This window comes from Brienomyrus brachyistius, unplaced genomic scaffold (assembly GCF_023856365.1).
Source record: "Brienomyrus brachyistius isolate T26 unplaced genomic scaffold, BBRACH_0.4 scaffold35, whole genome shotgun sequence".
Lineage (NCBI taxonomy): Eukaryota > Metazoa > Chordata > Actinopteri > Osteoglossiformes > Mormyridae > Brienomyrus > Brienomyrus brachyistius.
The window spans coordinates 3968562-4106194 of record NW_026042310.1 but is presented as its reverse complement, the minus strand read 5'-3'; the positions used below and the strand labels follow the sequence as shown (position 1 = coordinate 4106194).

General features: G+C 48.4%; 13 protein-coding genes across 34 annotated transcripts in view; 4 read left to right on the top strand and 9 right to left on the bottom strand.

Annotated features, from left to right (window-relative positions):
* The first annotated feature begins 673 nt into the window (after positions 1 to 673).
* Positions 674 to 5711, top strand: si:ch211-284e13.5 (uncharacterized protein LOC793850 homolog). The gene is made up of 3 exons (XM_048997871.1): positions 674 to 2616; positions 2741 to 3118; positions 3447 to 5711. Exons 1-3 carry the CDS (start codon positions 2094 to 2096, stop codon positions 4034 to 4036), a joined length of 1491 nt encoding a protein of 496 aa, XP_048853828.1. The 5' UTR covers positions 674 to 2093; the 3' UTR covers positions 4037 to 5711.
* Positions 5712 to 6345: 634 nt separating this feature from the next.
* si:ch211-284e13.6 (uncharacterized) lies at positions 6346 to 15982 on the bottom strand. 6 transcript variants are annotated; one of them, XM_048997881.1, is made up of 7 exons: positions 14867 to 15627; positions 13018 to 13920; positions 11253 to 12205; positions 8993 to 9231; positions 8687 to 8747; positions 8298 to 8350; positions 6346 to 7703 (listed from the first exon to the last, which is right to left on the bottom strand). In XM_048997881.1, exons 1-3 carry the CDS (start codon positions 14915 to 14917, stop codon positions 12194 to 12196), a joined length of 966 nt encoding a protein of 321 aa, XP_048853838.1. In that variant the 5' UTR covers positions 14918 to 15627; the 3' UTR covers positions 6346 to 7703; positions 8298 to 8350; positions 8687 to 8747; positions 8993 to 9231; positions 11253 to 12193. The 6 variants fall into 6 exon arrangements, with proteins under 6 accessions (XP_048853838.1, XP_048853834.1, XP_048853840.1 ...); XM_048997877.1 differs by lacking the exon at positions 8687 to 8747 and having other exon boundaries at positions 14867 to 14973; positions 15083 to 15627; XM_048997883.1 differs by lacking the exons at positions 8687 to 8747; positions 14867 to 15627 and adding an exon at positions 15676 to 15982.
* Positions 15983 to 20910: 4928 nt separating this feature from the next.
* gucy2d (guanylate cyclase 2D, retinal) lies at positions 20911 to 32235 on the bottom strand. Its single transcript, XM_048997608.1, has 18 exons — positions 31428 to 32235; positions 30705 to 31006; positions 30129 to 30501; positions 29727 to 29811; positions 29450 to 29558; positions 28732 to 28830; positions 28123 to 28206; positions 27312 to 27488; positions 26787 to 26943; positions 26511 to 26660; positions 25713 to 25861; positions 25024 to 25187; positions 24319 to 24511; positions 23856 to 24030; positions 23367 to 23465; positions 22300 to 22394; positions 22095 to 22180; positions 20911 to 21953 (listed from the first exon to the last, which is right to left on the bottom strand). Exons 1-18 carry the CDS (start codon positions 32233 to 32235, stop codon positions 21869 to 21871), a joined length of 3390 nt encoding a protein of 1129 aa, XP_048853565.1. The 3' UTR covers positions 20911 to 21868.
* Positions 32236 to 42797: 10562 nt separating this feature from the next.
* On the bottom strand, positions 42798 to 44964 carry LOC125721801 (E3 ubiquitin-protein ligase lubel-like). Of its 8 annotated transcripts, none has more exons than XM_048997889.1 (3): positions 44254 to 44964; positions 43969 to 44024; positions 42798 to 43678 (listed from the first exon to the last, which is right to left on the bottom strand). In XM_048997889.1, the coding sequence occupies exons 2-3, from the start codon at positions 43984 to 43986 to the stop codon at positions 43154 to 43156; spliced, it is 543 nt and encodes a 180-aa protein (XP_048853846.1). In that variant the 5' UTR covers positions 43987 to 44024; positions 44254 to 44964; the 3' UTR covers positions 42798 to 43153. The 8 variants fall into 8 exon arrangements, with proteins under 8 accessions (XP_048853846.1, XP_048853847.1, XP_048853842.1 ...); XM_048997890.1 differs by having other exon boundaries at positions 43969 to 44021; XM_048997885.1 differs by having other exon boundaries at positions 44362 to 44964.
* A 329-nt stretch (positions 44965 to 45293) lies between these two features.
* On the bottom strand, positions 45294 to 48581 carry LOC125721800 (eukaryotic translation initiation factor 4E type 2-like). The gene is made up of 7 exons (XM_048997884.1): positions 48369 to 48581; positions 47978 to 48083; positions 47650 to 47784; positions 47309 to 47413; positions 46866 to 47018; positions 46278 to 46414; positions 45294 to 45932 (listed from the first exon to the last, which is right to left on the bottom strand). Exons 1-7 carry the CDS (start codon positions 48383 to 48385, stop codon positions 45893 to 45895), a joined length of 693 nt encoding a protein of 230 aa, XP_048853841.1. The 5' UTR covers positions 48386 to 48581; the 3' UTR covers positions 45294 to 45892.
* A 2463-nt stretch (positions 48582 to 51044) lies between these two features.
* On the top strand, positions 51045 to 62284 carry hsd20b2 (hydroxysteroid (20-beta) dehydrogenase 2). The gene is made up of 11 exons (XM_048997876.1): positions 51045 to 51315; positions 54399 to 54445; positions 54538 to 54613; positions 54709 to 54819; positions 55445 to 55512; positions 58071 to 58115; positions 60029 to 60063; positions 60413 to 60494; positions 60921 to 60986; positions 61313 to 61462; positions 61770 to 62284. Exons 1-11 carry the CDS (start codon positions 51144 to 51146, stop codon positions 61905 to 61907), a joined length of 990 nt encoding a protein of 329 aa, XP_048853833.1. The 5' UTR covers positions 51045 to 51143; the 3' UTR covers positions 61908 to 62284.
* Positions 62285 to 62700: 416 nt separating this feature from the next.
* Positions 62701 to 72617, bottom strand: slc12a9 (solute carrier family 12 member 9). 2 transcript variants are annotated; one of them, XM_048997861.1, is made up of 14 exons: positions 72344 to 72617; positions 70710 to 70975; positions 69636 to 69770; positions 69163 to 69300; positions 68666 to 68968; positions 68191 to 68298; positions 67934 to 68045; positions 67438 to 67595; positions 67200 to 67282; positions 66999 to 67123; positions 66386 to 66578; positions 65285 to 65459; positions 64977 to 65123; positions 62701 to 64590 (listed from the first exon to the last, which is right to left on the bottom strand). In XM_048997861.1, exons 2-14 carry the CDS (start codon positions 70927 to 70929, stop codon positions 63710 to 63712), a joined length of 2778 nt encoding a protein of 925 aa, XP_048853818.1. In that variant the 5' UTR covers positions 70930 to 70975; positions 72344 to 72617; the 3' UTR covers positions 62701 to 63709. The 2 variants fall into 2 exon arrangements, with proteins under 2 accessions (XP_048853818.1, XP_048853819.1); XM_048997862.1 differs by lacking the exon at positions 72344 to 72617 and adding an exon at positions 71876 to 72237.
* A 744-nt stretch (positions 72618 to 73361) lies between these two features.
* LOC125721795 (specificity protein transcription factor 3) lies at positions 73362 to 75561 on the bottom strand. The gene is made up of 2 exons (XM_048997872.1): positions 74592 to 75561; positions 73362 to 74476 (listed from the first exon to the last, which is right to left on the bottom strand). The coding sequence occupies exons 1-2, from the start codon at positions 75244 to 75246 to the stop codon at positions 73752 to 73754; spliced, it is 1380 nt and encodes a 459-aa protein (XP_048853829.1). The 5' UTR covers positions 75247 to 75561; the 3' UTR covers positions 73362 to 73751.
* Positions 75562 to 76159: 598 nt separating this feature from the next.
* Positions 76160 to 79556, top strand: LOC125721792 (cell surface glycoprotein 1-like). Its single transcript, XM_048997866.1, has 6 exons — positions 76160 to 76316; positions 76566 to 77665; positions 77873 to 77992; positions 78138 to 78207; positions 78414 to 78590; positions 78933 to 79556. Exons 1-6 carry the CDS (start codon positions 76190 to 76192, stop codon positions 79067 to 79069), a joined length of 1731 nt encoding a protein of 576 aa, XP_048853823.1. The 5' UTR covers positions 76160 to 76189; the 3' UTR covers positions 79070 to 79556.
* A 703-nt stretch (positions 79557 to 80259) lies between these two features.
* Positions 80260 to 93226, top strand: gnb2 (guanine nucleotide binding protein (G protein), beta polypeptide 2). Of its 3 annotated transcripts, none has more exons than XM_048997874.1 (10): positions 80260 to 80586; positions 87944 to 88053; positions 88139 to 88177; positions 88299 to 88405; positions 89323 to 89386; positions 89568 to 89730; positions 90753 to 90819; positions 91032 to 91233; positions 91495 to 91711; positions 91810 to 93226. In XM_048997874.1, the coding sequence occupies exons 2-10, from the start codon at positions 87997 to 87999 to the stop codon at positions 91914 to 91916; spliced, it is 1023 nt and encodes a 340-aa protein (XP_048853831.1). In that variant the 5' UTR covers positions 80260 to 80586; positions 87944 to 87996; the 3' UTR covers positions 91917 to 93226. The 3 variants fall into 3 exon arrangements, with proteins under 3 accessions (XP_048853831.1, XP_048853832.1, XP_048853830.1); XM_048997875.1 differs by lacking the exon at positions 80260 to 80586 and adding an exon at positions 81416 to 81453; XM_048997873.1 differs by lacking the exon at positions 80260 to 80586 and adding an exon at positions 82787 to 83580.
* On the bottom strand, positions 92868 to 116535 carry mink1 (misshapen-like kinase 1). The gene is given in 34 exon segments (XM_048997853.1): positions 92868 to 96886; positions 97084 to 97223; positions 97331 to 97490; positions 97659 to 97808; positions 98184 to 98284; positions 98465 to 98599; positions 99084 to 99227; positions 99920 to 100075; positions 100323 to 100434; positions 100555 to 100671; positions 100873 to 100990; positions 101076 to 101224; positions 101369 to 101392; positions 101602 to 101696; positions 101787 to 101890; positions 101967 to 102046; positions 102296 to 102443; positions 102445 to 102557; positions 102939 to 103109; positions 103277 to 103477; positions 103904 to 103990; positions 104345 to 104449; positions 104765 to 104975; positions 106365 to 106434; positions 106519 to 106694; positions 106912 to 106990; positions 107569 to 107623; positions 107745 to 107875; positions 108645 to 108735; positions 108816 to 108926; positions 109055 to 109081; positions 109083 to 109238; positions 109620 to 109685; positions 115398 to 116535. Coding segments are annotated over 34 exon segments (3924 nt in total). The 5' UTR covers positions 115455 to 116535; the 3' UTR covers positions 92868 to 96802.
* A 166-nt stretch (positions 116536 to 116701) lies between these two features.
* On the bottom strand, positions 116702 to 131528 carry pld2 (phospholipase D2). 4 transcript variants are annotated; one of them, XM_048997857.1, is made up of 24 exons: positions 130930 to 131528; positions 127673 to 127826; positions 127165 to 127292; positions 126483 to 126625; positions 126287 to 126380; positions 126121 to 126186; positions 125960 to 126018; positions 125486 to 125731; positions 125210 to 125353; positions 124759 to 124842; positions 124258 to 124336; positions 124016 to 124126; positions 123545 to 123736; positions 123183 to 123366; positions 122640 to 122758; positions 122426 to 122539; positions 121920 to 122024; positions 121484 to 121572; positions 120947 to 121060; positions 120772 to 120821; positions 120426 to 120560; positions 119689 to 119842; positions 119471 to 119588; positions 116702 to 119209 (listed from the first exon to the last, which is right to left on the bottom strand). In XM_048997857.1, the coding sequence occupies exons 2-24, from the start codon at positions 127794 to 127796 to the stop codon at positions 118985 to 118987; spliced, it is 2877 nt and encodes a 958-aa protein (XP_048853814.1). In that variant the 5' UTR covers positions 127797 to 127826; positions 130930 to 131528; the 3' UTR covers positions 116702 to 118984. The 4 variants fall into 4 exon arrangements, with proteins under 4 accessions (XP_048853814.1, XP_048853815.1, XP_048853816.1 ...); XM_048997858.1 differs by lacking the exon at positions 130930 to 131528 and adding an exon at positions 130785 to 130919; XM_048997859.1 differs by lacking the exon at positions 130930 to 131528 and adding an exon at positions 129308 to 129600.
* Positions 131529 to 134054: 2526 nt separating this feature from the next.
* Positions 134055 to 137633, bottom strand: part of chrne (cholinergic receptor, nicotinic, epsilon) — a 9111-nt gene continuing 5532 nt past the window's right edge. For all 4 annotated transcript variants that reach the window (XM_048997869.1, XM_048997867.1, XM_048997868.1 and 1 more), the window contains exons 11-13: positions 136612 to 136807; positions 136193 to 136326; positions 134055 to 135374 (exon numbers count right to left, since the gene is read on the bottom strand). In XM_048997869.1, coding sequence (XP_048853826.1) covers positions 135207 to 135374; positions 136193 to 136326; positions 136612 to 136807 — 498 coding nt within the window. In that variant the 3' untranslated portion in view covers positions 134055 to 135206. The remainder of the gene's footprint in view (positions 135375 to 136192; positions 136327 to 136611; positions 136808 to 137633) is intronic.

Genomic DNA, 137633 nt, shown 5'->3' with positions numbered 1-137633 from the left:
GCCGAGACAGGATCACACACTTCCTGATTTCTGCTCAGATCCGCTGGAACGACAGTCAACCGTTCAGTCTCCATCTCGGCAGGCAGCAAAGTGGAACGAGGGCAGCTTGATGTGCTTCGGGAAGCTTAACGGTCTCAGCGAAATGTTTAAGTGTGACAAAACAATCCGCAGGGCTCTGGATAATTTTGCTATCAGGCAAAAGAAACTTGGAAACTCGGATACATTGCTGTTACCTCCAGAATAAACGGCCTCCTGACTGCTCACAGACCAGTGTTATAAGGCTGTTGATGGACTGAAACACGGTTTTGTCTAAAGTAATGTGAGCAGATAGCACATTACAAACAAACGGCTGTCAAGGAGTCAGCTAGGAATAAGTGCAACTAAGCTGCTGTGCTTCCAATGAATTCCTGGGTACGAGTGTAAGCAGTACTGTAGCAAGAGCTACGCAACCTCTTCCAACAAAGCAAGATTCAAATAAGAGGCGACGTGTAGCATAGTGGGTTAGGCCTCGAATCCTGAGGCTTGATTTCACCATTGGACCCCTAAGCAAGGCCCTTAACCCCTGACCCTGCTTTCTCAATTGTATGAGAGAAAAAAGTAGCAGCCAAATAAACAAATGTAAATTTAGCCCCCGGTGTGCAAACCGAAGATATAAGAAAAAGTCATTCCGCCCTGCGCTCAGAGCTTCCTGTGACAGTTACTCGACAGAAGTCAAAGGTCCTTTATTTTAGACCTCGGTTACGTTCACTATGTGAGAGCTTCTTTGATGGTTGTCTTTGAAAAAGGGCCCTTTCCATCTTCAGTTCTATCGCTCCTCCAAGAAGACAATAGACTGTCTATTTATAGCCCTGAAGTTTTTTTTTGTGTGTGTGTGTTTTGTTTGTGTAACACGAAATAGTAATTCTTTTGCGAATTTCTTCTGCATCTTGTTGTTTTCAAAAAAGAATAACAAAAAATTATAATAATTTTCAAATCCTTAGCTAAGTAGTAATAAATTAGTGATTTTACCGTTTTCCTCGCTCAGATATTGCACTGTACCTAACCCGGCAAACGAGATTTCCAGATTAAAACAAGGCAAAATTTGATGATTAATGCTTGCTTTTTGCGATATATTGATATACTGCTGTTATGACTCTCACTTCTTATTACGTTGAAATTTACATTTTTATTATCTTTATTATTTTATTCGATTTCACTTATTATTATTTCCTGAGCAATAATCGAGTGTAAAGCATCGCCAGTTAATAGCATCGCCAGTGGCCCTGAACACCGATTCTGGATCAGAAAATGCAGGCGCTCTTCTCAGACTCGACAGTTTTCTTTAAAAACATAAAACTGATCCAGGGTCAGCAATTGGAGGCAATATCCAGGATAGCTGGTCAACTATGAATTATTCCGGTGTGGCACATGTGAAGCTTTTGACCCTCGGGAATTCTGCATTTTATACGTGTAATAAAAGTAACATACACATTGCATTTTAAAAACAGTTTTAGAAGTCCACGTTAATGAATTACTATCGCTATATTTTCTTTCTTAGGAACATAGATGTATTTACGCGTATGTGGCATATCGACCACCACAGGAAACGAAACCGGTTGGCCGACACCCCAAACAAGAATAAGGAAAGTTGTTGTATTATTTTGAATTCATCGAGGAGCTTGGCGTGATTGCTATTTAAATTATAAAATTCAGATATATTATATACAAACTCATGTGTGTAGAAGAGAAGTTATGCTGAATATTATTACTGGCGATCTTCTTCAAGGTAAAGCTAGGTAGTTAGCCGGCTAGCTGAAGTGGTCCACTTTGTTGGAGTACACTGCTGAAACATATGAATGTTTTTCTTAAGTATTCTTATTTGCAAAGAATCCGCGCCGGTGCCGCATCTTTATTCGCGGTTCTGTCCTGTTTAAACGGGGCGTCGTTGTTTGCATTCCGGCTTCTCCCGGTGCTTTGTTGTTTAGCGGTGTTATATAGTAGTTTGGGGGAGGTTTGTTAAGCAGCATCCCCTCCCGGGATATTCGGGTCACCGGCATGCCCCATTAAACCGGGGGATCGGGACCGACGGTGTGGGGACAACATCCGGCCTGGGGATGTCGGCGACGGGCGACAGGCAGACCGGCGCGGCTTTGGTGGCCGATCTGTCGCTGTCCTTCCAGGACGAGCTCACGGCCACCATACACAACGCCTTCGGGGTGGCCCTGGAGATCGCCGTGCTGGAGGTCACCAAGCTGGTGGGCCAGGCGCTGCGCGACGTGCGCGACCAAATGCACGAAACTCTGCGGGAGAACGAATCCCTGAAGCAGCGGCTGCAGAGCGCCGAGCTGGAGCTGGGCGCCGTGCGCAAAGCAAACGTTGTCGGCAGAGCGCCACCGCCGCCGGGCCCCCAGGACGAGCCACAGCCCGCGAAGCAGCCGGCGGCGCCCGTAAGCGCGCCCGGGGACCCCGCCGACATCTTGCTGGAGGAGAAGTTCGACTTTCTCAGCGTTGATGCGCACCCAGATCGGGACAGGTCTTTCTGTGAGATCCGTGAGGACGGACAGGTCTGCTCCCACGACCTGAACCCAGAGGCAGGAAGCCAGGCAGCGTCCAGATGCCAGTCTGGAGGCGCAGCCGGTGTGTGATCGTGTGTAATGTTACCTGCGCGCCAGTTTCTGTCTCTGTGAATGTTTAGAATCAAGTTGCGATTAAGCTGAATGTTTTAAATATTCAATGTTTTTCCACCTCTCTGTTTTCCAAGTTTCCAAGAGCAGCCAGACGCGCATGTACTCCGACACCCAGGTGGAGACGGTGCATTTCGACCAGCCGTGCCCAGAAACTGTGCCGAGTAACACCGGGGCATTCCTCAAAGCGGCGTCCCCACCAGGCGGCAGCCTGCCGAACCCGACGCTCGAACAACCGGTCAAGGTGAAGGAGGAGTCGCCAGAGGGAGGCTGCGCCCCCCCGGAGCTGGGCTGCGTCTCCGTGCCGGCTGCCTTCGCTGGGGTGGAGGATGACTTCTGTCCGGACAGCCTCTCCCTGGCTCAGTCACGCCTACTAGAGGACTGGAGGCCAGAACCGCTGCACCTACAGAACTGTGACACCGACACCCTCGCCGCATGCACCAGCCACTCTTTGTGTGAGTGTGGCAGGGGTGAGGTGTGGGTCGGGGGTGGGGTTATGTGTCAGTGGGCGTGGCATGTGTGGATAGGGGTGGGGTTATGTGTCAGTGGGCGTGGCAGGGGCGGGGTTATGTGTCAGTGGGTGTGGTATGGGGACCTGGCCATTGAGAATAGTCTGGATCCTGTTGTACTCTGCAGCTCAGTTTCTAAAGATATGGGTTGGGTGTTTCAGGAGTGGGGCAAGGGGCTCTGGGTTCACCCTGCTTGGAGTGTCAGTAAGCGGGGCATGTGGACCTGGGTCTCGAGTTTCCAGGTCGTCTTATGCTCTTTTTATGTCCCACCCAGCTGATTCCCCGGTTTTTGGTACTGACTTGTCCGACCTCGACCTCCATGCGCCATCCTCCAGTGGGCTTCCCGCCTTCTCCAAAGCCTACCAGCATCCGGGCCCCGGGCCCCGTCCCCACTACGGCAGCCGGGTGAGCGGCCCCGATGGCAGCCAGCCCAGCGTCACTCCCCCTACCAGCGGGACCCACTCCTGCCGTGTTTGCGGAGAGTCATTTCACCTGCAGGAGGAGCTGCGGCGGCACCGGAGCCAGCACCACAGTCAGAACCAGGTCCACGGGTCCAAGTCCAGCCGGCACCCGAGACGGCAGGCCTTCCCGCCAGGCCGCAGCCCCTACCACTGCTCCCTGTGCGGCCGCGATTTCAACCGCATGGAGCACCTGAAGATCCACCAGCGCATCCACACGGGCGAGCGGCCGTACGCCTGCACCGTGTGCAACGCTCGCTTCCGCCACTCGTGGGCGCTCACGAGGCACTTCCGCATTCATACGGGAGAAAAGCCGTACGCCTGCAGTCTGTGTGGGAAGACCTTCCGGAACTGCGGGGGGCTCCGCTTCCACCAGCGTTCACACTCCCTGGAGGGGAATGGCTGATGCCCTCTAGTGGCCAGGAGGACCTGGGACGAAGGGGGGGCGGTCGATGAAATGGAGGTTTACAGGGCAGCTGGGGTTCAAATCCGGGATCAAATGTGGAAAATAGCACAGAGCAGGGAAGTACGTACTATGGTATGTTGAGGTGTTTCCCGTCCAGCTTGTTTACAGTGAACCCTTCTGGATAGACATGGTGCAGATAATTCATTTCAAGTCAATTCATTTATCAAAACTTATTTATCAGTACTAATTACTATTATGCCCTGCGATGGGCTGGCCCCCCATCCTGGGTTGTTCCCTGCCTCGTGCCCATTGCTTCCGGGATAGGCTCCGGACCCCCCGCGACCCAATAGGATAAGCGGTTTGGAAAATGGATGGATGGATGGATAATTACTATTATTTAATTGACCAGTGTTGGTTTATTTTATGTGAGGTAACACTTCACACTCGCTGGGCTGGAGCTTCAAATCATTTTAGAGTCAGAATGTCCTCTTACTTTTTCATTGTATTTATCCAGGGTTTCAGTCCCATTTTCCGCCATCAGCCCAAAGTCTATACTGGTGTTCCTCTATTGCCCATATTGTGGGTATATGTGCACCCTGTGACTGGCGCCCCCTCCTGGATGTCCCATGCCAGACACCTCCTGCTGGTTGGGATAGACTCCAGGCTCCTGAAACCCCGTACTGGATGAAAGGGTCGATGATTTAAATCAATGTCGAGCATTTATTGCAGGGCTCTTCAAATCTGTACCTCGATTCCAAATCCAGGCCTTGTTTTCAGTTCTGCCAGCTAGTTACTGATTACTACCTGGCATAATAATTACTACTAATGATTACTGATTCTGATTGGTCAGAGGCTTCACACCCGGCTCACAGGTAAAGGAAGGCTGGGAAACCAGCAGGGCTTGGACCTCGAGGGCCGTGATCTGAATAACCCTGATATATTGTGTTGAAAATTGGTGTGTTTTTTTTCCATTAACACTTTGTTTGCCTCGTTCTTAAATTGGTAATTTGCCTTACTGGTGCTGTGTTTCTGCCAGTTGTGGTAAGATTGGTTTGGTCATTCTAAGTTATTTTCTTACGTACGTACTGTAATAATTTTCCACAACATTTGTACAAAATGTAATGGTGGGAGTATGAAAACAATCAATAGATTTCTTTATGTTGGTGTCCAGGCCTTAACTGGACTCTAAATTTCAGAATTTGTTGGATTTTACTGGTGACCAAAGGATTCATGTCCTCTAAGGATAAGTGTTATTTTTGCCGGACATGGGAGATTGGAGAGAAGCCGATGGACGTAAAACCCAGCAACAGGTTTCTGGATGGAGGGACCGGGAACATCTGAGGGTATGAAGGGACTGGCCACTAGCTGCTTCAGCTCCGGCGCGGGTTCGAAGGCAGCACGATAGTATCTCCCGGCCGCGCTCTGTGGGAGCACGGGACTTACTGAAGGCAGACCGTCTGTGTTTCTCGGTGTGCGGACGGTGGAGCACGTTTAGCTGGGAATTCTTCCTCCACAGACGCTTTGCTGGTGGTTTTCATATTTAATTGTGTCTTATTCTAACTCATGTTTGCTTTTTGTATGCTTGGTGTGTGATGATTCGCAGTGTTACGGTGCCTCTTAGGTTTTCTGTACCCAATGTCTGTACATTAATGAAAAGCTACGGGTTCATGAAAAAGGATGGTATTTATGGAGTGTGTTCGTTTGTGTGCGTGCATGGGCTAATGCAACCTCTGATGGCCCTGCGATCCCCCCTCCCTCCCCTCCCCTCCCCTCCCCTCCCCAGCACCCCCCTACCTGTATTTTTTCATCTGCAGGTTCATTGTGAACCAATACTGCAATGTTTCCCAACCCGGTCCTGGGGACCCGCAGCCGGTCCACATTTTTGCAAGGAGCTCGGAGGGAACAAAAATGAGGACCGGCTGCTGGTCCCCAGGACCGGCTTTGAAGACACTGCAGTATTAGCTTAGTGATTACAAAAATTGGATGGAAGTTTGTGATTTAAGGAGCTTTCTGTATTTTGGCTACCTTACAGCACAGACTGAAAGGTCCAATGACTGAACCGTGCATATTTGTTCCTGTCTGTCTCGCCATCGGTCACCTGAGGCGACAGAGCAGAGACAGGCCTTGTCGGGCGTAAGCTTGGAGCGCAGGTGGAGATCTCCATCTCCGTGGACCACAGAGCCTCCAGAGAGCGTCTTAATTACAGCCGGCTTTCGATTTTGAAATTGCAGGTGGACGGTGTGCTGTCGGGCATGTCGCTGAAATGCAGCCACTGCATCGCTGTTGGGTGAAATCTGGACCGTCAGCAGTTAATTGATAGTCTGTTTATTTAGAAATAAATCAAATAATAATGCTCCCGCAATACTTTCTGGCCTGAAGATTCCAGGCTTTGCCTATCAAATGAAACACAAGTACAGCACTGAGCTGAAGAATGGCTTTAGGTGGAATGAGGAAAACTCTGTAGCTGAAGACTGGTGCTCCTGTACCCCAGTGTGGTCGCCTCCTGCTGACAAAACCTGGTTATGCATTTACAACTGTTGAGATGGCTTGGAAGAGGAGACTTAACTTTTCGTATGACATGCAGTTAAATACACAGGTATTTGGGGTTAGGGCGAACTCTCTGGTGTACTCCTACGGCACAGAGACAGTTCAGGCGTCCTGTATTGACCGAAGCTGCGTTGTTGATGACGGACTGATGGATTTGATGTCTGAGATGTTCCAGCTGTTGCAAAGGCTGTCTGCCAACAGTGAACTTCAATAGTCTTGGTCAGTATTGCAGACCACTTTTCAGAATGGACCCCCAAGCTGCTCATTTGTAAATTAGTGTTCATTTTGACAAGACCCCTTGTCCTAATTAACCTCAATCCTTATGATTCCTATCATAGATGATTAAAACAAAAATTGGCATCCAAAATTATTTTTTTTTTCAGATATTGCAATGTAAATCAAACAATTCCTTTTACTGTAGTATAGTATTGTTTTTAGAATATGATTTAAAGTGTTTTAAAGAATAATATCAAAGAAGCGATGACTGATATTGTGTCATTTTTTTCAAGGTGTCTTTTGCCTCCAGGTGGCAGCAATGAGCTTTTGAGGCCTTGCAGCTCGTTACGCAAATTATCTGCCTAATTTAAATGTTGTAGTACTGGAAGCTGTTCTTTGCTCTCTCTTTTTCTACCCTGCCATGACAGAAAAGGATGGAAGCCGACGTCCACGTGCATTAGTGACTCCCTGTGACAAACGTCTGCCTGGCTGCCCGGGGTTTATTGCATTCTGTCGACCAGTAGAGTTCTCTTTTCTTCCTGCACTGTCGGCTGTCCTGCAGGCATATGAAGCAGAAATTGAGGCCGCAGGGCTGACATACGACATACTTGCAGCCGGAATCGTGCATGATCAGGCCGTGGCATTTGGGACAGGCCCGGAAGAGGGGGCAGCCGAAGACCCGGCTTTTGGTGTCCGTCACCGTCTCGCAGCTGAGGAGCGTGGCCACTAGCTGGCAGGAGCCGTTGCTGCAGCTCTCGGGGGCGGCATCACGGGAAGGAGCCCAGGGGCAGAGGCAGGAGCGGCAGAAGCGGTGGGACCTGGCGCCCGCAGAGCACTGGACGTACTGCAGGGGGCGCCCTGCGCTGTCCAGGCAAGGCTGGAGTCTGCCAGTGCATGAGGGGCACTGTGGAGCGAGGGAACGGGAAGATGATCAGAGTCTGACAGAGATAGACTCATCTCCGTACATTCAGGCGCGATTCTCAACGTCTGTTTGATGAAGTCGTACCAAAAATGGCCGATATCCCTAAAGTCAAGTCACCATTAGATGTTCAGACGGAGCTGTCATCGCAGCACTCAAGCTATATCCCTGCTGACTGGTGGAGGAGGACCAGGCAGCTGGAGCCCTGCAGGGTGCTCCGGGCCTAACCACCACCATTCTCCTGCTGGGGGGGGGAGTGTTCGGGACATTCTGCTTGAAAACTGTACCGGGTTAGCGGTTCCCAGCCCTATCGCTGATGAATTCTGTCAAACAATTTGAATCCAGATATGTAGGTCCGCTGCGGGGGGGGGGGGGGGTCATTATGCAGCAGCCAACGATCAACAACACTGAATGTCAACCCTGGTGTGGAGGGCGCCTCGCTTTCTGGTCTGAGCAGAGTTGGGCTCTGACAAATTTTCTGGAAGGAGGAGGAGGATCTACAGCTGCTTGAACATCAAGACTGATCGCAAGGGTGTAAATAGTGGCAGACAGCTGGGTAACGGAGAGGTTCTGCCTTACCTGGTCTTTGCTATTGTCGTTCCTCTCAGTCCCAGAGTGCTTTGCGTTTCTTTCTTCAGACGAGGGAGAGAAAGAGCCGGTTGAGAGAAAAAAAAACTCTTGCCAAGTCTGTAATATTACAACATTCCAGCTAACATCTCGAGAGGCTTTAGATTTTTTTGGGGGTGAAGTTGACATGAACAGAGTGCTTCGTTTGGTAAATCTAAACAAAACCAGAGGTGTGAAATTACGAAACATAAATCGTTACTGCATGTGCTTAAGCAGGTTTATTTTTCCTTGGATTTGTGATTCAGTTGAGTAAGATCGTTAGATTTTAATGTGTAGAATTTTTTACTTATGTACTTTTAAAACCAGGTGTTTTACCTTAAAAGTAAGGTGGTTTTTTTTACCTTATTTGAGTAACATGTACCGTGTGGTATCTGTATTTCTACGGAGAGTACTTTTCCACCACTGAACAAACGAAACGGAAAGAAAATGTCCTTTTGACGTTTACTCTTGTTACTTTCAACGTAATACATAACTCAGATGCTTGATTCATTCTAAGATTATTGCTTTTTATATAACTTGCTATAGGTGAGTTTTATGACGAAGATTACAAAAAGCTTATAACCTACCGGATATATTAACGTTAGGGATATTATTTAGTTAATGTAGGTTCTCGCTGCCGCGTTGGGTTTTTGGACGTTAAGTCTCACCCATAACTGCTGCCGATCGCCCCCGTCGTCCGTTTCTTCGGCTCCCTGGCGTCGGGTTTCCTCGTGACCCGTTTTCGTGATCCGTTCGGGTTCGGTTCACTGGCTTTCTGGGTCACTCCGGCTTCGCAGTCCGCGAACTTCGTGACGTTCTCAAAGCAAAAGTAAAACGCTCCGCTTGCTGGGCAAATTCCCCTTAGGAGTAATTCAGAAAGCTCGGTCCGTAACCGGAGTACATTTAACTAGAAAGACGAGAAATATGTAAATGCATGTGCATAAGTTTGGGTCTGATATTTAATTAGATATTATGTAAAATATATGCTCGTTGCTTTTTTATGGAGAACAAGGGATTATTTCCTCTTCCTGCTTGGACTAAATTTATCATTTTATCGCTGAATACAACGAGATGACGTTTTATGTGCGTAGACCTATATAATACTTCAGTTCAGTTTTATATAAGTTTGCCTTTCATCATTCATCGCATTCATCATTAACAGACAGGGTTCGATCATGGCCCCTGGGCTGGATGATTTGAGATGGTATCTGAATATATTGCCAGATTCATTTTTAAAGGTCTTTTCCCATTTTTTTGTTCACATAAAGTGATAGATCTGGATTCCTGCTGTTAGATGTGACTTTTCTTGACACTACCTCCCTGGAAGGTCTGAAAATTTGCTGTTCCCTAGGTAACAAATCTTTGCCTGCCCACTGAGGCCACCAGCCTGGATCTCACACACACACACACACACACACACACACACACCCCATTAGGACAGTGCTTCAGCCAGACATAACAGAATGAGCGCAAACACTCTTCTTAGTGTCTGCCACCATGCGACTGGTAGGGGGCGCTAGTGAGGGCGAGATGAATGGGGTTAGGAGGCCAGCAACAGATTTCTGGTGCAGAAGAGGACTGAACTCACTACTGCTCATACTCCCGAGAGCGATTCCATCATTTTCAAATGAGAATCTGCAGGAAAAACTCCAAGCAGACTGTCTACTGGCTAAAACCCAGTGTGGCACCCAGGGGGCAAAGTGGCCAGCCACTGACCTCTTGCACAAAAAAAAAATTGAAAAGACATCAGTCAGTGGGTCAGTTGTGATCAACGTCATGCTCCTTATTACTGTCCACCAAAGACCTGGCTGTCAATCAACAGCAGTGGGTTTGAGACGCAAAGACCCACAACCCCGGACCATGATAAGCTGTCATAATACGGATGGATGGCACCGAGGAGCCCTTGTCGTGCTCTTATAGAGGGAGCTGCAGTCTCATTGGCCCAAAGTTGAATGGTCACACCAGAGCTAGCAGCTTCTCGCTAACCGCCATCAGTTTTGCTAACCGTAACCCAGCAACCCCCCACTGCGTATCGTGTGACATCCAGAGACCAGCGCATGTATGCGAAAGGGTGTCATGGAGTGTAGGGGGGGGGGGGGGGTTTCACCTATCTGCAGGTGGGGGAATGGGAGGAGATTCTGATAAGGATCTACTGAGCTCAGATGAGGAGGAGGGCAGACAGAATGAGGGGAAGACGTCATCGCTGAGAAGTAAACTGGATAGAAGCAGCGGCCTGTTTGTTGAGGCAAAGGTCTGGTTTCATTTTTAATATCTGAACGTAAACAGCATGTAAATGAGGACAAGCTCACCCACGTTACTTGTGTCCCGTCTCATTCTCGCACGTCTCCCTGTCCTCCTTATCGTTCAACTATATGCCTGATGCCTGTCTTGGGCACCGTACACGTGCTTATCTGAACCGAAAACACTCCCAGTGCAGAACTGGTTCGTAATTCCTGTTTTCAAGTAACTAGTTCTGCTAATTTGAAATGCAGGGGGAAAAAAAACCTGCTCCTCTCATAATTTATTCAGTCCATAAGGGGAAAATCGTCAATAATTCATACGGCCAATTTGCTGTCGTCTTGCGTCACACGTAAACAGTAACATTTTCTGAGCAATGTATATTTTCGTGAAACGTTTTATTGTAGGGCGGCATGGTGACCTCAAACTTCCAGGGTTGTAGGTTCGAATCCCACACTGGGATTCCATCCAGGATACCTTGTGCTATGCAGGATAGACCAGAATAAGTTACTGGAAGATGGACGGATGCTTCGTTGTCTCTTTAGGCAACGTTTCTACCGCGGTAACATAGCGAATTACATCAATTTAACTGACAGACATAAGGCCGCGGAAACCAGAATGTAAGAGTCTCTTGCATCTGCTAAAGTCTATATTTTATTCTGCTTATATGAATATCTTAATTTTCCTTACATTTACTTTAACGTTAATGTCTTCACAGAATGAAAACTCCACATTTTCGTCACGTCCCTGTGCGTTACTGTGTGAAGTCCCCGGGGGGACCGAGTTTGCCCTCTGCGGCGTCCCAGGACACCTATCCAAGGTCACGCGTGTGGAGCTGTGGCATGTGGAAGCAGTCCTTTAATGCACACTTACAGAAAACGCTTTAAACACAAAAACAAACAAAAAAAAAAAAAATCTACAAGGATTTTAAAGTTAGTCTAGACCTAACAGCAAAAAAATCACTGAGTTACCGTTTATAAAAAATATATAAAGCATAAAAAGATTAGATAGCAAAACCTATAGCCTATTATATATATATAAATTTTCCCTAAATTAAGTGTCTTTCTAGTGTAACAGAAGCTGGGGTTATAGAGGCACCTAAAGCTAGATATTATGCTCAGAGACGGAGGTTATTTCTCACATCTACTGACGACCTGGACTCTACCAGAATGGGCATGAAAGGCCAGAGACGAAGACAGCGGTCTGCAGCAGGGCAGGCCAGTGAGGCTCCATCCGTCTCGCCGGGAAGGTACGCTAAGGACCACGCTGTAAGACCGGGACCATCTCTAGGCATTAATATGCTCCCCCCCCAGTCTCCTCGCCTCCTGCTCCCAAGTCAAGGGCTGCTTGCTCCATTACTGCATCATCACTACAACTCTGATCGATGTGAAGTCATAGGATTTCCCCCTCTGTGACTTATATGGTTCGTCCGCCGTATCTATCAATGTAATACAGCATGCCCCCCACCCCCCACCCACTTCCATCCAGAGCGTGACTCCTGTAGTTTGCCAGCCAATCACCCGCCTCAGGGACAACAAAGCTCGCTGGGGCAAGTGAACCGTGGGCCAATCACAGGCCTCGACAGGTGAGGCTGGGGGGAAGGGGGGAGGGTGTCTCCGGCATCTGGGCCATCAGTGTAGTTTCTGAGAAGGAATGACATCAAAAACAATGATTGGCCACTGATTAAACTTAAGCACCAATAAAAAAAATCACCAATAAATAAAAAAACTATAAAAAAAAATTACTATACATTAAATATACATACTATACATACAGTGCTATATGTTCAGGTCATTTATTTAAATATTTCTCAGAGAATTCCCACAAATATATATTCCTATGTCCTGTATGGTATAGTAGCCAATTAGCAATAGGCTATGCATGTATATGTGTATGTGTATGTGTGTGTGTGTGTGTCTATGTTATTGGTTGGTACAGAGGCAGTCGCTACATTTCGTACGTGCAATGTCAATTGGCCAATGACAAATAAGAATCCTTCCTCCTGCAGGTGCCTCCATACGTGCTTTTAAACATAGTCATCGCTATTTCGTTATTCTGGCTGTAATGGCATTTCTCCTTGATCTGTTCACCCTGTGACTTCCTGCATTCAAATTCGTAACCCTCGTTCGTCCGGTTGGTCCGCAAGGTTCTCCATGTGCGGCACAGCTTGCTACATCCACCTGCCAGTTAAAGATGGACCTCACCGTGCTTTGGCCCTACTGGGGGCCTACTGGTGACTCCCCTGACAAGACTACAGTACGACACCTTTCCCTCAGCTCGGCTACGTCTGATTCTGTGCCCCGAACGATTAAGGCTCCCTTCAGAAACACAAGCCAAACTGACACAGATATTACTGCCTCCATTCGGGAACTACGGGGAATCCCATATTCCCAAAAAGACTCAGCGCGTGTGGGGAAGATGCACTGAAATGCGTGCATGGATGACGCCAGCCCACCTTGTCTCGGTGCTGCCTCTGATGGACCTTCAGCTCCTCTGGACCAGCGAACATCTTCTGGCAAAATGGACAGACGCACTCGGGGACCATCCCCCACACCAGCTCATCTGGGCGGGGGCCACCCTCTGACTGTGCCACACCCTGCGTTCTGCTGGACTCTGGACCTGAACAGCGGCTGTCGACCCCCGATTCCTGGTTCTCCTCAGCCACGGTTCTGCTAGACGTCAAGCAAGGAGGTCTCGGTTTGAGATCTAAAGATCCGGCGGGTAGCTCCGCCGCCTCCTTCTGGGTGCACCGCCTGTCTGAGCCCAACAGTGGCCAGGCTTTGGGTGGGTCAACCTGACGCTGGTGGGGAGGTGAAACATCCGAGACCCCTGTGTCTCGGGCGGGGCAGCTGCTCCGTGTGTTGGATTTGGCCTGCCCATCCCAGTCCCGCTTCACTGCACCAGAACCTACTGTGGTACCGCCGTCGTGTCCCTGGGGCTGGGCCGCCTCAGATCTCCAAGTCTTTAGGGGCGGCACAGAGAGCTGCTGGATGCAGTGGTGAAGTGAGGGGTAGTCCACGTACTTGAAGTTGGGCACACCATCCTTGGCGGCCACAGGGGCGGCGCCAGTGGGCCCCCGTGGCGGGGGGCACCGTGCCAGCCAGCTGTCCAGGGGGGGGACGGTAAGCTGCCGGATGCACTGGTGCAGGGAGGGGAAGTCCACATACCGAAAGCGGGGCACCTTGCAGGGGGCGCTAATTAGCTCTTCCCTTTTCACCTTGATAGGCCGATCCGTCTCTGTCGCACCGGCCTGCTCGACAGACCTGGCATCCGAGTCGGGGCCGGTCTCACACCCAGGTCTTCCGGCCTCTTCTGTGGCGAACCTCCACCTCTCCATGGTCCTCTGACCTCCTGGTTCCTAAAGGCACAGATACAAACCAGAACCATCAGGACCAGCCCTGTCTGCGGGACCACAGATCGGCACATCTAATTTAGTCACACATCTCAGACGTTTCTTCGAATGGGGGGAGCCCGATCATCTCTGAAATGAGAGAAAAGCCCTGAAATCGAGGACGAGCTAGTTGCCAAATGACACAGTTTCTGCATCAATAATAAGGCAGAGGTGGCTACCAATTCAGTGGCCCTGCAGAGCTGCGAATTATACCAAAGACAGAAACTCCAGGTGTTCCATGTAACCAAACGGTGTGGTCACTCTCCCAACCAAATGCCGGTTTATACTGGGTTATATTCCCTTCACTGCGAGGCACAAACTCCAACCATGACAGCAGAAGGACAGGATGGCCCATCTTAACACCTCATTTGGCCGGGCTCTCCAAGGCAACACACGCTGGGAGACTGAATTATCCGCCTCCCCGGGGATAAGCCCCCGCCAGACCCCGACGTCCTGTAACTAGGCATAGCGGATTGTGCCGTCGCGGCCAGGCTGGCTCCGCCCACAGTGGAGGTTTCTGCAATAAGCGGGGGGAACGGAGACCCGTCAGAGGGGCTGTCTGCTCCCGGGGCCTGCTGAAGTCGATATAAATAGCTCTGCAGGTATGAAGGAAGCTGGAAAGTAGGTCAGAGCCAGGGGCCCAAAACAAAATATCCATCACGCTGCGCTGTCCGTCGGCTCGCGACACGCTAACCAGCGCGAGCAAAGGAGGCCCGGCCGAAACACACGCCTACGCTCCCCCCCCGCGCGCGCTCTAAAGTTTCGCACGCAAGCAGACGCACATTTACACAGCCCTTGCAGCAGCCGTTCGGACACACCCATAATCGCCAAGCTACTCTGCTGAGTTGTTAAAAATTTTTAGCAAGACAAATAAATCCTAAACCGGGTGTGAAGGGGCTTTGCTGATCATTACTAAAATTTTCAAGAAATCATGTGTACGTCTTGTATTCCTGCGCGAGACCATCAGTCCTGCGTCACAGTCACCGCTGGAGTTCCTGGGATTGCCCCCTTATCACGAACCTAGATCATTAAAATAAAACGTGCAGTTTTAATATGATTAAGCAAGCGGGGGGGGCACAAACGCGCCCCTTTACTTTTTTCCTGGGGATACGGCACCCCCCCAACATACATCCCTGACACAGAGAGAAAGCGGAGAATTCATTGGAGCCGCGCCGAGTCCCGACGACGGCCAGGGAACGGCGTGTTCTACATTTGCTCGCCGTGTTTGCGCGCAGGAATTGGGTCACCATGCTGGCCTACATTCCGCCGGGTTTGTTGTCTTCGGCTCCCCCCCCCCCTCCGTCATTATTTGGGCTGGCCCCGCCCGCGTCGCCTCAACTGCGACAGCAACTGGTCCTCCTAACGGCGATAGTTGTAGCGCACAAGAACAAACCCAAAAGACTCACAATAAACCCTTTAAAAATCTTCTTTCATTGGCATCATCCTGTAACATTGTATTTCAAACGCCCAAGACAAGCGGCGAACAAATACCTTGTTTCCAGGAAATTGTTACAGTTTATTTCATAATCACCTTTTACGTCTGACTTAAATTCTTTAAACGACCAAATAACGATGCAAGTCAACCCTGAATTATGTGAACTTCTATATAATTAAGATTGCACGCATTATTTACGAAACACCTGTTTTAAACTACTTTTATTACTACAGTAGGCATAATTTGAAAATGGATAATAATTATAATTACGGCCCATTCAGGATTACCTCAGTGTTATCGATGTCCGTTGGATTCCGTGGGACGCGCATTAACTCTTGTTTCCGATGGTGTAATATTGTGCATTATCTGCAATAAAAATTAATCTAGCTTCTCCCGAAATTCGTTCCCATGCTTGAAAATTGTTCTAGAGCACTTTATATCGGTCAGACTTTAGGGGAGATGCAGTGCGATTGCTGGGCAAATAACTGCTGCTTGGTAGATTTATAACCTGTCAAAGCCGCATTTATTCCGAAAGTGTAAACACCACTTTGGTGCGGACAGGCGTCCAACGCTCCTAATATGATTTTGGTACTGATCGTGCTCCTTAGACGCGCAGCCATTGGCCAAGCGCCTTACCTTGGCTTTCTGACGTAATAGCATTCACCAATAGAACCTCCCAGCGGCGCACTGATGTCCAATAGAAATCGACGGTGGGAGGTGCCTTCTTGTCCTACTTCTAAGCCAATTGCATTTGCGTGAGATCCAGCGTGTTGCCGCCTCGGCTGCTGTGAATTGTAAGCGTGCGATTCAGTTTGTACATGAGGATTGAAGTACAGCGGGATGGTTTATAGGTGTCAGCTTCACAAATGACGTCTGAGTCTCGCCTGGTTTCGGTTTTCGGCGCAGCTGTCTTTCCATTAAGGGCGACCAAAGTGGATCATCGTTATTTAAAAATGCATACTACATACCTTAAACTATGTTTGATACATATCTAATCTCCTCAGGACAAATGTAGTTCAATTAACTGCGCCTATGTGCATGCCTCATTACTCCCCGCATACAATGTAGCCTACGTTACAAAGTTTACCGTAAAAAAAGTGATGGAAATGAAATCGGTTTAAAAAATAAATAATAAATCACCATAAAACCCACACACTGGTAATATGGTACTGATGACCTTACAAGAACCCAACCCTGATATGGTCAACTGAGGTGCTATGTTTCCACTCTTTACAGGAACCGGCGGTAAATTGACATGTATGGACGCCGGAGTTCTCTCAGACAAAGGGGTTTTGGTGTCTTTTTCGTGATAAACAAAAAATGGGGTCAAGGTCCCTTTAAGTCCAACAAACTGAGACAAAGGAAAACAAACTGGAAACCCTCAGAGCAATATCACAGAGCTGCCCCGTTATCCCCATGGTGGCGGCTTCCTCTGCCCTTACCGAACGTCCTCCGCCCCGGCCTCCGAAGCGAACGAGCTCACCTCGTAACAAGAAGCTCGTCCCAACGAGGGCCACCTGGGTTTTATTAACTAGGTTACGTGTAGAGACCCCACCGGTGATCAATCACCGTAGCAGGGCAAGAATCTGCCCAGACGCAGACCTGTGCAGTAAGAGTTTTCCTTCATCGGGGATTCGACCCCAGACTCACATAAACATTTTTCCCATGGTTCCTAAAAGGAACTTCACATAGGGTCAATGGCAGAAAGATGTGGTGCTTAAACTGCACGTCCATTTAATCATCACACTATCATATAATTTCTTTCTCCCTTACTGGTCATAACGGGATTACGTCGACTTGTAAGCACAACGGTGTCCTTCTTGTCTTCATCCCGGCAGAAAAATACTTTATTAATAATAAAACCACGCAACATTCCATAAAATCACAACAATAAACCATCAAAGAATTCAAATAACCAATAAATGTGCTACCAATTAAAATAACTATGCCCATTACAATTATTAAGATGTCATAATGCAAGTCATTATAAGATTAGAACCCTTAAAAGAGAAACATCACACTATCAGGAGAACAATTTGTGTGCCAATTTACTTGTGGAGCCAACCAGTTTGCCTGGGGTCGTAGGCAGGCAACAGTGACAGGAATATCGAGAACCATCGCGGTTTATTAAACATAGTGCGAGTTTTTCCATGAAATTTTAGAATTTCCCATGATGCAAACACAGCCACAGGGCGTAAAAACCCACGAATATTCAGGTATTTTCTCATGTTTCTAGAGCTCATCAATTTCTGTCGTAAATTCCAAGCCAAAGGATATACTATGTACAGTTTGTTGAAGCATGCTTGCTCACCGCAGATAAGAACCACAGTGTAAAACCTGCTATATCCTCTTGGTAAATACACGCGCAAACAGAGAGATACATTTAAATGGGGTTAGATCTTAGCGCGTTCTGCGTGCTGTAGCTTTCGCCAAGAAGTCCTAGGACTGAGTCTTATCACAGGTGAGACCGCTGGGCTGGTTTGTGTTTACCTCACCTGCTCTGTGTTTTCTACCCCAGTGTACGCGAGCAGAAGGTAACCGCAATGCCCGGGAGCATGCCAGTCACAAAGGCTGCGAGTACTGCTGCACTACTTCTGGGGGATTCCGGTTCAAACACACGCAACCGGATCGGCTGCGGTGGAGGCACAAGTCGCGAGGCATTCGAATGACTATATACGTAAAAATACCGAACCACAGACCACCATGTCGGTAAACACTAAGGCTCAAGCTTGGCAGCCGTGATCCCTCAGGGCAGAACGCGGGGACCACTTGCTGTAAACAGGGGAGTAGCCGCGATGTTGTCGAACACTGCCCCCCTGTGGCTATGTGCATAGTCGCATTATTGAGGTGAGCAGTAACGTGGGGCGTTGCCTCTATGCTGATAATGCTAGGTGAGGTGAACTGGACTGTGGCTAAGCAACGTCTGCCCTCCAGTGGGGATAGAGGGCATTAAAGCCGCTTCCTCATACTCAACCAATGCAACGAAACCTGTCTCACGCCTAGATATGAGCCATCTTCTTAATGTCTGAGTAAACACTGATTTTTTTACTGTGGGGGCCAGGTAATCCTGGTCTTTATGAACCATACTTATTATTACCTGATTTACATATAAGAAACGCGATCACCTGACACATTCTGCAGGGGAAGAATTTATTTCCATCGAACATTCTAGTGCTGCGGGCGGTGAAGATCCTTTATAGGAATGAGATGGTTTGTTTCTCCATGAAATGGTTCTCAGTGAATAAATCATTAAGGGTTTAAAATAAGCAAGCAGAAGGTTCATGATTGTTTTCGTTCATTGTATTAAAACAGACAAACCCTCCTTCTGCCTCGGGTTATCAGAAGCAAGTGGACACCTCTGAATGAAGGAATTGCAACAGAAACGTTCAACATTAACTTGGGATGTGCCTGGTTTCCAGTAAACAGCTGGTGTGTGATTTCAGACTTCATATTATAGCTGAGATGGAACATTTGATGAGCGACGGGCCGCAGTCAGAGTCTGTCAGAGTGTTGCTATTGGCTGAGATGAGGAGGCAGGAACAGCGTGGCCAATGAAACAGCAGGGATGGCCAGGAATGCTGATTGACGGGAACAGGTTGGAACGGAGCCAGGTTGTCATGGTTACATTACCATTTCCCTGTGCCAATGGGATCTGCAATTGCACATGAACCGCAGCACGGGCTGAAGCCATGGATGACTCTGCTGAAGTCGTCAGTATCAGAAGGGAATCTGCCGGTATCTAAGACCTGATAGCTCAGCTATGATGCTGCCTGGTTAAATGCGGATGGAGGGCTGTTACCTTGTGAGTAGGTGCCAACACAGCAGGTCGTCTAGTCAACAGATGACATCTCGGCAAAAAAAGAAAGAAAAAAAAACAGAAAAAATGTGTATTTAATATTTCGGTGTTTCTTTCTAATGTTAAATAAGCGGCTGCAGGTGCTTTGTTCTGCCAAGAGGGGGAGCCACAGCTCCATAATTGAAGTAAACGGGTCATTTCAGTTTAGACCATTGGGACAAGCTGGCTGGTTAATTCCCGGTTCATTTCCTAAGATACAATGTTTCAATTTCTTTTCTAATTCAGGCTCTGCTGACTCACTGCGTGTTCTGGGTTTTACTGTTATCTCTGTTCTTACCTGATCGTAGCAGAGTCATTGTTTGGATGGATGGTGCATTTGGCACATGTGGGAATTCATCACTTTTCAGACATCAAGTGGCTCTTGATGCAGGGGCTGGGCAGTGAAACTGGAACACCTGGTTTTAGACCATAATCATTGATTAGTAAGGTGTAGGGCCTCCTTTTGCGGCTGATTCAGTATCAGTTCATCTTGAGGATGACTGTGTGATGCTGGTGGAGGAAAACGTTTCCTGACTCGCTCCTCCAAAACACCCCAAAGCGGCTCAGTAATATTCAGCTCTGGTACCTGTGCAGGTCACGGGAGATGTTTAGCTTCACTTTCATGCTCATCAAACCATTTTGGCCGCAGTCTTGCTTTGGGTATTGGTGCATTATCATCCTGATACACGGCACCACCTTCAGGTTACAGTGTTTAACCATTGGGTGAACCTGGTCCTCCAGAATGGTTCTGTAGTCCTTGAGAGTGATGCGACCATCTAGGACAAGTCCTGGGCCTATGGAACGCCATGACATTGCAGCCCAAACCATCACTGATCCTCCCCTGTGCTGCACTCTGGGTACACAGCAGTCCGGGAGATAAGCCTTTTTGGAGCTTCTCCACACCGTAACTCTCCCAGATGTGGGAAAGACGGTGAAGGTGGACTCATCAGGGAACAATACACGTGTCACATTGTCCACAACCCAAGATTTGTGCTGCTGGGACCATTGAAACCAGCATTTGACACTGGTATGAGTGTTCAAAGGTTTGGCTGTAGCAGCCTGACTGTGAATATTGACCCTGCTGAGCTCCTGACGAGCAGTTTTTGCGGAAACAGGAGAGTCGATGAGTGCATTTAATTCTGCAGTGAGTTGGGCGGCTGTGGTTTTGTGTTTGTTTGGATACAGTCCAGACTAGTGCCCAGACGTCCCTGTCAGACGGCTTCCTCTTGCATCCACAGTTACTCCTGTTGGATGTGGTCCGTCCGTCATGGTGGTATGCCGACATTACCCTGGACTCCGTAGCTCTCACCACAAAGGCTTGCCGTCCTGGTCACAGATGCACCAACGATTTGTCCTCTTTTGAACTCTCACATGTCTACCGTTATGTCGTGTGTATTTCAATATTCCATGTACAGCTGTGCTGTTGCTCTGCTAATTCAACCTTCATACTCTGCTCTTCCAGATAGAATGTGCAATCAGTGAACAGGTCATGCATGTACTGCCGTGAAATCTTAAACGCTATTCACCAGTGTTTGTTTCATTGTCCAGTCCCTGTACATTCACACATTATTATTCAGAAGATTATTCAGAATTCATTTAGCCAGCAATTAAGTGACCACTTCCTATACAATGTGTTCCTTTGCTCTGTGATGCAGTCTGGCAATCCACAAAAAAAAAGAAGATTCACTCACTAGAACACAATTTATTTGCACGAGCACACAAATATTCTACATGCTGTAAATCCGTGGCCATTAGGAATACACTGCTGTTTTACATTTCTACAAAACAAAACTGTATATTTTCAGATCACAGTACTTCAGTTACATTATAGCGCCCAGTGTTTTCGCAGCAGTACATTTATCGTTTGAAGATGAATTCCATGATCAAGTGTAAGTAAAAGTACTGCTTAAAAAAAAAGACAACATACATTAGAAATTCAGGCATACGTACATTCCGGACCTGATAAAAACGAATAATGATTTTTCACATTCACCACTCGGTCTATGGACTATTGAAACAAGGGAAAATATTCATACAATTAAACTGAACACAAAGCCGATGCACCTGCCCCATACATCACCATTAATTAGTTACAAATGGGTTATTCTGAATGGGATCTATTTCACTCTCGTAGACCAGGCCCTGCAGCTCAGACTAGAGCCATAAGCTGACTGCATTCTGCTGCCCCTGCAGTCGCATTTTACATACCTGCAGTCTTCAGTGTGACTGGCAGGGCGATAAAAAAAAAGGCAAAGCATCGACAGAAACAGGAATCATTGGTGCGTCTGCCTAACTTGTAGGTGGCTTTGGACATGATGTGCCAGGGATGGATGTGGCTGGTTGCAATAACCCCAAAAAGTATATATTTTATGTCAAAAACGGGGGATGTTCTGGGTTCCTGTTGCTTTGGTGGGATTCCTGGGGGTGAGCTGCTGTACTGGTATATCTTGTTGGGGGTTTAAAGTGACACACACCATCTTTCCACCCCCCCCCCCCCCCCAGTGTCGTTCTCCATGCCTCACGGCACACGAAGACACCTTGGTCCTTATAGACGTCTGGGAAAACAGAGAGAGGTCAACCCACCAAGGACCGAACCATTCAGTGACCCAAAAAAAAAATCCTTCCTCCGGTTTTATCTATAGCGGTCACTTCATCTTTTTCTGCCGGTCGAGAAATCTCTGCCGTCGGTCTGCAGGAATCTCATCCAGGCTGATGCCGTGATTGCTGGCTCTGGAGGGACAGAAAGTCGAGAGAGGTGTCACACTGAACGCGTGATGCAGCTCATCCAAGCCTCCGCGGCGCACCCTGCGCGTCTAAGCTAGAAGGAATGCGGCTGGCTAGGCGGAAACGGCTGGCCAAGCAGATTCTTACCCTGGGGTCAGGTCTGGAGGTACAGGCAGTGGTTTATTGAAGCCGGCTCTGCCAACCAGCCAGTAGGTGTCTTCTATTCCTTTCCCCTGAAGCGAATGAGAAACAGAGAAGGATTGAGGAAGAGTCGCATTGTTGCGGGAACAGATCGCCTGCCGTGCCGGCCAAAAAATGACACGCCCTGGGTGTGAGTCGCGGATGGCTGTACCTTCAGCTCCGTCTTGCCTCTGATCTCCAGCCTGTATCCGAGTTGTAGACTGTGCAGGATCTCCACCGTACTTTGGTTCACATGGATCCTGTAGGCTGCAGAACAGTGACAAGCGTTTTTTTTTTTTTTTTTAATATTCTGCGTCACCTGAATTAACACACAGAAGTCACTGTCCTTGAAAAGTCCTTACAGACACAGCTGCCTTGAAAACACACTCGCAAAATATTCGTAACGTCTTTACAAGTCACCCGAATCTCACGATTCTCCATTTTTACAAGCCCCAAAACCATAGGGAACGATCCACCGTTAAGTTGTAACCTCTGGCTGCCTACTTAAGCACGTGCATAATTTCATCTCGTGCTCAGGCACGGGGTGAGTCTGTCCTTCGTGACACATGTGCGCTTGGTAATTAGGCGGAGGCAGGACACGCTGATGAATAGTGAATTTGGCCACTAATTCTGCTGATTAGGTTAAAGGATGGCTGCCCACTTCTGATTCCCTACTGAGCTTGTCAGGCAACGAAAACATACGCACACACACACACACTCTGAAATTACCATAAAAAGACAGACAGGCATGATGCTGAAATCAGCACTGAATATGTCTGCTTTCAGTGAGCTGTAACACCGCAGTATGGCTGAAGTGCTTCAGCCCAGCTAAAGCTGCCTCGTTAGCTTAAGACTCTTACCACTAACGTCTGACACAGAGCTGCTCTTATATAATACCCCACTCATACATGTTGTAGTGCTGACTGCTAATGCGCTCTTAGATATATTTTTTGTGGTTTAAATATAAAGAGACAGGTCTACGTCTAAAAAGACATAATGCGAACATATCATGTTATATCAGAGGTAAATTATTTATACTGGGAAAGGGGTCACCTCCGATCCCAGCAGACCGAACGTCCCGCCCCATTCCTGAAAACTCGGGAATCCTTTGAGAAAATGTTGGGGAAAAATGTCGACCGACATCCAAGGTACATAGAGACAGGAAGGGGTCAAAAGGTCACCGGCGCAGGCATTCGGTATCAGCGATGTCGTTGGTGTATTACTGCAGGAAATACTTACGTAAGCCTGTGGACTCCATGCGAGAGGCTGTGTTGACGGTGTCCCCAAAGAGGCAGTACCGGGGCATGGTGAGACCGACCACCCCCGCCACAACCGGACCTGGAACAGAGGCAGGCAGCCGGGTCAGCGGCGGACCGGGCGGCGGGAGCCAAGCAGGCGGGCACAGGTGTGTGGGAGGGGCACACGGCCCTCAAAACCCTTCATGAACTTCTGGGAACCCTTCATGGTGCATGATTTAGGAATGTCTTTCACTGGTGGCATAAGGAAAATTACTAAAGATGCCTGGATTGGTTGCTAGTTAGAATACAAGCACTGTTAGTAAATTATGATCGTGGGTGATGAGAATGGAGGTTTTATCTGGCCCACTAGGATGACATCACCAACAGCCTTCCGATCACCGGTACAGTATCTCAACCGGCTGCGCCGCATGTTGCCATTATAGGTGAAGGGCTTTGGGGGGGGGGGGGGGGGGTTGTTAGGGGGGCTCACCCGAGTGCAGGCCGATGCGGATCTTGACCTTGACGTCGGGCATGTGCCTCATCTTAAAGGCGCCGATGCAGTGCAGGATGTCCAGCGACATGTTGGACACCTCGGCCGCATGCTGGCTCCCGTTGCGGTTCGGTACCCCTGATGCCACCATATAGGCATCGCCGATGGTCTCCACCTGTGGGGGGGGGGGGCACAGGGGGGAAGGAGAAGTGAGCAGGGGGGGTTGGTGCACACTAAATACAGAGATGGACACATATGCCTGTCAACATACTCAAGAGGTGTGGGAAGACAAACTCCAGCGAAAGTACATCGTACAATTATAACACACATATACAGTTAGCAAAAAACACATCTAACGCAGAAATAAAGTTGCGCAAAATGTCCAACTGTACAAAGAAGACCATTCCTGTGCTCACAGAGTAGGAGACGGACGCACACACAGCCAGGTCGGCATGCAGGTCACCTTGTAGACATCGTGCTGCCCGATGATGGCGTCGAAGAGTGTGTAGAGGTCATTGAGCAGGTCCACCACCTCGATGGGCTCGCTGAGCGCCGAGATGGTAGTGAAGCCCACGATGTCACTAAAGTAGAGCGTTACCTCCTTGAAGTACTCCGGCTTCACTGGCTTCCCCGTCTTTAGAGCCAGGGCCACCGACCTGAAAGGGACACGCAACGTCGGTCATGTGCAGGGACACGCTTACCGTGATGTAGCAGCCAAGAAAGCCTGAAAGCCGGCAATTCTGGGTAACAGAAGGGATTCTGGGTAGGGGAACTCTGTGTAGAACACATAGGGTGTTTCTCAATGCCAGGAACACAGAGACCGTACTTGTGGTCTTGGCAAGACTGGTCAAGCTAACTTGCCTCCTGAGAACAAACCTGGAAGGCGGTGAATCATGGGATTGTTCTCATTTGGTGAGGATGCAACCTATGTATCCTTGATATTTGGGGCGGGGCAAGACCAACATCTGGGGATTTTTACCGTCCTCCGTACTTCTGTTCTCGGGTATTGGACCTGGTCTTCGACAATCAAAAGATGATGTAAAATGGGTATGCGAGAACACGAGTACGCTTATCGAGAAACACCCATAATTCTGGTTCTTAAATAAAACTGTTGGTTTAATGGGGAATTGCAGGTAGTGTGGAGCACAGAACTCTGGGTAGAAGTCACCTGGGCAGCATCTGTGCCACAAGGTTTTCGGTCTTCGTCCGCTCCACCTCCAGCTCCTCAGTCCTCTCCCGGATGAGGTCCTCCAGGTTGGACGAGTACTGCTCCAGCATACGCAGCATGGAGTCTATGATGTTTGTCTTCTTTCCTTTGTTTATACTCTTAAACTGTGCAGGGGGAGGGGGGAAATAATGTTCGACCCAATGGTGCCGTAAATAAAATGCAAACTATAGATGGATTTGATTAGCTGAAACTAGATAAACTTTATCTTGCGCATACAGCAGCGAGGTACATTGGGGCATGGACAACGATACATTTAGGGGAAAACAAAGGGCAAGGACGGTACACATAGTGCAAACAAACATAGTGCAAACAAACATAGTGCAAACAAACAGTGCAAACAAACATAGCGCAAACAAACATAGTGCAAACAAACAGTGCAAACAAACATTGTGCAAACAAACATAGCGCAAACAAACATAGTGCAAACAAATTATATAGTAGACAAATATAATTCTAAAAAACAGAAAGTTTATAGAATTTTAAGGAAATAAGCATTTAGAAAATGGTGAGGATAAGGTTAATGATGGTAATAATAATTATTTACATTATTATTATTATTAATGATGATAAATGAGCATCTGGGCAGGGATCATCCCCTGGGAGTGGCCCTGTGCCTGCACACCCCCCACCTCAATGAAGACCTCCTCGAAGGTGGGCCTGCGCTCTGGCTCCTCGCTCCAGCACTTCTTCATGATCTGGATGCACTCCAGCGGCGCCTCATCCATGGATATGACAGGCCGGCACAGCGGCGGTGGCGACCGCACCTTCTCGATGATCTCTGCGGCACACAGGATGCGGAACACGGCTCACTTATTGGGCCTGGATGAAACTCCAACCCGGTTTTTTCACCCACTCCCACCCGCGAATTTTCATCTTATCGGGTGGCTTGGGAAAACGCATTCATATTCACGAGTGCCTGCTGATTGGCCAGTGAATGCCTCAGTCAGAGTTCACCCGTCAATTATGTGGCTTCCCCATGAATATCAATGCGTTCCCCCAAAACTACCCTGTAAAACGAAAGTTCAGTTGCAACCCTCAACCTCCTGACGGAATTCAGTCAGCGCAGCTATCACTGTGCCTGTGGTTTCCTATGACAAATGTAGGGTGACCGTATTTTGGATTTCGAAACAGAGGAATGTAAAGAGATGCACCGACGTAACGCAAATATGCACATGGTAAGTATTTGAACTGTGGAAAGCGAATGTCAGCATGAAACAAAACAGAATTCCACACATTTCAGGCAATTTTTTGTACCCAAAAAAGATAAGTCATGGACAGAGAGGGTGAATTGTTACCCTAATGAAGGCCCCTAGGAGTTTGGAATTCCTCTCTGGAAGATGCCGCCACCCCCCCGCCTGCTGTCCCCCCACCCCTATTTCCCACGCCCCCCCCCCCCCCCCCCCCCCCCTAGTCTGCCCCTCTCTCACCCTTGCCGGGGATGTCCAGCATGCAGAAGGGCGCGTTTCGGGAGATGACCTCCTGCATGATGATGGCAAAGCTGTAGACGTCCCCCTTGTAAGCGCCCTTCTTCTCCAGGGCTGGGTTCCTCAGGAGCTCAGGGGCCGTCCACAGCAGGTCTGCATGTGTGGGGGGGTGGGGGATGGGCCGCACACATGCTATGCTAAATGATAATGGACATTAGTGGAGATGGTGAGGCAGACTCTCGGTGTTGGGGCCCACAGCGGGTTCAGACGTTCTCTCACCCTCAGGCCGACTCTCCGGGGTCACCAGCCCCTGAACGCGCGTGATTTCACTGAAGCCGTATTCCCCCACCTTTAGTACGAAGCGGCCGTCCACCACGCAGTTGCGGGACTTGAGACGACCGTGGACGATGTTATGATGGTGGAGGTACTTCATCCCCTGTTTGGGGGAGGGGTCATGAAACCCAAATGTCAAAAAGACACAGAGTGGGGGAGGAAATAAATGTGGATTATGGGATTTGTTTGATTGGTCGATCCCCTTTTAGAATCTTGGAGGAGTGGGGACAGCAGGAAGCTATATGACCAATAAGCATCCAGCAGATGTAGGATGATGGAGAGAAGAGAGCTGTGGATTATAGGAGGGGTTTGTTTGATTGGTCAATTCCCTCCCTCATAACTCTTCAGCAGCAATGTGTCTACGGCTTACTGCTTGCGATTTGCTGTCGTCCCCTGAGGTACTTAACATCCAGAAGGCATGACAGTGTAACCCGTGTGTGCTGGGATGAGACTGTCTGCCCCCGATCTCACCCTGATGAGGTCGGTGAGCAGGGACGACTTGAACATCCAGTCCAACCGCATGTCTTCGTTGTTGAGGAGGTCTTCCAGGCTACCGCGGGTGCAGTGCTCCATCACCACGCCGAAGACGCCGCCGTCGCAGAACAGCCCCAGCAGGAGATTGAGGTTCTCGTGACGCATATCCCTTAGCTGGGGGGGGGGGGGGTTGGGAAGGACAAATATGTAAAGAGGAATGGAAAGGATGATTGCGGGCAGGTAGGTACAAACAGCAGGACATGAATATAAGGGATTATCCTGGTCTATTAATAGAACATGATGTTTAATTTAGCAGACCTTTTATCCAAAGTGACATTTGAGACAGTAGGGTCAGCTAGTCTCTGGAGCAATTGGGGGTTAAAGGTCTTGCTCAGGGATTTGAACCAATAACCTTCCGATTACAGAATCCCATACCACTGAGCCACACGCTACTCCCAGATGCAACTGTGGGCTAAAGGTCTTGCTCAGGGACCCAGTGGTGAACTCACTTTGCCAACCCTCGGATTTGACCCAATAACCTTCCGATTACAGAATCCCATACCACTGAGTCACACGCTACTCCCAGATGCAACTGTGTTTCTGCTTAGTGTCAGGCCACGGACCATTTGCGCCTTAGACAAACGAGATCACCGCCACTCAGCAGAGACTGAAGGTGTCACTGGCCTGTACTCTCTGGAGCTTAAACCTTCCAGGTCCGGTTCAGGTACAGTGTACATGTACGCATGCCGAGCTACAACAGCATGGTTAGGTGATGTTCTCCCCCTGCGTCTCCAGATCCTTCACCTACCTTGCTGAACACAGCCTGCGTGCTCTCCTTAACCTCCGCCACGGAGCCTCCATTTGGGAACTTCTTCAGCCAGACCCAGTCTCCCTGAAGAAAACGGGGGTCCACGTCACACGTGCTACGCATGTGTGGCATGTACGGTGTAGTAGGGCACCTCAGCTGGTCCATGATATGTTAGTCAGCCGTTAGTTTAAAAAGACATAGGCTGTGGCTTTGAGGACTGGGGGTTTCACCGCCGTCTGTATTGTAAGCATGTGACCTTAGTGGTGACCTTTGTGATGTCACACTAAGTTTGTTAGGATGGCCAGGGACAGAGAGAATCAGACAGCAGAAGTACAGCAGCAGTGGCATACAGAAAGGCTTCTCCGAATGTAAGTTTCATCTACTCTTGAAGCAATTGCATAACAAACAGTAGCTAAAACTCTAGTTTTCAGGTCTGCTTCCCTGAAGTTGTACTTCCGGCGCCAGTGAATGTGAACAGTGTCTTCCGGGCGCATGGCCTAATATAATGAATAGCAATTTTCCAACCCTACGACTCCAGGTGTCAGTGACGTAATAAGCCAATGGGAGGTGTGTGTGGGCGGGGCCTGCAGAGATCCTCGTTCCAGCCACCTCCAAGATGCCGATGTTGGAGGTCTCGGGCGTGCTGGCGATGTAGCTGCGGCCCTTCACGTCCAGTGTGCTCCGGGCCACCGTGTCCTCGATCAGCTTCTGCGGGGGAGTCAGAGAGCAGGAGGTGGCTTCTTATCCAGGGGTGGCGGGGGGTGGCTATAAATCAAAACTGGTTAATACAACCCCCCCCCACTAATAATCACGGTTTCCCTAAATGGATAGAGACCTCAACCCCCCCCCCCTCCCCCAATGATCAAACCAAAGTTATGCCATTGGTCCAACGAAAGCGTATCATATTAGGCCAGAGGTGGAAAGTTCATGTCCAGAAACCACAAATCCAGACCAAGATTTCATTTTAACCAACCAGTTAAGTACTCTACAAATGTGGTGCTTTATACTCAAATGGTTGGTTGAAACTAAATCCTGGTCTGGATTTGTACTTTCTGATCATGAACCTTCCACCTGTGTATAGGACCCACTACACAGACCAATCCAGTTATGTTCCAAATTTCTTTTGCGCCCTGTCACTCAGGGGCCTTTGGAATCGTCATAATTTTGCCCCCTTTGTGGTACCCCTAACCCTAACCCTTTGTGGTACCCCTAACCCTAACCCTTTGTGGTACCTCTAACCTTAACCCTTTGTGGTACCCCTAACCCTAACCCTAACCCTGCGCGTCCAGTCCCACACACACCCTGCTTCACGTTGCTGCAAGCAGACCTTTTTGCTGACGTGCGTGTTAATGAAGACCAGGTCGTCCAAAGTCAGAATTATTTTGGTGGGAGCTCCTCCCCCACCACCGCGCCCCACTCCGAGCTGTATCATCTTCCTGGGAGCAACCGCATGACCGAGAGCCAGCAGGGAGAGTCGAGAACAGAGAAAGGAACAGTCGGCGACGAGCATGGCCGCTCGAACCGGAGGCCGTGACATGCAAAGGCGGAGGGACACGTCTGGTTAGCTAAACGAAAATGGCCGTAAAGTTCAGAACGTGCCTTACCGGACGAAGAAAGCAAAGGCTGTTCCAGCCCCCAACAGGAAAGAGAACAGGATGAACAAAAAGAAGACAGTGATTCCATCGATTCCTGGTGAAGTAGAGAAGGAGAGCTATTGAAGTTCGTTCACTGGCCATTCACTGGAAGCTGAGCCTAACTGCACTTATGCCAGTGCAGCTCCGTCACAGCTGTACGCTCATGATGTATTATCAGTCTTTATTTGGCAGCAGCTGGCACCTAAAGACCTCGTAATCAGTCTGGGCTGGTTTGGTCATCTTGGCGCGGTCCTTCTATTAATCGCGCTGAAATGTTTAATTTAAATTATTGCATGGTTTTAAATATTTTTGCGTTAGTCACTTGAATTCCAAAAACGCGCTCCCTCCCAGTCCCTCGCACGACAGCCTCACCTCCGCCACACGCGATGTAGGGACTGAACCAGCAGTGGGCGTCGCTGCTGGGGGTCCTGCCAGCGAAGTGGATGGGTCGGCCCAGGTACTTGAGCCCGCCGGATTTGCCATGCGTGTGGGCGGCCTCCAGGGCGTGCGTGGCAGCTAACGAGGTGCCCTCGCCATCAGTGTCCAGGACCACATAGCGGGCTAGCATTCCCTCACCGTCAGCCCCGGAAAACAGCGGCTGGTTGAAGCCTGGGAATTCAAAACCGCCCGGGCTCTGGGCCAGAACCTCCCCGGATACCCAGCGGCCCGCTGTCAGCCGGGCCTGCTCCACGGACGTGGCCAGGAAATACAGCATGCTGTAGATGGTTCCAAAGAAAGGAGATACCTGTCGACCCCAAGGACAGGGGTTGGGGTGGGTAAGGTGGGAGCAAGAGAATGTGGAGATGAGGAATACAGACCTTGGAAGAACATCAAAGTAGGTTTGGGTGGCAGTGAGGTTCCATTAGCGTGCTAAAACGTGAGAGCTACACGTTCATCATGCCAGCGCTGTTGGGACACTGAGCTCCACAGGAGGGTTCTCTGTTTTACCTCTTGCGGTGCCAAACTGCTCCGGATCTCCACTCTCTCCTGGGCTTCCCTGAAAGCCTCGTAGAAGTTGTGGTCCCCAGAGTCCATGGTCACGGTAAGCACAGCGTCGTAAGCCCGCCGTAGTTTGCTGTCGTTAGCTAAGGCCGGATACGATACGTCTTTGTAGGGCAGGGCGTAGAGCAGCGTGTCATAAGGGATGAAGATGTAGCCCCGGTCGACCATCCGCATGTCCAGGGCCGTGGTGAGGAGGGCGTGCTGGGTGTCTGCACCAATTAGCACCGAGTGCATGCACATGATGACCACTAGGGGGAGACAGAGAGATTTATTATGGCGCATGGGTCCCTGCTGTTGGTTCTGTAGACCTCCTTGTGGAAAAAAAATGACAATATAGACGTGAAAGACTTCAAAATGACTAGGCTGTTTTAGGCCACCCAAACACTCCAGGAATTTTCCTTAAGCTCATCTCAAACACCCCAGCCAGCAGATAAGTAAAATGCATGGCATAAATGACGGTGAACAGGGTATCGAAACCCAGCAGGTTTGGGATAACCGCACAAAGTTAGTCTCCACCAAGTTTGACCCAATCAGACCCAATAAACTACTAAAAAGTGGGTTAAGCTATTTGATGACTTTTTGGGTTTCAAAGCATTTGGTTTCCACAGTTCCTGTCCAGTACTACCCAACAATGTACACTTATCACGTCACAAGAACAGTGCTTTGTACCTTTGACTTCATCTGTGTTTCGGATCTTCTGCAGGGCTTTCCTGGGACCTTCTGCGTCTGCCTTTATGGTGACCACAGTGCCGACAGGTAGCCCGAGGGCTCTCAGGGAGGAGGCCAGTTCCTGCCCCGTGGCCACCCACAGTTCCTCTCCCGAGGTGACGACGGCCACATGCGCCCAACGGAAGAAGCGCAGCACGGCAAACAGCACATGGGAGGAGAGGGGCAATGGCCGGAGGAAGCTGGGATACGAGCCGCCTTCCATGTTGGGTTTCAGGCAGGACCACGACATCAGCCCCTTGTTCCAGTTCTTGGCCAGCAGGGCTGCCGATGAGCAGTAGCCTGGGTTGGCAGGACCCAGGAAGGCCGAGGCGTAGGCTTGCAGCTCAGTGAAGTGGGCGAGCGCCTGAGAGCTCCGGCAATCCTCGTCGACCAAGATGTAGTCGTACCAGTAGCCTCTGCTCAAGTGAGGGTCTTTGTTGATGCGACTCATGGCGAGCTGTGCTGCCAGGTCGGGCAAGGCTTTGGAGAAGAAGGGGTCACACCTCCAGGGTCCAATGATAGCTATTTTGTAGGTGGTGCTCCATGCACAGGGCACGTAGGCAGCCATTAGCAAAGGAATGAACATCCAGTTGCCGCACCAGCTCCTTGTATGGAGTGACGGAGAGAACATTGTGGCAAATGGATTGTTATCTGTAGGAGAGACACGCGTCCCATCCGTCTTCCGTCTGCTGGTCGCAGTGGCACCCAGCTGCCACCGGGGGTGATTGGAAAGACTGATGAGGAAGCAGGAGTCCGTACGGCACGGCATGGTGCCGCCTACCTTAGTCTGCCAGTAGGAGGCGCTCAAGGGTTCTAGGGGGAGGTGGTCAACTTGGTGGGCGACCAGGCAGAATTAGGGCTTCTGGATTAGCCCACGGCTGCCTGTGTGTTTGAACACTGGACCATTGCTGGGCTCGCTGTCGGGGGAAGAAAGGGGCAGAGATTCGCATTAGTTGTAATCAGCTGTAGACAGCTTTAAAAATGAGGGACACACAAAGTGCATGGCCAGAGTCACTAATAAACTAAAAGCTGCTCCTTTAATGCCATGCAAGCCTATTAAATGCTCAGAGTAATACTAGGAAAACAGATGAAGCAGGAGAATATCGGGTGGGGCGTTTCAGCCTCTGCGTGTGCAGAGGCGAGCCAAACGATAAGATCGATGGGGGGACGAGGAACAAGTAAATGAACAGAAACATAGCTGTGTGACAGAGATGAGCGAAAGAGTGTAGGGCCCCGAAACAGGATGGGCGAGTCTGCAATGCAGAAACTGCAAAGTGGGTCTTAGATCATCTTCGAAACAGTCGGAAAATATGACAGAGAACCTGAGAACGTTAGTCTCCGGCCGCACCTCTGGTGCTAAATCAATTAACTAACAAGAATCCTGTCAGTTTGGGATTTCCACCTGTATCGCTTTATGAACTTTAAGACACACACGGTCCATTTTGCTGTTCGTTTTACAAATATACATTTTTGGATCCAGTCCACCAAAATGTTTCCCGCTCTCGAGGTTCTCACCCTTCCTTTATCTCCTCCATATGTGTCGCTGAAAGGCACATCTTCAAACAGATAAGCAGTTAAATCTCAGCCAGATGGACGTTCATTGATATTCCAAAGCTACCGTAAAACATCTAAAAGCTGGTCTGACTTCTGTCCATTTATGGTATGAAACATATGTGGGTTCACAAAAATGATGGCACATCAGGTGCTGTGAAATCATACTAGACCAGTCTTACTACCAGCATTTTGACATGGTGTTAACACAATTTGCCATCTTGTTCATCCCCTAGTGGAATTTACCCAACGAAGACGGCTGGATATTGTAAGTGAGTGATTCAGTCTGAGTTTCTCTCGAGGATCCTTGCTTGGGATGAAACCTGCGGCCATCGGGTAACAGTAGAGTGTGCGTTCATGATCCCCCACTGAAGGTATAGGGCAGCGAAGACGTCACACGTGGGTTTTTGATTCATTACCGCCAGCTGCAAGGCCTCAGAGGCTGCCAGTAACCTGCCTCAAGGAGCCACGCCTAGTCAGAGATTTGCCACTGTTTCGTTTCCTGAATGCCCAGCTCACGCCCACCCACATCCTAAACAGAAAAGAGTAGCTGTTGTTCTCCTCATTAACTTCCCTCTTTCATCAGTGACATACACCCTCACGTCTGTTTTTCTAATTATCATTCCTGGTAATTTTGTTGTATTGTTTAATAGTGACGCCGCTCGCGATGTCACGAGCACGTTTCGGTCTAAACCAGATCGCGCAGTGTCACCTTTACGGCACGGCCGCCAGTTAAACCAGCTCAGACAGCCATCCGTCTGTTTTAAAAATATTCTCAATCAAAAATCGTGCTTGAAAGTCAAAAAGCACCATGTTATTCAAACAGTTCTTGGTGGTGCCGAGACTCTCCTTGTTATTCAGTGCCAGTTTCCAGTGCTCCCATTGTTATTTAGGATCCGCAGATATTGAGAGGTGCCAGTAGCCAAACAAAGAAAAACAAAGAGGTGCTGGAAGTGCATACTGGTTAGTACCAGCCCACTTCAAGCACTGGATCCAGTGAATATGCGGTACAGCGGAAAGCAGTGGAGTCCTGACTGAGGTAGCGCACCAAGGTTGCCGTTAGTCTCGGGTTCACTTATGTAACAGCTCGTGTCGGCTAACTCTGCATGAAAAACACCGGCTTTGACCTTTCACATCTCTCCTTTCAACTTTTATTGCCACACATGTTCTGAGGAACACAATAAAATTCTTATGCAATGATTACAGGGGATGGGACAGGTGCATGGGGGACAACAGGACTAACAACAACCCAAAACAGGACAAAACAACAGCACAATAAAAGACAAGACAGTTAAAGACAAAAGACAATGCAATGTAGGAGTTTTAGTCACCACAAGGCGCGGGGTGTGTGGCAATCCATTATTACATCATTTGTACAGAATGGTACATGAAACAGGGAAAAAGAGAAGGGAAAGAAAGAATGTCAGCATTATTACTTTTAGCACTATTACCGCTAGCATTATTGTTGTTAGCGCTATTGAGTTAGCACTATTACCGCTAGCACTATTGTTGTTAGCGCTATTGCTGTTAGCACCATTACCGCTAGCATTATTGTTGTTAGCGCTATTGCTGTTAGCACTATTACCGCTAGCATTATTGTTGTTAGCACTATTGAGTTAGCACTATTACCGCTAGCACTATTGTTGTTAGCGCTATTGAGTTAGCACTATTACCGCTAACACTATTGTTGTTAGCGCTATTGCTATTAGCACTATTACCGCTAACACTATTGTTGTTAGCGCTATTGCTGTTAGCACTATTACCGCTAGCACTATTGTTGTTAGCGCTATTGAGTTAGCACTATTACCGCTAGCACTATTGTTGTTAGCGCTATTGAGTTAGCACTATTACCGCTAGCACTATTGTTGTTAGCACTATTGTCCTTGGCACTATTACTGTTAAAAAAACACAACACATATGAAATAAAAGCAGGCTTCCCCATTATGTTGACTTCATTCTGGATAATTTTGCCCACCAAACCGGTGACATCACTGCTAGGCTGCTGTACAGCCATCAGCTAACTAGCTTACCAGCAGACATAGTGCCTTTTTAAAATTTATTTATTCGTTCATTGGTAAATAATTATGTTTAGAAAGAACACAAAAATGCGTTAACAAGAAAGGACCTGAAATGCCCAACACTGGTAGCATATTCCTTATTCTTTGGGTGATTTTGTTACATCATTTATCATAATGAGAATCAGAATCAGGGTTATTGGTTTATAGGTTTACAGGTATGTGTGTGGCACATCTATGTTCCCTATATTATCTATGTTCCTAGTCATCTTAAAGGAGCAGACACGATCTTTACAGAGATTGTGTTCAAATCCCCTCCCCATGAGATTAGGACATGCAGGTTCTCCTTATGTGTGGGTACAACACCCCCCTCCCAGCAACCCTCTGCTGGCTATGTAAATATAAAATGGATGAGGTGGCACTGCCTGTTAATGTCACGGAACATATTAACATTTAAAATCATTTAAAATACAAACAATGATCCATTTTTAAGTCGTTCCTTCATTGTGACCTTAGTCAGCCGTTCACAAACATTATCACACGACAGTCCCCCCCAGACGAGTGTCTACAGACTGGCAAAAAATCTTAACTCAACAGACGCCTCTTTTTAAAGGCAGAAGTATTCTTCTAACCTGCATTGTTGCTCATCATCAGCTAATGGTGGCATTCCCAAATTCTATCGTCCAATTTCTGGTTTTCTCCAGCCTCGTTCGTCGTTGAGCCCAAGTCAAACACGTAAGCATCAGGAGAACTGGCTCACGGACGACGCTGGGAGGCCGAACCGTCCAGCTACAGCACAATCAGCCAGATAATACACCTTTGCCTTATGCTTATGCATGAAACTGTTCCTCAGCTCCTTCTTTACCTTTTTGACTAAGAACCTCTGAGTACCATGAACGCGAATAACTTCTTTGGAGAGTCTCTGGCCTTCTCTCAGTTACAGTTAGCTCAGCCTCCCTCTCGGGAGTTCAGCTTTCTTTAGTTTGAAATGATCAGATCACCAAGCTGAAAACTAATGTTTTTGTCGAAGCTGACGATCCAGGTCTGTGCAATTTTGTCGTCATTACTTTCTGCCAGTGCCGGCCACCTAATCAGCATGTCATACACACGATTTGTACCAAACAGCATGCGCTTAGTGATTATATGTAAATGTCTTGCATTTGTTAATTGATAAATGACACAACCAGACTGGAAAAAACAGACTAAACCTGGAACCACATTATTCCAAAGAAATCTCCCCCCCCCCCAAACCCACAACTGAGGATTCTTGAAGAATTATCAAGTCCCATCTTTGCTGACAGCAATATTTTTCCAGTGCACTTTTACTGTTCAAGGTTGTCATGGCAGCAATACAGTCATCTCTTATATGCCAGTGGCAGTGCCTCAACACCTCAAGCACGATGACATCCTGGTCAGGAATCTGACAGCTGGACCCCCCGGAACTGGGCAAATTATCCTGTCTCTCACAGTACTTTACAGTGACACTTCGCTTGACGGGGCACGAATACTTAGCGATAATTGCTATAGAAGTACGAATCATAGACAGACATCGTCACTGCTTGACATAAAAGATGCGTCACGATTCGTTAACGATGAACAAACATAAGATCAATATTCCACTTGTGTTATTCGTGACTTGTCCCTCCAGTAGTTCCTTCAGGTGCTCTCAGTGGTTTACAGAATTAACCGATATAGTGACAAATATAGTAACTGCTTGGGATAAAACGCTGCATCATGATTCATGAATGATGAGCAAATATGAGATCAGTATTTCATGTTATTCATTACTTGTTCCTCCAGTAGTTCACAAAGGTTTACAGAATTTACAGATATAGTAACAAATATAGTAACTGCTTGGGATAAAACATGCGCCACGATTCAATGATGAATTCATATGACATCAGTATGTGACTAGGACTTAGTTTGTGGTTAATTAATGCATAATTAATAGCATAATACTATATTATTTGTGCCATGTCAAGTAAAGTGTTACCTGTTGCTTTACTAATTTATACCCCTGGGTTTGAATTTTTTGTACAATTCACTTTTTTGGCAGTGATGTGCATTAAGATCATTTTAGTTGTCCTATTGGGGTATACACACTCTCTGCTGCTTTTTGTATAAGCCTCCAGTACAGCGGAACACCGGCGGAACTTACTGGAAACGTAGAGTCGCAAGCTTTGAACAACAAGAGAAATCCCCAAATAACTGATACGAACATCTAAACTCCATGCAGATGGGGGACTCGAACCCATAATCTTGGGGGCGGGAGTCGACGTCTTTCCACTGAGCCACCATAACACTCGACACCATGACATCATCACCTGGGTTAGAACTGCTTGGGCCGATCGAATTTCAATTAACCCAGAACGAACAGGCGTAAGGAGTATTACACAAGCCTGTTTGGGAGCTTGTGTCCGCAAGCTGCCTGCCACACAAGTAAACAACATAAGCTTAAACCAAAATATATAAATATATATAAATATATGTCCCGTTGCATCATAAGAAACCATTTCTTAAAAACACCATGTGTATATTGCGTATGTGTGCGTATACATACTTAAATATACATACTTATTAGTGTAAGCAAACTTTAAAAGTTTAGTAACTGAAGGCAAGAATAATTACAAAGTAATTTTGCTTATAAAGGTTCCGTCTTGCGTTCAGCGTATGATGCTTTGTTGGCCATAAGTATCTAAGTCCATTTGAATTCCAGGAGGTAAATAAAGTTATATCACAATGGTGTAGATTTGGGTATGGATGGCAGGGACATGACGCTTCGTTGAGCAAAAACAACAACCTGCTTGTTTTATCATTTCAGGTCTGCAATCATCTCAATATTCAATATTATCTAAAGTAAAATAGTATCCCAGAGCGCTCATAGTTAACACTTATCTGCTCCGCAAACACACACACGTTCTATAATATATACCAATTTCATAGTTTCCATTCCAGATGTAATCGCCTATGGCTGTACGACGGATAGCTTAGATAACTTAGGCAGAAGAATTTCCTGAGGGAAAGTTACTCTGAATGCGTGAGATTGTTGGAAATACAAGATCAACTACCACGCAATTCTTGAAATATCTGAAGGGATTTCGCATCTTCCGAAGTATTTATCAGCTGTTTTTCTGTCAGTGGTGTACTAGGTAGTGCCCGGGCTTGTACAAATTTAGCGTAGAAAAGATTTATATACATTATGAATCAAAATTTTGATGGTTCTTACCTGGAGCTGTGTGTTTACATGTCTCGGCGATCGGACCCTGGAGATCACAGATTAGCGGGTCTGTATCGATCGACAAGAATGTTCACGGAAGCCTTTCAGGGAAAACAGCAGGATCATAGAAATCTTGATGTATTATAGGTGACATTCCGGAATCGATGGTCCCATTTCTTCCGATTCCTTGTTTGAAGCTCCTGAGATCTGATCCCATCAGTTTGCCCGTTGTTTTATATTGCACAAATACCCTTCAAGAAGAATGCATCAACTGACTTCCTGAAGTGAATCAAACAGCGGCTCGTTAATCAGGCCATCGGAATCAGAATCTTTACGATGAAGTACAACAAAATTGGGTACGGTCCCTGTCAGTGCAAAGCCATTTTATAAGGAAAAGAAATTGGGACTCGTTGGAAAATTTCCAGAAGATACAGAAGTTGATGGAAGAACTTTGAAGAAATTTGTTGGCCTACTTTGGACTGGGACCTGCCCCAATCCAAAGACTGATCAACAGAAAACGCTGCTCCGGGGATCAGGGTTTGTGACTCCAAGCTTCTCACCTCACTAAAATTGGATAGACAGGCAGAGAGAGAGAGAGCGAGAGAATGGAGGGCAAGACAGGTCAAGACACATCAGTCGCTTCTTAGTCTTCTTTAGCCTTTAATCCATGAAACCACAGCTGGGGGGGGGTGGAGGTCAGGGTCCTGCATGTCGGTGCACCTCACAGTATGTGCCTGTCCCGTTTTGGTGGGTTCTTGCTGTGGGGTGGCCGCACAGAGTCCAGCGCTACTGAGCAATGCCAGCATCGTCTCACTATATTTGTTACAGATCAATGTTTTCCAACCCAGTATTCAGGGAGCCTCAGACAGTCCATGGGAGCTGGGAGGGAGCAAAAACACGGACCATCTGCAGGTCCCCCCAGGACTGGGCTGAAAAAACAGATACACTGTAGATGTTTAATATGATTTTAATGATTTTGGCCTATCAGTCATATACGATGAAAGCATGGCAGTTCGTAAGCAACCTTGAGCATTTCCTCTATGACATCACCACTATCAGTTACAAATAGAAGCAGTCGGATGTATGGAAGTGTACAAGACCTGATTTTTAGTATTAATGCAGAAATAAATATATTAGACAGATGTCAAATATTTAGATGGTTACTATTATTGTCCCTATTTCACGTTTACTTTTCGAATGTGAGTTTCTGAGTACAAGAAGAATTTGTTGCAGGTTACTTGGCGGTACAAATAAAAATGACAAATTTCACCATAGTGACTAATCCAGAATATCCCTAAGTGTGTCATTTTTAGCAGTACATCCTCTTAAAGCTCTTACTGCAATACCAATGCATCCTTACGACACAGAAGTCCCATAGTCTGTTAAATGCAAGGTAAGGCAGCGTCATAACAGTGTTCGCTAACAGCATATGGTATAAGATCATGCATTATTGTTGATCAAACCGAAGATTCTATTACAGAACTAGGCACTCTGTTCTAGAGCTGGATAAAATGTCATAGGTCACGCTGGCTTTTTGTCTGTGAGAATGCATTGTATTATGTCATGTGTTAATTAATTGCAAGATAAAATTACCTAGACAGAAGTATTTATGACTAGGAATGAACAGTTAGTGAGATTTTCGTTTTGCGAAACAAATTTCTATGTGTTTTCTTCCTCGTGCGGAAAAACACTGCGATATTTTGCTGTCGTACTTGTGAGACAAGCCTCGCAGAAGCTACTCATAATCAGATTCCTCAGTTACCTGCTATCCTCATCTGATATATTCGGATATGTGTTGGTTATCGAGGCAGGAGACACAGCAAACTATTGACATTTATTTTTTCAAGAGCTATTTCCAGTGTCTAGGACCATAATATACTTTGTGAACATATTCCATTCGTCTATAGCCTTCGATACTGTGTATCATGACCATTACATTAGCAGGAAAGAGAACAACATGACAGATTGTTACAATGAATGAATGATAAAATCGAAAAACATAATTATTTGTTAATCTGTACCAGCCAAACTGTTAATAAGCTGTAACTTTGTATTTTTTTTCCTGAATATGAAGAATAACTACCTGCGAACACAGAGTATTGTATGCGTCATATTCTTGTTAAAGATTTTCATTCATGCGTTTGTGTGGCAAATCACCACAGATGTCTTGTATCGGTGATTACAGCAAATGGATCTCTGCCCTCATTTTTAGCTCCTGCATACAGAAAAAAATCCAGTAGGATTAGCATAAATAAAATACTGACGACAACCTTAAGACTGGTTTAAGTTTAGACCCCAGTGCTTAGATTGGATCCGTGAAATGGATTTAGTCAGGCATCTGCTCCCGGGCTAAACTGCGCTGAAAATACCCACAGGAGAGCAACCTTGGGAAGTGAGCTCCAGGACACAGCGGGGTGAGTATGCGGGGGTCAGACGGAAGAAGGGGACAGGGGTCACAGACGGGAACGACAGCCGCCGAGGGTGTGGAAACACAACTACACAGAGATGGGCATTGATGCTATTAAGGTGTAAAATGAAACAAAATATAAATGTAAATGACCATGACTTGCCACGAGTCTGTGTGTGTGAGTGTGTGTGTGTGTGTGTAGTCCAGGTTTACATTACATTGTGGGGACCAAATGGCCCAATGTGATTAAAAACCTGCCATTTTGATCCACACAAGGGGAAATTCAATTTTATAAAAACCTGTGACCACAATGAAAAAACTAAAAATTAAAAAAAAAAAACTCTTGTATTTCGCTTTATTACTTAAGGTCATGGTTAGGGCTGCGTAGGGGTTAAAGTTGTCATAGTTAGCATTAGCATTTTTCCTGTAGAAACGAATGAGCGGTCCCCATAAAGATATGATTACATGACTGCGTGTGTGTGTCTGTGTGTGTGTGTGTGTGTGTGTGCGCGCTAGAGAGGTATAGAGTCCTGCTCTGATAAGCAGATTACTCAGATTGGCTCCCGCTAAACCGAGCTGCTCCTTGAAACCTGCAAATCAGCATGCAAGCTGCACTGGCAGAAGTAACAGGAGCAGCTGTACTGGTGCACAACCTCAGGCTGGAAAAGAATGAAGCAGATGTTTACAGTAAAGGGGGAGGGACATGGCAGCACCACAAAAGCCTTAATTACGGCTTAAGGCGCGCAGAGCGACACGGCCAAATCTCACCCAAATCTTTCTGATACTTTTCCAGAAGTTAAACGCTTGGCAGCAGCAGAATGAGAACAATCTCGTGAGGGTGGCGCAGTCTTGTCTGCCTGTCTGACTCTCTGTCTGCCCGTCTGTCTGAAGGCTACGGTACCAGTGCGTCTCAGGTCACGCACACACGCTCCGAGGGCAATCCGGAGCGCCTCTTCACGTGTGGGCGGAGTCTGAAATGCACCGTAGAGGCCGGATTCGAACCCACAGCTCTGGCGGTGTGCGGTACCTTTTTCAGTGAGCCAAAGAACGAAAAAATAACAGGATTGTCGGTGATGATTTATCCTCCTGCTTTGACACAGCGCCTCCACACCCTGTCCCCCGCAAAGGTTTATGTTAGCTTAACTAAATTAGAGGTTAGACAATGCCCTGCCTAACATGTGCACTGCTATTCCTCTTTGTTCAGCCTCTGGAGCTGACAGCTGGTAATTTATCGGATTATCTTGTACTGTGATACCTATCTAGAAATATTCAGATTTTACTCAAAGGAGTTCACATATCTTATGGCGTCTGCCTCTTTACCAAGGTTAACATTTAAAAAGTCTATTTTTTGGGTCATCAAATTTATTTTCATTTTATTTTCAGGGGAGAGGGCAACTACATCGGTTTATTGTGATGTAATTGTCTTGTGGTGTAGTTGTGCTGTGGATTTGAGTATCGCTTATGCAATTCTGCAAAGGTCTGTCAAGTCAAACGGTCTACATCCAGGTTTAGTTTGTGCTTGATGACTCAGCAGTCAGTAAGGGCAATGGCAATCTTCTGCTGTTTTTATCTCACATTCTGATCTGCATATTTGCATCAGCATCTTTGCTTTTAATTATAAGTAGACCCATGAAATAGGCATGACATTTCTACCTAATAGTAAATGATATTAAAAGTAAAAGACGTATCATTTCATAATTGGTGATATGATTGTCTTGAGAACATACTTATGTATGAATAACTCTGAACACTGTCTCCATTATGGGATACAGGAACATTTGAAGGGAGTGTGGAATTCTATTCCTAAATCCTTGGTGCAGAGCAGGTGGTGGAAAAGTTATTCAAATCACCTCAGAGCCAGTTGGCTATTTCAAGAAACACTCCCCCTTGTGGTTCAGTTAAGTGATTATGCTTAGATTTTACTTTTATTTTTAATTCAGTGATATTGCTGCATATTTTACCGAAGTGCCTTGAATGCCTGAGTTGATAGACAGTTCTGTCAGTGAGCCAGGAAAGTAAGATGAATGAATTGTACTATCACTTACGTTCCATATAATTTGCATTCAAATAAAATAAAAAACGCAGGTCCATGCATGTATTCGTAAAGGGTAATTTCCCAAAGTGATTGTGTAACGCACGACTGAAATGCTGAAATGATTTATTATGATTCACAGCTAAGCAACATTTACAGAGAATCAGAGAAGACCTGAAAATGCATGCAGGCTTTGTTAAGAATGACGGATTACTGAAATGCATATCCAGTGAGACGTAGACCGTGGTATCCGGTAACAGCCAGATACCGAACACCTGAGACAAATACTTTATATAATTACTGTCACAATTGCCACTATTTCTCATTCTTCCATCCATCCACTCTTCCATCCATCTATTTTCCATTTCCAGGTGTGTTATGCAGGGGGAGTGGAGCCTATTCCAGAACGTATGGGCTCCAGGTCTTTATTCCTATTTATATTATTATACGTACATCTCTGATATGCTACGAAATAGCTTTACCTGCCACAGCTTCATCTAATGCTGTAATTGACTCAGAATTATCTTTTATAGGGCACAAACCATGGTAGCAGGATATATAATCACAGAAATTATCATCGTCGTCGTAGCGATCATCATCATCATCATAATCATCATCATCATCATCATCATCATCATCATCCGCGTCACACTTTAGGCAACGAAAGCAGAAACTTGTTTCACATTCGGGACACTGGATGTTCGGGCATCCTTCACCTGAATGTGTCACAAGAGTCCTGCACTCGGGGCAGATCCGGAAGAAGGGACAGTCCTTCACCATGCTGTCTTCCTTTGCGATGAGCTCGCTTGACAGGAGGGCCGCTCGCGTCTGGCAGAACGGCAGCTTGCAGGAGCTGCCCGCGTGCCCGCGCCACTTGCGGCGGCACGAGCAGCAGAACTGGTAGATGCTGCGCGAGGCGGAGGAGCAGGGATGGCACACGGCGCGCTGGCCGCGCACGCGCCTGCCGACGCCCAGATTACATTGCGGGCACTGGCCAGGGACAGAGAGACGGGCAGGGGAAAAAGCACCACCCTGTGAGCAAACATTATCACCGCTGCTGGGAAGTGCTCAGTTACCAAGATTTGGGAGCTTTCGTGAGTTTACACACAAAGATGTTTCACGCCGAATTACGTTAAATCCGTATTTTGGTCACTTAAAATCGAATTCATTCAGAATTCGTATCGGTTTTGGAAACAGTAAGCCCAGCCACTTCTCAGGGTACAAGCCAGACTGGGTGTCTGGTTGCCTGTTACAGGTCCGGTACACGTCACCAAACTTACCATTATGGACGCGCTCATGGTATCGGGTTGGGCTGTTTCTTGAGTTATTCCTTCTGCTTAGAGAGCAAAAACAGAAGGGCGCAATTTGATACGAGGTGTAAAATTAATCTGAGATTCCTTCCTGGAGGAAACCGATACTTTAAACTGCAGTTTACCTTGCTGTACCCTATTAATATTATTGCACCTAATCATTACGGACATACAATAAAATAAAGGCTCTTAGAAGTTATCATTTAAAACCATCATTTAAAATAATTAAAATTCTCAAAGCTTCAAAGTCCTTACCGTCTATATCCAAATCTAGGGTCTTGCCTACATACTATAATAAAAATCCTTTCGTAAAATTGCGAGACGTAGTTTTAAGAATATGCAATTCAGTAAGCAGCGCCATACCTACAATTTCTGTATTCTGCAGATCCAAGGATCCTAAACGTACCGGAAGACAGTGACAATCGCTTGTCGAATTGGTCCACAGCGGAGAAAAATAACTCATAAATCAACGGTATATGTAACAAAATCTTTATCGAGTGACTTCCTTAAGCCCCTATGGGATCCAAGGGGATTCCCGCACATTACAAAAGTGAAACCAGATAGTTTTGGTTTCGCTCACGAAACTCCACGTATATGTTGACTACCTCTTTGAAGCTTTTATTTTCTTTTATTTCCTATTAGCTTTACGGTCTTGACCAACTACAAGATCGTTATGCAGCGCGCCAACCTATTCCGTGATGCATAACCAGGGATGGAAATAACTGGCACACAAGTACACATTCACCTTTAAAAGCGATACGTGCGGCAATCGATTATTGTGACAGCGTGAATGCGTTCATATTTATGTGAATTTGCGCCGATTTTACAAGAAATGATCGTGCGTTTTAACCTTTATATGCTGATTCGTACTTCATTTGAGGTGTAGAGGCTAAAATGCACGGTCATTTCTTGTCATATCGACGCAAATGAACGTACGCATTTGCGCTGTTATATTAACTGATTGCCGTACTTATCGCCTTTAAAAGTGAATGCGTTCTTGCGTACCAGTTCTGTGAATCCCTGTGCATAACAGCAAAATCAAAGGGCTGCGCTCAATTAGAAGATCAAAACTACTCCAGCCCCGAATGAAAGCCGAGCAGAAAACCAAATTGCCTGTCTTCTTTATGGTTAACCGTTCAAGAGTTTTTATGTTCTAACTGTATGATTGTGAATGTTATGATACAGTAACGTAGCTGAGCTTACTGACACATTGGTCCCAGCGAGAATCGCAGTTTACGGACGAGATCGACAATCTGTGCAGCTGTACCGATATCACAATGACACGTCTCACATCACACCCTTAAAACATTTACATTCACGTCCACACAATAAAAGTTAGCGTCATTTCATTCATGCACTAGTTTGGACATATTTTGCAACTTCATACATTTGTCGTCGTTTATACCGCAACGTGTCTTAAAAAAAGGCTTAATTACAGCAAAAATATACACCGAAAACTAGCACAAACGTAACAATCTTTAAAACAAAATCATGTCTCTTCCTGCTGATGGACATTTCCTCTGATGAACTGGTATTAATTTAGGCTGAGTAAATTCAGGTTAATCTGAATGCTTATCTTTCTCCAGTCATTGAAGAACAGTGTAAACAGTAAATTCATAGGTTTAGGAATTATGTGGGTTACTCCCAAACATTAAAAACAAACAAACAAACAAAAGGCAAACGGAAACTAACAAAAACGCCATCAACAGTGAAAGTCATGGATGATGTCAGTCTCGAGGGGGTTCCTTGAGAAGCAGAATCAGTGTGGAGAGCAGATGCTCCCAGTCCGTCCCGTTATGTGTTCCCATTCATTTGGAGTGACACCAAAGTCAGTCTAGTTTGGTTGAAGCAGAAGGGGAGGGGATGCATTCGGTTCTGGTCGCTTCCGCCGCTTTCACAACGTGATCTTTGTGTTGCGGAAGCTGGAATTGTCCCTGGGAAGGAAGAGTGGAGCTGTTAGAGCGGAGCAGGGGGCCGACCTGCAGAAGAGAGACGGCAGGAGTGCAACGCGGAATGGCGACTGTCTAGTTACATGGGTGTGCTTTGCTGGTCTTGCCATAACTGCTGCAGTGGTGATTTATGTAGAAGTGCCATCAGAAAATGCTAATCTAAGCAATCTAACTAGCACTCTAGTTGCTTGAGCAGACAGCCTTGTGGTGTATATATATGTGGTGTATATACACACACACACACACAGATTAATCAATATACAGCCACAAGCCAGGCCTTTGAGCAGTACGTTAGCGGGTTTCTATTCTAGCTGCGTGTTCCTTCCATACTTGAGGCTGTCGTTGTGGGTCTTGTACTCCATGATGGTGTTCGGAGGCAGGTTCAGAACGCGCCGCAGCGTGTCACGGATCCGGGAGGTGGTCACTTGGTCGTTGGCCGTCTTGTTCCATATCGACAGAATGTCCTCCTGTAGGGCCCATGTCAGAACACGCAGAAACGCCAAAGGTCAACATCCCGTGGCCACGACGGGATCCCAGACACTCCAGTTCAAACAGTACAAGAGAAACAGAGTGTTCCAGCTGTAACAGGACATAACAAACCACAAGAAAAAGGGCTTATTTGTTTAAATAAGCATGAGATGTTATAGCTAAGCTGTAGCGTTTGCTTTTGGATTTAAGTAACAGCCGTCTGACATTCACCCATTAAGCAGCAGACACCGACTGTGATATTTGTAATCAGAACTAAGCTTATTTGCTGGATCTCGAAAGTCCCGCAAGAGCAGAATATGCATCCGAATCAGCAATCAACGCCCAGCTCCATATGCAGTCTCACACTGGCTTGGGAACAAAACTTAAAGGAAGGCAGAAATTGTGCCCCCACCCACCCGCCGGCGCCCCAAACACACTTCTCTGGCTAACCTGGAAGCGGATGGACACCACCACGCCGCAGATCTCCTCCCCCACCATGAACTGCTCTCCCAGCATGGCTAAGATGATGTTCTCCCAGAAGCGAGACGCCAGGCCCTTCCGCAGACGGATTATCCACTTGCCCCCGTTCTTGTTCGCTTCGTCCTTGAAACAGGGCAGCAGAGCGAAAGTCTAAATGACAGGGAGTCGTGCTACTTCGTCCTCCTGAGCGAATCAAGACAATTCAGACCTACATATGAAAACAACCGGTCTGCGCCAAGATTAAAATACACACGGGCGTGAACACCTCTGACGGAGCAACAGTTGTGGTGGACGGAACATCACGCATCCAGCTTTGACGCAGTACTGAGAACAGGCCACTGCACAACGTTCCACCTGTGTAACGATCCAGCGGCCAAAGTGTGTAAGGAAACACTGCGCAGTGCTCGACTTACCTCCCACATGGGCTTGATGCCCTCCTTGAATAAGTGGAAGTCACTGTGACCTGTCAGATCCCCGGGTCGAACTAAGTGGCTGTAAAACTTCCAAAACTGCTCCACCTAAGACACCCAGAACAGGGAAAGCGAGTTTGACACCGAAACAAAAAGACGGAAAGATGGACATTTCGAAGCCGCATTCATTTACAGGCTACAACAGACGATCCTGATTTTATTGCTGGACGGAAAACAGGTGAAATAACACATTATTAAAATCAGATCAGAAATAAGTTCCTTTCTGAAGTGCCCTAACGAGAAAAAAAGAAATGTGTAATGAAGCAGAAGGGATGATTACTGACCGAGGCCACAGTGCCAATCTGCCGGATGTTCTGCTCGTAGCTCTGCGTGTTGGCGGGTCGGCTCGGGGTTCGGCGCGAGTACCAGAAGGTGTAATTGTACTGCAGAGGATGCTCCCCTGCTCCCGGGGAGATGGTCTACCCACAGGGAGGCCGATACATCGCTTTAAGTACATTATTGCTGAATAACCCATTTTAAATGAATCCACTTAAAGAGCAATTTTACCGACTAAGATTCCTAGTTAAACCATCAAATGGGGATGGACAGCATTGGAAAAAAAAGCCAACGGAAACCATGCATCAGATATGAAGGGCAGAGTTCAGTGAGCACCTTCCGCCGCCCGTTGCTGTTCGGGATGGAGCTGTTCTCCGCATCGCTCTTCTCTTCTCGCAGGACTGCCGAACTGTCCTGGTCTCCGGTGTCGTCGTCCTTCAAACTGAAACGGTATATTAATGGGGGCTATATTGTATTACTTGTTCTTCGCGAAATAAAAAAAGTTATACTTGCAGAGCAACTAACTCTGCTAGAATCGATAGCTATTCTGCTATTTGGTTATAACCCCCCTCCCCCAAATGGCAGTTACCAACCAGGCTTCATTTTTAATTAACGTAAATTTCAAACGATCATATTCAACATGTTGATGTTATTTCAAGCGCTGTTAAACAAGAGGAACTGTTTTAGTGTTTTGTTATATAGTAGCAGTTAGCTTCGGTGTACTTACTGGTCAAATTGGTTCATGGCTCGCTCCCAATAAAACTTAGGAAAACTCTATCTCGCCAGCTTACGTACGATATAATCTTTCGTAGTCGATTCCTGGGGAATCGGTAGTCTTTTACAAAAAAAGTTAAGATTATATTTTTAATATTAATTACCCAGTGACAACTTGTGCAAAAGCCGACTTCATAAGATTTGCGCAGACGCAGTTCAAGCCACCAAAAAGCATGGCAACGGGCAGAGGACTGGGACAAACCGCACCAACTGACATATCGCGTTGTGAAAAAAAATGGTTTCACAAAAAAAAAAAGGTATCACACCACTTCTCTGTGGTTCTGCAAAATTGATGGAACACAAAACAATATCGTAGTGAGTACACATAAGGTCATGTTCAAGTATTCAGCAGCTAAATAAATCTACCGTCACTGAATTTTCTGCAATTATTGTATGATTATCATGTGATCTGACGTGTATCGGCTGAGCCTCTGCTGTTGCCTCTGCTGGTCCACAACTCCAGTGGCCTCGTACAGCTGCTCCCACCCTGGCCCCCTGCTCCAGGGATTCGTGCAGCTGCTACTGGTGCTGCTGGATCTGCCACCACTGCTCGGTGAGCTGCTGGCTCTGCCACCACTGCTCGGTGAGCTCCTGGCGCTCTTCAGCAGCTGAGCCTGCCTTGACACAGCTCAGCTGCCATGTCTTCCGCTTTGCAGCTCCGTAGCCACCTGCAGGTCTGCTAACCTAGAGCAGGCTGTCAGGGCAATGTCCAGGTCACCCGCTTCTGCTATCCCACTTCTAACGCCAGTGTAATGTCTGGCAAAACTGAGGCATCGCGGCGGTGGCAAGACACAAGGAGGCTTATTGTAAGAGGAAAGAATGGTCTTTTATTAAGTCCTTAAAAAGACTAACACAGGCACCAAACTGACACACATAACAGGGAAACATAGGGAGATCAGACGCCAGACAGTGAAGCACAGTACATACTTTACTTTTGTGTGCTTTTGTGTGGGGACAGTAGTATGCGCGGTAACTTGTGTACATACTACATTTGGCTGGGGAGGCGAATGGTCTCAGTTGGTGCATACATACAGTAGCGATATTCCGGCAGACCAGGAGAGGGCAGACATATCGCAACAAACACAACATACAAGCAGTGCATACTGCTCCTTTTTAAAGTACCGTATAATGTCCGGACAGTATGAAAAATTAGATATGCGGGTACATTCAGCCCTCCCCATACAGCTGCTCTCAATCACCACAACACCTATTTTTCCTCTATGCTTTCGTTATTGACCACTGATCTGTGAAACTCCACCCTGCCACCTACTGGAAATACCTAATCAATTATCTTGCACATGCATGGTCTATGTCTATGGATGTGCAAGATTTCTGCTAGACATAAAAATCTAGACCACACATGCACCAACCACAGTCATCCGCAGTCAACCAGTGATGATGAAATGTGCGTCATCCTCTGATCCACAAATGAAAGCGCTCGCAGGAAGGTGAAGTATAAATTGTCCTTTTAGCACACACATGGTGGGTAATTTATACAATAACTAGGACTGATTCTCAATCCTGATCCTGGCACCCCCCCCCCCCTGCCAGAATGTTTTCATTCCAACCCTACCTTAATCAGGCTTATATGCCCCTTAATGTGCTGATAATGAATTTAGCAGGCTGAACGCAGTGTGGGTTGTAATGAGAACATTTTGTCAGGAAGGTACCAGGAACAGGATTGAGGACTAGGGTGAGAATTGTTAAAATGGGAAATTTGCTTTCTGAAAAAAAATAATCTCAAAGTCTTGAATTCCAACTTGAAACCATTTTAAATACAATAACGCCCCTTGGACACTGTATGGAAGAAAAAATAAAGCATTACAAATAGATTACTGCAATGTTTAACTGTCCCATTTTGCCAGGTGTCCCGTTTTCACAATACTCACCCTACTGAACAGAACTGAAGTATTTACAAAAACACATACAGGGGCTATTTACAATATTCCCAGCATGCTCTGCGTACCGACTGCGGTTGCACTATGGGGAGATATCTCGCCGACGCTACAGTATTTATATAATGAGTCATATTTTCTTTTAAAAAATTCTAGGCATGAACCGGCATAGCCGGTGTAGCCATGCCAATATTTAAATAATAAATCGCTTCTAGGTGAAATATTCTGGCAACTGGCATCGGCTTAAAGAGGTCACAATAAATGTCAGCCATCCAGAGATGTGGTAGACTATATAGTTTACAAATAAAGAAATTAGCTTATTGTCACAATAAAAGTAGTTTTGCTGTCTTAATGAAGGACGACCAGAACTATCGACGAATACTCAGTTTTCATTAATTTCAGTGATTTTAACCTTTTGCATAATTGTGATCAACCACGTTTGTGTAAAAGTTACTATTACATTGGAGATTTTTCAATTTTATAGATCTTGTAATGACAAACAAGTCGGGTAACATATTTTTAACAAGTTGTGTTTTGTAAATGTGGGCTTGTAAATGTCTGTCATAAGTTATAACGAATCTTCACAGCATGGATTATTTATTATTAATAGGTATATGAAAAGGAACCAAACGAGTGTGAATCCTTTACTCGAGTCGGTGCGAATTTAAGGGGCGGGATCAATCGCTCGCGTTACTTGCGGATTTGGGAATATTTAACAGCGCTCAGCCAATGGCGATGAGCACGTGAAAATGGTCCGTGTGTGAAAAGGTCTGTCATCAGGCAAATACCAGCAAACACCGGGCTGCTGGACGTGGCTGGGAAAGTTCAGCAGAATGGATACATTGTTAGAATCGGCGCTTGTCCTGCGTGCCCTGGTTGTAATCGGGGGTTTCACTGTTTTGTTTTATTGCTGTAAATTTACGTGGAAATGCTGGCGCGGCTTTCGGGTTTACGTGCTGTCAGAGTACTGGCGAGCGGATCTGAGAGCTTATGGACAGTGGGCCGGTAAGTTCAGGAACCGGAACCGGGACCGACGCACCTGTAGCCATGAGTACCCGGACACCCAGCCGGGGATGTTTTATAAGCGCCTGACAGCGAACAGGCGATAAAGAATATTTGTACCTGCGAGTAATAGGAAGTGGATGTTTGGTGAAGCAAGTTGCGCTTTGCAGTTGCCGAAGCTTGGTAGTAACTCAAAACAAGCACGTTACTCCAGACAATCCGCACTTCTTTTTTGTTTTATATTTTTGTATGCATACAATTGCTGTTTATGAACTTTGTTTTGCTGTTGCCACTAATTTTCAGATTAAAGATCTAGTATCTTACAATGAACTAGATTTGATCTGGTCCACGCTGTCCCGGGTACTTGGACCTTGATGTGGGATCTGGTGGGACTTTGGCGTCCGCTATTGGATGTTTAACTGCATTATCTAATTCTCAGTTTAGGCTTCATTAATACCCCTCAAGTTTTTAAAAAGCGACTAACATGGTAGCTATTAATAGGACAAACAGAAGGGTGACAATTTTGGTGTTCTTGAAACAGCGTAAAATTTATTATGAAACGACGTGTTCAAGGACGGATAAGGACGAGAGAATAGAAAATAGTCAAAGCAGTTAATGGGCAGGTGACTGATCCGAAATATCATTTGTAATGAAATGTACAGACGGAAAAAATGAAAGCAGCGATTAGCATCTAAGATGGTTTGTTTAAGTTTGCCAGGGGCCGGATTTGTTTACGCTCGTTTCCCCAGCATTAACTGAATCGCTTAAATTGCTCTCTCTTGATCAGATATCATCAGTCCCAATGCCGCCTTGGGGGGCCAGACTCGGGCTAGTTGTTCTGTTGGGGAGGGGGGGGGCAGACGCATTTCACCATAATGTCCTCAAGTTATTACTTACACTAGATCGCCAGAATTAAGAATCAAAGGACAATTTTGAAAACCGATGATATTTACGCAGCCCTTTGCAGTCACGTTTTACAGTTTTTACAAATATGTATCTAATTTTGATTTCTTGCTCATGGTGTCTTGCTTCCTCAACCTTGACAATTTTATTTTATTTATTTATTTTTGTCGTTAACCTCGCTTTTCACCAACTTAAGTGACTTGATCCCCTGGCGCTCCCGCGTTAAGAATCTGTCAAGAAAATGTGCTTATATTTGTTTCGCCAGTTGCATGCGCATATTTTAGCCCACATATATAAATTGTAATATATATAAATTGTAATGTAATATATATATATACACACACAAATTATTATTATCATTACAACAACAATAATAATAATACATATATTTCAGATATAATAAACATACGAATTTATGGGTGCCATGCATGTTGTTTCTGCCTTCCGTTTTGCTGTTTGATGACAAATCAAACATCATGGTGAATGAACAGCTAGATCAAGAACGAGAGAGTATGTGACACAAAAAAAAGTTTATCATGGGCATAGCCCCGGGATATCCTGGTGCCCCGGGCAAAATGTCACCTGCCCCCCGTACAATTTCGCATATCATTTTGCATACTCAATGACCCCTGTAAGGGCTGGACCCCTTTTCTGCCAGGGCATCCACGCCCCTCCGACGCCCCCTGCTGGCAATGCTGAGCAACAGGCTGCAGGCGGAAAATGAATTGTTACTGTTAGTTTCCAACCACCTGTTCTAAATTCGCCATTCAAACTAGATGTCAGTCCGTTTATTTTGTATGAAGCAGCGCGTGGATTGGTACATGCGCATTATAATTTCCTTTAACACTGTTAAAAATCATACAAACATCATGTCTCTGGATTACTCCTGGGAAAAGAATGATTACTATGTGGGACACTCTGGCTCCCCGCTAATGACTTTCCAGAATAGTGCTGTTATCAGCGGCTTACTTGGCTTTTTTTCTTCTGTTCTTTAGTAACGTATAAAGCACCCGAGGGCAAAATGTAATGCGTTGGCTCATTGTGTGGACCTTTGGGGGGTTAGACCGTCTCTTGTTTGTTCTAGCGATTCCTGGGAGGAGATTATGCCTGTCCTGTGCTTTTGTTCGCATTGTTACGCAAAAGTCCAGTTGTCGCTCCTCAGGGCAATGCAAAAGTCACGACTGTGTGATTCATTTTAGGGAAAACAATTTAACCAAAACCAGTATAACAATCCAATACAAATACACAAATATTATCTCTGGATAAATGAGAATATCAATAAACAAATATGTTTTTAAATTCTGCCTGTGTTTTGTTCCTGAACTTAGATGTGATCAAGGCAGGCCTGGGTGTTCTGGCGCCTTAGGCAGGATTCTGGTGAGCTCCCCCTCATAGCAGCAGAAAACAAATTTTGCCAATTCATTTTCATTAAAAACGTACATTACAGCAGCGGATTGTACCTAGCTGCTAATAGCTAGTTCACGTCTGATGGCAAGAAAAATACAGAAATATACTGTAAATAACTGTCATGGAATGCAATCAGAGATTTCTTCTGATATTTTAGTATCTTCAGATTTTTTTAATACTCATTCGTTTGTACCTCCAAATCAAACGCTGCCCCTAGTGATCAGCCGCGTCGCCTATAGCGCGAGCCGCCCCGTCTGAGCTCAGAAAATTACAGCAAATTTGCTGGATGGCTAGATGAAGACCGCTTCTGTTCCCAAACCTCTTCTCAGGGGCATGCACCCCAGCCATTCCGTGTATTTATTACATTTCACCACCAGCTCACTTAACTTAATTAGTTAAAAAGTCAATGAGTTACTGAATAGCTATATGAGGTGTGATAGTGGTCGAGTCGTTGTATTGCACGGACGCTGGAAATAATGTGGTGATTTTAGCAGAGGTTTTGAAACCGGTAAGCTGTAACTTTGACAGGGGTAATATCATAGTACTACACGCACGAAGACGATTTAAACATTTTCTTCGGCTGCTTAAGATTTCAGCCCACCACTTACATACGACACTGTAGGTTTATACGGTGTTAACATGGTCATTATGACTTTCAGTCCTGAACAACACGTGTTGGAACTTTTTAGCTTTTAGCTGATTACCCAATATTTTGAGGTGCAGTAACTTAGCCTACATGTGCTCTGACCTTTTTGTGTTTTTTTTTTTTTTTGTAGTTGTTACTGGGGCAACCTCTGGAATTGGAAAAGCTTATGCAATGGAGGTAACCTTACCGGACGGCTGAATGTCGGCGCCATGTTCCACTCAGGGTTATTTATTGTTGTCCATCTATGATGTCTCTGTGTCATTTTACAGTTGGCCAGCAGAGGACTGGATGTGGTTCTGGTCAGCAGGTCAGAAGGGAAGCTGCAGGCTGTTGCCAAGGAGATAGGTGTGCGGGGGTCGGGAGTGGGCATCTGTGTGCCAAATGAGGACAGCTGTTTCTGTACTTGGGGTGCATATATAACCCAGTCGTGTGTGTTTCAGAGCGTATGTATGGGAGACAGACTCGGATCATCCAGACAGATTTCACGGAGGGTCCACAGATCTATCCTCGCATCGCAGAGAAGCTGCAGGGCTTGGAGATCGGCATTCTGGGTACTGCCGGCACACAGGGAGACCGCGGGCACCCTGGGACAAAGATTGTAATATAGACAGTGGGCACCCCTGCATTCATGAGCTGCTTTTCCATGACAGGGTTGTGGAGGGTACTGTAGCCTATCCCGAGCAGCAGGGGGCGGTAGGCAGGACACTTTGGACAGAAGGCCAGTCTTCTGCATACATCGTCAAATGTAATGACGCACTACAGGCAATTTACAGATGCCTGCTTTGGACTGGGAGAGTAAAGCCATGCAAGATGAGGAGAACATGCAGACAGAGCAGACTTGGGATTCGAACCCACAACCCTAGAAATACTAGCGCGGCCCACTGAGTCACTTCACCATACACCGTTCCATCCACTAAACCAAGGCTCTTCGAATCACTGTCCTCGGCATCCGAGCCCTTCTGATTTTCCCGCCTTCCAGTGAACCACTTGTGATCACTCGGTGCTCAGTCAGAATCTGTAATTATTAAAGCACCCGGGAGAACGTGAAACACGGCCTGGATTTGTAATCGAGGGCCTGATTTGAAGAGAGCTGCACTAAACAGAAGCTCGTTGCCGATCCTGCTGAGTCACTGATGCTGTGAATTGTGCGTTCTTTCCCCTTCTCTCCCTGTCCAGTAAACAACGTGGGTATGAACTATGCGGGAATGTTGGTCAGCTTTTTGGACGTTCCGGACCCTGAGCAGGTAAGAACCTTCTGTCCAAACGCTCCTTCTAAATGGTCACTGATTCTTCTTTTTGTTTGTTTTTGTTTGTTTTACATGATGTTTATTGACTTTAAAAGCTAAAACAAAAACAAGGAAAAGGGGAAAAAAACAAACGCAGCGAAACAATGTAACGACAACTCTGCTGACTGACACAGGGACACGGGAATTAATATCGGTACAGAAATGAAAACAAACAATAAATGACAAGTTCATGCCTTACCCACTCTTGTCCTATATAAGCCCCCTTGGAAGTGTGCAATATTCATCCCAATGTATGGCAATAAAGGTTTCCATATTCTATGAAAGATGTTGTCTTTGTTATGTGACATACATGACAAACAGTCCTGAGGTATCTTCTAATTTGACATTATGCCACCCTCTTCTAGAAGGCAGCTTTATCTGCTGTCCAGTTCAGGTGAAACCACATGCACTGTGGCTTTTGTAGATAAGATCCTATTTATCTCTTGTCCCACCATATACCAGAACTTCTGCATTTTCCTGCAAGATTACAAGCACTGAGTGAGACCGCTGATCTTTTGTTTTTGTTCACCCATTGAGGTGAAAGATCAGCATTAAACTCATGACGCTGAGAGGGGGATATGTGAACTCTGTGCAGAATTTTTTAACTGAATCGCTTTAACTCTGTCACAGACACTTAAGGTACTGTCATCCTCCCAATCATCATCTCTAGATTAATATGCATCATCATAGATCTCTAGATTGTTTCCTTTCCCATTCCCCCTGCAGATATTTATACTTAAGGAGTCTATAGAAACACCCTTTGGAATGTCCCAATTGTGATCTAAAATAAAATTGCCACTCTATGCATGAAGTATTTTGATTAGAGAAAATGAAAGTTTTCCCTTTTAACAAAAATATCAAAAACCCCCTGTTTCTGAATAGTGTATCTCTCCGTTAACTGATTAAATGACACCGAACTAGATTCATCCATCAAATCACATAACCTGGAAAGCCCTTTACTGGCCCAGGCCCAAAAATCGAGATCTGTTATTCCTGGCAGGAAGTCAGGGTTGTCGCATGCTGGGGTGAAGATGGAGGTAAATTTGACTCTTACCCTCTGATCGTCTAACAATGTGCCAGGCTCTAACAGTGCAAACTGTAATAGGGCTAGAACACACATTCGTTGGAGATTTGGTCTTTCTTATAAATAGTACATTTACCAGAGGTAATTTGGACATGGAGCTTTCTATGTCTAACCAGAGGGAGGCGGAGTCTTTGTGTAGCCAGGCAGTAATGAAGCGGAGGTGCGTGCTGAGCTGGTATTTAAGAATGTCAAGGAGGTCAGGACCACCCTTGGAGGATGAGAGACGTACTGTTGCTAGTCTCAGACGGGGTGTCTCCTTAGCCCATATTAAGGAACTAAACCCAGCTGTTCAGACTTCTAATGGTTTTATGTGGGAGAATAACTGGGATCATCTGAACTGGGTAAAGCAACGTAGGGAGAGTATTCATTTTTAAAAGGGCTACACAGTCTAGCCAGGAAGTAGAAACTGCATTCCACCTCTCCACATTTGTGACCCATCACCACAAAAAGAGTCTTAAGTCGCACTGGTAGAAATACACCCATAAGACTCATTTCGTGGTGATGGGTCACATTTAGTCTAATGTGTTCAAGCAGAGGAACAAAATTTCATTTTATACATATTGTCAAGTTCAGGGATGATATATATTCCCAAATATACAAAGCCTGTTGGGGACCAACGGAAGGGAAAAGGGATATACAGTTTTAAGGTTGACGCTTAAAGCTGCCCAAGGACATCACCTCAGGCTTACTAAAATACATTTTATAAACTGAAAAGACACTGAACTTACTGATAGTGTCAGTGAAGCTAGAGATGGATATCTCAGGCTTAGTTATGAAGAACAGAATGTCAGCAGCATAGAAGGTTATCTTGTGATCTCTATGTGCTGTAACTAAGGCATGTCTCTTATAGTTCATCTAGACAGCCTCAGTCAATGGCTCAATAGCTACGGCAAACAGGAGGGGGGAACAGGGGACAGCCCTGCTTTGAGTAATTTAACCCATCTGATGGATTGCTGTCCCGAGCACACATCTTGCCAAAATGTACAGACACACGGCGGAATGCCTTCTCGGCATCCGGAGAGACAATCGGACCATCTGTTGACCGCTGATGAAAGATTTCGCTTGTGTTCAGTAATCTGAGCAGATTACTGGACGAGTTACACTTGGTCTTCATTGATAAGCATGTAGCCAGTACTTTGGAAAGGATTTTCAGGTCTACATTAAGTAGAGAGATTGGCCTGTAGGAGTCACCATGCTTGTTTATCTTTTAAAAAAAATAAAAAAATCAATGAGATATTAGGCTCCCACAAAGACATGGGCAGGATACCTCTTTCAAATGAGTCCTTTAGCATGTCTAGCGAGGGAGTCTCAACTATGAGGTCCTGAAACACTTTATAGATCTCGCTGCTTAGCCAGCTTGCAACGGTCACCGATTCCTTAATAGGAACGTTCCTACCGCAGATTTCCCTAAACATCTCATCTCTTTCGCCAGAGAATAACTCAGGTCATCAACTGTAACATCCTGTCCGTCACCCAGGTAAGAGTTACCCGAGCTCCTCGTCAGTATGCCAGTCTCTCCGCAGGGTAAGTGCGGAAGTGCTTCTCGAACGCCGCAACTCCGGAGCGGACTCCCTCAAAGAGCTCGATCTGAGAGTTAAAGCGTCAGGTTGAGTAATAACTTTATCTCGTCTAACCAGAAAGCTGGCGTGTCTTAACTGAATTGAGGCGTGTCTGAAGGTGTCCCTTCTACCTGGATCTAACAGGGGGCGGCTATCTGTGATCTCCATGGTGATCAAAAACACACATACAACGCATTTCCACATCTCGCACGCACTGCGTCTCTTTCCTCCTTCTCAATTTGCTCTGGCTACAGCTGATTTCTCTTTCATTGCGATGATGGTGTTGCTGAATAGATGGGCCCCTTTTCCCCAAACTGTATAAAATAGCAGACATCTTGCCAGGAGGGGGAGCTGCTAGCTAGACTTGGGTGGTATTACAGTAATACCGTATACCAGCGTTTCTCAAACTTATTTGTCCCAGGGACCAGTCATATTAGGCTTTGGGGCTGCAGGGCGCTGCATAAACAACCCTCAACCCCCCCCCCCCTATTGTTATTGTACCTGACCTGATCTGACTGAATTTTGATTGGTGCAGAAGCGAGGCTCCACGGACCAGTCCGCGGCCCATAGTTTGAGAAAAGCTGCCGTGTACCACGGTAATTTGGGTACATCGTTCAAAAATACCCCAGCCCTCCCCATGCAAATTTTTTCAGAAAATACCAGGATAGTGTCACTCTTTAAAATACCATCAAAATTATGTTGAGTCCCACTTACCTCAGAGGTTAGAAGTCGGAGCCGGGATAGACATCACACCCCCGCTCCGGTACGAGTCGCAAAGCCATTCGGCAATAGCAGGTGCAGCCAGGTTCATTGTTAGCCATACCAGTCAATAACAATGCATTACGTGGTGTTTTGCACATACAAACACGCTAACAACAAGCCCACAGATAGAGGTTGGGCAGTACTGTGTGTACAACTAATTTAATGACACACACATGAGACATAACTGCTAATAAACACTATTTAACTTCAGCTTTCACTTCTGTTGATTAAAGGGAGCAGCCATCTCGAATTCTGAGGTCAGGGTTGTAGAGGATTCCTACGGCGTTTCAAGTAGGATTTCTGACTTTAGGGGGCGTTCTGGTTGAAATTTCACGTGATGGGGTGCTGGCAGTAAAATTTGCCGGAGGGGGGGTTGTGGCTGTAAAACTTCTTGCCAGGTAATCTTGCCACAGTAGAGGAATGACAGATTTAACAGACACTGTGTTTCATTGGCGGGTGTTAGGCAATTACTGTCAATTTGTAAAGAAGTACACACTCTGATTCTGATAGAGAGAGAGAACAGGAACTCGTGCATGTGTCGGCCTTATTGCTTATCGTTGTACCAGATGACCTATGTTTGAGGGTCTAACAGATGGTCCATTCAGTCGCTGCGTTAGTGGTACTGCTACAGAGCCCTGATGGGACTACCCTTGGTGGCGGTGGTCTTCTGCGTGACCTGAGTCCATGGGGCACGTATGACTGTTACATGTGTAAAACAAAACAAGCCAGCAAATAAACGAGTAGCAGGAAGCATCTGACAGAAAGGTGGTGGGGTGTTAGCGCTTGGAGAAGATGTGGACAGTGAACACGATAAGGGTGATGATGGCGGTGTTCAGGGTTGAGGCTATTCCGGAATGCATTCATCAATTCCAGTCTAAATCTGGAAATGGAACAGGAGTTGGGATTGGGAAAAAAAAATTATGAGAAACAGAATTGGAATCGAATTCAAATTTCAAGGAGATTTAAACTCCATTTCTTGATCTGGATTTGAATTAGTGACTGCATTCCCAAACAACCCCACCCTAGCGGTGATCATGTGACTTGACACCATGTCCCCGTCCCTCCCCAGATGACCCGACTTGTTCTTCCACACATGGCGGAAAGGTAACTTCACCTCTCACCATGCTCACTCTACCAGGGGTGGGGGGGGGGGGATTTTCATGCTCATGGGAGTTTTACTTACGCAAGAATGTTCTGAGGGCAGAACAAAAAAAATAATTGGTTCAGGGAGATAACCAATCAGATTGTAGAGGAGGTGGGTCCAATCAGTCTTAGCCCCGCCTCCTCTAGTTGCTTGGGCCCACCTCTTCTACAATCTGATTGGTTATCTCTCTGGATCAATCATGTTACCTAAAACGAAATAAGGTTCCGCCACGTTTTTGTGTAGGTAAAACCCCCATGAGGGGTTTCTCGTAATTATTATATTCTGACTTTGAGATCACGTCTCCCGCAGGCATAAAGGGCTGATCATTAACGTGTCCTCGGAGGCCGCCTCTGCGCCCCAGCCCCTGCTCAGCCTCTACTCGGCCACCAAGGTGAGCTCCTCCTTCCTGCTTGCCACCTTTCCGCAGCTTCTGGGTCTTCGGTCCTGCCGGTCGCTCCTCCCGTGCCCCTGAGGTTCTGTTCATCTTCTTGGGGGGGGGCAGGGTTAGGCACTTGGAAGCCATGACAGATGGTGTCCGTCGGGGTGAGGCATTATGCAGTGATTTTTCTCCCTACTTGGGAGAATATTTGTGACTCTCCATCAGCCCGTTATGCTCCGGCTCTGTCCTCTGACATCCATGCGGCTAATTTTGGTCCTCCTGTGTGTGTGTGTGTCTGTGTGTGTGTGCAGCACCTCTTGCACGCAGAAATGCAACTGGATGTCAGCAGTTAGCATTGAGCTTTGTGGCTAAATGCATCACATCCCGAGTTCCGGCTGTTGACTGCTCTACCGTTACGGTGTTTCTTTCCTTCGCTAGATCTTCGTGACCTACTTCTCCAGATGCCTCAACTCGGAGTACAGATCCCAGGGGATCACAGTGCAGGTATCCGGGCAGGTGTCGGAGCTGCCCCTGTGCAGCGTGCGATACGAAATCCGCTATGTGCAGTCGGCACCTTTGCACGGGGAGATGACTGATGTCATTGCGATTGGATGAACTTAACAGGCAACGAGCAGCGGCAGCAAAAGTTCTGCTAAAGCTCTGGCTTCGTACTCGAACATTATTCTATTACACATAGGACATGCTGACCCAAAGCTCAGGTAGCGACCTTCAAAGCGGAACTCCAGACCAGCACGTGCTGACCACGATCAGCGAGACCAGCGTTTTCTATCGGTGTTTTAGGTGCTTTTTGTTTTGTGCCCCCCACCCAGTGTGTGACTCCTTTCATCGTATCCACCAACATGACCTACAACATCGAGGTGGGGGCCTTCGTGAAGAGCGCACCGGCCTACGCCCACGAGGCCCTCAATACGGTGGGCTACTCCAGCTTCACCAGCGGCTGCATCCTACATGCCCTGCAGGTCAGACATTTCGCTGAATTCCAGGAGACCGACTCAGAAATCGTGTTTGTCACATGTTCAGCATAGACTCCATACTGCCACCTAGTGCAGGACAGAGTATCACTACCTACTGAGCTACATGATATAGCACTATTTCTCAGCCTGGTCTTCGGGGAATCCCACACAGCCCACATTTTTGCTCCCTACTGAAGCAAAAATGTGCCGTATCAGCAGGCCTGAGTGCCAAGTTGAAAAACACCCCATCACAGGCTTACATTTAGGGTCATGTGAACAGTTCTCTCCCTCTCTCTCTCCCCCAACCTTACAGCACTCTGCACTCTCCGTCTTCTTCCCCGAATGGTTTCGTCTGTCCTCGTTCTCCGTGAGGCAGATGGAGCGATTCGCCCGGAGCCACCAGCAGCAGATCGAGGCCATGATACAGGAGTCGCAGAAGAAGCAGAATTAAAGTCGGCAGTGTGTGTCTGTCACGTGCACTGGAGGTGGATGCTGGGGGGGGGGGGAGGGGGGCGAGGGGAGGGCAGTGGGTTAGGGTGAGCCACCGGAGCTGATAGCACGTCGCTAATTAGGCTACGCTCACCAGGCTTCGCGGCGCACGACAAGCCGGCAGAAAGACGTCGGAGTGGCTTTGAGGGTGGAGCTCTAACATGTGACCCTGTCTGCCATGACACCACCTTCTTTGACCCCATAATATGCATAAACACTTGAATGAGGTTGTCACGGAAACGTCACATAACCTGAAATGAATGCGGAGCAACTCGCTGTCTGTTAGTCCACCACAGTGCTGTAGTGTATTTTTATACTCAATAAATGGCAGTATTTTTGCGCATGGCTTCCGCTGGTGCTTCCCCCCCCACCACCACCACCACCATCGTCTCCATGACAACGGTGCTAATCTCGCCCCTGGCCAAAGAGCTTTGACCTCCATAATCTCTACAGTCACGCCAGTTTCCTTCACGATGTTGTGGAGCAGGGTGGGCTGCGGGCTTGGGGGAGGGGGGTGATGTCATGTCCGCCCTCCTCTGCCCCGTTGAAGACGTGTTTGACAGGCGAAGGCATTCCTTTCCAGCTGAGCCTGACAGCACTGCCGTGGAGGAGCTGGACTTAAAGCTGACCGCACAGTTAGTGCCTCTACTGCTTTGGTTATAAATAATATAAGTTCACTTTATAAATCTTGTTGAAATAGCTAAGGGACCTGTGCTGCGGTATCGGGGCCCACGAGAGCATGCAAAGTGCAGAGGTGGTTAGTTAATATACTTTATTAAACAGGTGGCAAAGGAGAAGTAAAGTTTGTCGTCATTGCCCTTCGAACACAAACAAAGTTAGTTACACAATAATGGCTTTTTTTACAGAAATAAGGATTCTCGTAATTACCATTTCCCTTTTCCTTAAACGGCTGCAATTCCCAAGAGATGCTGCAGCTTACCGATAACGAGGTCCTGCTGAAGCAGCACTCTGAAAAAGCAACAAAGCATTTCTAGCCGAGACCCCTAATGCGAACGCACTCACACACGCAGTAATGCAGCAGGACCAAAACCTCACGCTAATCACGCTAACGTGCGTCTGCGACCAGCCACGCGCGCTTCCTGAGCTTACAGCTGGCTCTGCGGATTAAAATAAGGTTTGCGAGAACATACTAGCTCGAAGAAAGCTCCTTACCTCGGGCGAATGTTCTGTGGTCTGCGGAGATTAACGTCGGGACCCGAGGAAGTGGTGCAGAACACGAACGTCGGCGCGACACGGACGATATTGCTGCGGCGTGCTGCAAGCTGACAGCACATGCCAACTCATCCCTGAAGATGCTCGGTCATGTGACCCAAGCAAATAAGAGCCGAGTGATGCCGGCCGATTATTCAGCAGGTACGACACATCTATACAATACGGTAACCGTGGAGTCACTGGGTACACAGTTTTATGCAAATATCTACAGTAGTAATGTGTCCTTGGTATTTGATAGTTCTGAGAACAGACTTTGGCACAGGCCCGGCACTGGCTGGGATTGCCACCCCCCCCCGGATACCTGGAAATACTGGTCTTTAGTTTCAGTAGAATTCCCCCCTGCTGTGCATTCAGCAAACTTTCGCTCCCCTCCTATCTGAGGGGTGGAAGTGGAAGGATGTTCCAGTAAAACATTTTAAAGTAACCTCCCGCAGTTAATTCAGGATAAAGGGAATTTTAGGTTGTTACTTGGTGGTTCCAAATCTGCTCCTGCCGACTAAATTTCTGTGCAGGGCCCTTGACGGCACCCACTTAGAGCTCAGTGCATGTCACTGGCGTGACGCCGTGGATCAGGAGGGTGGGGCCGAGCCCATCCGTCAGAGCGTCCAGCTCTGCCAAGTATTGCTGTGACTGGCTGGGGTCTGCTGGGGGGCGGGGCAGGAATAGAAAGCGGACCGCGGCCCGGGCACTGTGCTTCATCAGCAGGCCATTCAAACCGGACAGGAAGTCTCTGGAGGTTGTAATGCTAGGGGTGGTCCCAGCCCCGCCCTCAGCCCCGCCCTCAGTCCCGCCCTCAGCCTCGGCCCCGCCCCCAGCTCCGCCCTGCAGTCTCAGCACTGCGTCCCAGGGCACGATCTCGATGGACGCCCGGATGCGCAGTTTCCCCAGCAGCTCTCGTAGCGTCTCCTCCTTGGTCACCCAGCCCTGGTTGCCCGCCTTGGCCTCCTCCACGCAAAGGAAGATGCGCAGCTGGGCACGGCGCCATCCGGTGGCCATGTTCAGCACACATGCCATCTGCAGCAGGAAGAGAACGCCGACATCCACGCAGCCGCTACTCTCGGGCCGCAGTAAGTCCAGCGGCCACACGTCCACAGTCCTGTCAGCCCCGCCCTTCCGCGGCCGGAGCCACGCCCCCTCCAACTGGGAGAAGTAACGGCCCAGGCACACGTTCTTGCCCATCTTGATGGCATCTGAGATGATGCCCACGTACTCCTCCGAGGAGAGCCAGCGGGGAGAGCCAGTTCCACGCACAAGGGGGAAGTGGGCCCGGAACGAGGACAGGTCCACGCCGAAGTTGTCCTCCCCCCGGTGGGCCCAGGACCCCTCAGAGAAGGCGGGGTCCTGCAGGAAGTAGTCATCAGGTATGCAGTCATCATAGAAGCCCAAGATCAGCGTGTTGGGTTTCATGCCACCTTGGAAAGTGAAGGACAGGACAGAACAGAGGACAGGAAGTTAGCGAAGAGCAGCCAGCCCAATGGTCAGGTCACATGATCATCTCTGTTGATCAGCTGCCAAAGTTCCAGAGCTTTAAATTCCTGGGTCACTGACCTGGAAATACAAGCAATGGTCGCACTCGACTTTCAAATGATTTTCTTGGTAGGATTTTCAGCGCTGTCACAGGTAACCTTTGTTTCGCAGGCTGAGCAGCCAATTGTGTGTTTACACATGCCATCTAGTGGACAACTTGGGTATTGCAAGCTTTGGCCACTCCACCTCTGAGTGAGGACGAGGCGAGCCAAACTCTTTTCCTTGGCCCTGAGTTAACGAGCAGAAGTACAAATGAGGCCTTGCAGCTCACCGAGGCCAGTGATGCGCAGGAGGTGCTGTGTCCCCTGTCGGACGGAGGGGGACAGCGTCAGGTCCACAAAGGCCTTCACCTGCAGCTTGTCCACCAGGCTCAGCCAGTAGTTATAATGGAGCTGGACGGGATCCGAAGGCAGGACGTCTGGCGGGGGCGATAGGAGGGGACAGTCAGGGAAGGAGCATGTCTGGCCAGGCTCCTCCCACAGTACCGAGACACGTGGCCCTGAAGGGTCCCACAGGGCCCTGTGGGTCAACGCACAGAGACCCCAGTAGCCTGGGGTCCTGGGGTGGCCCCCCCCTCACCCAGGTCCCCCAGCTGCACGTGTCCCAGCACGAACAGGCCACCCTTCTTTAGCTGGTTGACGAAGGTGATGAGGTGTCCAGAGGAACGTGGGTTGGCCACCATCAGCAGGACCTGCGGCCTCCAGAACTTCACATGCTCCTTCCGCACATCCAGCATCAGCAGGAACTTGCGCACCTGGTAGGTGGAGGCGTGGTAGGTACAGAGGGCAGGTTAAAGTGGGGAGGTGGTATGGACCCCTGGGGTAGGAAAAAAAGTCGTTTTCTAAAGGTGTTTCTGGGCGTGTAAATAAGGCTGCAAATACAAGGAGCAGAATGGGGTGTAAACCTGCTGCCGTATGCAGAGCAGAACACGTATGTGACTGAGCATGTGCGAGTCTCCTATGACATCATCAATCAGTGGCAACTAAGCCCCCATGTAGAGCTGGGCAATATCACATCGATATTACATCACGCATGTCCAATAATCAGCAGGGCTTGAGATGACAGCCGAAACTTTTGCCTGAAGCCGGGTTCGAGTCTCCGCCTGGGTTACATGTGTGTGGAATTTGCATGTTCTCCCCATGTCGTCGTGGGGTTTCCTCCGGGTACTCCGGTTTCCCCCCACAGTCCAAAGACATGCTGAGGCTGATTGGAGTTGCTAAATGCATGTGTGACTGCCCGGTGTGTGAGTGTGCCCTGCGATAGGCTGCCCCCCCCCCCCCGTCCTGGGTTGTTCCCTGCCTCGTGCCCACTGCTTCCGGGATAGGCTCCGGACCCCCTGCGACCCAGAAGGATAAGTGGTTTGGAAAAGGGATGTATGGATGGTATACTTCAGTATGATATGCTGACCACACCAAATAATACTGTTTTGGTATACTGTGGTTTGGTATACTGTGGTTTGGTATACTTCAATGTGATATGCACTGAAGTGGAGGTGAAGAAAGGAACAGCTCATCTTTTGAAAGAGATTTTTTGCCCGTCATAAAATGCCCCATTAATATATTAGCCGTACTAGGAATCTGCCTGGTGATTATAAGCCTGGTGATTATCGCGCATGCGCGATATATGATGTCGCCCAGCCCTACCCCCTGCCTAGAGGTTTGCTCGGGTTCGAGGCTTTACCTGGTGGAAGATGAGCGCCTGGCTGACGTAGCCCCAGCTGCTGGTGGGGGCTCTGTAGTGCAGGAACAGCAGCAGGAGCAGCAACAGCACTATGCTGGCCGAGGAGTAGACGGCGTTGATGACGAACATCATGACCACGCAGCTGACGATGCCCAGGAAGCAGGTGTGCCAGGAGAAGTACTGGAAGGTGGGCCTGGGGGGGCGGAGTCAGGGCATGATTGGAGGGGCGGAGTCAGGGCATGATTGGGTGGTGTTGGGGGGGGGGGGGGGCGGAGTCAGGGCAGGATTGGAGGGGCGGAGTCAGGGCATGATTGGGTGGTGTTGGGGGGGCGGAGTCAGGGCAGGATTGGGTGGAGTTGGAGTCAGGGCAGGATTGGGTGGAGTTGGAGTCAGGGCAGGATTGGGTGGAGTTGGAGTCAGGGCAGGATTGGGTGGAGTTGGGGTGGGGCAAGCCAGTGGTTATAGTTATATCAGGGTTATTCAGCAAAGAGCCCCCCCATGATAAACAGCATTCACACACTAGCTGTCACCCCAAAGTTAGAATGACCCCCCCCACACCAAGTCCACAACTTGCTTTTATAAATGATCACGGAGGATGAGGCTGAGACAATACCGGAAGTTGGGCGCTGATGCCCACTCGAGGCTGAGGCAAGCCAGGTCGACGGCGGCGTAGGCTAGCAGGTAGAACACGGTGACGAGGCCGGCGATGGTGTTCAGCTGCCCAGCAAAGACCACGCACTGCGGCACAGGGAGAAGTGGGCGTGTCAGACACCCCCACACAGAGAACACCTCCCCCCCCCTTTAAAAACCTCACCTGCACCAGGGCCCAGGTACACAGAACCGACACCCACGGGTTCCCCGAGCTGGACGTGATGGCAGCTGGGGCCAGAAGCCGACCTGCGACAGACAGAATGCAGGCGCACCAATCAGTCATGGGTTCAAATCCCAGGACTCAAAGTACTTGACCAGATTCGCCAAGAAATCCAAAACCATGACGAAACCGAAGTTCTGCAGTGAGTTGCGTGAGAGACGTTCCTCGGCGCATGCCGTACCGAAGAGCTGGTCCAGCGCAAGAGCGTGCAGGATGCGGGAGGCGCCGATCAGGCAGCACATGGCGGCGGAGAGCGAGGCGCAGTACACGCCGATGATGACGAAGGGTGGCCAGATGTTGATGCGCTGGAAGAAACTGTAATCCTGGAGCAGCAAGACCCTGGGGCCACGTGTGGAGGGAGAGACCATGGTGGGACGGAGAAAGAGAGAGAGAGGCTCATGGGAGTTTTACTTGCGCAAAAATGTTCTGAGGGCAAAACAATAAATGATTGGTTATCTCTCTGAACCAATCAGATTGTAGAGGAGGTGGGTCCAAACAACTAGAGGAGGCAGGACCAAGACATTTGATTGGTTGGTCCTGCTTTCTCTACTTGCTTGGACCCACCTTCTCTACAATCTGATTGGTTATCTCTCTGGACTCATTTTCCCTTCTGCCCTTAGAACATTTTCGTGTAAGCAAAATGAGCGAGATCTGGGTCCAGTTCTTTCTCCACATACCTGTCACAGGTGGAGCTGACCAAGAGGAAGAGGAGCACATAGACGAAGAAGGTGTAGAGGACAGCGGTGATGGTGCCCTTGGGGATGGAGGCACTAGGGTTCTTTAGCTCTCCTGTAGGGGAGGCAGGAGAGGAGACAACGGCGAGGTGGGGAAGCGGGCTGTGAGACCTGTACCTTAGCATCTATGATAAACACACTGAATGGTGCAGAGCGGTGGCAGTGGCAGTGGCAGTGAGGCCGCCCCCACACCAGTGTACCTGACATGTTCGCTCCGGCCATGACACCGGTGCAGCTGGTGAACATGACGGCAAACACACTGGCGAAGGACATGATGGTGTCTGTGCTGTAGTCCAAGGAGTATCCCGCTATGGGGGAGGGGGGCAGGGGTGTGATAAAAGGGAACAAACAAGAAGGTAGAGAAAGGAGTCACTAAGCATGATCGTCAGAGCAGGCAGTGTTTATTTTCATTGCTTGACAACAAAAAGGCATCACTTCCTGTTTATGGATGCGGGTACTAAGAGGACCCATCTGTTCAGCTGCGATTCTCATTGGCTGTGATTCTCATTAGCCGCGATTCTCATTGGTTGTGACGCTTCTGATGCTCCATTGCCCGAATGCTGATAAAGTAATTTGACTCCCCCCCGCCCCCCAAACTGACTTTGGTGGTGCTCTCTCCGATTGGCCGAAGCAGATAGAAGCATCCTCCCCCCCCCCCCCCCCCCAGTGACTTACGGCCCAAGTTGTTCCGCAGTGTGGTGCTGTTAAAGCCAGTGAAGCTGGCGTTGTAGACACGGGTGTGGTTGCCGCCGCCCTGGTGGCTGAAAGTGAAATTGCGTGGCCCCAGGGCCAGCGGGCTGATGAAGATGGAGAGCAGCGAAATGGTCACCACCAAAAAGATGAGGAAGGCGGCCCGCGAGTAGATGTGGGCTCCCACCAGGCAGATGACCAGGCAGACCAGCAGCACTGCAGATGAATATAGCACCGTGTACCAGTATCCCTGGGGGAGCACGCGTAGCCCCTCGGAGACCTGGGAGGCTGCGGGGAGGCAGGGTGGGGGCAGAAGAGGTGGTGATTAATGACACTGGCCAAACTGCGGGAGCTGACTGTCACTGAGCGGGACGTGCAGAGATATACGCAGCCCAAGGCTGGTGTATTAATTACTTCGATGATGTAAAAGGTGCTTTACTGGCACAGGAGCTGCTAGTGGAAGTAGCTCATCTGGCACTAACCTGGATCCCTGCCGAAGATGTTCAGGATGGCCTCCACCAGCCCCAGCACGTAGACGCCACACGCACACACCTTGGACAGGTAGGACATCAAGCCGATGCTACCTCCAAACTCAGGCCCCAGCGAGCGGCTGATCATAACTGGGACACAGCTGATGTCAAGGAGATACACGTGGTGACTGCCTTGGATCAGTGCATATGGGCCACACGCATTTTATACGACTGTATATCTGCCTCAACTTCATTCCAGAAAGACAACCATAGCCGAACAATGTTAATTCTCACTGGGGTACATGTTTGCCTAATTGTAGGGGCTAAAACGATGCTTATTTGTAGAACATCTTCGTCACACTTTCCCCCTAACAGTAAGTCATTTTGGAGAAGAATAAATATTTGAGTGCAAGTAAATTAGAATGGATTGAAAAATGCCTCTTTTGATTCTGTCAAGTGGCATGACGCTGTATTTGCAAGGATACAGTAAGCCCCGCCCCCCTGCACAGCACCATTGGTGGAGATGGCACAGACTGACAGGACGGTCAGCGAGACGATGACGTAGGCCACGCAGAGCATGAGGAGCGCCTGCAGAAGGCCGGCGTGGCCCAGGACGAAACCTGGGCAGGAAGTCTTTGTTATTCTGCGAGCGCTAGTGCTGCATGCATCCCAGCAAGTAACACCAGTCACACTAAACACCCCCAACACCCCAAAAAGCCAGTCAGGAGCTAAACCGCAAGTACGATGGCCTGGGAGATGATTTCCTGCAGGCGTCTTCGTCACCGTTAGCTGCGCCCGTTTTAACGATCATTCATGCCCCATGTAAACTATATCAACGTTACATTTTACCATACAGCTCTGGAAAAAAACTGACACCACAGCAAAGTCTTCAGTTTCATTCATTTCTGTTTATAAGTATGTGCCTGTATATATTTTTATTTTTTTGTAAACTGCAGCCTGGCTCCTCCCTGCTTCTCATTAATGAAGGGCTTCTTCCTTTACGGGACTTCAGTCCTCCTTCCTGGAGCCTGCTATGAATTGTCCCAGCAGTGCAATTCACACCACTTAATGTTTACTCATTCTTTATGAAGGTAACTTGAGGTCATCCTCTGATTTATGAGGCACTGCCGGATAAGTTGACGGCCATCTCTGACATTAGGAAGTTGCTTCCTCCTTCTACCTGACTGGTTTTTGGTTACTGCCTGTCTCTCCTGCTTCACCTGATTCTTGCGTACTGCTGTCTTATAAACTTTGAACCTGGAAGCATTCAGGTCTCTCGATTTTTTTTCAGAGCTGTATATTTATTATTAATTCAAATAACAAGCTGTTCATTTTTATATACTTGAACATTAATCTGCATGAAACATTACAGATGATTGGCACCGACCACTTCACACATATGGATATTTCAGGAGAATTTTTTCTGGCAACTATTTCAATATATTTAAAGAATCTGCAGACATCACAGATAAGCTGCAAAGTCCGGTAAAGCTGTGCGGCCTCGAGGCAAAGGTTCCGGCGGAAGCTGACCGAACAGCGCCCCCTACTGGAGTGCTCACCTGTCCTGAGGAAGAGCACGATGCTGAACATGGACAGTACGGTGGGCACGAACACCCCGAAGAAGGTGTTGAGGCTGCGGTGTGTGGTGGGTGCCGGCTCCGGGTTCAACAGGCCCATCTCCTCACGGCCAGATACATTTGCTCGCGTGGCCGGGGTCGCCGAGGTCACCGGCCTGCTCCACGCCCCATTGGGCAACAGGGGTGAGTGCTCTTGAGACATGGCGGTAAGACAGTGGAACCAGCCTTCAGCCACAACCGACACTCACCTGTGAAGAGGGAGAGGACTGTGACCCATGTGCCACGCAGAGACATACCAACATACCAAATAGGGTACTAACCCTAACCCTATGCTACACACTACACCAGGGTTCCCTATATAATTCAGGTGCTGAAGGGCCCTCAGCCCCTGACAATATGAGGGTCTGCAAATTCCTGTTTTAATCATGAGGAATTGGGCTGTTCTGGAGAACGGGGGTCGGGGGGCAGGCTGACATCAACATAGATGTTAAGCCGTTGCTGGTTGCACTGCCCTGTCCATGTATCCCGAGGTGGGGCGAGGTCCTCATGTCTGCCTGAGTCCTACGCTATAGCCCAGGATAGCCTATGCATTAATCTGGCCCTGCTCCTCTCAAACCTACAGCTGGACAGAGGGCCAGACCACATTCTTACATCCCACTAGTACGCAGCCAGTCAGCGATTCGCGCGATATTGCACAGTATCTCCTCGCAGGTTCTCACGATTCTTACATCCTAGATCCGCCTTTTCGCCGGAGCTGTGCCCTAAAACGGCCTTTGGAAGGACGCAGTCCTGCATCACCGATCTATTACGTGACCGAAAATAACCCCGTCGTTCTGTCTGAAATTCGGCAGACCTCAAGCACATATTTTAGTACATATCATAAGCCGTTGGCCGCATTCTTTGTTAAAACGGGAACTTGTGACAGGGCTATGCTGCTCTGTTTTCTTTCACAACGTTAAGCCCACATACAGGATATAACTACACTTGAATTAAACGATCAGTCAGGCTTCTTAAAATGAATCTAATCCAGATGAGAGCAATACCAGTGAATAATACGGCAAGCATTTATCTGTTTATTATAAAATAGCTCTAGCAGAATTGAATTAGACTTTTCGCCTCATTTTCGGATTTTGGTCATCATTACTCACCAGGGGATACGCGGATTGTGTCAAAAATAAAAGAACTGCGCGATTATATCTACTGGGCAATAACGCATTAGCCCGAAAATCATTTTGAGACCTTTTTCGTCCCATTAAGGTTTAGTTCTGTCGCCTTGCAGTATATTTCACATCAGATGGAAACCGCCACAAATGTAGGTATTTACGCAGGAAACAGAGGAGTTGCCGGGTTCAATCGGGGTTCAAACTGGTTCAAGGAACCGGCACGCGGTCCGATCGAAGCGGTGCGGCAGGCGGATGCGTCTAAAATAACATGGGACATTTCATATTAAAAAGGAAGTTAGCGGGTCTGTCCTGGACCGCAGCGGCTGTGGCGTCCCGGTGTCCCCGGGAAAAGGAACTGAAACAAAGTGTAAAATTCCCATAATGCGGATCGCCTCTGATCGGTACCAGCCTGTGAGCTTATCAGCCCCCAGCAGACAAGCTAACGGCACTTACCTGTCCTGCTTCTGACAGAGAGCCCACTGACAGGCGACCAAATGCGCACACTTCCCGTTGTCACTAAGGGCGCGCCTCCGTCTTTTTCTTATTTAACTATTTTACATATATATGAATATTTTTCACCGGCGAGTATAGTTAGTAAAGAGTCTGATTGCCGTATTAAAGCTGTTTCAAACGGATGGTGCAGCACGATGCGTGTACGTGGCTTCACCGCCGTTATCTGCATAAACAGACTGACCATTTCCTTCCAAGTCTGACAGTAAACTTCCTAAGGGCGATGGAGCATCACGACAGCGCCGTCTGTCATGTTTTAAGCCACTGGCGACGTATTGACCAATTAATATATCTGTGCATTTTTATCAGAAGCTGGAGCTAACTTAAGAACAATAGCAGGAAGCTCCTACGACGTGAACCAGCAACCTATTAGTAACAAGTTACCACGTGCTGAAGCTAGCGTTTTATTATACATTTATGCACGGATATTATTTTGTCAATCACACAAAACATGTTTTGCTGCCTTATTTTAACCTGCAGGGAGCAGAAAATCCTAGCACAGGGAATCGATTGATTTCCCCCCTTTACAGGCCGGGGAGGAGGGAAACGTGTCGATTGAAAGTAACATTTCCTGATGGCCCCATATTTACCAACTCGCTTAATACCGGCTCTAATTATGGTTACATTTTGTACTCTGGTACATTTTGTACCATTCTTATAAGAATGGTAAGTGTTTTAGCTCTACTCCAATAACAGGACCCACATATGCACCTGCATAGAAAAAGATATGTCTCACTAAAATAGAGTATAACTTCCGCATTTGCCCATCCTCCGTTATCTTCCTCATCTCTGTAACACGACGCTGTGAACCACAGACATGGGCGATGTGTCCTATCACGTTCTTTCGATTTTGCTTGTGTTACGGACACAAGTGAGAAGATTTCTTAGATTTATGTTTGAAGGCTGCTTCAGAACCTCACATGACCGCGCAGAAATACAAATAAAAAGATCCAACCAGCACTACCGTAATGCAAGATCAACTTTATTGATCAATTCATCCACATTATAGACATGAAGAGTCGTCCTCTGGTGTAAGAGAAAAGAGGACAGAATACCTGTATCATCATTACACACAGCTGGTACAGCTAAAGGCGGAATAAACATACAGCACATGACCAAAAAAAATTATTTTGTCCTGTATACTTTTGCCGTTTATCTTTCAATGATTAATAAAACAGACCTTAGGTGAGGGGACAAACAAAAAGGTAAGCACAATGCTAATTCTAAATTCAGCTGTTCACAGGCAGAAAAAAGCAACGTAAAATTGCACGCCGCAGCAGGAGAGTTCAGCATGTTAGCCTGCATGCAACTTCTGCATTTTCCCTCTGCTGTCCTGCACTGGGTCACAATCTCAGGCGGAATCCAGGGACTGCGAGCCGACGTGGGACCAGCCGAAGGGGGGCCCGGGCGCGAGCAGGGCGGGGCCGGGGTGGGGGGGAGCCGGCGGTGCCCCCGCATGGGTCAGCCGGTGTTTCTTGAGCTGGCCGAGCTCACGGAAGCAGCAGCCGCACTGCGCGCAGCGGTAGGGCCTCTCGCCCGTGTGGATGCGCTGGTGCTTGTGCAGGCTGTCCAGGTGGCGGAAGCGCTTCTCGCAGTAGCGGCAGGGGTAGGGCCGCTCGCCCGTGTGGATGCGCTGGTGCGTCTTCAGGCAGTAGAAGCGGCGGAAGCCGCGGCCGCACACGTTGCAGCGGTGCACCTTGTCAGCGCTGTCGCCCGGCGGCAGAGGCGCTACAGCCAGTTCTGGGCCGTCCACCGATATGGGAGGGAAGCCTATACCTAGGATACCACCACTGACCACAGGCGGCGACTGTGTTAGCTGCGGTGTTACCACAGGCTCAGGGATGAGGGGCTCCGTGACAGGACCCTCTGCATCGTCCTCGATTTTGACAGTCCCCTCCTTCAGCTCCTCGCCATCCTCCAGCACTCTGATCAGTCCCAGCTCGTTCACATCCCCAGCTGCAGCCCCCACCTCGAACTCGAATTTGGCCATTTCAGGCTCCTCCTGCTGCAAAGAAGCCACTTCCAGGCCTTGGTGAACTTTCCCGGGGTCATCTTCCGACAGGCGGCCTGAGTATTCTGAAGAAACAGACATCCACATACACGTTAACAACATATCTATTAAGCACGACTCACGGCGGGCGTGATTAACTATACGAGTTTAATTTCGGCACCGAAATAGAATTAGTCTCACCTTTATCTGCGACCCCCTCATCTGTAATATAGATGTGACTGTCGGCACTGTCGGCCGTCACCAGCATGTGCTCCGTCTGCAGCTCGGGTGCGTGCACGGCCCGCCGGTGCTGCGAATGCGGAAGGCTAGCGGAGGACGCGCACCGGACCCTTCTGCGGTTCACGCCACCCCTGGCGAAGTCCGACTGCACCGTGGGCACGCAGAGCCCCACGCTGGGGAAGGACTTGGAAGAAAACTGCGGCCGGCCCGACGAGGCTCTGAACGACCTCAGCGGACCGCGGGAGGCGCCGCGGCCCAGGGGGCTGGTCAAGGTGTCAGTATGGGACAGGAGGAACTGCGTGTCGTCGGGACGCTGGTTCACCACATCGGGGACGGGCTGGTTCTGGTTGAGCAGCAGGCACTGCTTGATGTTCTTCTCGGCCGCCGACATGTAGTAGCGCACGGCCTTCAGCTCGCTCTCAGAGATCTCCAAGCGCTCCCGCAGACTCTGGTTCTCCCGGTGCGACTCGGCGGCCGCCGAATGCGCTGCAGACAATTTGGCTCCCACCACCCGGGCCGCCTCCCGCAGCACGGCCTCCACGGCACAGCGCACCGCCTGCTCGATGGTGGCGGCCAGCTCGTACTTTAAGAAAGACACGCTGGAGTCCATCTTCATGCCCGGCTACCGCCGATATCAGTGCAGGGTGGCCAAAAGCAACGAAGATGGGATTGCAGTATCTGTATAATGCCTGTATACAACCGCAGACGTTTGGTTTTATCAGTGCTCTTGAAATGCGAATCGGTCAGATGCAATAAAATAAAGGTTATTACAGTATACAAAAGCCTTCTGCTTTCTGTGCAGCGGAAAACCGTAGAGTCGACTCCGGACGCAGGGTGATGACGTAGAGTGTTTGGGGAGGGGGGGGATCATGTCAGTTTGGTCTCCAGTTTATCATTCATGGAAGGATTTAGGGAGGATGTCTTAATTTTACAAATAGTGTTTCAAACAAAGGCGTATTATACACACCACTAAGTAGTATTATATATCAAATTATTATACTTCATTTTATAAGACGGTGCAGCAACACCGTCTAAGATAAATGTGTATAATAGGCTGTTAACCAGTAAAGTCAACATAAAGTATTCTTAATGTCCTAATCTAATGAATGGGTAGTGTCTTGTGCTTAGTCAAATTAATCTTTTTTTTTAGTATCATAAGTATCTTGTTTTATGAACGCTAATTTAGCTACCTTAATAAATGGACAACACTGATACCTCGGATTCCGTACTTTTATTCTGAAACAGAGAATTTAGGCCGAAATGAAGTTATGCAGGAAAAGAGATAAAGCTATAATAAAAGTAATAACACCGCTTAAAACTGTATACATGAAATGGTAAAACTTTAATGTTTTTGAAAGTCCCCCTAAATTGAATTAAAACAATGTAATTATAATCACCAATTGGTGAAATAAAATCATTATAATACCACAGTGCATTGCATGACTTACAATTGTTTCGACGTTAATTAGGTCCGTAGGAACGGCAGCTGTGGGGCTTATTGGTGCTGATTTGCATGCTACTCCAGCATTTAATAGCGTCGCACGAGGTGTTTTGGCTTAATGAGTGATGTTGCGGTGAGGCGAGTAGATACCCCGTCTAGCTCCACAAGCCGCGCTGCTCTTTTCATGGTCACGATGGCTGAACACGGATTTCATTTATTCGTCGTGGCTTTTGCCTTATTCACATGTGAGTTTTTTGCTTCGTTCTGGTGATTCCACAGCCTTGTACGGTGCATAAAATTCTGCGTTACATTAGCAAGACCTAAAAATGTGGATGTTAATCTGGACGTTGATTGAGCCACGTAGTCTACGCCACTCAATGTTCTGAACTGCCGTGCTTATAAATTGCATCCAGGTTAAGAATTGTTGTTTACACTCTGATTTACTGGACAGGACAATCTTGCACTGGATCACTAAATGATTTCTCTTGCTTTAGGCGTATCGTTTGCCCAGGATGAAACTTATGCAAGCCCTACACCTCTGGTGTCTCACTCTTGGACCACAGCCTTGTCTACATCTTCCTTAGACACAGCCCCAGAAATGGAGACTACTGGGGTTCCTGTGGAGTCTGGTACCATGGCAACAGAGCTGCCATCAATCTCTGCGTTTACCTCAGAGTTGGCTCCCTTGATGACCACTGTCTCCAAGAAAGGGAAGCCTTTCGTTGTGCCACTTTTTACACTACGCCGCACTGTGCCTACTACAGTTCCAGTGAAGTCTGTCATCACTGAGTCATCTAAAGAGGAGCTGTATACAACTGAATCACCTGTCACACTGGGGGAGGAGCCCTTTCCGTTAGAGGAGCCCTTTCCGCTGGAGGAGCCAGTGACCGAGGAGCCCTTTCCGCTGGAGGAGCCAGTGACCGAGGAGCCCTTTCCGCTGGAGGAGCCAGTGACCGAGGAGCCCTTTCCGCTGGAGGAGCCAGTGACCGAGGAGCCCTTTCCGCTGGAGGAGCCAGTGACCGAGGAGCCCTTTCCGCTGGAGGAGCCAGTGACCGAGGAGCCCTTTCCGCTGGAGGAGCCAGTGACCGAGGAGCCCTTTCCGACGGTGGAGCCAGTGACCGAGGAGCCCTTTCCGACGGTGGAGCCAGTGACCGAGGAGCCCTTTCCGACGGTGGAGCCAGTGACCGAGGAGCCCTTTCCGACGGTGGAGCCAGTGACCGAGGAGCCCTTTCCGACGGTGGAGCCAGTGACCGAGGAGCCCTTTCCGACGGAGGAGCCTGTGACCGAGGAGCCCTTTCCGACGGAGGAGCCTGTGACCGAGGAGCCCTTTCCGACGGAGGAGCCTGTGACCGAGGAGCCCTTTCCGACGGAGGAGCCTGTGACCGAGGAGGTGCCCGTCACAGTGACTGAGATCCCTGTGTCAATGCCTTCCACCACAGTCATAACTGCGTCCACCCCAGCTACAGAGGCTACACCAACCAAGAATTTGACAATGGGCAACTACACCGTTGTGAGAGGAGGGGGTGGCTTGTGTGTCAAGGCTCAGATGGCCCTAAGAATACGAATCGCCTACAGCACAGTCTATAGGAACAAGGTATGAAAGTCACCTTTGTGCTGCCTAGATTCCTGTTAACTTAAGGCTTCCAAGCTTCATTGTACTCGGCATTTTTATTCTTGCACTCCAGAAGTGTGTTAAATTAGCTGCATTATTTTAGTGGCCCTGAGCAATAGGCTAAAATGAATTCAAGTTGTAGTTCTAGTTTTCTTAACAGTCTATCTGACTTGGTGTCTCCCTTTTCAGTCTAATGGTACCTTCATCATCCAGCCTGGTGAGACTGTTGCTACAGGAGGCTGCAGCAACTCCACAGCAACAGTGCACCTTAAGTTTGAGGAAGGCGTGGTTTTCTTTCGCTTCCAGAGAGTAAGCTTGGCTTGTTTTCACGACTAATATGTGTAATACAATGTTTAATGATGCCTCTCTCTCATAATTCAATTGACTGCAAAGGCAATGTCTAATGAGCGTTTCCATTCTGTTGCTAATGTCTGATTGCCCTCGTTCTCCCTAGAATGTGACCCTCGGTTTGGTCTACGTCAGCACTGTTGCCTTTGAGCTCACGTACCCTTTCGTCAACGCAGGTAACCTTTTTGAGTCAGTAGTGCATTATGGTGTTTCGCATGTGCCTGATCGCTTACGTGCAGCTGCATTCTACAGCCGCTTGAACTGTTAAGAGAATTTTTGAACCTTCAGTGTGTGTGTGTGTGTGTGTGTGTGTGTGTGTGTGTGTGATGCAAGCTGAAAGGAATTTTTCTTGGGCCAGTGAGACTAACACTAACATTATTAGATCCTGAACAGGGAACCTATAGAGCCAAGAATGAGTCTCTGCAGATGTTCAGTGCGGCAGTTCACCACTCCTACGCCTGCAGCAGCCAGTCCGTGTCAATGGGACCTGGGCTCCATCTGGATGTCAGCCAAATAAAGATCCAGGCCTTGGAATTTGACGGCAATGAATTTGGCCCTGGTATGAAGATCCCGCCCATTACTCAAACCTGGGAACTCTGATGCCCAAAAGCCTTTTTAGCAAATGATTCCATTGATGGGTTATTCTTGGAGTGCTTGAGTAAATGTGTTCGTGAAGTTTGGGTCTTTGTTGAATGAATTTAGTGCTTCCCCCTAGTGTCTAAATAAGGAATTGATGTAAACCAATATTTGCATGCTTCCAGTCTGAGGTAGCCTTCCTGAAGGTCTTGTATTCCTAGCAAATCTAAGCATCTGCTCCAAGTTGCTTTAGACAAGTCATGTCTTGGAATGAAAAGCACTTGTACAGTTTTTGACCCTTGGCATCCATTTTCTCCCAATGCAGAGGACCTCTGTCCTGGAGATGGGGACCACCAAATCGCTCTGGTGGTAGGTGTCCTTGCACTGGTCGTCGTGGTGATTGTCATAGCAGTCTGTGTCCTCTGGAGGAGGAGAAGACTGGATGGATACCAACCCCTCTGAAAATCCTGCATCTGTACGGCGAACTCTTCCCTGTCTACATCTGGACCTCTCCTCTGCCTGCTTTCAGTCATTAGCATCTACTGCTAATCCCCTGGTCTGCTTTTTTTACACTGAGCTTTGCTTTACTTTTCTGTTTGTCCAAGTGCCATTTTTTTGAAGTTGCTGCTCTTTCGTGACCTGTTAAGTCAAAAGGTTCTTGGTCCTTCAGGAATTGCTGTGGTGACCTCTTACCCATAATTCATCTGGTGTAAACAAAGATTCCTGTTGTATGGAATGATGTGTGTGAATATTTGCGCAGTTAAGGCTACATCTGATAATGAGATCCTCGAAGCTGTGTTCATAGTCCATTTCTCTGATCCTTTTCAGGACTCTGGATGTAACATGTATGGAATTAAGGTTTCTCTTGGTAAAATCAGTGCATGAGCTTAAGCACAGCTACTGCTGGTTCAACAAATCACCTAATGGAAATAAATGTTGAACGGAGTAACTTGTCCATTGACTTCACTTCCACATTACAAGTATGGAGACTTGACTCAAGTTAATGTCTCAGGTGTCAAACAGCAGTACCTCAAATCTGAACTTTTCATATCTGATCTTAATTGCAATGTACCATCGACATTTGTGGTGATCAAAAATGTCTGACACTTGTGCAATATAATCCCATCCTTGCTCAAAATAGAGGGTGCATCTGTTAATTGCATCCTCACCAGGTCAATAGGGCTACATTGACTCCAAATTGGCAAACGAATGGGCAATGTTTAGGATGGAAGTAATGAATAATACTTATCAGTAAAGTCGTATCTGCACACTTTTTAGGGTAATACGAATTTTTCTTCACATACACTAGTCATGGATAGCAGACCGCGAGCAGCTTTATGTACGATTCTTGGCGAAACTGTTGGATTTTAAGCAAACGACTAGATTAAAATAAACGTATAGTTGCGAACCGACCCATAACACTTGTTCGTAAGCGAAACGTTAATGCGGGATTATTTCGGGCTCGTGTGAAAATGTTCCCGCGAAAGCTTTAGTTGTGAGTGGCTCATGTCTTTATACGGGCAAAGGGAGAGTGCGCTGATTATCTTCTGTTAACGCGCACTCGCCTCTGATTGGCTCAGACCCGCGGCGCACTTGGCGTTCGAAGAGAAAAGAAACCTCTCTATTTGCGGTATTACCTGCTGGAAGCGCACACGTACCTTTTGACGATCGAACATCTTACAGTAAAGTCCTGTAATTAAAAAATAACTACTGATGAGCGTAAAAGGGGTGGGGCTTATACGAAGCAAGTTATGTGGTGGAACATTAACCGTTTAGATGCCCCAAAGCAGGACAATTACTTCGTACTGCCGAATATTCTGTCTCCGCTTCCCACGTTTTAATTATTGTCCTCCATGCTGCACGTTTCAAGACGGAAAGGGTGTGCACTGCTGACTAACCATAACGCTGTTCTGGAGGGGAGACTGGAGCAAGAGCGACTGAGAGGGAGCGAAAGAGAAAGAAAGGAAGGCAAATAAGAGGTAAAGCGACGGGGAGGGGGGTCGGCGTTTCGTCATGCGGTTCTTAAAATGGATTACATAAGGTTGAGATTATAGGTAGGTATGATTGTCTATTAGGCCTAGGAAGCGGTAACATGGTTCCGTTTTTTGTGTGTTGGATGTAATTTACGATGCGTTGTCACATAACCTGTCAAATGCATTCATAGAACCACGGGGACGTGTAGTGTAGTGGATCATTGTGTTACACTTAAGTTTGGGCGGTTCAAGGTGATGCAGTTGTTTTCAGCGCGAGTTTACATCTGTTTAATCGTGATTTGTATCTGTGTTTCAAGTACGACCACCCCCACCCTGTACACAGTTGATTTTTGCATAACTTAAGACCCAGAGCGTGAGTGCTCTCTTTGCCAGCACAGGCTAGAATCGTCGCAGTGGCTGTTGCTAGGCAACCTATTCTCCGTTACTACACTCCCTAATGAGGATCTTCTGAAGAAGTGGCCAGGTGGCACATACCATCACTGTACTTTTTACAGGGGTGTAGAATGTAAGTTGGTTTTCCAGCATAAGGACCCACATGCTGATTTGGGACGTGGCACTTATTTTGACCTTGTGCTGGAACTTGAGATTAGATACACATTGTTCTGTGTCAGTCAGAATTCATATCCATTGTCCAACCAATAATGCATAAAGTGAGATGCACTCTTTCTCGGTCATCACGTAGGAAGGACAGGAAATGCTTGCACAACTGCTCTGATCACTTTCATCCCACTGGGTTGTGCGTGAAATATTAGGGTACCGTGTGCATAAGTGCAGGCAACACCTGCGTTATCTATCCAATGACATCATTTCCTGTTGCGTTTTTAGGGCAGACTGCCTAGACGGCCTGAGACGGTGGGTTACTTTTTTCTTCTGAATCATTACAGTAGAACGTTACATTCTGATAAAGTTGTATAATTAGGTTTCAGTTAAAAAAAAACTATGAAATTTATTTTGACCGTTGAAGTATCAAAGTGTGCATTGAAATATATGTCACATAAACCCGGATTAAATCATACAATGTACTGATCGCATTTACGAACTGTTTGACCCCCAGAACTGTAGTTTGAACAATGTTCCACAGTTTAAGAATACTTGTTTAAGGTGCAGTTGCCCAAATCAGTCGTCATTTGAATCTTGTCCCCTGCTGTATGACACAGAGCATCGTTAACCTATCAGTTAAACAAAATACTAATTGAAACCGAACAGTCTAAGTGGCTGTGATTGTCCAGGGAACAATAGCAACCTCCATTTTTTTTTAAAGCACAACCACATCTCCTTGAAACCAAAGCTAAACCCTAAGCAGATGTTTTCAATGTGTACTGTTGCTGTAAAGGAACAAAAACGACCACATGATTGTCCCATATGAGAAATGTGCAAGAATTTTTTATATCTAATTATATCGAGTTTGTTCATGAATCGAAGCACCAACACAAGTAAAAAGTGACGTGGCGTTTGATTAGTTGGTTCCGCGGTTTTTCCCCTCTAACATACCGTTATGAATATAAATAAAGTAGGAATTGCAAATAGTTTGCTACGGTGATATATACACTGCATTCGCTTCAAAAAAATATTTAGGTGGTGCTTGGGGGGGGGGTATTTGTGGCAAATTCACAATCATGGGTCAAGCAACACAGGTTACTTGTGCCAAACAGAGAAACTGAGTTGAGATGCTCCCCCTTTACGTACAAAATTGCTTTGTAGAGCTTGTTCGTTTGGTTGGAGAATCACCATGGGTGGTATGAAATTTTCAAACATAATCAGGACAGATTATTTAGGCAAAATATTTATCACGGTGCGATAATTAAAAAAAAAACTGCATAAATAAAACTGGGTGGAAAACCTACTTTTTGTTACGAAACGTATAAATATTGGAGAAATCAGATAACACTTGAACAGTGAGGTATTTTATCTGAAAGTCTGTGACAGTCACGTGACAATCCTCCATGCCGAACGAGACGAGCTCACTCTCCAGCTGAGCAGGGCGCGAAAAAATATCGAGCACATATTTAGACTACACCCCATGTTTTATTTAAGAAATTGAATTTATATTTTATATTTATATTAGTTCTTTAATATAACATAATTTTTTAAATATGTCCTGAATTATCCTCAAACCAATATGTACTGATTATTTATCAACCCCCCTCCTGAATGCTATGACCACTGGAGGACTGATAAACAATGGTACAGTCTTACTTAATGGGTGTGGTTGAATTGTGCGTATGAGTATCTGCGTTTTAAACTCAGCGCATTATAATGGTGATCGTTTAGGACTTGTGACTGTGTGTGTTTTCTGATATTTACAGCGTATGAGGATGTATTCATAACTAAATTTTTGTATTTTTTTCTCTCTATTGTTGCACCAATGGACGGGTTTTATGTACCAATGCCAAGACCTGTGTGATTGTACTTTCCGCTTTTGCAGTCATCGCTTTGCAAACCGGAGTGCGAACCATTTTTAGGTTTTTTATAAAATAATTGGATTTCGGACGAGGTGGAGACGGACATAGCGAAGCGGGGGTAGGGAAGAGGGAGGAGAAGAAGCGACTGTCTAAGGGAGAGGGAAGGAAGGAACAGAAGGATTGTTAAAAACAAACAGAAGACCAAGCCACCGATCATTTTAAGCGTTAAGGGCTTCTTTTATGATAGTTTTTTTGCGGTTGAACTAATCCGTTGGGCATCTCCGCATGTTCACATGCACCGTTCCCAAAGAACTGTCTTTTCAGCCCCCAGAATCAGTCGGAATTAAAAGAAAGAAAGAAATCCGGGGAGAGAAAAAAAACGGGATTACAAAAGAAACGAGAACAGTGGAGAACTCATATGTTGAAGCGGCCCTGTGAAAAAATATTTTTTCAGCAATGCATTTTTAAATTTGCTTTGGTTTTTTGTTACCTGATAACTCAATAACCAGGATAAGAAAGTGAAAGCAAACTGCTCAGAAGTCTGTCTGCATTTGCTTTTTTGAAGACCGAGAAAAAGGTTAGTTTTTTTTCCCTAAATGACAAAAATCTACCGACACTTAAGGCTCGTTCGGCTCACAGGCAGGGAGTCTGTAGGGCCGTTTCGAAGCTTTCGCCTAAATATTACTGATGAACGACGTAAATATGGAGCCTTTCGGATAAAGCACACGGTCTCAGGGCCGTGAAAATGTAGCCTATACATTTATGGAAATTCAATAACGTGACATTTCCCACGCTGCACAGAAACGAAGTGGTTTGTGGCATGATCTTACCAAGCAGTCTGTCGTCGTATGCACCGTAAAGTACTGTAGAGCGCCACATTATATTTGTTTAGAAATTATTGCAAATCGATTTGTGACAACAATGAGAACACCATCGTGTCAGGGAAAATACTTAGACGCATAGTAATACGTTGCATCCTTTTGTTGACGGGTTATACCGATGCACCGGATTCTGTACTCGTCAGTGTTTTATAATTGATGTCACGCTGCAGAAAATAGGAGCGTGCAGCTTAGGGTGGGTGCTGTACTGCTGATGTGCTGTTGCTCTTGGGAAAAGAAGCGGAAATGGGAACCTTGTGCATGCAACTTGTGGTCCCGGATGGACGCGTTGGATTACCGGCGTGTGGAGGCGGCTTTGCAGCCCAAACACAAACCCCATGCCTCTCGAATGATTGCCCAAAGAGGATCGGGGTTATTGTGCGGCTGCACGCCTTGTTAAATGGATACGTGTTGGTATAATGAAAAGATTGAAGTCACGTTTCACAACTTAGCTTTGATGGCTGTGCCTGGATCCGCGTGTCGATATGTTGGGGTTTGGGGCCGGGATTGGCCCAGTATGCAGGGCTGGGATGGCATACGGTGCATTTTCTCGGTGGGAGGGTTATGTGGGTCGGCAAAAGTTGTCACTGGGCACCCCTCCCCCCGGTTAGTAAAATTCACCGTGGGAGACCCTAAAGTACAGGACCGATTTCTAATCTGTCTCAGCCATGTCACTATGAGACTAAGGGCCACTCCGTGGATAAAGTGCTGCAACCGGCTGAACGTTGATCATACCGGTAATAGCAGCAAATCAGTAAGTCGGCTGATTCGCGGGTGGGGACTAGATGGCGATCAGCATATGATTTAAAAAAAACTCATCAGTGTGGGTTACATTGCTTTGTGGGTTGCACAGGAAATTATATATTAAAAAGGCGCGTAGGGGAGGTTGAATCCTGTTTACCAAGCTATGGAGGCCGGCTGCAGATGTGCAGGAAGGAAGAGCCGCTGTGCTTTATGTGTTGCAGTAGCTGGGCTGGGGGATCATGCTAATCGTCACCGATCACTTCTTTGGCTAAATATAGTCTGCGGGAGGCTGTCCTGATGTCAGTCCGCAAAACGCATCGTCAAGAGCACCGTGCATTCATCATCCTGTACCGTTTTGCTAAAACTCGATGTTTTCTGCACACATCGGCCCTGCAAATAGAGCTGGTTAGTGTGGTAAAACCCACAAATACTGTTTTTTGTGAAAATCGCCCCCACGTATTTGGGCGGTGGTATAATTCACGGGGAAACGATTAAAGGTTGTTAAACTACAGCCCTTCAGGGTGGATTCCTGCTAGGATGCGGCCATCGGCCTCTGCTGGTTATTAGATGATTCAGGGTGAACATCGATGCTTCGGTTTTGTGATAATTTAGGGAACATACAGTACCAACTGAGTCCCGTTATAAAGCATGATTGATCTGACGATTAAAAGCACAACCTTTGTATAGTGCTGATTTTTTTCCCGAAAGACATTTAATACATAATTACGTGATTACACGCCCTTAAGGCGGGCGGTCACATTATCTCCTAAATGTCATTTCCTTGCATTGTTTTTCCACTGGTAACGTTCTCCAAACAGCTACCCTATATCCAGAGGTCTGTCTACTTTATGACTGTATCAGTGTATGTTTCTGTATTACTAATACGAAGTAAGAAGCATGAGAAGCACTTTGTGATCCCAGAAGGTACTGTGGTATTGTGGTTTTTCGCCCTCTGCCTAATTGAGCAGCTGCACTATGAGACAGAGTTGCGCTAATTTACCCCTGTCGCCCTCCATTAAGGTCCTGTGATCCGTCTGCTTGGAGCTTCCCCCGGGGAACGGGGATCCAGATAATTGCTTCCTGCAGTAGGAGGGGTGACGCTTATGGGGACTTAAAAAAAAAAAAAAAAAAGCGCAACACCTGTGACTCCCAATGAAATGCTAATTTTGTTGCAATATTACGTGTTAGTTTAGGAGTAGACGGACATCTGTAGGGCCGGCTGTGGTTGTAGGCAGAATAGGCAGTCGCTTAGCTTTTCCTAGGGCCCCTGAAAAGGCAGAGCTGGCCCCATTTTGATGAATATATTTCTGCATACCCTGCCTGAGACAGAATGGAAATGATGGGGGGGTCAGCTGGTAGAACGGGCCTCACATGCAAACCAAACCGCTCCTCGTTTGAATTACTGTTGAATTACTACTGGAATGCTCGCTGGCGCCCCCCCCCCCCCCCCCCCCTGTCCTGCAAGCACCATAACGAGTAAATAAAAGGGTTGTTAAGGAAGTAGTGGGATTTTCTGTTGGTATTTGCTACGCAAAACTCTGCTATCTGTGAGAATGTGAACTCTGTGCCGGGCTCCTTAATGCAGATTAGCCTGAGACCGCAGCGCTCCTGCTCGGCTCGTTTGGTCTGGACTGGTGTGTCCAGTCTCGGCAAGCTCAAATTCCCAGTGCTAACCCCTGTGGGTCACTATGCCAAAGGAGCAGATCTTGGCTCTAGCGGTCTTTTTGCTTATCAACTGTGCACATGCAGTATCAACTAGGCTTTAGAAAGGTACTGGAGTATCATAATTATTTCAGATCCTCGTGTGATCAGAGATGCTTTTGTAGTTAATTAGCATAATAAAGGTATTTGAGGTTTAGGATTAGGCTAACTGGTTTGTTCTTTTCTGATAACATCCAGCCCGCACACCCATAGCTGGCTGACTTTCTGCTGTCGGTGCTAATCCTAATCTCATTCCCTTTTATAAAGGGCTTTAGCATTACTGATTTTGTGTGGATGGTATTTCTGCCTAGATTACATCAGATTAGGGATTACGTGGTGGATGGTTCAGGGTAACACTGGTTTATGATTTATGTAAACATTTGGACTACAGAACTCGACCTGAGATGCACAAGTGGCTTTTAACAGGGAATGGAATCTCTATGGTGTGTGTGCGCGGTGCTATTTGCATTGTAAATTGCTGGTAAGTGTTTCTTCAAAGTCCGAAGGAAGTACAGAATGTCTCAAAAACTCCGGCTACGTCCGCACTAATACGTTAACATTTTTTTTACCGGAGTTTCTGAAAGAAAAGATCTGCGTCCGCACTATTGTTATCACTGCTTCGTGTAAAAGGCAAATGACGTAGCTGTGAGAGTGATCGTTAATGTGTATATCTGCACATTTAACCAGAACTTTTTATCATATATTTTCAGAAGTGATGCACTTTATATTTGTTGTAGCTCGAGCTACAACGTGTGATTTTGCACGCCTATTGTCCAACCAAAATTGTTGTTAACTCTAGAAGTGGCGAAGTATATATTTTGAATCATTTATTTTGACTTTGATTAGTAATGAAGTTCAGTTTTTATAAACGCTTGACTGTCGATTAATCTCACACACAACCATGTTTTTACAGTAAATGCACATTTTTTTTTATTTAGCAAAAGCGAAATTCGACAGTACTGCAGCATCGCAAAAACACAAAGTCATACATAAAAGGAACCATTACAGGAACAACACAAGGATCCAGAAACGTAGTCACCACACGTCTCACTCCCTTCCCCTCAGGCTCGGTGCACTCTCATGTTCGATGCCTGGGCGTCTTTATCATAAGCTAGAGCTGCACTTAAACTCGGCTCAGCTACAGTCTCGTTTTGGGCTCCACAATAGTTGCAAACAGCATATAATGTACAGAAAACATGATATAGGTGCACAGAAGTAAGCAAAGCGGCGTATGCCAGGTAGCGAAAGTCCTGTACATCCTCCATATTCACATGTGGCTCCCTTCCCTGAAAATAAAAGTGAAGCGTTCTTCATTCCCGTGAAGAACAACCAATTAGGAAAGGAGACGATGAAATGAAGAGAGCTAATCAGGAAAGGGTCACGAGCGAGTATGAACCAATCGGAGCTCACTGATGTAGGTGTAACACAGTCTTCATGTTTATGAACGACTGCACTAAAAAAAAGAAAAAAAAACTCCGTGGTAATGTGGACAAGGCTAAATCGGAAGGAAATGTTTGCGTTGCGGAACGAAAATGTATCGGTGCGGAGGAGCTCTCGGTTAACCGTATTCCACTCCCAGTTCATTCTACTCCCTTCTCATCCCACCTTCTTTTCCAGGTTGTTCATTGGCTGAGTTGCGTGGAATTGACAGGCAAAGCGCCCAATCGAGGATGAGCGAACTGGAGCAGCTGCGCCAGGAGGCCGAGCAACTGAGGAATCAGATAAGAGTAAGAGTTTTGGGGCGGGAGGCTGTGAGCCGAGGCCTGGAGATCCGGGTTTGAGCCCCGCTTTGTATCTCTCGCTCTTTTCCAGGACGCCAGGAAAGCATGCGGAGACTCCACCCTGACCCAGGTACAGCCGCTGCACAGTGGGAGCTTCTCGGGGCATCGCGGTACAATGGCCTGCCCCCGGGGATCCAGCCGCATGCCGCCGGGATTCTGGGAATTTACCACTGCGTGTGTATGTGTGTCAGATAACAGCAGGCCTGGACCCTTTGGGCCGGATCCAGATGAGGACCCGGCGCACTCTACGCGGTCACCTGGCCAAGATCTATGCCATGCACTGGGGCAACGACTCTAGGTGAGCTTTTCCTGTTTACATCTGGGATGCTGGTGATGGGTCACATCCTGTGTGCTAATCCCAGTACTGCACTCTCTTAGACCTCGGTGTGTATGTTGATGCTTCCATGTCCCACTCTCACCAGTGTGGGAGAGAGGTAAGGAGCGTGCACCGATTACAGGGCCTTGCCACACCCGCCACACGACAAACCACCTCAGGGATGAGAACCTGAGTGCAGCCATGCAGCAGGCGATACCTCAGCACCACACCAGTCCGAATGGAGCAGTGTCAGGTTTTTTTTCCAGTGGCTGGAGTGTCAATCCTGCCACCAGCCAAGCAATTTCCTGTGAGTTGGAGGACCTGCTTATAGGGCTGGATGTAGATTAACACCATAACCTGCAATTGCTTCTTCCTGGGTAAGGGCCTTGCTCAAGGGCCCAATGGAGTAGAATCACTCTGGTCATTCACAGGACTAGCAACATTCCAGTTACTGGCACAGAGCCCTGGTCTGAGATGGAGAGGTGGCTTTGAGGCTAATAGGATCTCTAGGTGTGTGGAGGTTAAGTCAAGGGAGGTGATGTTATGATTATATAATTCCTTGGTAAGACCCCACCTAGAATATTGTGTGCAGGTTTGGTCACCATACCTTAAGAAGGACATTGCTGCCTTGGAAAAGGTGCAACGTAGGGCTACAACAATGATTCCTGGACTTAGAGGAATGTCTTATGAGGAGAGGTTAGCTGAGCTGAATCTGTTCAGCCTCGAGCAAAGGAGACTAAAGGGGGACATGATCCAGGTATATAAGATTCGAACAGGTCTGGATGCTGTTCAATATTAGTTTAAATACTAGAACTCGTGGCCATAGCCTCTTACTGGGAGCTCTGGTTCCCAGTCTCCTGGATGATTATTCTCAGTGGAATGGCTTCCTCTCTCCACAGGCTACTTGTTAGTGCATCTCAGGATGGGAAGCTGATTATCTGGGACAGCTACACCACCAACAAGGTAATTCCTTCCCAGCCGAGTGAAATGACTGCCGAAGGTTATCGGGTGTTACTTTTGTGTATGTGGCCCTGTGTGCCCTCTGCTGTGTGTGTGTGTGTGTGTGTGTGTGTGTGTGTGTGTGTGTGTCATTGATTTCTTAATCTGTCTGTCCAACTGCACTTCACCATCCCTGTCTTTGCAGGTGCACGCCATCCCCCTACGCTCCTCTTGGGTGATGACGTGTGCGTACGCACCCTCTGGTAACTTTGTGGCCTGCGGGGGGCTGGACAACATCTGCTCCATCTACAGCCTGAAGACCCGGGAGGGCAATGTGAGGGTCAGCAGAGAGCTGCCCGGCCATACAGGTACTGATGAGGTCACATGACTGGTCACATGACTGGTCACATGACGCCCCTCAACTTTGCATCAGCATAATCACAGCATCTCTCATTTGCCCACCCTGTGTTTCCATTTTTGCAGTTTTATATAAAATAGCTCCAGCAATAATTTGGGATTTAAAATTACAGTAAATGGATCTCCCTAGGCGTGTCAGGGTATTTGTGTCTCATAAATCCTTCAGAAAGAGATCAGTGTGCATGAGGAGTGTGATTTATTAATCTGTACAAGTCCTGTTATCAGGTCAAACACCCCTTTTCTGTGAATGATATAGGGTTCCGGGGGGGGGAGGGGGGCAGACTGTCAGACTGGTGAGTTTTATTGAGACTGAGCAAATCCCTGGCTCCTCCGAGACACCACCCCTCTGGATGTCATTTAATTAACTTCTAGTTAATTACAGGAGCGCCGTCAGTATCCATGGCTGAAAGGCTTCCCTGGCAATCTCCCGCATGGCTGCAGCCCTACATTTTGAGCTCTGGTATTTGGTCCATAGTGTGGAGACAGAGAGAGAATATTAGTAACATCACATCCCTCCGTGGTCGTGAGTTGTGGGTGTGGCCACTTGTGGTGGGTGTGGCCACTTGTGGTGGGTGTGGCCACTTGTGGTGGGTGTGGCCACTTGTGGTGGGTGTGGCCACTTGTGGTGGGTGTGGCCACTGCACATCGGTGGATACAGAGACTTTAAAACATGCTGCAGCGTTCTCTGAGTGTCTGAGTGCTGACAGCTCATAAGTGTTACTCACCCCAGCAACTTCATCAACACAACGGAACAAAAGCTTCATTGAGATAATCAGATTAATAAACAAGGAAGCAAACGCTGCTTAAATTGCTCATCAGTAGCTCGGAAACTCCCGGGCTGGTTAATTACATTGACTGGTGGGAGGAGAAACGCAGCTGGCCAGCGTATGTGTGTGCGCGCATTTGCCCACCGCACTGACCTCAGATCAGGCGGTTCTTGGTCTGATGGTTCCTGGGTCTCTCTCTGTCATAGGATACTTGTCCTGTTGCCGCTTCATCGACGACAATCAGATCATCACAAGTTCAGGAGACACGACCTGGTGAGTCACCCGTGTCGTCTTTTTTTTTTAATATGGGCTGAAGTGCCGTTTTTTCCTCTTTACTTAACACTTGATGTCTTTTTATTCTTCAAATGAAATGCCTAGTAGTCCCTCGCGTAGCAGCGCACAGAGACAATGACATTACGTTTGACATTATGTTCTGATCTGCTCGCCCCGTCTGACCTCCGCTGTGGCGCGTGCTCACCCCCCAGTGCATTGTGGGACATCGAAACCGGCCAGCAGACCACGGTGTTCTCGGGCCACAGCGGTGACGTCATGAGCCTGTCCCTGGCGCCGGACTCGCGCACCTTTGTGTCAGGCGCTTGCGACGCCTCCATCAAGCTGTGGGACGTGCGGGACAGCATGTGCAGGCAGACGTTCATCGGGCACGAGTCGGACATCAATGCTGTCTGCGTGAGTGCTGCGGGGGGGGGGGGGGGCACCAGTGGTTCAGCGGCAGAGTCTCCAGGTTACTCGAATCCTTGCGTGATTGGCGTGAAACGCAGCTCTCCCTCTCTACTACCCTGTCTAACGTTGTCCTTCGTGGTACTTGGCCTGTCGCTTCTTCCACCTAACCGGGAGTTCTCCATCCTATTTCTCAGCCAAACTCCATCTACGTGCAGGTTCTAAACTCATCTCTCTCTCTGTCTCTCTCCCCCTCCCTTCCTCGTTCAGTTCTTCCCCAACGGCAGCGCCTTCGCCACCGGCTCTGACGACGCCACCTGCCGACTCTTCGACCTGCGGGCCGACCAGGAGCTCAGCCTCTACTCCCACGACAACATCATCTGCGGCATCACCTCGGTGGCCTTCTCCCGCTCGGGCCGCCTGCTGCTGGCCGGATACGACGACTTCAACTGCAACATCTGGGACTCAATGAAGGGCGACCGAGCAGGTGGGCAGTAGGGGGAGCTATAGAGCACTTTGTCGTTTTGGACTAATTAATTTATTACGATTGGTGGAGGCAGAAAATAACCTGCCGCCCCCCCACAGGAGTGCTGGCCGGCCACGATAACCGCGTGAGCTGTCTAGGCGTGACAGATGACGGCATGGCGGTCTCTACTGGTTCCTGGGACAGCTTCCTCAAGATCTGGAACTGAGAAGGAGCAGCGGCAGACGGACACACACACGCATGTAACATACGGTTAAAGACACACGGGCTGCGGCCTTGCAGCTGGCTGTACATAGATACACGCGCTGAGGGGAACGGTAGAATATGGAAGGCATTTGGCGCCCCCTACAGTCACACATACACACGCATGTACCATAAGCCAAATCCATACCTGCGTGTGTATGTCTGAGACATGTGTATGTAACCCTAACCCTAACACCTGCACAATGCCCCCCCCCCCCCCCCCCCCCCCAATGCACCATGGATCCAGAGGTGCAGCATGCGGGGGAGGGGGAATTATGGGACTCTGAACCCCCACACACTCCCCCTTTCTGCGTTGCTGCGTTTCCTCGATTTGGCTAATAGAGAGGGTGGTGTAACTAACCTTATATGGGCTGGGGTCCGAATGTCTCAAACGACGGCTGACCAATGGCAGTGCAGGAAGCAGGGTCAGGTGACAGGGTCATGTGACTCAACTTGCTGTTATCTCTTAATGAGTTCTAACCTGTTTGTATATATACACATGTATACACACAAGTCGATGTTAGTTTTTGTTTCAATGTTTTTTTTCCAATTTTATATGCTATATTTTTCCCGTGTGCCTCAATACTTTCAAAGGATTATTAATAAGTACTAATTGAACTCATACGGCTGAAAGCAGTGAAAGGCGCTGAAAAGGGGAGGTAGATTAATGTTATGAAAATGATAGGGCAGAAGAGTGGCTGCCTTCACGTTGTTGGTGTGGTATGTCTGCATTATAATGGTATACATTGTACATAATAAATATCCATAAATACCCAACACCGTTGGCCTAACCTTTGACCCAGTTCAGCATTTCTGACTCGGCAAAAATGCCGTCATGACTTGGCGTCCCGCCTCTGCCGTCAGAAGTTTGACTTGAGCCTCAAAACGCTTTCAAAATGACACGAACACAAGCAGCTGACGGATATCAATATATTTATTTGTTTTGCATAAAGACTTTACAGACTCAGGCTCTCTGTCAACACAACCTTAAGACTCCATCTCGCAAGTCTGTCGAATGCGCGAGTTCCGGAAATCGGTGTGGCCCATCCTGAAATGGACGTAGTCTAATAAAGAGTTTCGTCAGGATAAAGCAAGAGAATTTTTAAAAATCACACGCAGATCGTAAAACCAAAATACAGGCAAAGCTTCATTTTATAATGGGCTCAGTGCCTCGAACGAATCGCATACAAAGACGACGCCATATTACGACACTAATGGCTAGAATGCAAAATAACTGCTTAAAATGCACACTCGTAGTAGTAAGGCTAAACTAACAAGAGTTCGTTGGAAAAAAAAATCAGAAACACATAGGCAGCAGCAAATAAAAAAAAACTGACTAAATAATTGTGAAACAGACCTTGGACAGTGCTTAATGAGCATTTAATGAGTTAGCGGACATTCAGAGCGGGGGCGGGGCTGCAGTCCCAGCCCCGCCCCCTCCAGACACTGCAGCAATAAAAATGAGAAATGCCTTCAGTCAGGAATGATCTACTTTCAGACAGATCTGCTCTCCTTTTCATCCTGTACAATCACGGCCGGTGGTCGAACCCGTTCACCACGTGAAACTATCAAAAACAGAGAACTCTTTCCTCCATCCCACCACACAGGACTGTACAACGTGCAATTATTATATATTTTTTTTTTAACTCAGGCTGGCATACATTTTAAACGTTATAAGCGGTTCTGTTCCAAAACTAGAGAAGAGATGCTGAAGAACCGGACTTGTGAGTTATACAAGAAGTAGAAGCCTGTTAACCAGTTGCTGCAGAAATACACCCAATTGCCTGCTCTTCATAAGGGCTGCAAATCAACTAACCGGCCAACCAACCCACGGATCTCCAACTGCTCCCCACGAGCCCCCTCAGAGGATAGCGTCCTGGGCCGGCCGCCTGTGTAACCGAATGGGTTGACTGACCCTGGACCTGGCGGCTGTACACGCAGGGACACGTGAGAGGTCGTGTACCATCAAAACTCAAGAACAAACAGATTTGGCACTTATTAAAAGCAGAAAAACACCATAATTTGTACACACGTTTAATTCTTGCTACTTCATTAAAACTTTTTCATAGACTATGGATATAAAATACTCGGAATATCGTATTTAATCCACCCCCCCCCCAGCTCTCTGGTCACCAACGACTCACATCCATGTCATATAATTAATCACATATTAAAGCTTTTCAGCACATCTTGTGCATAAACCACACTCACTTTCATTGTCTCTCGCGTCAAGGTGCACAGCGTGAATCTCTGGACACGCTCTCCTTGCCTGATTGGGCTAAAACTGTCTCCGGACACGCCCTCCTCGCCTGATTGGGCTAAAACTGTCTCCATCAGCATTTAGCAACAGTGCAGCCTGGGTGCAGCGTTACAGAAAAGTCCATTTAAACAGGAGGGGAGGCCAGAGTTGGTATGATCTGGCCCGAGCAGAGATGGTATGTCCCAGCTCGCAACTCCCGTCTACCAACACCAATCGAGCCCTGCATTCTGGAAGGCGGAATAAACACCAAGGCCATCGATATAGCGGGGAGTTTACCAAGAGTTATTTAACGTATGTGCAGACTAGCCCCAAAACACGTTTACGTAACTGTGGAATGACATAAGAAACAAATGCGTAAAAAGAGGAATTACATACTGAGCCGAGATTAAAGCAGACTTTCTACACGCATGTTCTTTCCATCTCCCATTTCTTACAATAAGCAAATATCCTCAGATAGCCGACCTGGTGTCGTGCACTCAACCTGAAGCCTGAAGGAATCTGTAATAAAAGAGCACGACGATTAAGCTTTTTAAACCAATAAACTTTGAAATGTTTAAAAGAATTCAAATACGAATTACCCACCATTCACCAGTTAAAGTGCACTTCACTGCAGAAAAGAAGAAACTGAGGAGTTGGTGCCCTCTAGTGGTAGACCCCAGAAGTGCCACTTCTCACTCCCCATCCTCCCATCACTCCAAGGCACTATATAGACCGCATCCCTGTCAGAGTCTAACTTAACGCACATAAGCATTTTGGATTTAGTCTCAGCCGGGAACCCGAAGCGTTGCATGACACCCGTACGACGTTTGTCGTCCGTGGCGATCTGCGCGGCAGACGCGCTTCCCGTTCACATGCGATCTGATCAAAGGAGGCGCGGATCCGTGTGCTGTTTAATTACGATACAAATATATATAATATGCAGCACGCCTATGAAAAAGGAAAACCTCGACTGCAGGGCCGTCATGGACACTGCACACACGAAATTTAAGGATGCTTAAAAGTTCACTCACATCCTAAATTAACGTTAAATCCCAGGTCACTCGTATGATGTACTGACATTAACGGATAACATACGGTCGAGCTATTTAAAACTGACTTTGGGTTATACAAAAAGTTAGCGGGGGAAAAAAAAAAAAAGACAACGTTTACAACCATATCTGTGCTGTTTAGAGACGTATGCACCTGTCTGATTCATTATACTAAACTTCATATTAGAAAACAGACACCACAAGGGAACACGAGTGGATTGTCAAATGATATCTTACCACATTCAACCATTATTATATTATTATTAATCTGGATGTATAATCAAGTTAATTATATTGATTAGAGTTAAATAATTAAAAAGGGGGTAAACACCGCCTTAGACATTCCGGCGTCGCACTGTGAAAGTCCGGAACTGCTAATCCCGGACTGCTTCAGGCCATCTTGTCATCTGTAGTTTAAAAAGTCACTGACTAGTCAGCATCGAGTCAATGCTGGCTCAGGAACCACATAAATATTGCTCTTCTGTCCCACCCCACCCAAACCAAACCACCCTCCCCCAAAAAAAAAACAAGCTCACCCAAACATGTCACATTCCCACGCTCCTCGGACGCCTCTGAGACCGTCCTTCAGCAGACGCCGAACTCAGATGACTGGCCTCTTGATCAAATGACTCCCACAGAGGGACCTAATGCCAGTCACAACAGCCTCTACTCACCACCCCTCCCACGGGGAAAACCGGGGGGGGTACCAACACCTCCCTTTCGAAAGACAACAGACAGAAAACACCGGGTCTGTACAGCAGGATAAAGTGACAGCGAGTACCTCTGTAATCAATAACAAAGGAGGAGAAATAGACGATTCTTAAATGCAAGATTTAAGCGAAAAGGAGTTGAAAACGGGTACCCCGCCCTGTACGAAGCTGTTGGGGGTCCTGCATCAATCTGTGCTCAGATCAGTACCCAGCCCGTCCCCTGAGAAGAGGCAGCCATATACCGAAGGCAGCAGTGACATATACAGCATTCTGCGCCTTCTGTCTACGGCTTCCCAGGGAAGCAGGACATCCTAACGAAACGACTCGTTTTGGTCAGGTGTTACCCCGCTTCGAACACAGAACAGGATCGTTTTCTTGGAGTGTGCAGACCATCCACGCGCATGTCCAAGATCCCCACCAAACAGAATGTTGCTCTCGCACTCCACTAGGGGGCACCATTACAGTGCATGTTAGGCCTAGAAGCAATTATGTACAGGAAAGGTCTGAGATCCACAACTCTTCCTCCTCCTCATGGAGACCCCCACTGGTGTGAGCCGCATGACACTGCACCTATATACACTATATACATTCATCTTTTATTATGCTCCCCATTCTGTGTCACTGCGCCCCTTGGTGTCCCCCCCCCCCCCCCCCCCCACTATATATTCCAAAGTGAGACGGGGGTGGCTGTGCTGCGATCAGAGGGCAGCAAGGGCCACGGGGTGCTATTCCTGATGAATAGCAGGAGCCGAACCCCGGAGACCGGTGTGACTGGGGAGGAGAGCGTAGGGACTGGATGGGATGCAAAAATACATAGTGGGGGGGGGGGGGGGGGTTAACAGCATCCTGTGCTTCACCAGTTCATGATGCAGTTCCTGTTCAGGGTCATGAAGTAAACCTGGCTGCTACCGCCGGAGCGGACGGACGCGAAGAACACCTGTGGGGGGGGGGGGGGGGGGGGGAGAAAGAGAGAGAGAGAGGGGTGTTGAGGGAGATTTTACTAATCGATCCACTTTAGGAGAAGCAAAGCAGCCTGTTGCTGTGAATCAGATTTCATCTGCTTTTTCTGTCCTGGGGGGTTAGACAGGGGGGGATCCGGCACAGGCACACGAGCGCATCACGCCCGCGGCTCACCTTGTCGTTCCGTTCGCACAGGAACTTCAGCCTCTGGGCTCGCTTGTGCATGAAGACGCCGTCCAGGTGGCCGGTCTCCACGGAGCGGATCTCGATGGCCTTCTCTCCCCAGCCCATGATCTGATTGGAGCAAATGTGGGCTGTGGAGGAAGGGGGGGGGCGACGGGACGGGTGAGCAGGAAGCGGAAACCCGTGGGGTCATGGCGGGTCAGGCTGAGGTCCGCGGCGGCTTCCCCTCCCCTCTTACCCACGGAGGTGGGCATCTCGCCCCACTGCAGCACCACGTCCTTGATGATGCGCCCGTAGGTGTTGACGTAGACACCCTCGTCCTCGTAGCACAGCAGCATCTCCATGCCGTCTGAGTTGGGCAGGAACACGATGGCATGGGGAACCACCTGGCTCTGGATCTGCACGTGAGCAGCAGGGGACACCCTGGTCAGGGAGCTGACATCAACCTCACCAGCAGGGGGAGCTCTACTTTTCAGACAGGCACCATATTTAGACAACTTCAGCAAAAACATTCCTTATTTTTTTGACCCAGAAGCGAAATTATACATGAAAAAAAAAAAACATACATGCACCGGGATGTAGATATCGTAGTTGTTCCCAGAGTCGACGTCAATGGCGTGGAAACCTGCACTGGAGCCATAGATGATCTTTAACCTTTGACCTTCTTCCACTGTCAGGTCAACCAACTGGGGTTTGTGCGGCAGGTCACCAAAGGACTGAGAAAGGGGAGGTGGGAAGATATAAAAAAAAACAAACAAACAAAAAAAAACATTAAAACTGGTAAAGGCAGGAAGGGACGCTAGGCTGGTAAACGTTGCCGTCAGTTAATAAGGTGCCGCGACGCTAACGAGCCATGGTGGAACCCGGGACGCCCAGCGGCATTTAATTAAAGGAGGAAGGAACAGATTTAAAATTCGGGAACGGAGAGCAAACCCACAGCAGGAGGGATTCTGAAGCACCCCACCCAAAAAGCCAGCCGCACGCAGAGAGGGGAGGGCCACCACCTTCTGGGGCTGGTGGGAAAATCCGATGGAGAAAACCACGAAGCAAGGAAAACAGGCGCGGGAAGAGAGGAGGAGCAGCCCGCTCACCTTGAAGGCCATGAACTTGTGGTAGGGCTTGGGTGCCCAGGCGTAGACCTCCACCGAATTCTTTAGGGCAATCACCAGGAACTTGATGCGCTCGTACTTCACTGCAAGCGGAGTGCATGGGACACACTTACTCTCCCATGTGATTAGAGGAGAGCCAACCAGAGGGCAGAAAAATGGGAGGCACTGAGCCAACCCGCTGGGCCTACCCTACCATCAGATGGAGGCGGGAAGAGGAAGCGGTACGACCTTTCTAACAACGCGGTTACCCTGCGCTCACTCACCCACTTTGTAGTGCACACAGCCCTCCATCTCGCCCACGGTGGTCCAGCCCTGTTTCTTCTCCACCTCGGGGTCGTTGTGGAGGATCTTGTTCCGCAGCCAGGCCAGGTAGTAAACGCGAACCTTGTTCTTCTTGCCTATAAGGCAGAAAGAGCCAAACTCTCCTTACAAGCCCCAGCAGTCTGCTGGGGCAGTTTGTTCAGGATCACGCTCCTGCTGTGGGCTGGTACTGAGAGACATGCAGGTGCCCCGAAACATCCTTCGCATCTGCTCATATTTGGTAGCCATTTTGAGCCTCAATTATGCACCAATGGGAGTCACATGCACAGAAACTAACCAATCAAATGTCTTGGTCTGCCTCCTCTAGTTGCTTGGACCCACTGCCTCCACAATCTGATTGGTTCTCTCTCTGAACCAATCATTTTTTTGTGAAAGTAAAATGAGCCTACTCTGCAAGCCAAGACTTGGGCACGACAGTTGGTCAGCGTCAAGCTATCCTATCATGCGCTTTCGGACGGCATGGCGCTCCATCACAAAATCACGTCAGACTGAAACACGACTTAGGAAGTAAGGGTCTGTCAGAGAGAGAAAAGGGATGAAGCTACGCGCTAAAGGGAGCACCTGAGATGGTGATGAGCAGGTTGAGGCCTTCCAGTACGTCCATCTGCTGGAAGCGCCGGGAGTTGATGAGGGGGTAGACCTTCCCCTGGCCACTCCGGTCCAGGAGCTTCAGCCCGTTCTCTGTGCCCACGAGAAGGTTCACCCCTGCACAGCCAGAGGGAAGGTAGCAGTCAATAATCTTCAGGGGCTACTCCGATCCTTCAGAGGCCCATGTGGACTCTGCAGGTCTGGCAGCAGAACTGGAACGTTTAGGTCCAGGAAGTACAAACCTAACCAAGATTTTGCGTCAACCAGCCAGCTGAGTACTCTGTGGGGCCACCACTAATGGCTATTTTTCTATAGGTTCATGTATTATTAATCTAAAATGATAAATTTTCCTCCAGAAAATTAGAAAATCAACTTGACCATTTAATTTAATTTAATTTTGACAATGAGCCGCATGTTCTCGCAGGGATTTAGATAACGGACGCCGTCTTTTCAACACTATATGGACATTATTTACACCCACGATTTGATAAGCAGATAAACATTACACTTGTGTTTTAGACTAATTTATGATTACTATATAATATTTCAGTATATTAAAAGGAAAACATTTGTTATAATAAATTGAAGCATTTTAGAAATCATAATAATTTTGATATAATTATTTTTAAGTCGATTTAAAATATCAATGTCAATCCATTTTCAGCGTCAACGTTTTCGACTATGTCGACCAATCGCAGCAGCCCTAGTACTCTGACCTTTTATGCTCAACTGTTTGGTTGGAACAAAATCTAGGTCTGGATTTTTACTTCCTGGACCTGAACTCTCCGAGAGCATGACGAAGGACCCACCCCAGAGAGCAGCACACAGGATCTCCGAGTTGAACCTCTTCTTGTACTTGCGGATCTCGGGGGTGTCGTTGGGGGGCCTGGTGTTAGTTGGGTTGACGTTCACCATCGAGCCTTTCCTCACCTCCATCTTGAGCTGCTCGAACCGGGGGCCGAGGCCTGTGGGGTCAGCACAACATCATCTGAGACAGCCGGCAGGACCTTATTATTTAAATAATCTGAATGTATAACAAGAACATATCACCAGCTTTTGTAATTCCTGCAAACTTTTACGTTTTTGTGATTCAAACACATTTATCAGTTTGCGACCGCTGCAGACTTTAAATATGACTGAAAGACCACTGTCCTCATTTTCTTTTTATCCGAGTGATAGATCTACCACAGATGCAGACAGCTGTTGACCCACCTTGCTGAAAGGCAGCATCTCCCCCCCCTCCTGGCGGTTGGTACATCCCAAGATCCACAAAGGTGGTGAAGGACGATTTGCCGGAAGCTTTGACCAATCCCTTGGACTGATACTAAGAGGTGACATGAGGATCCAGACATGTGACTGGGGAGGTACCATTTGTCCAAAAGAAGGGGGTAGTGAAGCGAGTGACTTCACTTAAAAGGCTAATCTGTAAATGTGTGAGACTCACATTATAGGCAGGGTCCTTCCCAGGGGAGGAGTTGGAGGCAGTTTCTGTGGGAGAGTGAGATGGCTGCACCACATCTGGCAGGTTGGTGTAGCCATTGTGGCTACGCTTTTCTGGGGTCTGAGTGAGAGGTAGCGCAAGCTAAGAGACCACAACCAGGATAGAACACTCTAAACCCTACCTTAAATCCTAAACCCTGCACCCTAAGTACTGGAGCATTAGCACTTCTTTCCATGGGTGCCTCTCTCCCCCTTCCCATAATCCTCCGCTGCTGTGACCTGAGGATATTTCACTGAGGCTTTCAGAAGGCAGCACACTCACCCGCTGCACCAGCAGGGTCTGGTCCCCGTACCCTCCGGCCTGCTGCTCCTCCTCCGCTTCGCCCACCTCCTCATGGACTACCATGGTACTCACGGAGTCAGCGTCAGCGTCCCGCGGCCTGGGGGAGGAGCAGATAAGGGTACGGTTCAGGTGGGAGGAGCCTCGAGGTGACCTGCCACCTGTGGAGGCACCGCCCCCCTCACCTCTCCGTGGGGCTCTCCTCCTCGGGGCCCTCCCCGCTCTCGCTCTCCTCGCTGCTCTCGCTGCTGTCCGATGACGACGAGTAGTCGTTGGCTTTGGCCGGGGGCCGGGGGGGCTCCTCCAGGCGCTCCTTAGGGTACAGGCCATGGTCCTGGGGAGGCAATGAATACATGGCGGTAAACATACCTGGTTATGGCTATGGTTTGGGCTGGATATGCAAACAGACCATTGGAGGAACAAACGCTTTTAATGGGCAAAATGACAGCGTCTGAGAGGAAGCCAAGCAGGGACTGACCTCTCCTATTGCCCTCTTATAACTCTGTGCCATAGGGAAGCGAGGTGGAGGAAAAGGGAAGAAAGGAGGGAGAGAGAGAAAAACGTGGGAATTAGTGCAGGCAGCACTGAGCGGTTTAATCCGAGAGAGAATGAGGAGGAGAGATTCGAACATGAAAAAGGCCCCTGAGCAGACAGAGACTCTCATGGCTTCCGGGGGTGGGGTGGGGAGGGGAGGGGGATTTGGATACTCACGGCCGGGCGGCTGGGGCGGGACGAGGTCCGCGACTCCCCAGGCTTATGGCGCCCGTCCTGGGGCAGAATGGGGGACGAGTCCATCTTCGCCGAGGCTGAAAGGGATGATGGTGTTAGACGATCCTGCTTGTACGAACTGGGACACGCTCACGCCGCTGAGCAGGGAGGGGGGGGGGGGCACTGACCGGGCATGCGGTGCCTCTCCAGGGAGCCGGTCTGCGGCAGGTTGGCTGCGCCCCCGAGACCCTCGCCCCGCTCCCAGCGATCGTTACGGCTCAGGTCCGGATTGCTGGAATGAGAAATGACCTCAATTCCATGCTTCTCATTCAAATTTCCTACATGGGCAGATCGGGAGGCTCCCAGACCTGGCTCTGATGGGGTGTTTGATCCCAGAAGACAGACTGGCATTCAGAGCTGTGGCGATGGACGTCGTCCTCTGGGGCACCTGGGGAGATAGGGAAGGCGGGGGGTGGGCGGAAATCAGGCTTCAGCCAGAGCCACACTTAAACTAATCTGGAATCAGTGCTCACTCTTATATCACACAATCCCCTGATAGAGTCAGTGGGAAATTTCCAGAAGATTATTTCCTAACAGACACTGTTAATTGCTAAAGAGAACTGGGCTGGGATGCTTTTAGCTCATGCATGCCCAGGCAGCGAAGCAGGACTAGCGGGTCGAATATGCAGGGGCACACCTTGGGAGGCTGCTCCGCCTCATGCAAATCTGACCACGCCCCTCGCTCATCCTTCACTGGCCGAGGCTGGGGGGCGGGACTCTCGGAGGTGGGGTCAGAGTTCTGGCGGACCAGCTCCCTGGAAGGGGTGGAGCGGGGAGCAGGGGTGGGGGTCCTGAGTGGGGAAGGCGGACATGGTCTTAGTGGGCTGGTCACAGAGGGACTGTGATCGAGGGACGGGGGCCGCGTACGGCTTGAGGGGAACGAGATGAGCCATCTGGAACTGATCGTAGGGGGGGGGGGGGGCAGGGGTGCAAAGATGGGCGGGGCAAAGCGGATTGGTTTCGCAGGGCAAGAGGGCAGTCCAATTAAGTGGAAGGACGAGTGAAAAGTCCAATCAGGAAAAGATAAGAATTATAAAGGGGAGGATCGGGTGCATTGTTAATTCAGGGCAGGGGGCAGGAATGGCGATGATCAGGGCAAAGAGAAAGGGAAAGAGAAGAAAATGGGAGAAAGTGAATGTTAGTAATGACATTAAAGAGAGAAATGTGCCTCATTCAGTCCCTGAACCCCCCACCCAACACTGAGAAGTCCTGCTGCATTCAGGCAGCAGAGGAAATACAAGCCTCAAAGTGACCAGCACCCCCCTCCCCCCCAAGCACACCTTTCCCGGGCCACCCTGGGGTTCGACGGGCCGCTGCATGGGCGGGGTTTGAGCAGCCTGGCCGGCACCCGATTGGCTGACGGAGTCCGACCGCGACTGGATGGCAGTGTCGGAGACGGTTGTGCAGATCTTGGGGGAGCCCTGCCTGTTCAGCTTGCTGCGCTCCTCCACCTGGGGGCGGGGGCGGGGGGGGGGGAACGACAGCTCAGACACCCGGGACACCATGTACGAAGCAAAGGATAGGAACTAAGAAGGGAATAGAGAGTCAGCAGGGGGTGTGATGACAGTGACACGAACGGGGTCAGGCTGCCCGGGTTCGAGTGTGTGGGGGGGGGTACCTCTCGTGCCCAGGCCGGCTTGCTGCTCGGCTCCAGGTTCTTGCTGTAGTGGTACAGCTGCGGTTTCTTCTCCTGCTGCTGTTGCTGCTGCTGTTGCTGCTGCTGTTGCTGCAGCGATACCAGGTACGCATGTTCCTGCTGCAGCTGCCTCTGCAGCCGCTCCGACTGCCGCTGCTCCTCCAGCTGCTTGCGTTTGTACTCCTGTGATGGCGTGGGGGGGGGGGGGGGGGGGGCATATTTACATACTGATTAGCAGACGGCACGATGCAGCTTAAAGCTTCCGACTGTTCTGGGATCAGATTTATTCAGGGGCAGGACACAGACGGCATCACGCGGCCATCCCGTGATTCTCTCGAGGTGATCGTGGTCATGTGGGGGCGGAACCATCACCCGAAGGTAAATGATGTCAGCTGACGACAGATGGATGATGCGGGTGGATTCGCCCCCCCCCCCCCCACAGAAATTTTGAATCCTGTTCTGTTATTCCTGGTTTGCTGTCACACCACCAGGAAGTAAATGGCTGACAACCTGCAACCAATCACACGATCCGTGGGCCCCCGAGACCCAGCCATGTGACGGTGCCGGTCATGTGACATTATGGGATGGGAAGGGGGGAGCCGGCGTTACCATGAGCAGGGCCTGTTCCTGGAGCAGCTGCTGCTGGAGGATTTCCAGTTGTCGCTGTTCCTCCTCTAACTTGTGTCTTATGAACTCCTGTGGGGGAGGGTTAAGTAAGGTGGGGAGAGAGGGCACAGTTGAACACGACGTGTAGAAAATCCCGCCTCAACACCGGCCGCAGCCCGCACAAATCGGCGCTGATCCGTGAACATTAATTCATGCTTTATGCACTACTCAGCATGACCACTAGGGTACCAGGATAAGCAGCACAGCCTCGCAGCACCTCCAGCTATGAAACTGCTTCATCAACCTGCCACCATGGCAACTACTCCACAAGCATTCCGCCGCCCTCTTCCGCAGGACGTCTCGCGATTGGCCAGGAGACTGCGGACGTGCCACCTCATTGGTCGCAGCTCGGCACACCCACCAGAGCCGCACCAATCGGCTCACCTGCTCCCTCTCGGCCAGCCTGCGGTCCTCCTCCCTGCGCATCTCCTCCAGTCGGCGGTGGCCCTTCTCCTGCTGCCGCACCATCTCTCGCTCCTTGCGCTGTTGCTGAGAGAACAAGGGAAGGATTGAGGGAGGGATGGAGAGAGGGAGAGTGGAGAGAGAAGAGGAGAGCCCCCCCCCCCCCCCCCCCACACCCCCTTTTGCTGAGCAACGCATCATATTGGCCTAACTGCAATCCACCACAAAATTCACCCCTTCCGTAACAGCTCACCAACCCACACACCAGTCGGGTCATTCTGTAGCGCCCCCTTCAGGGCTTCCAGAATTATGACACTTATTGCACAAGACAGCTTCCCAGAACAAGGCCGAACTCGTGCGATTTCCTTTCTGCATGCCTCCCGCCCTGCGCCGCCGGGGTACCTCCTCCAGGCGGCGCCGCTGCTCCTTTTGCTCCTCGATGCGTTTCTGCCGGTCGTGCAGCAGCTGCCGTTTGTGCTCCTCCGGGTCGCGGCGCTGGGCGGCCAGCTGGGCCTGCTGCCGCTTCAGCGCCTCCGAGCGCTCCTTGTTCTCCTGCTGCAGCCGCAGGAAGTCCCGCCTCAGGGTCGACTCGCCCGGGACGTTCAGGATGGAGCTGTAGGTGATGGAGGCAAACAGAGACCCGGCAGCTAACACTAATGCAGATGGGCCAGACGCGGGAGGCTACTGATGGTGCTACCACTAACAGGGTGGATGCGGGGAGGCGCCAATGCTAAGGAAGTGGACATGAGGGGCGTTGATATTAAGAAGGTTGACACGAAAGGAGCCAGTGTTAAAGCAGTAATACTGATACAAGAGGTCGCTGGTAGCGCTAATGCTAACGAGGCGGACGCGAGAGGCTACCGAGAGTGCTAATGCTAACGAGGCGGACGCGAGAGGCTACCGAGAGTGCTAATGCTAACGGGGCGGACGCGAGAGGCTACCGAGAGTGCTAATGCTAACGGGGCGGACGCGAGAGGCTACCGAGAGTGCTAATGCTAACGAGGCGGACGCGAGAGGCTACCGAGAGTGCTAATGCTAACGAGGCGGACGCGAGAGGCTACCGAGAGTGCTAATGCTAACGAGGGCGGACGCGAGAGGCTACCGAGAGTGCTAATGCTAACGGGGCGGACGCGAGAGGCTACCGAGAGTGCTAATGCTAACGGGGCGGACGCGAGAGGCTACCGAGAGTGCTAATGCTAACGAGGCGGACGCGAGAGGCTACCGAGAGTGCTAATGCTAACGAGGCGGACGCGAGAGGCTACCGAGAGTGCTAATGCTAACGGGGCGGACGCGAGAGGCTACCGAGAGTGCTAATGCTAACGAGGCGGACGCGAGAGGCTACCGAGAGTGCTAATGCTAACGAGGCGGACGCGAGAGGCTACCGAGAGTGCTAATGCTAACGAGGCGGACGCGAGAGGCTACCGAGAGTGCTAATGCTAACGAGGCGGACGCGAGAGGCTACCGAGAGTGCTAATGCTAACGGGGCGGACGCGAGAGGCTACCGAGAGTGCTAATGCTAACGAGGCGGGCGCGAGAGGCTACCGAGAGTGCTAATGCTAACGAGGGCGGACGCGAGAGGCTACCGAGAGTGCTAATGCTAACGAGGCGGACGCGAGAGGCTACCGAGAGTGCTAATGCTAACGAGGCGGACGCGAGAGGCTACCGAGAGTGCTAATGCTAACGGGGCGGACGCGAGAGGCTACCGAGAGTGCTAATGCTAACGGGGCGGACGCGAGAGGCTACCGAGAGTGCTAATGCTAACGAGGCGGACGCGAGAGGCTACCGAGAGTGCTAATGCTAACGAGGCGGACGCGAGAGGCTACCGAGAGTGCTAATGCTAACGGGGCGGACGCGAGAGGCTACCGAGAGTGCTAATGCTAACGAGGCGGACGCGAGAGGCTACCGAGAGTGCTAATGCTAACGAGGCAGAACCAAGAGGCTGACGCTAATGCTGATGAGGCGGATGCAAGAGGCTGCCAACGGTGCCAGTGCCTGGCATTACCTGGACTCACGCTCGTCGCCACGGTTCTCGTCCTCCTCGTCGCTGCCGCTGTATTCATATTCTGTCTCCTCTGGGAGGGAGAACAGAGGTGTCACCCTGGGTTCCCCACACGGACATCAAGACAAACTCACAGAACGACACGTTGGCTCCTTACCCTTCTCGCCACGCTTCTTGCGGGTGCGGTCGATGTGGTCCTTGAGCTGGATGCGCACCTGGCGCTCGGTAGGCTGGTCACGGATGAAGGGGTGCTTCAGCAGCTGCTCCGTGGATGGCCGGCTGGGGTAGGTCTTCACTAGGCAGCCCTCCATGAAGTCGATGAACTTCTTCGACCTGGAGTGGTGAGCAGGAGGGCGGGACCCAGGGGGTGGGAGTGGAATTAGGACGGGCAGGGCCTCTGGCAGCCAAAAGACAGGAGGACGAGTGACCGGATCAAAGGAGACCCGCAGGAGTGTGAAAAGAGAAGTGTGCCGAGGGAAGGGAGACGTGGGCCGGGAGGTGAATGAGGGGGCACTTAGAAGAGATAAAAAAATACAGGACAAACACTCACCATTTCTTGGACTTAAGCTTTGGAGGGGGGTTCCGAGGGATCAGGAAGAGAGCTCTCATTGGATGCATGTCACAGAGTGCTAAGGGGGCGGGGTTGGGGGCGGGACCAGGCAAAGGGAAGAAATTAAAAACAGGTAATGTGTGTAAAAAATATAGTGTGTAAGCAGTTTTGGATACAGAGTTTTTACAGCACAGAGCACGTTAAATATCAAACGTGCTTCATCCCATCACTAAATCTGACTGAATGAAGGAAAGGTCCTGTTGCCATGGTAAAATTCTTAGCATACTGTTGGCAAATTTTAATGCCCAATCATTGCCCCACACCTACACCATCCTCGCTCATCATCACCCCCCCCGCAAAGCCTCCTCCAAGGGCCTGGCTGTTGTTGCGGGGGGTGGAAAATCACAACCACGCCATGCCACTCTGCAAAGACCGCGGGGCCAGAAATCCTTGGAAAAGCTTAGCTTTAATCTTACGTCATAAACCGATTAGGCCTGGTGGCCGTGAACACAGAACAAGATGCTCTGGACAGGCTGGTGTGGTGCCGCACCTCCCCCTGCCCCCCCCAGCCGTTTTACCATTCAGCCCCGAGCACGAGGTGCACGGTTTATAAGGCGATTTACAGAACAATCTGTAGGAAGATCCGAATCTACTCACGCGGGGCGCCTTCCGCCATCTCTATAGCTGTGATCCCGAGCGACCAAATATCACTCTGTGCAAAGAGGAAGAGAGGGGCGTGGGGGGGGGGGGGGGTTGAGATTTACAGCTATCACACACACTGAAGTTTAAAGCCAGACACACAGTGAGACACGAATACACGCATGGATGCGCACCCTGTAATCGTAGGTGGAGTCAGGGTTCTCGTCGCAGGCGATGACCTCAGGCGCCATCCAGTAGGGGGTGCCGATGAACGTGTTCCTGCGGCCCACCGTCCTGTCCAGCTGGGCGCTCACCCCGAAGTCCACTGCAGGGACGAAAACAAGTGAGGTCAGGAGAAGCACACAGCCAACATTTTACCCCTGAGTAACTCTCAGCACGAGCGAAAGCAGTGCCACCTGTTCGTACGGAGAACGTTCCGGAATCCCCCATCCCATAAACACCAGACGAGGCTGTTAAAAACCACCGCAGCCTCCTTCATCATCTGCTTCCCGGGGTGACGCTGATGTGCAGTTACACACCCACCCAGAGCCCGCCATGGTCAGATAAGCAAGTCTGCTTTCTGTCTTCATTCCAAAAAAAAAAAATCACGCCAAGGTTAATCGGTTTGGAGCCATCGGCTATTTGCGGAATGTTCAACCTCACAGCACTGAGCTGGAATTTTGTTGGTGAGGAATTTGTGATGGGGGGGGTGGGGGAGACCGTAAAGCAAGCAAAAAAAAAAAAAAAAAAAAAAAAAAAAACAGACAGCAGTAATTTGATAACGGCGAGGTTTTAAAACTTCGAGGGACTGGCAGCACGAGAGCCTGTATGCAAAACAATCAGTTTAACTGAAAATAACAAGCTGAACGCAACAGGGCTGACAGTGAGTGAGAAGTCAGGGATTCGCAACCCGAAAACAGCTCATAACTGGGGCCATTTTAACTGCCCTCGTGGGGATTCAGTGGCCAGATGAACAAATCGGCCCCAACGTAGCGAGACATCTCTATAAAGACGGGTACGATCAGAGGCAGAGCGAGCGGACAGGCGGGCGAACCGCCCTCTCCTGGCACGGATCGGATTTCGCCGGTTCTCACCCAGCTTGACCTCCGCGTTCTCAGTCAGCAGCACGTTCTGGCCCTTGATGTCTCGGTGGATGACCTTGTGGGCATGGAGGTGGGACAGGCCCTGCGCGAGACACAGTGGGGTTAGGCGATTGCGTTCCACTTCGCGGCAACCCACCCCATCCGCGCCCCCAGAGCTCTAACCCTCAGGATCTCCCGGCAGATGTAGGCGATCCAGTCCTCCTTCAGCGAGTTCCCCTTCGTGTTCTTCACCAAGTCCGTGACGGAACCTGCGCCGCAGAACTCCATCACCAGCTGTGAGAGGGTGGGGGGGCACGCAAAAGACAGCGTGAGAGGTGCTAGTATTATCGGGGAGGGGGAGCACACACCCCTCCCAGTACACAGGAGGGAGGGGGGGGGGGGGGGCAGGCTATCACACACACCCAGAGTTGATCATCGTGGCCGGGGGGGGCTCTTCTTGACGAAGGCGCCGTAGTAGGTGGCGATGTTGCGGTGATGGCTGTACTTCTTCAGCATGTTGATCTCCGCCTTGATCTCCTCCTCCTCCTCTTCCGTCACATCCATCACCTTGATGGCGGCCAACTGGCCGGTCTTCACATGCCGACCCTGCCGGCAACCAGGAGGGGGCAGCAGTGAGCAGAGGAACAGCAGGGGGGAGAGCCATCTCCAGCAACAGCTTCCATTCTGGGATGCTGACTGTGTAGGTCACCCACTTTTAAAAATGGCAGCCATAACCCAGAGCAAACCCAAGGTTTGGGGGGGGGGGGCCCTGCTGGCCACAAACAGTCGCTACACTGATTACTAAATAAACACATTCCTTAATTACGAGATGCTGAAGCTAGCTACGATATTCTGACTCTATGTTAGCTATTTATTAGCTTTTAAACATCTAGAAGACGTTTAAGTTGGGTCCCATGATCAAAAAAACCTGAACCGCACCCAAAGCGATACATCACCCCCCGGTCCCATCCCGTCCCCCCACCTCACCTTGTACACCTGGCCATAGGTTCCATTGCCCACCACTTCCACCAGCTCGAAGATCCCAGCCGGATCCTGGCGAACGGAAAGGAACGCGGTCAGAATGATGGGCGATACATTCCCGTCCAGCTCAGGCGTTGTGGTCGGGCTGGCAGACGCTGAGGAACGTCGACCAGGCGAAACAATGTAGGTCATGAAGAAGTTTATGCCAAACCCTGAGAAGAAGTGGCTTTAGGGATCCGTTTAGGAAATCTTTCGCAGGTTCGTTTAACAAATCCACTCATGATATTGGCAGACACTGGGAGACCATCGCACACAGTGACTGGGCATGTGTGTGTGTGTGTGTGTGTGTGTGTGTGTGTGTGTGTGTGCGCGTTTAGCCAGCTTGGAGGGGGGTGCACTTCAGGTTTAGCCGAATCAGGTACTTTGCACATATCATTTACCAGGTTTTAGGAGTCCTGGTTAGTATGAAATCCAAAATGCGATCCATCATTTTGACAGAGAGAAAGAGAGAACGAGGGATTGATAAGAGGCCAAAATGAAATATGGCAACCTCCACAGAACAACAACAAAAAAAAAAAACTCCCCACACTTACATTGATTACATCGCATTGGCAGGGGCTGCGGCCACGCGGAGCAGGGAGCTACGCTAAACCGCCATCAGAGGAGATTACAAAAGCAGATCAAGATTGCTGTCGGGGGTGGGGGGGGGAGGGGAACATGATTTACGATTTCAAACGTATTTCAAAATGATCGTTCTGCAAACCAGATTTCTATTTTTATTCACATGCTTTGTTTTGATTGCTGAATTCATGCCCAACTGTCCAAATATTAAAGATGGAGGGGGGGGGTTCAGTAATTACTTTTCCTTCAAACCCCATAAGAAATATGCATGACATGCAAACAAACCCCAAACGCACTGGGCAACATTAAAGCAACGACATGCAACGGTATCATTTCACATGCACAGTCCCTCTCTAGCGATGCACCAGTCTTCATAAGGAAACTATTAACGAAGCAGTTAGCGCGGCCACCCGGAGACGACAGCGGGAACCGACGCCAGTACACGTAACGCGGCGTTTCTCAACCGCCAGAAGGTCGCCGTTTTCACTCCTCCTCAGCTGGGGGCGAGGACTGGGTTAAGAAACATGCAACAGGTGCAAGTTACAAAATATGAACGTACAGGGAACTGCAGTAAGATTCCCGAATGTATACAACAAAAGAGGCAGGCTCCTCAAATAAGATGCACGTCTAGTGAATGTTATTAAGGAGATTGCGTCCTCATTCTCTGCAGGGGTTGGGACATAAACACTCCAGTGTGAGGAGTTGCCAGAGACTGGATGAGACTGGAAAAAGCCAGAGAGCAGACAGAAAGGCGTGACTTAAAACACTGCAGAATGATGGCTGCCATTCCAGTAGGCCGGTGAGGGATCAACCCAGCACGCCGAACTAGCAGCAAATTAAACACCTTCATGAGATCAACACGCTCGCTGCCGTGAAGAAGCCCAAGAGGAAACACAGAATTACACCACCCAACATGCAGACCCCTTTAAACTCAGGGAGCGAACAGCATTTAAAGTTAGCGTCCGACATCAAGAGGTACAGAAGTAACGGCAGAGAACATGTCAGGATAAAGATATTTAATGGAACGTTTCAGCTCGTAGGTGAGTCGATATCTAACTGCCAGGTTCTTAAAAGCCTCGCAGTTAAAATCCCGCCCTACGGTGGCCCCCTAGGGTCAGATTAATGCCCTCCTTCAGCAGTCACACCAGCGTGTGCTTCTGTGTGTGCGCATGCCCGGGCGCGTGAGGCAGCGAGCGCCGTGCAGAACGGCTATCAGACAATGAGGCGATGTGAATCATCACTCTCCCAGCTCACTGCCCGCCCGCCCGCCTGCCTCTCAAAATGGAGACTTCAGAAGGAAAAAAAAAATGGTTTGCCTGAAGAGGACTGACGACTGGCTGAGGTCTGCAGTAACATCGGCGAGGCTGGAGACCAGGTCAGCGGCCTGTCGACGTTCACAAGCACTCGCACACACACAGATGCCACTTCAAGGGCCTGCAGCCCCGGGGACTTGGGCCACACTGCTCTCCAAGCCGCATTTCTAAAAGCACGCGGCTCTTAATTAGCACCCAGGCGGCCCAAATTAAGCATGCAGAAGAAATGCGACTGGTGCCGCCCGGTACAAACAGCCAGGCTGCACGTATCTCTGCTTCCCCAAGCAGAGAGCTTTATCGCGACGTAAAGGGCGACGAAGAGCTCGCGGAAAAATCTGGGACCTTCCACCCAAACCGGGGACGGCGCATGAACTTTGCAAACACACTGCTAACACCCCCCCCCCAATGCCATTTCCCTTCCTTATCTACAGCGAGGCAGGTGTGTTGAAATTCCTATTGGCGCAATAAGCTGAAATCAGCTGACGTCTACGTCTATAGTTAAAACCGAAAACTTAAATCTTAGGGACTAGCATTCTCCAAAAAGGACAAAAAGCACCCAATTGCCCCCTTCTGACCAGGTGATGAAGGGCGTCTGGGGAGGGGGGGGGGGGATGTACCACTGCTGAGGTACCTTTCAAACTGTTGCCCTCTGCCCCCACCGATCATATCAGTCATGATGACTCATCGGCTCCCTGCCAAATAGCCGGCCCACCCAAACCTTGATTCTGATTCACGGCTGAGTTTGCGAAACGGCCGAGTTCACAGGTACGTAAACAGCGAATGTCCCAACGCTGACCGAAAGCCGTCCAGATGCGTAGGAATTCCGTGGCTTTCGCACCAGAACGGAAGGGAAGGCGAGTCAGGAAGAACCAGTGAGATGTGCACAAGTCAGTCTGGGTAAATAGAAGCACCGCCACCAAACATGGTGCAGGCAAAGAGCGGCATTTAAGCGGCATTTAATCCAAACAACACAGTTGTTTGGAGGCTTTTGTGTCTCATTAATGAAGGAGACAGGGCCAATCAAACATGCGAAAAGCTTAGGCAATGAAGGCAGCACACACATCTGGATTCGCCGTGAATCAGCAAAGTGCCTTCGGATTGGCTCGTTGGATGGGGGTTTGGTCGCATCTACACCTCAACAGGTGCGACGAGCTTCTCTGAAGGCAACAGCAGAACTTCCAGAAAAAAAAAGCTCTAGGTCATGAAACCAACCAGTCCGCACCGACAGGTCATGTTGCGAAAAACCTTCTAAGATGTTTTCTCTACAACTGCAGTAACAAAAACAATGGTTTGGAAAACATGAAACATAGCATAATAAACAATGGCGCTACAAAATAAAATACTCTTAAAAGAACGAAAATATAGGATGATGCTTATTCATAATCATTAGTAAAAACATTACTTGAAAATTAGTACATGGATTAAAGTTATTACACGTCTCCAAGTGACTGTTCACCACCCAGTTCTCCACCCACCTATAATGATCCCCATGTGTGAGTTTGTGGACCGATCGACAATAAATGCAAGCGCGTTGAAAGATCCAGGTGACCCTGAGCAGGACAAGAGGATGGATGAAAAGTGGGATGATAGATGGAGGTTGACGGCTCATTCTTCCGTATAAAAGCCACCCAGCGTGCCGATGTAATCCTGAGCTCCACAAATAAGACCTTGACTAATGGGCTTGAGGGATCACTAATGAAGCGCGCCGTTTTCATCGCGGTTATTCTGCTCGGTGGCGGATCTGTCCTCGACATGCGTGACCCGCGGAGCACAAGGGGTTGGGCCAAATACACGCCGCCGGGGCCTGAAAGCGGAGGCTCGGTACAACGAAACGTGGAGCCGTCCCATCAGCGGCTGAGCAAAACGCCGCACCAGCCGAGGGCACAAGAGAAATATCTGATCTGATAATTATCATCATTATTATTATTATTATTATTATTTAAAAAAAAATCGAAATGACAATCAATCGAGGGTTGCCAGCTTTGGTCAGCTGGTTGGTGTGAGATTTTCAATTCGAAACAAGCCCACACACGTATTTTCATGTATGTAACAGTTTAATTACCTTGATAATAGTATGTAGGGTTTGCAAAGTACTCCAGTGCTTTGATGTAGCTAATTTTAAGTTTATAATGAAATAATATAGATTTGCTGTAAGATTTATTGCCTGGGAAATCTAAATAGTCCGATTTAATGCAGTCAACGGCACGATGGTTACCCAGCTAACACGGAACGTTCCCGGAACCTTAACGGCATGTACAAATCTTTCCAAAAGCTGGTAGATGACGTTCTTAATGTTAATGGAACACTATTTCTGCGTTTTACGTAGATAAAGGGGGTGTTCAGGTAATAATGTTAAGGCATCGTAAAAGCTAATCAGCTAGGCCTACCATCCCGATCAACTAGCCTGCTGAGAAATTCAGAGTACTTTCCCTTATTTAAAAAATCAATTTAAAGCAGCAGTCAATTTATCATAATTTACGTAAAATTCTAATAAGACGCGCACGTATATATTTGGAATGAGTGGCGCGTTTGCTTTTGACAGGATGATTAAGTCATTTTGACATGCAGGTAGCGGATTAAGTGTTAAAAGTGCTAAAAAGCAGTTTAAGATACAGAGATCTGCGCTGTGCCATTATAAACCTCTAACCTGCTATATATGCTCAGCCACATTTCCGCTGCCCGCTTGCGGGCAATGACACGTGGTTATCGTTGAATAATTCTGCAGAAGAGGGAATCTTACAGACTTACTGAAGTACTAAAGCTTCATAAATAGTGCTATGGTAAATATAACTATGGTTAATAAGGAAAAATCTCGCGCTTATTCAAGTCCCAATAAGACAAAGCCGTGCATTGAGTATTAAACCCCCTTCATTTGAGTACACTGCTGCCCGTTTATACCAAGTAGTATAAGTAATGTACTACTTACTATTTACTTATGCAAATTGGCGGCTGATGTTTTTTTAGTCAACTAGCGTAAATAAAAGCCTATTAAATGACCAGGTTTGTGGGAGTTACTAAGCTACAATACTAAAGAAAATGAGTTATTGGATGAAGGAGGCTAAAAGGGGACAGGGGATAATCCAGACTGGAGATAAGTCTCGGCGGACACCTGTCTTGTCTTTCAAAATGGAGCGGAGCGCAGTTTGCTGGCTTTGCCCCTCCATCCACATGACAGCACAGCCTTTCACTCCAGCCTGTTTTTAATAATGCTGAACATGAGCCTAGTTCCCAGCTGCCGCCGAACTGCGGCTCTCCGGCGAGATGGATCTGGTGAAGGAGGCCTGGGCGTGTTTGCGCACTTAAAGCGCGCTGGAGGCCGGGCATTTCCCGGCGGGACCCCGCAAACATCCAGGCACCGGGGCTCGTAAAGGCTGCGGAATGTGCCGTCCCCATGTGGCCCGTAGCGCCTGTCACCCTGTAAACTCCCGTTTCTGATGATCGGTACCTAGCTAAAGCTAACAAATGAGCCTGGCAATGGGATTACGTTTTCCCTAGTGTTTATTAAATCCGTGAACCCCAAAGAGCCCAGCTATTTCGCGTAATTAACCTGAAAGCCATGTAAACAAATCCCGAGCGTGTCACACCAAAGCCAAAATGATGGAACAAACATATCAAAGCGATCTTGTAAACTGTCTTCTTCGAGGAACACAATCTTTGCAGCAAAAATGCCCGAAATGCAAATACGCCGTGTTTTGGCTGATACGTGGAGTTTAATGCAACACTGATGGACCTCAGCATGAACATGTTATTACAGGCACACAGATAAACAAAAGTACAGTAGTGTCACCTCTAATAGCCGAGTTACCGAAGATGGATTAAAAAATTTGTATATCACATATTATGCACTTACCCGCAAAGCACTCAGGTCTATGTCATCCAAGCTGCGCGTAGGAGCGTTTTCAGACATTTTGTTCAAACTTCAAGAGGAATTTTGCAGTGATGGACTGTTATATAAATCTCACGGGATTGCGTTTTCGCCTTAACCGTATTTAATTTAGTCCGATAAAATTCCAGTGGCGTTTTTTTCGGAGATGCAGTGTATTTGATCCACTTGGCTGAGCTCCGTAATCACTCGTATGTTAACTAGTTCATTAAAGTATAGTTAAGTATCGGATGAGCCGTACTTTGTAACTAAAGCCCAGCAAACGGTCCGCAGAAGCGCAGCAACCCCAGCTGTGCTCAGACGCGCACGGCGGCGCCGGTCAGAGGCAGCCGGAGAAACGCGTAGCCGGGCGCAGCGCCGGACATGTCGGAAACGCTGCCCGGCTCACACCCCAGCCCGGCAGGGACGGATGACTGGGCGGATCGGCCACTAAGATCCCCAATCGCCGACGGTCACGGATGCGCCACACCGGCACCGAGGGCTGGGCAAGCATGAGTGCGCGCAGCACCGACGAACATCCGCATACTTTCGCCCCGGTGTCCGACCGAGCAGACAAGCTGAAAGTCGACCCACGCAAGCCGTGAAAGGCGACTCTTGTCCGTCCAGGTCAAGCCCAAAAGCCCGTCTCGGAGCGCGGCTGTTTCCAGCTCGGTGCCGAGCTGCCGGGGTGGCGCATCGAGGTTTTTTTTTTTTTTTTTTCGGTGTCTCCCCCCTTCCTCCTTCTCTAGCTCCTCCAGCGAAAACAAACTTTAATCCCCTGAGTTGACAGCGTCACCATGCGCACCGCCCCCAGCCTATTTCGTCCGGGGGGGGGGGGGGAAACACAACTGTGCAGGAAACAAGAAAAAAAAAACCGATTTGTATACATTAAAATGTCCGAAAAAGAAGTAAGGAACGACCAAAAGACCAACGCAGCACTTTATAATTTTTAGAGCGGTGGCAAAACGCCTTTTGCAGTCATCTAATTAGATAACGTAGATGAAAGGGAAGCTCACGGTATAACGTCCCCACCTATCTGCAGACTCAATCCGCACTTTTATTTATCTTTTCAGTATTTTTATTCGATCTTCCTGGAGCCTAAAATGTCTACGGGTATCCTGGAGGGACAAACTACATGCCGAGCGTCTCCACCTTTGGCGAACTTAATTGTGCGCTCGTCAGCTGCTATGTATGCTGTATTAACACAACAAACGCAGAGGAGGATTTTTTTTTTGGAAAGGAGTAAATAACAACGAGGGATATAATAAAAATACACAAATACACACAGTGGCGACAAGAGGAAATGTAAGTTTATTCGTTGCAGGAAATTAGAACCATAGATTAAAATATTTTTTACATTTTTAATTGTGTGCAACAAAGGACCGATTTACAAAGGACGTGTGAAAATACAATGAAAAGGCTGGTATTTGATAGCATGTCTGGTTGTATGATAGGCCAAGTATATCCAATAAGCAAATGCATAAAAAACATTTAGTATGCAGAAACGTTAATTCGGTAACATACAAATAATATAAACATGAGTAAAAACAATTAAAAAGTTATATTTTTATGTCGGTATAAAACCTTTACAAGTATTAAATGTTTTTATTAAAATTAGATAAAATATCGTGACATTCATTAATAAAGTACTGTAATTAATTGCACGCGTTTGGAACTGGGACCACCGCACGTCAATCTGGGTGCATCTCGATACTTATAGGGGAGTGCTTTTCAACCTTTTTGAACCGCGACCCAATCTTTACCATGCCAGCTAGGTCGTGATCATATAAAGCAGGGGTAGGGAACCTGATCCATGGAGAGCCGGTGTGCGTGCCGGTTTTTGGGATGACCTCAGTCAGCCAATAATAAAGCAGCGATTCTCAACTCCAGTCCTTGGAATCCACTGTTATTGGCTGATACACCGGCTTTCCATGGATCAGGTTCCCTACCCCTGATATAAAGCATAGGTTTAAATTACCGCTACTATTAGGCGCGCAGTGCGATCTGCAATTTACGCAAATCAATGCCTATCGCACAAATCTGATTGGATGTGCCAGTGAATATTAAATTAAGCATCCGCGATTTGGCTTCTTGGATTGGTAAAATGTTCACTTTTTTTGCGCTAAGCATTTGCAGACCCAAAACCAATTTATAAAGGTAAATTCTAGGGCTGGGGTGGAGCTTGCTGGTTTTAAAACGCTTGCAATTCCAACTCCGCCTCACAACCGTTTCAGAACTTGTCGCGGCCCATACGTTGAGAGTCGCTGGTATAGGGGAGAGACAAGACATTAAGCTCAGTACTGTAATATACACACAGTACTCTACAGGAAATAATATACATATAAAAGCACGGCACTTTATAATGAATACACCCGCTATTGTCCTACTACGTCCGCTTTCAGACGTCTCTCGATCAGTGCCGATTACTTACTATAGACCTCGGCTAAATGCATATATCCACAGCAGGAACTTCAGTTCAAATTTAAGTTTGTTGCTTTTTTTTTTTTTGTTGGTTGTTGTTACCGGCAGTTTAGTGTAGTGTAGTTAAAGAACCGGACTCGTGAACGAGGAACTATACCGGGTTTCCGGTACCGGCGGACACGGTCCTAGACCCGAATTGAGTGAGCTGTGAATTGCGGGCTGTAAGGATTCACATAGGACGCGTAGGTAACTTCATGTAAGAATGTCTTCTAAGTCGACAAATAAAGTAGCGCGTTAGCACTTGGAGGCAGTGATGTCAATCTGTCTCACAATAACATTACATACAACCCCCCCCCACACACACACACACACAATGGAGGATTCTGAGCCGTCAACAGGAGCGTTACATAATAATTCACTTGGTTGCCACGGTAACAGCAGCGGCAGGCACAGCGATTTCTTCGCAGGAGTCCCCTTGGTCCCTCGTGCCCTTTTAACTCCTCGCATCCCCTTCTCTCTGTCCCTATGGCTGACCCTCCTGCCCGGCACCCCGGCCTTTCCGTCCATCCCGTTCCCCATTTCTTCCCTGCACCCCCCCATCTGCTTTTAACGTCCGTCACCATAACAACCACGGATGTTCACACAGCAGGATGGAGGCAGGGCAGTGGCGCACGTCCTCTCCCACACCACAGAGATGGTAACAGCGCGTTAAAAACTCCCCCCCCCCCACCACCCCCATTGCTTTCAGTTACACCTCAACTGAAGATGAGCTACAGAGGAAGAAGAAAATCTGCCATGTTGCCCTTCCCTGGCTTCACTGCCCTCATTAGTGTCACGGCTCCTGTTTTACCTCCAAACCAGCAGTGTGGAGTGCAGTGCATTCTGGGCTGCAACGTGGTCGACTGCAATGGTGCGTGTGGACCGGAGCACTATCTGCATCCAGAACACCGCATGGCATCTTGCCCCGGAAACTCCTAGAGCTCAGAAGCTCTGAGAGGGCTGGGAATTAATGGGGGCTTCTCAACCCCCATGATAAAGAATGTGTGCAAAATATGGCAACTATAGAAATTGAGTGTCTTTTTTTTACGGTCAGTGGGTCTTTAACCAGTTACCCCAGGCTTGTGGCCTGGCTGACCCTGGGATTAGCCTCCCCGCTACGTCCACACCTCCATGGGCACGATGCGCTCCTTGCTGCTGAGTGGTGGGAGCAGGTTCTCCTCGCACAGGAAGTGGAGGGGATAGTGCACCAGCAGGCCGCGCACCGCTCCTAGCTGCTCCCGTGCCTTCTTGGGATCCGTATCGCACAGCCGCTCCGCTGGGCTCAGCTCCCGCAGGACGCGCAGGTTGGGGATGGAGTCGGAGGGGAGGCAGCGGAACACCTGCAGGCGCATGGTGGGGCAGTGGAGGGAATATAGAAGGTGAAGTATAGATGGGGGTGGGAGACAAAGAGGGTACAGAACTGTGACTGTGTCTGAAATGTGGTGTGCTCCGTCTGTCAACCATTGGTCAGCCTGTCTCTCTCAGCGTCTCTCCATTTGTTTCTCTCCGTCAGCTGCTTTTAACCTGTCTGTGTCTATCAGTCTCAGTCAGCCTGTCTCTCTGTCCACGATTGTGTCTTGGTGGAGGAATTTCTGACTCACCGTCTCATAAATACTGGCGTTCAATGCGGCAGTCTTGTTCCACACCTCCTGGAAGAAATCCTCACTGATCGGATCCTGGATGTCGATGCTGGGGTCGCCGTCGGCCCCCAGGAGAACCCTGGGGAAATGAGCAGGCAGGTGCCATGGGAGGGCATGAATATCGCGATGCTGGTGGAGATGGTAAGGTTCCTCCTATCCGCGTGTGCGCGACCTCTGACCTGAAGCATTCCTTGCGCAGGGCCAGAGTCAGGGGGCCCGCCTCGTAGTCACCCCCCCCCATGCGCGAAGGCACCCGCTCCCTGTCCTCCACCAGCACTGCTACCTCGCTGTCCCGGCTTCCTAGCATGCTGCGGTCGTTGATGTTGGCGGAGCCTTGGGAGGGGGAGGAGGGGCAGGAAGGCACCCATAATTATGACAATAAAGGGCAGGAAATGGGGAAGTATGGAGAGGGGGAGCAGGAAGTGGGAGATAAACAGGAGGAGAGCCCTGACTTAATCTTACCAAGTGTGTCTGTGAGCTTGACCCCACAGGTTTAAGCAGCGCATGGGCTCAGCGTTTTAGCTTAATTACAGTGTCATAATTCAGTGCGGAGATTGTAAAGGTGCCCAGCGTAAGGGCTGGACCCCACGCTGGGCGCAGCATGAGTCCCACATGGTGAAAGGTAATGAAAGACAACGAAGCACATTTTAAATTGGCTTAGCCAGACATTATTATTATTATTATTATTATTATTATTATTATTATTATTATTATATTGACATCACTAATATAAAGAGGTCATACAGTGTTCATCACTTAGTCACTCGTCATGGTTGTTTACATTGTAAAATCTGGCATTATTTATTGAGTGTTATCGCTATAGTTACGGTGTCACATGATATTTAATAATCGTGGCGGCCTTGTGTCATACTGTGGCATCACCGCCTGGGGGGAGGGGGGGGGGCAAATCGCTCACCGATGATGTAGCGGCGGTCGTCGGCGATCAGTGTCTTGCTGTGCACGTAGATGAGCTCGGTGACCAGCGACCCGGAGAGTTGGGCATGCGTGCGCAGACCACACAGTGAAATGTACTGGCACCACTGGTCCTGTACTGGGAGGGGAATAGCGTTCAGTCACTTAACACATGTGGGGGGGGATTTCTGGTATTCATCAAAATAGTAGGATAAATAATGTCACACACACACACACACACACACACACACACACACACACACACAGCCGGCACTGTTTGTAGGGGAAAATGTGAGCTAAAAGAGGGAATTAAGATGGTGGGGGGCGTCAGAGCTGAAGTTGTGACTTACTATGTTCCTTTAATCTGGCCAGGATGGAGAACTCCCCCCGACACATGGTCCTACATCACAGAGACGCAGAAAACCGTCAGCAGACAGATCGCAGTAAACCAATAAACCAGGCAGGATGTGTGTTACGGCCTGGACGGTGTCAGTCTGTCCGCTTGTTTTCTACCGAGTCACTGACCTGTACGTGAAATGCAGGATGGCCTGGATGGCATTGCCACCCCCAGCACTGATGTCCCCTTCGAATCCAGGCAGCAGAGGCACCAGCACATAGACCCGGTACGTTTTCTGTTCACTGGGTGGGGGGGAGAGAGAGAGAATAAGCAGAGACACCTGGGGGGCAACGAAAAGGTCACGTCTGACATAAGAACCACGTCAGACACAGGATATAACAGATGTAAGGAGGCAGACAAGAAAACGACAAACGTTCAACACCAAGTTTGTAATCTAGGATACCATCACAAAGTAAGACAGACCGACCGACTCAGACAGAGACTGGCAGACAGAGACTGGCAGACAGAGACTGGCAGACAGAGACTGGCAGACAGAGACTGGCAGACAGAGACTGGCCCAAAAAGCACGTCCAGGAAAAACATCCTCACAGCCAAGAGCTCAGACTCAAGATTGGAACCAGCTGCTCCAGCTATGCTGATAAATTCAGAGTAGATGCTACAGGAGAGCACCCCCTGCAGGCGGGTGGGCTCGCAGGCAGACGGACCTGTGGGCTCGCAGGATGCGTTTCACGATGGCGTCCCCGATACCATTGTGCACGTTCTTCCCATCCGCACCGCTGATGAAGAACTGATTCTACAGGCATATCGGGGAGGGGGGAGTGGAGCGTCAGAAATAAACTGAACATAAATACCGCATCAAGATGCCATTAATCTTTCCGCCCGTGCGCTCAGGGGTTACAAAAGATTCAAACCCAAAGTTCTGGTCACCCTAGAACTGTGTGTCAACCCAATCCACGGGGACCCCCAGAGGGTCCCCGCTATCGACCCCTCTGAGCTCGAGGCCAATCAGGAGCACCGAGTACCTGATGTATGTTGGGAATTGGGGGAGAGCAAAAAAAATGTGGACCGTCTGGGGGTCTCCATGGATTGGGTTGGGAAACCCTGCCCTAAAATGAAGGCTCCCTTCAAACAAACGCTTACCTCGATGTAGATGTAGTGCTCGCTGGTCTCGATCAGGTGCAGGTAGGCGTTGTGAATGGAGCTCTCGCACGTGCCGGCCGACCAGCGGTCCACGGAGCGCAGCACCTGGCAGGGCGGGCAGAGATGCCACAAGATGGTGCAGCCATTAAGGAACCAGGTGTGAAAATGGTCAAAATGTCACGGCGGGCAAACTCAATGCGAGCCAGGCTCTTCAAGTGAGCTGCATGTGTGGTGACCTGGACCCGTACAGCAGTCTGCATCCGGCCTCAGGCACCATCACTGTGAACAGCGTCATCTCGCAGACCGAAGCACTTCGGGCCTTGTTGTAATCATTCTATTCAGAGCGCGTCTGTGTGCCGCGCGTGTGCGGCTGCGATGGAAATTAATAGAGGTGCACCCATCCGATGTTCGAGATCAGTATCTGCACCGATGCAGACCTAAATCAGACGGATATCGGCCATAAACCACGCGAGGCTGTCTGTCTGCGTCTGTGCTGTCGGTGGTACCTGCACTGACGCCCTCCCGCAGCCCGGCACGCTGTACGGCAGCTCGTCCGCCGTGCTGTGGGATTTCGGTAGCAGACACGGATAGAAGTCATCCTTGTATTTGCTCTTGAAAATCTGCCAGGAGGCGGAGACTTAACGATTATTTGGGGGGGGGGGGGGTTGGGGTAGACGGACATGGGACACCAAAGAAACCGCTGGGGCCGCGACCTCAGACCTTGGTGAAGTTCCAGCGCTGGATGAAGTGGCGTGCCACGTCCCGGGCAGCCTTCCCATGCAGGGCGGCAGCGAAGTCGCGCCAGGGCATGCGTGGCACTTGGGAGCGGTCGACATTATCTGGGGGGGCGACCGATCCTCATACTCAGTACAAGAAAGTGCTCACAGCAAGAGAAGGAAGCTCTCCCAAATAGAACATTTTCTATAAAATTTATAGCAGAAGTATATGTTTGTACAGGAGCTGAAACAGCCCATGGAAAAAAAATAAAAATAAATAAATAGCATCGCGTAAAATTATGTGCAAACAGATTAGTCATGTTTGTTTTAAACCTTGTTTGCCTCTGAAACAGGTCTGAAACCTGCAAATTTCTCACAGGAAACAACCATTAATGATTGAGTCATTAATCCGATCAAGCATTTAGTTCAGTCCAATTTAAAGCAGACAGCTCTGCTGTGCAGTTTGCTGGCTGCCAGCCATGCACACGAACGCGCACACACACACACAAACACACACACACACACACACACATACACACACACACACCTTCAAAGGGCCGGTCCAGCTGCACCCAGTCTTTGGTGATGAAATTGCTATAGTCCTTCCCCAGCCACAGCTGGCTATTTTGCGACAAGTCCTCAGACTCAGTCGGTGCCGGTTTTGACTCGGACCTGCCAGGCAGTAGCTGGGAGGCTGACCCGTCTGGATCGTCGCCCACTGTGTCGCAAGCCTGGCAGGGGCAGGACCAAAAGGTCACGATGGAACTGGTACCAGCAAGTCCGTAAAACCCATCAACTTGCATCGACACAATCGTGGGACAATCGTCTACCCAGATGCTTTGTGGCGCTGGTAGCCCAGCCATATAAAAAGAGACCCATCACAGCGTGACAGCACAAGATCCATCTCACCTCTGATCCTGAAACGTGATTGGGCGTCTCTGTGACTGACAAGTCGGTCAGCCTATAGTGGCTGTTGTCCCACCTCCCGAAGGCCAGGTCAATTCCTCCGACGAATGCCACTGACTGGTCAATGATTACTACCTTCTCGTGGTGGGCCCAGAGCAAGACAATCACAGAAACATGATCGGGATGCCGCATGACCTGCGTGGTGGGGAGGAGGGGGGGGGAGAGTGTCAATTTGAATTTGAAGGGATCAAAAACAAACAATCATGTTTGGAGTGCTGGAGGTCAGGTATGGGCAGGGTGTTTCCCAGCCATGTTGGACTCCAAAATACCCAAAGCGGGTGGAGAATTAGCTCCAAATTAGCACGATGGCCTCTCGTCACGGAGAGCAATTCACCGAGGGGCATGAACTCCTTAGCACAGCCCGGTGAAGGAAGTTGGCATAATGAAGCAGTGCATTGTGGGTGTCCGTCCCACCTTGATGTTGGGGTGCATGTTCATCAGTGTTCTCTTGCTGTAGTCGCTGTTGATGCCCAGCGCCAGCTCCACCTCCTTGTACAGCAACACGCACACCTTCACACCTTGCTCCTGCAGGGGGCGCCAGAGAGATGGGGAGGGGGAAACAGCCTTAGAGTACTAAAAGGAGGCAGTGGGACGCAGAGAAAGGGTGGGGGGAAAAAATGGAGGGGTTCACTCATGAAAGAGCCGGGGGGCCTCACCGCCTTCCGCTTCAGGATGCAGTCGAGACGCCAGTAGTTGTCCGTAGCTGGTCGCTTTAAGTGAACTTCAGGGCTCAGCCTAGGGCAAGGCAACCCGCAGAGAAAGAGAGGAGCAAGTACAGAGGTTTGTGCGAGCTGGGTCCTCCGTTAGAGGAAAAGAAGAATCTGCTTGCCGTGGGGTGTGTCAGCGAGAGCGTGTGGCGGCGAGAGCGTGCGGCGGCGAGAGCGTGCGGCGGCGAGAGCGTGCGGCGGCGAGAGCGTGCGGCGGCGAGAGCGTGCGGCGGCGAGAGCGTGCGGCGGCGAGAGCGTGCGGCGGCGAGAGCGTGCGGCGGCGAGAGCGTGCGGCGGCGAGAGCGTGCGGCGGCGAGAGCGTGCGGCGGCGAGAGCGTGCGGCGGCGAGAGCGTGCGGCGGCGAGAGCGTGTGGCGGCGAGAGCGTGTGGCAGTCAGCACCAGCGATCAGTCCAGCAGCGGCAGCACGCGGCTCACGAGCTCCGACTCACCACCAGTCAGTGATGAAGATCTCCTGCTTGGCCTGTTCCAACGCGTCAGCCAGGTCTGAAAAGTAGCCAGAGCCGTTCACATACCTGCAGGTGCCAAGGAGCCAGGTTACAAATGGCCGTCCGGCCCTCCAACGGCTGACCGGCTCACTAAAGGCCGTCCGGCCCTCCAACGGCTGACCGGACTTGCCGGTCAGCACCTGCACTGTTCACCAGCGTGAGGAGAAGCACAGTCCCTTCTAAAGAGACCAGAAAATTTGGTCCATGCCATTTTTTCCAATTGTTTTACTATTCAAAATAATACAAATCACAAATCCTGTGATGTGGAATATGGGAAAAAGAATCACCGATTAATTTCTGTCAGTTATTTCGCAGAAAACTATGGCACTGTTGTATGCTTCTACATTCCTGATTCCACCCACCAGCCTCACCCACCCCAGGATCCTCCACTCACCACTTAGTGAGGGTGTCCTCACGGGAGGGGGCAAAGCCCCCGAAACGATGCACCTGCAGGAAGTCGCAGGGTTCAGACAGCTGGCGGATCTGGTGACTCCACCACTGGGCTTGACGGTAGCTGCTGCACTTAATGATCAGTGTTCTGGGGGGGGGGGGGATGATGGGCGGGGGTCATACAGGAAATGATCACTAAGAGAAAGACAGGAAATCATGAACGAAAGCACATGGGAGCTGAAACGCCGTCGTCGCTGCCCCCCCCCCCCGACCATCTTACCGGGCGTAGTTCTTGATGCAGACGCCGTGCTCGGTGTCTGTGTAGCATCGGCCCACCAGCACCTCCAACTCGGGGTCGAAGAGCAGCACGAAGGAGATCACCTCGGCGTCCGGGGTCATGTACATCAGGAAGGAGTCCTTCACAACCAGCCACCGTCGCGACCAGCGGAAGCAGAACTGGTGATGGCCGAAGCAGTTCAGGCCCAGGATGCGGTGACCCCCCGAACGCTTCAGGACGAAGCCCTCCCTGTCAGGGAAGGGGCGGGACCAACATCCGCTGTCAATCACTGTGTTTTAGCCAATTGGGAGCGAGTGTAACCATGAACAGGAAGTGGGCTGAGCCAGGAGTGGGAGGGGTATCCCACGGATGGATAAAGATCTGGGACAAGCCCGGTACTCGTAAATACTCGTAAAATAAGATCCTAGACGTGCACACTGCGCGCACACACACACACGGCAGGAGTGTGAGACTTACAGCCCTTTAGGTCCCAGATCTTTGATGAAGGAAAGAGGACCAACATCCAGGAACTCCAGCTAGAAGGAGAACAGAAATCAGATGGGGAGGCAGTGTGCAGTGCATGTGTATATGTACATGCGCAGTGAGTGTGCATGTGTGCAGTGTGCCCGCCGCCTCACCATTCGGTGGTAGTTCCTGTAGAAGCTGTGCTCCAGCAGCCCATTCAGATACTCCTCCAGGTGTTTCTGCAATGACGGGACAGGACAGTTTTTGAGACACGGAGTCAATTATCGGAGAGAACGCAAGCATGAGAGCGTGTGGGCGTCGCTCCACAAGGGGGCATACCGGCTTGCTGGACGCCCTCCTGCCTCTTTCATTGTTATGCAAAGATGGCATCTCCTCCGGTAGGGCGCCAAGTTCCTGCCTCTGGGTAGCAAACCTGGGGCAGAGGAAGCACAGGAGATGGGATATGAGAGAGAGAGAGAGAGAGAGAGAGAGAGAGAGGAGGAGGAGGAGGGGATCACAGATGGAGGTGTCCGACCTTCCCAGGGGGAGTAAGCTGATCATCATCTTGTGCTTGTAAAGGTCGCGGTGCAGGTCTTGGAAGTGCCGGTACTTTCGCTTGATAATCCAGCTGAAGTCGCCGTGCGCAAGGTGGACAGTGTACAGTGTGGACACACGCACCTGGGGGAGGGTGGGTAGGGGGGGGGCGTTACTGCAAACTGCGTCTCACGCTCTTAAAAACAAGAGCATCGGAAACGCAAGAGGGCACAAGGTCATTCCGCCAGACTTTTATTAATGAAAATCTGATTCATACGATTCTGACCGGTGATGACTCAGGCACATTTGCTGCATTTCCAGTATTGGGACAGTCTATGTCTAAACCGCGACGCTGCTCGGTCCGGGGCCACGGGGCCGCTGACCGGGGAAAGCAGAACTGCCATTTCAAATTAACTAATGCAGTTCACAGTCCCTCCTAGACTGAAAGATCCATTAAAAAAAGACACGGATGAAGCCCAAAAAGGAACATATTCCATACTGCGCTCTGATTGGCTGACTTGTGCTCACTCCTTGATAGTTGTTTGGCTTTTGCTACTTCCCCTATTAAATGTACAAGAACGCATTTTATATGCATAACTACTAATAATCCATTATGAAACAGTGAGTTTGCGTGCGCGCGCGCACACACACACACACACACACACGATATGACCCAGCCTGACCTTGGATTGTGTGGTGTACCTCTCGGTGACGTCCACCTTGCAGGTCACCGGGATCCCCCGCAGAAACAGCGCCACCCCGGCCTCATGGATGGCACGAAGACGGTGGACTAGGATGAAAGAGCGCACTTCTGCGGAACACACACACACACACACACACACACACACACACACACACACACACACACACACACACACACACACACACACACACACACACACACGCGTCACCGTGGCACACACAAGGCTGCACCGACTCGGCTCCATCAGGCAAACAGCAATAATGCTCAACGTTCTTAAGAGGCTTGAAAGCTCACAGCATGTGGCTCGGCCCCGGGTCGCCACTCACCAATAGGTTCACACTCCCCTTCCTGTTACTTGGCCGGTTCTGATTGGGTTAATTTAAACCAGCCACCGATTGTCAGTGCCAGTAAATCCCGCCCACGATGGGGGTTCTCTCACTGCAATACACTGCGACCCAGTTGCCTCCGTGAGAAATCCGTATCCTTACCGCCGTGCTGCATCAAGGAGTCCATCTCATCTTGGGTCAGGGGGCTGTCGTCCTGAGAGTAGAACCTCTTCATCAGCCCGTGGGCATGCGATGCCTCCACTACGGGCTCCTCCACGTTAGCCATGGCGTTGGACCTACTCTGCTCTCTGTCACTCTGCAGGGGACAAGGGACACAAATGTAGCTGAAGGCGGGAGCTGAATTCCTTCCGGGTCGGACCCGCCACGTTGGCGGCCATGGTTAGTTTAGGTCGACGCACAGCGAGTCCCACAGGACTGTAAACGCTGCACTTTGCCTGCTTTTATTTCATGCAAATCACAAGCTTTTATGATGATTGCTAAATGCTGTCGCGCTCCGGATGGGACAGCGGGGATGACTGCCATTGGTGTCAGAAAAATGGGCGGGGTCCGGAAAGAGCCAATCAAGATGTAAACCATGTGACTACACGAGAATTCAGCTCACAGAGGAGAATGATGACAAACCTCAGTAAACGCAGGGGGAGGGGAACACAGACACACACGAGTCACGAGTTTATAAATACACACGCATAAACAAACCTGCGGCACATAAAGCATCATTCCACAGTTCCACAGGCTGCACATTTCTTTATTCAAACACACCTACTAAACCTGGTAATTAGCTGGTTAAGGGCATGTTTGAGCAGGGATATATATGCAAGCTGTGTTGGATTCTGGCCCTTCAGCACCGGAACTGGGGAACCTTAATGTAAAGTAATATGTCATTTAAACTCCATTAACCAAATGCTTCAAAAATAATTATACGTCTGTGATTTTTTATATAGAAACAAGGACTGACAGCCTAAACAATCCTATATTCAGGTAAAAGAAAGAGGACATGTAGACACTAACCAGCTATGCAATCAAATGATTTAAAAATTAACTTATGAACTGAAATTAACACGACAAACTGTAACTCAGCACTTATGCTAGTTTTAAAAACTGAGCTGCATTTTAGGGCACCTGACAAGCGACTCCTAAAGGTCCGGTTCATGCATGAATAACCGCTTATTACGTCCTGTGTTCCAGTCGCTGCCTGTCTCTCATGTCCTGTGCCACAATATCTCTTTCACCGTCTCACTCCGTCTGTCTGACAAACACACTGTCATGATCGCTGTCAGATCAATGCTCTGTGGGTTAAAGGTGAGCTTCTTGAAAAGGCACACCCATACGGCTTGCACAACTTATTCTGTAGGAGCGTTCTTACAAAATAAATCACCACACAGATAACAAAGCACGAATACCAAACCTCTGGAACTATTTTACTTTTCAGAAAGTAAATATCCAAAGTTTTATTCCTATTTTCAATGCCCTTATGGAGAAAATTCTCCCAAAACAATCCGGAGATCCCTTACTCTTCTGTAACACGGCAAGGACAAAAATATGGCATGCATGGTTTGGTTATTGCAAAAGCCATAAACCAAACAATCCTGGGAAAATGTGTACAAGTTCAACAGGTCAGGCAAGTCTCACAAGCCGCAAAAACAGGGCACGGCACAGAAAGGCAGGGCCACCCACATCGAACCTTTTCCAAAGTCGCACAGCAACAGGAGACAGACACCGGCATATCTCACACCTGTCAAAAGGCAAATAGGTCCGATACGTAATGTGATTACTTGCGAATCGTTTTACGGCCTGTTCAACTGCTGTTTCGGGGTGGGTTACACATCTGGGAAATCTTGCCGTGTACGCCTTTTCTCATTGTGCAACTTCTGCATCGTTATTACTGGAAGCAATGACTATAAAATAAAATTGCCGTAATCAGTAAAGAAGACGCTTGAGGCGGCCCGACGGAAAAAAAAAAAAAGTCAGACACCGAGCTGACAAGTACCATGGCCGAAAAACCCTAAACGCACACACTCGTTTTCGGGCGGGGAAAGGCGCCGGTCGGCGCGCTCACCAAGGGTGACGGATTTCGCCGGCAACCTTTTAAAGGCTCTGCCACGTGCGTGAGCGGGCCCTGGCTGCTGATTGGCCACCTTTCGCGCTGCCAAGGCAACCAGCGCTTAGAATGGACACGTACCTGACTACGGGAGCCGGCTCGGGTTATACCGGTCCTTTGTGCCGCCAGATTCCGGTGTCAGACCCGGCTTCCCCGGGTCTCTCTTTCCTTTCCACCACACGCATCGCCACAGAAACACACATATCCTCCCAGGCTATCTGATACTTGCTCGAATGGGATGTCATTCAACATTAATAATTAAGGTTATTTCTAAGTCACTCACGACATTTCTATCAAACTATGCTTTAGATATAGTAGGTGCCTCATTTTAATATCTTTTTCTAAATTATCAACTCACAGGCAGAATGATGCACCTATGCAAAACAAAGAAATCCAACCAAATTAACGTCATATGACCTGAACCCAACCAAGACGTTGCCCTACAGCGATACACAAATATATTATACTCTTAAATGGAGGAGTTTGTACAAGTGATTCTTCACTGAACAAATCCATTTATTATGTAACCCAAATTATAATAGCAGCAATACGGACATTTTACTAGTACCGGTACAATTTTACATTCATTTAAATACTATCCATATAACAATATAAAGAGAAGTAGCCTAGATGGAAAATAGTGTTTAATCACTGTCTACTGCAATGTAGCTTCAACATCTGACTCATCTGTTTCATATGAGTCTGGTTGTTATATTTGGGGATGTTCGAGGCCAGTGACTTGCAGCTGGAAATATTTCTGCGCCTCTGACCGAACCGAACCGGACCAAAACAAGCCATGATTGTTCCCAGAAAAGAGAATCCCTGTTCAATCCGGCGCTTGCCCTCCTCTCCCGGGACAGCCCCAGCTCGCCACGGCCATCCTCTCCCCACACCGCGGATGAATGCCGCTGGCGGCTATCAAGACAGACGAGCACGAGAAGTGCAACATCCTTTTTAATCACATCTATGCTTTACTCTTCAAAACGTTTTGCGCATCTTAACCCCTCAACGAAGGCAGGCTGTTGCCATAATTTGGTAAGCTGGGAGGTTCCCACCATGAGACACCTACGTGCTCAAGGGAACACGAACCAGGGATGCCTGCCAGTTCGACCAGAAAGTTTCAGCGCATTAATTTCTTCATATTCATGTACTTACTTTTCCGATAAGCTTCGCCGGCTGCCTAGTTAAGTGTCACTAATACGAACTTCGCGTGTGGATATCTCTCGTTTTCCATTCGTTTTTTCGGCCCATTTTAATTATTCCGCACCCAAAGTTTCACAGGGAAAAATGTGTGTCTTACCGTATTTCTGCGAAAAGCTCCTCCTCGTGCAAAAAGAACAGCACGAAACCCCGTGTTTTCCCCACGAAACGCGGGAGGTGCACTGAGGTTTCACGAGCTGCGGAGGGAAAACCGAGCCGATCTTGTATCCTTTGTGATGACTCCTGCGGCTCAGTTATGATTTCAGAGTCGCCTGTCGCATCTTTACGGGGAAATAAAGGAACAGGCGGCAGACCCTACTAGCATTTAGCGGCAGGATTCACTGGATTTAGGCAGGATTCACGTGACGGTCAGTCGCAACAGAGGTCCCATCCCTACGGTGTGCTTCCTCCTGACTACATTTCACTCGCATGCGAAGTATGACTACAAAGCCACTGCCTGGACCTGACCAGAATAGATATAATTCGCCCACTTATGGGTTGCAAAACAGAGATGGAAATAACAGCCGATAAGGGCTTTGAACAGTAGTTTTGCTCATGTAGGTGGCGAGTAGGTGGAGAAGGCACAAGTTTGCCTTTGGGTGTGGTCTCCTGAAGTTCGCCGCTCCCGAACGCCCCCCACTTACTGCCCATTTCACCACACCCAGCGTAGCTTCCTCGCCGTGCCCGCATCTAAAATGATCTAAGGTGAACTTTTCCATTGGTCGAAATATCGGCTGCGCCTGACAGACTGGCAGGGAATCCAGCCAATCATAAGTCCGGGTAAGCTAAAGGGTGGGACCACTAGGGAGGGCCTGTCCCGACAACACCTAGCAGGCAAACTTGGTAACGCATGAAAGCTTGTCCTTGGGCTCATGGTGAAGTGCTCTCCAACCCGCATTAGACCAATCATGCAAACAGACATCGTCTACGGACCATGCAAAGAGCAGTGCCAGCTGGCAGTTAAAAGTACTCCCTCACCAAACTTCAATTTCCTGCAATTGATTTCCCGGATTTCCTCACATTCCAGTGACTTTAATCACCAGCTGCTACTATAATGTACAGACGTTCAGTCACGAGCTCCCGTATATCCAGAGTACAGGCACTGAGATCGAGAAAGATATTCATGTGTGTACGTATTATAAGCAGCGTAAATAACCTGATCGTAACGGCTGAGTTTTCATAAGTACTGTTTATGGTGAGCAACAATATGAATTAGATGTCTTGAGGGTTTTGCCTCAGGAAATGGCCACAATGGTCAGGAAGAGATAACTGAATTAGTTTTTTTTCCTGAACTGCTAAGACACTAAACGTCATCCTTGGAACAAACCCGTCAAATTTCAAAACTCATTTATTGAATCGGTCACTCATTTGGTGAAACTTTATACAGTGCTCACGTAGTTAGACACAATTTGCAGACCTGGGTCAGCCTTTTTTTGCAAAATTCCAAACATTGTCATTCATCTAAACACATTTTGCACTAAGAGGAACTTAAAAAAATGGAAAACGGAGGCTGCAAAAGTTAAACACAGCCGGCAGACAGTAGTCATTTAAACACGATGACTCAAATCTGTCCACACATGTTTCTAAACATGAGTAGAAGCCAAAGAGTAACTAGAACACAGAATACGTGCTGGATGAGAGTGCGAGTGCCACAGCCGAGCAGAATTTTGATGTCAAGGTACAAATTGGTCATACACAGGATTCTCCCCGCATCACCCAGCAAGGGGGAACATTTCATGTGACGTAGCCAAAGTTCTCTGTCCTGACCCAGCCTTCAGACATGGCGATGAGGCAGAATGAATATTATTCCTTACCTCTGGCTTGGCAGTCGCACAACTCATATTTGGACTTTTTATTTTGTCCTGTGCAGTAACTTTTTGGAGTACTGAATACTGCAATTTTTACTTATTGCTTTGAGTATAATTTTATACACACATTTTTACTAAACATTTTTTTACTATATTCGTTTGGTTTCTAATTTCCAACTCAAGATGCCAAAAACCACATTCACAGAAAACATGTTTGTCTATACGTACTCGTATCGTTTTTACATTTTTGCAATAGTGTATAACGACTGCTCATTATAGTGTTTTGTACTGACTGGCTTGATGCGTGGTCTTAAAGCAGAGTTGGGTTTTGAGCTGAGAAAATTGGTCTTGAGTAGATCGTTTGATTTTGCAAGATGAGTCAAAGGTTTTGCCAATGTAGATTGAAAACTGGGTTTTGTGTTTACTGTTCTGTGAAGAGAACGAAAGTTTCAAGACATGTTCACATTAATGAACATGCATTAATCAGTATAGCTGCCACACCACGCACAAACTTACCTCGCGGGCTGGAGTTCATTTACCGATAATAACCAGTCATTCTGAAACTATACCTAGACGGCACTAGCGCTTCAAACCCAAACCATCCCGGATATACAAAACACGACGAAAAACAAACGGTTGTTATGGCTACCGTTTTTTGTATCTTGTTTTTGTTATTATGGCAATACTTTAAATAGTAGGCCTACTTAGGTTTATCTCCACCTGGCGTCATATTTTCTCATTTGCAAGGATATTTACATTAAAAGATCCAAAAAAATAAGCGTTAAATATATTTGTGCAGCGATCGTAGCCTGTACCCCGGAGATGAGGCTCTCTCGGCTTATTATTGGGGTCCGTGGGGGTCTGCCGTCCTCTTTTCTGCCGCATATCACAGTCCTGACAGACGTGTCGGCAGCGCAAGAAAATAAACAGAGTGTAGTGCCTAAAAATGCCACCGGGCAGATTATTCTAGTCTCATTATTATGTCTGTTTGATTTAAAATGACACATTTATTGTCCCTCCTGCTGCAATTAACCTTCCCCTAGGCGACACCCAGAATCAGATTCACACAAATACTGGGGGAAATTAGTGTTTCAACACTACATTGTCAGCATGCAGTGATTTTCACACACATCAGGCATAACTGTGCTGCGCCTTTGCGGCAGTTCCTAACACTTCACGGCAGCGACGGGAGCTCAGTTTCCTACGGCGTTTGGAGAGTGTATTTGTCCCCCATGTGCTGGGCTACATTTTTCCATCCGAGTTTATTTAACATGCACGTCTCTACAAGTTAATTGTTAACTGCGGTATTATGGCACTGGCCAACTGCGTCACAGTACATGATTACGTAACATATAACTTTATATAGTTAACATACAGGATGAATTACAGTTGCGTCAGTGAGATAGTACAACAGCTCTGCGAGTCGTGAGATATTTATTGGATTAAATTGTTCTGAATTTGATTTGAAAGCAAGACGTGAACATTATCGAAAATTAGTGGCCAATAAAATGGAGAAACAGTGGCATCTGGTGGTAGTATTGCGTCAAGGTCAATTTGCGCCAACTTCTGTTTGAATTTTTAAAGCTTAAGAGCTGTATAGTAGTAGTGTCTTCCACTAAGGAATTTGATCCCATTGCAAATTTGTCCATAATCACTTCAAAGCAACTAAATCAACATTTTCAAAAAATTTACATCCGTTTCATTTTAATACTGTTTGCGAGCCGTAATTAGGTCAGGCTAAGAAAATGAATGTTTTGATGTCAATATGTGAAATTTGGCTTAACTGTGAACAAACACAGGAAAGACATCCTTATGACACAAAGTCAAATTTTGTGAAACTTAATTTTGTACAATTGTTTGATTTCATTTAACATTTATACAAGGCCGTGCACATGGACAGTCTGAACTCTGTACACAAACATTCGTAAGTCAAAGATTTAAGCATTATTATTAAAAATGTACACAATAATTCTTTTGCCTGACATGATATGAACATTTAGGAAGGTAATTATCCTGAATAGGGGCAGCATGGTGGTGCAGTGGTTAGCACTGTTGCCTCACACCTCTGGGACCCAGGTTGGATTCTCAGCCTGGGTTACATGTGTGTGGAGTTTGCATGTTCTCCCCATGTCATCGTGGGGTTTCCTCCAGGTACTCCGGTTTCCCCCCACAGTCCAAAAACATGCTGAGGCTAATTGGAGTTGCTAAATTGCCCATAGGTGTGCATGTGTGGGTGAATGGTGTGTGAGTGAGCCCTGCGATGGGCTGGCCCCCCATCCTGGGTTGTTCCCTGCCTCATGCCCATTGCATAGGCTCCGGACCCCCCGCGACCCAGTAGGATAAGCGGTTTGGAAAATGGATGGATGGGTGGATTATCCTGAACTATATAAATAGGTAAGATAATAATAAAATACTATGCATCAATAACAATATAATTATAATTAACATTGTTCTCGAGATTATCTAGGAAGACGTGGAAAAGATATTTAGATTGTAAGATTGAGGTGTGGCACCAGCTGCAGAGGTTATTTGCGCCGGGCCACTAGAGGGCGCCGTGAGGTGCCACTCTCTATGGTGGGGCATATGGCTTGTTCTCCCCTGGGAAGGGGAACTCAGGAACCTGGTTGAAGTGTCCCATCAGGAAGATGGCCACTGTCCCAATGGAGAACAGCAGGAGGGCTGCCCAGAAGCACACTTTGTCCATCATCTGGCCAATCAGCACCCAGCTCTCCGTCTCCTGAGGAACAGGTAGAAGTGGGCCAGGGAGAGAGAGAGAAAGAGAGAGAGAGAGAGAGAGAGGAAAGGAGCACATGTGAACGAGACTCCTGGTTTATACACGGAAACGCGAGCCACACACACGGGTCCATCGGGAGCGTAAGGTCGGGGTAGCTGTGTTTTGATGGGTGACATATTGAAGCAAATTCACACAAATGGATGAGAAGAAGTCTAAGGAATCAGGTGGCCATTTCAGAAAAGAGGAGGAAAGAAGAAAAAGAGAAACATAAAAGATAAAGTAATGCAGAGCTTTAATCTCTCTATGAGTATAATGCGTGTAATGAAACAGGACGATGTCACACTAGTATAATTTTAAATTTTTAAATTTATATACTAGAGTTAGTTGTCGTCGCTACTTCTTTTGATATTTATGAATCTAATTTGTATATATTTTTATATTTAGAAAGTTGAAATTGCATCATTATTTTTTTCGCATGGGTCCAAATGTCTTAATAGAAACGAAAATGTTTATTTATTTATTTATTTTGGCAGAGGAGTGGAGGATGGAAGATCCACACATATTTTTTTTTTTGGCACAGAGGGGGTGGTAGAGGGTTAGCTGAGGGGGGGTTGCGCAGGGCGCCACAAAAACTAGAACCGTCATGGATATGGGCAAAATCATAGTAACGCAGAGAGTTTACACCTCCGGGCCCCTAGAGGGCCTCAGCTTCAGCTCTTCCCGGCTTCAATGCAGTAATTTGCTCCGCGTCTCGGTTGCAGGTCAAACCGGCATTACGTTCTCTGCCTACTGCCCGAAGGCAGTCCCGAATCATCACTTACGGATCCGGTGTCGTTCTGCTCCCTGGTGCTCTGCGCGATGAAGTTGCAGGCGTCCACGCACTCCTTGATCTCTGGGGCAGCTTGCGCTAGACTCTTGTACAAGCTGGCTGTCGTGCTTACATCAATCCCGTCCACTAGGGGGCACCAAAGAGACACGGTCAGCCTGGTCTGGTTTGGTAGCGTACCCTGGAGTTAAGTCTAAGCCTTATCCTGGCCATTTTCATTCTAGCTCTCCTTTCCATCCTGTCCTTTGAACCTAAACAGACCTTTCAACATCCATTATTTTCCTTTTCCTCTTTAAAAAAAAAACAAACTTTTTTTTTTATTTTAGCGTATTTTTTTTTTTTTTAGCCAGCTAAGATGTCGGGGGGGGTCTTATCACCACGCGGAGCAGTAGCTACCGGTGGCAGCGCTCTCACCAAAGGTGTTTGTGAGGCCGTGACGCTCCCTCTGGCTGTTGAATATCATCTCGCTGCGGGACTGCTTCAGCACGTACTCTTCTGCCCGCTGCATGAGGCCAAACGAGCTGCGTCGGCGTTGCGGCAGCGCCTCCTCCTGGCCGTCGTCCACCAGCGACGACATTCCCAGGAAACGAGGGACGCACTCCAGAAACAGCTGGGGGCAGAGACATGGGGATGGGGGGGGGGGAGGAACATGGAGTCACTGCAGCTAAAAGCCACTCAAAATGTTCCCATCTAATACAGAAAGATATTTACTGACACGAAAGAGGGCAATTCAGCACGCTTTGTTAATAGTTAAACTACCCGCTATTTTAACTTCCAAATAGGTTCGATTCATTCACACTTTTTTTTTTTTTTTTAAATTAAGTACACAAATCACTATGTTTATAGCAGTATTTAGTTTTAACACAAAATAACAAGATCACTCAGGAACAGTTCCCTAAAGCTAGGCGTTGTACACAGAGATAGGCAGAGGAAAGGGTGATTGCATTACCCTATTGATTTTGTCCCTCACCTGAGAGATTATAAACACATTACGGCTGATGAAATCAAACATCATAGACATGTGAAGATGTCAAAGAACTCTTTGCCTGGTCATGAAAAGCACTTATTTTACCAATCGGTAAGTTACAACAATGATATATCCGTGTGTGAATGCAATAAAAATATCTTCACAACATTTGTGCCGTGTAATTTTTACGTAACATTTGATTACAGCTGTTTAAAGGTATTCCATTTGAATAGGGGTAGAGTGCTTAATACAGACTAATCCCTTAAGTTCACATTCTAGCTCTGCATTCTGCTTGCTACTTGCAGTGATGGCCGCGATAAAAGACCATTCAGACTTATACTTGTGCAAAACCCGCCATCAGGTTCATGCAGCAACCAGGAAGACAATGTCATACCCAAGGATCCGCTGGCCGCCTCTGGCCGTTACACATGTGACAGCCCCGCTAAACAAATTAGCTAGTCACATGTAA

Excerpts from the sequence above, each read along its gene's own strand:
- si:ch211-284e13.5 (XM_048997871.1), top strand. The coding sequence starts at position 2,094 with ATGTCGGCGACGGGCGACAGGCAGACCGGCGCGGCTTTGGTGGCCGAT. Across the intron at positions 2,617-2,740 it reads CCAGTCTGGAGGCGCAGCCG|TTTCCAAGAGCAGCCAGACG; the intron begins GTGTGTGATCGT and ends CTGTTTTCCAAG. Across the intron at positions 3,119-3,446 it reads ATGCACCAGCCACTCTTTGT|CTGATTCCCCGGTTTTTGGT; the intron begins GTGAGTGTGGCA and ends TGTCCCACCCAG.
- si:ch211-284e13.6 (XM_048997882.1), bottom strand. The coding sequence starts at position 14,917 with ATGGTCTCGCGCAGGAATACAAGACGTACACATGATTTCTTGAAAATT. Across the intron at positions 13,921-14,866 it reads ATGATTTCTTGAAAATTTTA|GAACCAGGAGGTCAGAGGAC; the intron begins GTAATGATCAGC and ends CTGTGCCTTTAG.
- gucy2d (XM_048997608.1), bottom strand. The coding sequence starts at position 32,235 with ATGCCGTGCCGTACGGACTCCTGCTTCCTCATCAGTCTTTCCAATCAC. Across the intron at positions 30,502-30,704 it reads GCAGTTTGGCACCGCAAGAG|GTATCTCCTTTCTTTGGAAC; the intron begins GTAAAACAGAGA and ends TGGGGTCGACAG. Across the intron at positions 29,559-29,726 it reads GCCTTTGCTTTCTTCGTCCG|GAAGATGATACAGCTCGGAG; the intron begins GTAAGGCACGTT and ends GGTTGCTCCCAG.
- LOC125721801 (XM_048997885.1), bottom strand. The coding sequence starts at position 44,461 with ATGAGTTATTTTTCTCCGCTGTGGACCAATTCGACAAGCGATTGTCAC. Across the intron at positions 44,025-44,361 it reads GCAGAATACAGAAATTGTAG|CAGAAGGAATAACTCAAGAA; the intron begins GTATGGCGCTGC and ends TTGCTCTCTAAG. Across the intron at positions 43,679-43,968 it reads CCATGAGCGCGTCCATAATG|TGCCCGCAATGTAATCTGGG; the intron begins GTAAGTTTGGTG and ends GTCCCTGGCCAG.
- LOC125721800 (XM_048997884.1), bottom strand. Across the intron at positions 47,785-47,977 it reads ACAGCAACGGGCGGCGGAAG|ACCATCTCCCCGGGAGCAGG; the intron begins GTGCTCACTGAA and ends CCCTGTGGGTAG. Across the intron at positions 46,415-46,865 it reads TGGTGTCCATCCGCTTCCAG|GAGGACATTCTGTCGATATG; the intron begins GTTAGCCAGAGA and ends TGGGCCCTACAG.
- hsd20b2 (XM_048997876.1), top strand. The coding sequence starts at position 51,144 with ATGGATACATTGTTAGAATCGGCGCTTGTCCTGCGTGCCCTGGTTGTA. Across the intron at positions 58,116-60,028 it reads ACATCCTGTCCGTCACCCAG|ATGACCCGACTTGTTCTTCC; the intron begins GTAAGAGTTACC and ends GTCCCTCCCCAG. Across the intron at positions 61,463-61,769 it reads GCATCCTACATGCCCTGCAG|CACTCTGCACTCTCCGTCTT; the intron begins GTCAGACATTTC and ends CCAACCTTACAG.
- slc12a9 (XM_048997861.1), bottom strand. The coding sequence starts at position 70,929 with ATGTCTCAAGAGCACTCACCCCTGTTGCCCAATGGGGCGTGGAGCAGG. Across the intron at positions 68,046-68,190 it reads GGCCGGAGCGAACATGTCAG|GAGAGCTAAAGAACCCTAGT; the intron begins GTACACTGGTGT and ends CCTCCCCTACAG. Across the intron at positions 67,596-67,933 it reads GTCAGCTCCACCTGTGACAG|GGTCTTGCTGCTCCAGGATT; the intron begins GTATGTGGAGAA and ends ACGTGGCCCCAG.
- LOC125721795 (XM_048997872.1), bottom strand. The coding sequence starts at position 75,246 with ATGAAGATGGACTCCAGCGTGTCTTTCTTAAAGTACGAGCTGGCCGCC. Across the intron at positions 74,477-74,591 it reads TGAGGGGGTCGCAGATAAAG|AATACTCAGGCCGCCTGTCG; the intron begins GTGAGACTAATT and ends CTGTTTCTTCAG.
- LOC125721792 (XM_048997866.1), top strand. The coding sequence starts at position 76,190 with ATGAGTGATGTTGCGGTGAGGCGAGTAGATACCCCGTCTAGCTCCACA. Across the intron at positions 76,317-76,565 it reads GGCTTTTGCCTTATTCACAT|GCGTATCGTTTGCCCAGGAT; the intron begins GTGAGTTTTTTG and ends CTCTTGCTTTAG. Across the intron at positions 78,208-78,413 it reads GTACCCTTTCGTCAACGCAG|ATCCTGAACAGGGAACCTAT; the intron begins GTAACCTTTTTG and ends TAACATTATTAG.
- gnb2 (XM_048997874.1), top strand. The coding sequence starts at position 87,997 with ATGAGCGAACTGGAGCAGCTGCGCCAGGAGGCCGAGCAACTGAGGAAT. Across the intron at positions 88,054-88,138 it reads AACTGAGGAATCAGATAAGA|GACGCCAGGAAAGCATGCGG; the intron begins GTAAGAGTTTTG and ends GCTCTTTTCCAG. Across the intron at positions 90,820-91,031 it reads AGTTCAGGAGACACGACCTG|TGCATTGTGGGACATCGAAA; the intron begins GTGAGTCACCCG and ends CTCACCCCCCAG.
- pld2 (XM_048997857.1), bottom strand. The coding sequence starts at position 127,796 with ATGGCTAACGTGGAGGAGCCCGTAGTGGAGGCATCGCATGCCCACGGG. Across the intron at positions 126,019-126,120 it reads ACAGGAACTACCACCGAATG|CTGGAGTTCCTGGATGTTGG; the intron begins GTGAGGCGGCGG and ends TTCTCCTTCTAG. Across the intron at positions 122,759-123,182 it reads GCTGGACCGGCCCTTTGAAG|ATAATGTCGACCGCTCCCAA; the intron begins GTGTGTGTGTGT and ends TCGCCCCCCCAG.